Source organism: Girardinichthys multiradiatus, chromosome Y (assembly GCF_021462225.1).
Source record: "Girardinichthys multiradiatus isolate DD_20200921_A chromosome Y, DD_fGirMul_XY1, whole genome shotgun sequence".
NCBI classification, from domain to species: Eukaryota; Metazoa; Chordata; class Actinopteri; order Cyprinodontiformes; family Goodeidae; genus Girardinichthys; species Girardinichthys multiradiatus.
Genome location: NC_061818.1, coordinates 28,566,556 through 28,706,568, shown reverse-complemented (window position 1 = coordinate 28,706,568; position 140,013 = coordinate 28,566,556). Strand labels below are relative to the sequence as shown.

The following is a 140,013-nucleotide window of genomic DNA, read 5'->3' as shown; positions in this document are numbered from 1 at the left end:
TCCACTAAAATTGAATCCATTCATACAAATAAAAAATGCTAAATGTATTATTAATTGCAAGTAGGATCTCAAATACTGTCCAGAGGCTCATACAATCAAGGGCCAACTATGTTAATTGCCATACTGAATGGTACGTCCAATCTGAATATTTTAGCGTGTTTCTTCCATGTTTTTTTAAAGGTATAATTTCAAATCAATTACAGAAAAGTTTTTCCCAATGTTAACATCAGTGAATAAATAATATGCTGCACTTTGACCCCAACTGTATTCTAAATATGATTAAATCTCATCTATATTTTATTCCATCACAAAGCCTATTATATCTAAAAGAAATGAGAATCAGTAACTCAAGAACAGAAAGCACTTACATTTGCTACTTTTATGGTTCTGGGTGTAGTACAAACATGTGGTTCATTGTGTCGTGTTGCCTTATAATTTATGTCATTGTTGCTGCCATTTCCTTCGTTTACGCCACCCTTTTTCTCTCTCTTTCGTCTCTTATTAATGCCGTAGCCTGTCCACTTTATTGCCTAAACCTGATCATTAAACTCAGTTATGCAACATTTTAAAAAAAACACAAACACAAACACAAACCCTTCCCTTTTGCAGTGTCCACCCCGACACTGCAAGGCAACCTGACCCACCATACTGTTTCTAAGCTGCCAGAATAGGATACATTATAAAAAGTCAAAAGCTAGAAAGCAAGATTCACAAATATTTGTTCAATACATCTTCCCCCCCAAAAAATGGTGTTCAGCTGTGAAAGAAGAAATATTTAATAGAATACAGGCTAAATAAATACAAAACTAACTGGTAAAAAGCAGTTGTAAATAAAAGCACAGATTGCTTGGTTGTTACAGTTAATGTGCCACAGTTTGTTTACAGTAGTGCAATTTCAAAGATACAGTAGTAATAAATGGCTACAGTATAATAAAACAAAATCCTTAACAAGCAGTGGTGAACTCGGGTGTCAGCAGGGCGCAGATCTCAGTCGGAAGAGGGCTTGCCTGCACAGGTAAACCTTATTCAGTTATCACAACGTGCTGCAGGTTGACAGTAGATGCAACAGTTTGAATATATTTGTGTGGATAAAGCAGACGATCTTGCTGAAGGCAAAGTATCTGTGATAAAACATCATATGTGGCACAGAGGAATTCAGTAAAAAAAAACAAAAAACATTTAAACACCCTGTTTGGCCTTTCTTACCAGACGTGAGACCTGAGCTTGAACCGAATGAAACCAGCAGCTCTCTTTATTCAATTCCTTACAGAGAGATGAGCTGATAAATGTGAAAACTTGAGGACGAAGGAATGTCAGTTATTTGGTCTGCTTGCAAAAAAAAACAAAGCGCACAGTGAGGTGACTTGTTTTTTTGTTTAAAACTTTGGTGACTACTACCAGAGCTGGTTTATAATGAGCTCTAACAAATAATAATAATTAAAAAAGCCTGACACTACGCTGCAACCTCTTCAAAGTTAACCCGATAAACCTTAAACAATTCAGAAACACAATGCTAGGTTGCTTAAGTTTGGTAAAACCACTACAGCCAGATCTGCTCGGACAGATTACTTCAGACAGCTTTTTTTAAACCCTGGCCTCTTAAAGAGCCTCACAACAAATGACAATGTTTACCAATTAGATAACCTTCAAATATAACCAGCTGAGATTTTTTTCTACACTGGTGTGAGACTTGGGGGGTTGATGGGGGCTGGTTTAGCCAAGAAAAGGGGTGACATCTGTCAGTGTGTGTGTGGTAGCAGTAGTGGTGTTATACTGGGAGAGGGAAACATAACTGGGAGGCCAGGCATATGGATGAGGATTTCATAACAAGCAAGACGAGGAATGATGGTGTGTGAGCGTGTGTGTGTGAGAGGGTGACAGTTGGTGCACAATGCATTGAGGGGAGAAGGAGAAGAAACAGATGGAAAGGGATGGTGCTACTTTCTACAGCTTTATGTTGCTATCCAGTTTTCTGCATCTCAACAGCCGATTCAGCAGAAACTCAAACCTGCTGTAGGAGTTCCTGCAAGACAGACAATGAAGACGAGACTGCCAATGGAATCAGGTAAAAAGGTAATTTCAGTAAGACTGTGTAAATTTTCTTTATATATTACATCCAATGAGCCTGACTCAATTGTGCTTGAATGTTTTTTTTTTGTTTTTTTTTTTAAATGAGTGCACCACACCTTTACAAGGAGCTGTAAATTATTTGCATGTTTAGTCATTAGCATGTGTGCAAGGTTTTACAATAACTGGAAAATTATTTAGATCCCTTAAATGATTTTACATTTTGTCATTTTACAACCACCAATTTCAATACCATGTATCGCAATTTTTTGTGATAGACCAACACAAGAGTGCATATTTGGGAAGTGGAAAGAAAGGATACGTGTTGTCTATGAAAACTAAGGGCTGTGCATTAGTATTTATTCCTCTTCAATACCTGGTAAAACCATCTATATGCAATTACAGCTGCAAAAGACTTGCAGCTGTAATTGCATATTGGGATTTCTGTGTACATGTCTCTAAAGACATTTTTTGCCAATTCATCTTTGCCAAATGGTTTAATGAAGAGTGTTTGTGACCAGGGAATGTCAATTCCCAATTAGACTTCCAATTTCCAATCTGGATTTAACTAGGCCAGCCTAACTAATGCATTGATTTAAACCATTAAACTGTAACTCTGGCTACACGTTTTGAATAGTTAGAATGGTTTCCCTGCTGCAAAATTACCTCTAGCCCAGTCTTACATCTTTTGCAGCCTCTAACTGGTTTTAAACGGTCCTGCGTTTAAAACTATCCATCTTTTCATCAACTGTGACCAGCTGCCCTGTCCCTGCTTAAGAAAGGTTGTTGACTATTTTTCATTTATTTTATATCTGGAAGTCCCATGAGCAGAGGTTGCCCTAGACTTTTTTGTTGTCCGTCATTTTGACTGACAGGGCAATAAAAATCAGGACAATATCTATATTTACCTGCTACTTTATTTTTTTTTAAGTGCTAATAATTAAACAATCAATAACATTTATTTTCATTAGTTTTAATTAATATTCAGTCCAAACAAGCTGAACAGAGAATCCACATCAACCAAATCAATATATTTAACTTTTTCTCCGCAGTGACAAAAATCACTGACTGTGGTCCCAGTGCCTACATATAAACAATGAAATTAATTGATTGCACTTAAAATATGAACAGATCACCAGCTGTGACTTGAGTGCACAGTCTCACAACTTTCTCCTGGTCCGCATGGATCTTAACTGCACAGCCGTTTGTGCGTAAATCAAATGTCTTGAATTGGATTGCTGCAGAGGATGTATGTCATGAGGTTTGCACTTTTGCCTCGGACAGACAACTTAACGTGGATGTTGTTCTGGAGGCGGAATCTGCGCTAATTAATATGCTAACTCGCCACCAAGTGGTCGGGGGTGTGAATAGCAATCTGTCAAATTGACTGATGGCCTTCAGATTAATGTTCTCTAACAAACCTCTGAGGCCTTCAAAGAACAGCTTGATTTATACTGACTAGTAATCACACACAGAGGTAGATTTCAATCACAAATTAGGTGACCGTTGAAGCTTTCGCTGGATTTTATTTAAAAGCATCAGAGTAAAGGGGTCTGAATACAAGACTACGTCCCACTTTTCAGATTTAAAACCAAAATTTAAAACACGTTTTCCTTCCACTTCACAACATTCATTGCTTTGTTTTTGTCTACCACATAAAATCCCAACAGAACACAACTTGTGGTTGACATGGTTGAAAGTTCAGGCGGCATGAACACTTTTGCAAGTCACTGTTATTGTGATGAAATTGGGTTTTATGTTGCTCCATTGTTACAGCTGAAGAAACAGCATGAGCTCATTCTGTGAGCTCCCCACATCTGTTAAATGTCTCAAATTACTGTTGTGTCTGCAAAGCCTGAACTGGCAGGGGTCTGTAAAGCTGGGGTATCTTGCGGGTGATGAGAGGACCCAGAGCTTCTTTTAGTTTGTTGTAGTTCCTCTCCAGCTCTCGGTGGTACTCTCTCTGGTCTGGTCCAATTAGGGCCTTATTCTTCCTCAGGGCGTCCTCACACCTGCATCACAAATAGCAGAGGAGACGCAGACAGTCAGAATTTATTTTTCCTGGTTACACAGCGGTCTGAGCCTGAGGTGTGGAGTGTGTCGTCACCTCTTGGTGAAGTCTTTAAAGCAAAGCCGCAGTTTGTTGTGATGGCGAAACAGCTTTGGGTCCTCTGGAATGTCGGAGAGAAAGACCTGTGCCACCTCAAGGGGACCCTGTGAGGGGGGAGAAACTGTTACATATTGGCTGAGGAATGTCTAAAGACTGAACCAGACTTGGAGCTGGATTTAAAGGAGCTTAATACTTCAGAGGGAGGTTGGCTTTTTGACATTTTAAACATAATGTGGTTTTAAATCTTTTTTTAAAGCAGGCACCTGGTTGACAGTGGTTCCCACACAGCCCTGTAGCACCATTTGAAGCATCTTAGAGTCTGCAGGGTCTTGATTTGTGGCAAAGCCGAGCTCCTGCGTCTTCTTCTGCATGTCTTCAATTGCCACCTCCATGGGAACAAGGATAATCTGGAGAAGCAAAGAACAAAAAAACAATATAGAAACAACCACTGCATTACCTGACATCTGATACCTTCGCCTGCAGGCAGCTACCTCCTCCTTGTGGATGACGTTGACCCGTGTCTTTATGTAAGGGAAGGCGTGAGACGTTGTCAGGATGGTTTTGCGTTTGTACTGCTCATGCAGGTCGCCGTGTGCCCGGCCATCCAGAGTGAAGGGAGTACAGAACATGAAAGTGCGAAGGTTGTAGTTCTTGTCAAAATAGGTGATCCTTTCTTTTAGCTCGTATGTGTCAAAGTAAGGCTCAGCATAGGTGATCTGAAGGTAGGCCTGCCGAAGCAAAACTCAGAACCAGTTAAATGTTTTCTAAAACACCTACTTTTTTATATAATTCACAAGCACACATATTAGGTTACTTTGTTGGGATCCAGTTTGCTTTTGCCCACTGGATTGGAGTCCTTGATAATTTCAACCCCATCGTCCCCAAACCTTTCTGAGTAGAACTCCTGCACAATGAAGAGTTTCATCTTGAAGCTTCTCATAAATCTCTAGTGACACTTTTATTAGGATTGTGATAAATCAACTTGCCTCGAGCCTATGGGAGATTTCAGCTAATTTGGTGATTGAAGGCTCCTTGTAGACAAACTCCTGCTCATCTAAATCTCCAAATTGACAACCATAGAAACCAACTCGGAAGTAGGTCCCAAACATTCTCTACAGACTGCAGACAGGATGAAGAAAATACAATTCAAGTTATATAGAAGAAGTGAAAAAGCAGAATAAAGAAATTAAACTGAAGGTAGTCTGAGACGGGGCTATAAATCACATAAGAATGCAAACTGAAAGCTGATAAAAGTGGAGTTTATCTAGATTAAATGATGAATGGACATTTGGTCAAACTCACCAGGAACATGCCATCCCAACAGGAGTGCAAAAAAAAAAAAATTTATAAGAAGGAGGAAAAAATTGTGAGTGCAAAAAATAAAATTGCTGCATGTTTATGTTTCAATTACTGTATTTAATCAATGAAATAAATACGTTACCTCCCATCCAGAACTCTGGCAACATTGAATGGTAAAAAAAAGATATAGGATCAAGTGCATTTTTATTATTTGGATGTGAATTTCTGAATCCAACAGTCAACTAACCTGGTTGTAGACTTTGTTGAAGGCCTCCTGCAGCTTCCCATGGACAGACGCCAGCTTTTTGAAGTCTCGGTTGGCTTCATGGATGGGTAACAGAATCTTGTACACCTCGTTTATAGCTTCATACATGGCAGCCTGTGGTTTGAAGAATTGCAACACAACTTCTACGCATACTGCTAAATCAATCATTTCCATTTTAACCACTCTAGTGCTGTAACCTTGTGCTGTCTGACCTCATGCAGTATGTCACCATGGAGTCAGAGAATGTCAGTCGTACCATGTTAAAAGAGGCAGCTGCTTGCTCCAGGAGGCCCACCAGGCCAGACTCGCTGAAATACTTCCCAGCACAAATGCCTTCCTCCTCAGGAGACAGGATGTCATCTGAAACTGCTGACTCCTCTAATACGTTGGATGAAATATTCTGTGGGAAAACATGGAGGAGTCAAATTGGGCATTTCTCCACATACAGTGCCTTGCAAAAGTATTCAAACCCTTTAACTTTTTCAGATTTTGCTATCTCAAAACCACAAACTTTTATGTATTTTGTCAGGATGTTCTGTGATGGATCAACAAAAAAACAATGTATATTTATGAAGGGGAAGAAAAATTCTACGTAGTTTTGAAAAGTTTTATTCAGCCCCCTTTACTCTGGCACCCCTAAATAAAGCCAAATGCAATTAGGTGCCTTCAGAGTTCAACTGCATTTAATTAAATCTCAGTATAAATGCAGCTGCTCTAGAGGAGTACCTGAATTGACATGCTGGGCCAGGAGAGGATTAATTAGAGAAATAGCCAAGAGACTCATGATATCTCTGGAGGAACTGCAGGAGCCCACAGCTCAGGTGGGAAATCTGCTGATAAGACAAATATTAGTCACGCACTACACAAATCTGGACCTTATGGAAGAGTGGAAAAAATAATGCTATCGTTGAAAGAATCCCACAAGAAGTCCTGTTTGCAGTTTGCCACAAGCTATGTGTAGGACACAGAAAACACATTGAAAAAGGTGCTCTGGTTAGATATGACTAAAATAACACTGTACAAAATGCTTCACAAACCACCCCTGCAGAAACGAATGGTGGTAGCAACAATATGCTTCAGGATGCTTTTGTTCAGCAGGAAAAGAGAAGCTTGTCAGAGATGATGGGAAGATGAAAGGAACTAAATACAGGGCAGTCCAAGAAGAAAACTTGTTAGAGGCTGGAAAAGACTCGAGACACCTTCCAGCAGGAGAACAACCCTTAAACATACAGTCAGAGCTAGAATGGAAAAGTTTAGATCGAAGCATATTCATATGTTAGATTGGCCCAATCAAAGTCCAAACCTAAATTAAATTGAGAATCTGATGCAATGCTTGATAATAGATGTTTATAGATACTGTCCAATCAACATGCCAAACATTTGTCTCTAGCAAAGCTGGTAGAGACACAGCTAAAAAGAATTGCAAGAACAATTGTAGAAGAAAGTGGTTATACAAAGCATAGACTTAGGCAACTGTAAAAAATGTTGAAAACCAAAATTCTTTACCTTCCACTTAGTAATTATCCTTGATTTGTGTTGTTCTATCACATTAAATACCAATAAAATACATTGTAGTTTATGGTTTTAATACGACAAATTTCCAGAGATATAAAAACATCCCTCAGGCTCTGCACACTGTAAAGTGCATTACTGATTTAAATCGTGTCCACTTACCTGAAATGTTACGCAACCAATCGGGAGGTAGCGGCAATCCTCCAACATGTTCAGGTACTCTGCCACAAGTGCGGCACTGTGGACGAGGCAGTGGGCCGCCTCGGCGTGGTTTCCTCTTTCAGAGTGTTTTCCTGCCATGTTCTGTAGCCATGTGAGGCGAAGGTCAGGGGAGTTCTGGTAGCCTTTGGCAATCCTGAAACAGAAAATGATGAAGGATTTGTTTTTTCCAACTCCATTTTTATTCATCAACTTTAACTTATTCATGGGGTTCCCAGTACCTGTACATCAGGTCAATGAGCATTTCAGGATCCTGCTGATGCTCTTTCATTTTCACAGTGTCGGTAAGAATCATGTGTAGGTTGAACACCAGATCCTGGACCTGTAGTTTTGAAACCACATCCACCACATTCATCACGCCTTTTCTATTCGAACAGGTTAAGAATACATTTTAAAAAGAGGGTTACGTGTAAACCACCTGCTCTGGGAAAGGTGTTTCACGCAGCTCCAGGTCCTCCTCAGCATATGTCAAGATCGTCTTTAGTGACCGACGAAGATGCTCTTCATTGAAGTTCTGTGATGTTCCCACCAACGAGGACAGAGACATGGTGACCTGCATCTTTACTCGTGCAAAGTTCTGATACAAGACCAGAGAAAAAGAACCATGCTGTGCATTACATCATTATATGCAAAATAAACAACAGAAGTAAGCCATGAAGATGTTTTCAATTTTACTGAGATGTCAGTATGAAAACAATTAATGGATTTTGAGAGGATAACTTAAAACGGTGTTAAACCTACATTTCCAATCTCAAAGTTCTGCCTCATAAGAAGGTAAAGAGAGGCAGAAGCATGGCTTCTGACAGAGCCAATGCTGCTACTGCAGTGACGAAGGAGACGCAAACAAAGGTCTGCGCAAAGCTCTGTGTCCTCTTCAAAGAGCATCTCTGGAAACTGCAGAAAAATACCAATTCAATACAACTTCCTATTCATATTGAGGTCTCAGATGAAGCATTGTAAAATAATCTAATTATGTTAAAATAAAAAAAGAGAAAAAAGGAGCAATGCGTTTCATTCGTGACCATTTAGTTCTAAGAAAAGATTGATCAACCAACAGCAGTTTCCAAACACTGCTCTCACCTTGAACACCAGAGCTCTCTGCGTAGTAAAGCAATGCTGCAGGAAGAGGGCGCTCTTGTTGCCCGCCATGCTGTGAAGAATCACTCTCAGGACTCCACCGAGAACGCTCTCCTTCATTTCAGATGCAACCACAGTCTAAAGGACAGAGGCACGACACACTTTAAAAAAGAAAGCAAAATATGATAAAACATGTAGATTCATTTTTTAAGTATCACCTTTACTATAATTTCCAGTGTGTCCAGTACTATCAAAGACGCCTCAGTAGCCAAGTTTCCATCCACCACAGACTCCTGATCCATCTCAACCTTACTCCTGGAAGAGTTTATTCAACAATCAGCACATAAGAAAGCATCCATATCTATATGAAAACAGAGCAGATGAATCAGTATTGATGTTAGCACTTTAATTGACATACTTCTCAACTCTGTCTGCATTTTGTCTCCAATGAGTAACATTCTTTTTCCACCTGACATTTTCCTGGCTGCCATAAGGACTCCTTTCTGTTAGAGCAAAAGAAAAGAAAAAAATAATAATAAATAATAATTGGTAAGTATGTTACATTTTTACAGCTGCAGACAAATAAACTACTGTATTATGTTCTCATGGTTTGTACCTCTACAGCGGCGGACCATCTCTTGACGGGCTCCTATAGTTCCCAGTATGGCTTCTTCCAGGCGGGCTTTCATGTCCTGAGACTTTTTAAACGTCAAGCTGTTTATTCTTTGTAGAGCTTTCCTTCCCTACACAAATCAGTCAGGAAATTGCATCAGCGCTGGCAAAAAGAAATCTAATTAGAGTTGTTATAAAACTTTAAAAATGGCATTCTTTAACATGCATTTTAATTGGAATAAAAATTCTTGAGATAGATAAACCTGATGGAATAGACTCAGAATCAGTTCACAATGTTTTTGTATAAATAAATGTTATAGTTATGCTAATGCAAACAGTCAGATAAACACCACTGTTAATGGAGTAACATTTACTTCCTGCATCCTGAAGGTGCCCATCTGGTTCCTCTAGGCAGATGTTTACTGCACCCGTCTCTAATACTGTATATCTTTGGCAGGAAATCTTACCATTTGCAATTTTTTTTATATAAAATTGAAGTAATGTGCCAGGATTTTATTCAGTATATACGAAGACAGTCCAATGCATTAACACTCCATGCATTCTCCAAGTGCATTAGCATTTAATTGGGTGTTTGCATCCTTGACAGTGAGAGTCCAGCAAATTGGTGCAGAGCTTAAATATATTAGATTTCCATTTCTGTGTAAATAGTGAAATGCTTCTAAACAACAGTAGCTGGGCATGCCTGATTACTTTACCTTGTATTCAAAACAGGACACAGAGAGATGAAGTAGATCCAGCAAGCGGTTGATTTGCAGGACAGACAAATCAGACACCCAACGCTCCAGGAGAGATGCATCCGCGTTCTTCAGCACCCACAGGAAGCACACCAGCAAAGTCCGGCTGCACTCAGCAGAAAGAGAGTTGGACTGGCGCCCAGCCTGGTAGAGAGCAGAAAAAAAGAGAAACTCAACAGAAAATCTTGGGATCTGCTTCAAAATAGATCAAAACGATATAAACAAAGAGTGAAAGAGCTGCCTCCCACAAAGAGGCTGATCTGTGACCCGCCAGTCTGTAGGGCCCAGGAGAGCATTCTGACCCTTGCCATTATCACCTACCACAGTGGGGAGTGCAAATGGGTTGGCTTTGGCATGCGGTAAAGGGGAGCCAGCGATCGCCATGGCAACAGACTGACTGATAATATTGCCACTGTCTGGGTCAGTATCTTCAAAGTAGGTGGAGGCATGGCGAGCGCGAGCAGGCGAGGAGTCTAGTATAAGAAAAGGACTTTCGGGTACGTTATGTTTCATAAACAAAAGATTGTTTAAACACATTAGGAGCACCAAACATTTCCACTGACCACAGAAATCGTACAGATGATGCAGTGACTCCATGACAATGGGTAGCAGGGGCAGATAGAGCTGAGCAACATGCGCTCTAACCTGGGGGTCCTTGTAACGAGGGTCTGCATCATGGCTGCACAGCAGTGAGTGAACAGCACTGATGGCCTTTTTATGAAGGAAGAAAACCCTGCAGGTGACAAGAGTTCATCAGCCATCTTTGTTTTATTTCTCAAAAAAAGCCTCAAAGTTTCTGTACAAATAAAGATCCCTTGGAAAAGTATTCACCACTTTTTTGACATTTTGCCAGTTTGTCACATTGGAACCACACACTTCAATGTATTTTATTCCTGTTGTATTTGACAGAGGGAGGAAAAGAAAAAGAGTATACCGAGACATGGTGATTAAATTAAACTGACAGGTCAGAGAAGGACAGCATTAATCAGACTAGCCCATGGTAACTCTGGAGGAGCTGCAGAGACCTACAGCTCACTTGGGCCTACATTACTTCAGCAGGGACAGTGAATCCGGTCCGAGTTAATGGGAAGATGGATGGAGCCACAAAAATAGCAATATTGGAAGAAAACTGCTAATTGTTTGAGACAGGGGTAGGGTCCACCTTTTAGCAGAGCAACAATCGTAAACATTCAACTAAAGCTACAATTGTGGTTTAGATCAAAGTATATTTATGTTGTACCATGGTCCAGTCAAAGTCCAACTGGGAATCTGGGACAAGGCTTTAAAATTACAGTTCAAATGTGCTCTCCTTCCAACTTGACGAGGCTAGAGCTATTTGCTAGAACAGAAGAAAAAAAACTTGTCAGATTAGAAAACTAGATTAGCAAGGCTGGTAGCAAATAAGACTTGGAGCTGCAACTGCTGCTAAAGGTGGTTCTAATATAACCAAGTATGATGTTGTAATGTGACAAAGGTGAAAACGTTCATGAGTATGAATACATTTGCAAGGCATTGTACATACAACTATTGAGAACCTACCCTTCACCATTAGGGTCGAGAATGAGAGAGAGTTCAGAGAGCAACAGGCCAGACAGGAAGTGCTGCTGGCGAAAAGGGACCGACAGCTCAAACATGGTGGCCACACCCTGGTCTTGCACCACGTTTGAAAATGCTGAGCTCTATAAAACAAAAGAGAGATTAAAAGAATATAATGATCATACATACAACTGTATAAATAAGCAATTTTTTGTATTCATAAATATTTTTAATGCACAAAATAAATCTAGATTTTTGAGTTTACTCCTGTACCTGTGAAGTGGTGGATGAGGTAGAGGGTGAGGGGGATGCTGGAGGACTCAGAGTTGAGCAGGGCAAGTTGAGGATCACATAATGCTCATGGCTGCACACAATACGCATAAAGTCCATTCTCAGAGCATTCAGAGAGCTGGGATTTTGTGTTGTGTGGAGCTTGTTAGCGATCTGTTAAACACACCAATTTGTTGAATGCAAGAAGTTCAAAAAAAGAGAGCAGAAGTGGGTCGTCTGAAGCTACACGGAAATGATGAGGAGATCAATGGGCACCTGTTTGTAGTAGGAGCGAATGAGGTTGAACACAAAGCCCCGGTCCATCAGAGACAGCAGATCGTTAAGGAAGAAGGCCAGACTGTTATTTAATCTCTCCACAAGCTCCACATCCTGAGAGGAAGGGAAGGATTTTAAAGAAGGAAAAGGTAAGATCAATGACAAGAAAGAGAGTATACAGATGTATATTTAAATTTTTATTTCATCAAAAGGTAAATTTATTTCAGTGATTAAATTCAAAAACTGAAGTCATTATTCAGACTGATTAAAGAAAATTCAAAATTCCCTCACTCTTTGATTGTTACATGAGACCGATAAAAGTTTGGCCTACTGAGTAGCAGTCCAGCCCTTTTTCTCCTTAGTGTTGCCTCTGGTTAAGGATTGACTTAAGACAAAAAAGTGACAGTTGTAGCCCACGTCCTGGATGTCTGTATGGTGGCCTTGCCTTACTGATCTGCCTTACACTCTTTTATGTGCTTTGCTTCACAATCCTCTTAAGCCTTTGTCTTTTTCTACAACATATTTTCCTTCCACTCAACTTTCCATTAATATAATTGAATACAACTCTCTCTGGACACCAGGCTTCTTGAGCAACGACGTTTTGAGGTCTACCCTCTTTGCAGGGTGTGCCTATGACCGTCTTCTGGAAAACTGCCAAGTCAACAGCGTTCCCCATAATGTTGGAGACCATAACAACATTTCCATATGAGCCTGGCCAAGATGCAAGGCAGCCTTTCTTTTGAGAAGAAACTCACACCACCCATATTCTACTGTTTAAACTCAGTGTTACTAAAAGCACCAACAGCAAATCACTGTGTCCCTGTCACACATATGTACCTTGTGGTGTCTGTTGGCAATGTCTGCACTGATGGCACACACAAGTGCTGCGATGTCATCAACAAAGCGGTCTGGGTAGCGCTGACACCTAGTGGTCTCCAGCTTAGAGGTCAGGAATATGTGGTGGGCCATGCTCTTCGTCTGCAGAAGGGTAAGGAAATGAACACTTCATCACCTAATCAAAATGGTTTTTTTTCTTAACTGTGTTTGCTTTACATGTAGAGGATTTATGTGGTAATACAAGATCATTGAAAATTCACAGAAAAATACTGACCATTAACTGGAAGAAGAACCAAGCCTGTTGCAGCGCTGCTTCCCTCACTGTGCTGGTGCTGACCACCCACTGCAACGCCAGCTCCTCGTGAAGTAACTAGGCAGAAGCCAACACAGCGTGTTTCAGCTTACAACAGGGAAACCATTTCAGAGCAAAAACTGAACTTACATAGATAAATTAGATGCTGCTTTTCACTTCTGTATAAGGTATGAATATTCTGTAGATGGCTAAAAGCTACAGAGGTACTTCCGTATATTTGATAAAACTATGCTTTAAAACAACTTTAAAAAGCATAACAAAAACGAAAATAACATTAATATGCATTCTATATAGGTTCAGTCAAAATACTGTTAGCTAACAATAGATTAATATATCATAAACACAAAATATGGGTATGAATTAGGGAAGAAGGTCCCTTTTTTGTTACAGTTTTTTACAGTAGATACCACTTTTGTTTTACCTTCTTTGTAATCGGTCTTGTGGGAACAGTTAACAAGGCCACGCTGTCCAGAAAGGCAGACATGCGATTGCAGCTGTGGTCGCTTGCCTGACATGAGGTGATGGTGAGGTGAGCACAGAGATGAGGACAGTGACGTGAAAATGGGTAAATGAGAATGGGTGGGTGGACAGAGTGCTTTCTAGGAACTCAGATGAGGCTGAAAGGAAATCTAACAAGTTGCAGAAAGAGCCTCTGTAAATTAAGCGCCACACAAACGGCTTGTCAGGCAGCAGGGAGAAAATGTGTTTGAAAAGATCGAGGAAATTTGGTCACTGACAAAAAAGAAAAGGTAGGATGAGGTTTGAAGAGAATGAGTCCATGCAGAGACAAATACAACCTTGGAGAAATGGGATAAGAAAAAAGCCACAGGAGATGATTCAAGGCTGCGAGAGATGAAGGTGAGGATGAGGAGGAGGAAGGAAGGATTTGGCACCTGCTTGAGCTTGCAGCTGGAGTTGAGGTTCCGGCGTAGCACAGATCTGGAGCCCCCAGGGGCATAAGCAGAGTTTACCCAGGAATGGGAGCGGTCAATGCCCTGCCATAAGCACCCGACGAAACACACACACAAACACACACAAAACACGCACACAAACACAGTGTGGCAAGAGGCAAGGACACAGTGAGCAAAGGGAGGCCAATTATCACACAGGAATTTATTTCAGGTTGAAAATCAGGAAAAAACAAAAATTAAGCTTGAAGGGATAAAAGGAAAAAAGATAGTGAGAAGAAAAATCAGGTTGGGAGGGATCACAGAACTACAGGAACAAATAGAATCAAACGACAAGGGCAAGAAACACAATCGTATTAACTAAGCAGTGATTAACTGCTGGAACAGGTTCTCAGTCGACTTGACTTTAATGAAGCTGCTGTGAAGAATCAAGACACTTTAATTAAATCAAAATAACTCAATTATGAAAAAATGGCACAGTGGGTGTAATAAAAACATAAAACTAAAACTATAATACATACTGGAGAAACTTAAACTCACCTTGCTTCCTATGATCCGTTGGACTTCTTCATCAGGGGTAATTGGTGTGCAAGCAAGGTCTGGATTGGAATTGCTAATGCTCTTTGAGCGGGACAGACGCAGGCTGCTTGGGCGGCCCGTTGCCCTGGATAAGGTAGCGTACTGCACAGGCATCTCATAGGAGTGGGCGCCTGTTTTTCAGGTACATAGAAAAAAACATACATATGATTGCTAGAAACAAGTTGTCCATAAACGGGCTGCAGAGTCCTGCATGGTAGCTCACCTGCTGGAAGCATTAGAGGTTCGGCGGTGGGCAGACGGAAGACGTAATGAACGTAAGAGGCCAGCAGGTTGTTGCGGCCGTGCTGGTCTTGATTTCCCTCAAGGTTTTTGTGGATCTGGTTCACCAACAAAGCCATAGCTTCAAAGGCAGCCCGGCCAAGGTTCACTAATGGTCATTTGGAAACAAAGCACAAAATAAACTACTATAAATCACAATCAACCAGTGCACCGAAAAAGTGCTTGAGTCAACCCCCATATTTCTTCATATTTCACTTCAAATAAAAAGGTGCTGTATTTAATGTTGAGCCACTTAACTGAAATATGAATCATAAGTCATAAAATACTCTTAAACTCAATAGATCAACAAATGCTTTGACTGAACATAAAATACAACTTTGCAAATCAAAATAATTAAAATATTTTCATTTTAAACTGGAGATTTAGGTGCTTTGTTTCCCACATTTAATCTAGAAAAAATACCAAAGATAACAAAGTGTGACAGATTTTAAATTCTATTTTTAACATGACAAAGCTGATTTTAAAGAGCTAATAAATGTAATTTAAACCAATACATCAGATGTGACCTTTTACTTACAAGAGCATATTTCTCCAGCTCTCTAAAAAATGTTCTTGCTGGACCTTTTATGTGTAGCTAAAATATCCACTAACATGGCGTTGCGAAATCTCCAAAATATGGGTGTTTTTATGACCCCACACGTTGTTTTGGTCAAAAGACTTTTTGTCTGAATTTTTGTCAATATATAAAAGTCCTTTGTAGGAATGACCCTATATTGATCATTTAGAATTTAGATTTTCAATAACCCTTAATTAACTGATAAGTATTGACTATTGTGCTAAACTCCAAACTGTAAATCGGTTATTTTATTTTATACCCGAATAAATTACATGTTTGAAACTTTGAAAGTGAAAACAGCCCCAGAAATAAGATGGAGTTTTGGCTACAGTGAGGGATTGCAGAAATGTTTGGGTCTTTCTTTAGTATAAACAAGTGTTAAAGAAATTAAATAACACTTTTTTTTCATTGTCTGTCTAATCTGATGTATATCTCGTGTTACCCCGGGCCCAACTCTGATTGGTTGATCAGCCCCATCTAGCGTTTTCCCTCCTGAAAACACACACTGCCAAGACACTGAGTTTGTGTCCAGTAAGAAAGAACCTATGAAACCACAAAAAAGCATTGTGCAACCGGGTCAGAGCCAGGACTGATTACCCTGTCAGATTTGGCTGTGAGAAATGTTTCTGTCTGCATGGTATGCTGCGCTATGTTAGTCTATTTTTGTGTAACATTCCTGCAACATTTTTGGTTTATATATATATATATATATATATGTATGTGTGTGTGTGTGTGTGTGTGTGTGTGTATATTCCTCCTCCACAAGAGACTGATAAACTATTAATGAATCTTAGACTTTATTAGAATTTTGAAAATGCATTCTGTAGTCATAAAACTTACCATTAAGGCATGCAATAGAGTTGTAGAGCAGAATTATCCTTGTTTGTCTTCATTGTTAGTCATTAGATTTGTTTGTTCTTGTGTTTCTCAGTAAATGGATCTTATTTTGATAACATAATTACATTTTTCATTTCATTACTAGCTCCAGTTGATTTTTCTTGTATTTATTAGTTGAAGTGTAATTATCTTTGGTTTTTTTATAGGTTGTAAAACTGATTTGTTTATTAAACTTCCAGCATAGTCTGGTGTTTATTTTTTTTAAACCTGACTTTCAGGCAAATTCATGTTGTTTTTAAGCCTGAGAATTTGTCCCCTCTTTTTCGCTATTTCAGTACACAGCACAATATGCAGTCATGGTGGGTACAGTGACTGGACAGGAAAAAAGGTGAAAAAGCAGTCAATGCCCAAAGAAAAACTTTAAAAATCTTTCAAAAAACCTGAACAACTATTTATTAAGACCAATTTAAAATGGTACCAGGAACAATGGATCTTGGACACCAATACATATGAATAATACACAAGATATTATTAAGTATTTAAAAAGGTATTCTAATTCTCCTGAACTGGAACTAATTAAAAAAGAAGCCACTCACCAATTTGGCCTGCAATGACTGGAGGGTACACAATTAGCTGAATGAGCTTGTTGAGCAGCTGATGCAAAAATCTGACACAGGTATCCAGTTGAGCTCCTCTCAGTGCAGCTATGCTGGCCTTCAGCTCCCCTTCCATGTTTGCTTCAGTGATAATCACATCCTTGAGTCGGAACGGGAAGGAATACTCTTCAAGGACATAGACCAGAGTAAAGAACTTATCCAGGTGTGGGTCCTGAAAATATAACCAGTCAACATACAGATTTATGTTTGTTAGAACAGCCACAGATATCCATGCAACATTTGAGGCAAGACTTTGTCTCTTTTACATCTATGTTAGTATAAAATGACAGTCAGTCCAAAGGAAGGAAGGATGGATGGATGGATGGATGGATAGATGGATGGGTGGGTGGATGAATAGGTTTGGATGGATCATTTTGACTTTATCTAGAAATATAAATATTTTTCCATACTCTATATTCCTTCTCCATACTTATCCAGACCTGGAATATACATATTTAAATCAAATTCCAGACTTTTCCAGACTGTGTTGGAACAAATCACTACTGCAGCCAAATTGCAAATTCCAGTATTTACAGGTACCTGCAGAGTAACATGATCCATCAAATTGTTGTTATGAATCATTGTTTAGACAGTTACTCAAAGCAAAGCAGTTATTTTACTTTCTGTAATTATAAAAACTTAATAACATCGAAGGGTTATCAGTTTGAGGGCACAATGATAAGCATTATCCTCAGGGTAGTGAGCATATTTATGTACCTGAGTGTGAACAGAGGATGTTGCTGTCACCTCGACATTGAACACTCCTTTGTGATTATCCACCCACTTCATGCCTGGAAGCTGGACCTGCCACACAATGACATTCGACTCAATACATTTTCAGTGAGATCACAAAGGAATAGCTGATGGTAGACGAACTGATGTCCCATGTGTAACACTCACGTCAGGAGTCAGCACGGAGTAGCTAGGTGGAGGCTTTTCTACAGACACAGGAAGACTAAAGGAGCCGGTGCGCAGTCGGCCATGTTGCATCAAAGGTATCCACTGGAGGCAGAATGACATGTGATCTCTCCCGAACAGCAAGACTACAGAAAGAGCTGCCAAACAAGTTAACATGTGAAAGTATTAAAACCTGAGCCAAGAGCATACTCACAGTGTAGCCCACAGGGGTCTCCAGAGGAGTGTTTTGCTTGGGTTGACAGCTGATGTGGTAGAAGGTGAACAGAAGATGGTGATTGTCTGTCAAATTAGCAGGTATCTTCATCTTCATCTCCTCATAGAACTCAGGGGACCTTATGAACAAGAGTTCATGTTAAAGAGAGCTGAACAGACTAAGAGAACATCAAAAAGTAAGAGAGAGCCCTACTTGTTATGATAGATGATAGGAGTATATGCCTCCTTCATGAACTCAGCACAGCTTGACTTTCCAAAGATGACCTGGTCAAAAAGGAACACCGTCCATGTGATTTTCAACCATTAACAGGCAGCTCTCTATTGTTGCCGAAAGGTTTATACAAGAAGCAATTTAATCTGCTGCATGCACATCAAAGAATAACTAACAAAACCAATAATAAACTGTATATTGTGTGTTACTCAGCGTTTTTTAACCAAACAAAGACACAAAGAATGCTGCAGATCTCTGTATAGAAATACATTGTCCTTTTGTGGCAATAATAATCTTGTCTTTTAATTTTGATATCCCTGCCTCGAGCTATTCCTTACGGATTAATTTTTGTTGAGGACATTACAGTCATGCCACATGATTGTCTTTGAATGTGACTCACCGGTAAAGCTTGACTGGGGTCTTCTGCTGCCATGAACTGAACTTTCACAGCAATGTTCCTCACTGAGCCCTGACGACTGCTGAAGTTTAGACTTTGTGGGTAAACATACAGCAGGTTCCTGAAAGGTGGCACAAGGTTGGAGAACAGAAACAGAATATAATACAAATAAAAATACATCCATCCATTGATTTTCTACACCCACTTCTACTGTACAGGGTCACAGGTGAGCCGGTGCCTATCTCCAGCAGTCTACGGGCGAGAGGCGGGCTACACCCTGGACAGGCCGCCAGTCCATCGCAGGGCAAAACATGGACACAACCACGCACACACCTATTCACACCTTAGGGCAATTTAGAGAGACCACTTAACCTAACAGTCATGTTTTTGGACTGTGGGCGGAAGCCGGAGTATCCGGAGAGAACCCGCGCATGCACGGGGAGAACATGGCCTGGCCCTGTCTTTCAGTGTTTAACCCTTTCTCTCTCCTAGACATAGCTTCTACGGTGACAAACTCTATGTGCTCTCTTTCAGACTCTAACCTTGAAAACTGGCTCAGAGTTGATCTGTTCTTTCTTTCTAGGTGAATCGACTAAAGGAGCTACTTCCATTAACATTTCACAAAACAACTCCAAACAGTTAAATTACACAGGTATTTTTGAATTAGGTGATTTTTAAATGCATTCGGTTTAGGGGTATCAGATTAAGAGGCATTAAGCATAAAATGCAAGTCAAAGGTTTTCTTTAATTTTTTTAAAATACTACTTTTTCCTTCCACTTTACAGCTGTATGCTCTTTTGTGTTGGTCTATTACATAAAATTCCAATAAAATACATTGAAGGTTGTGGTTTTAATGTTAAAAACATTAAGTATGATTAGTTCTGCAAGGCACGTTGACAATTAAAAAGTTTACAGACTACAAAAAAGCATGATGATCTCAGAGAATGAGTCTCATGTGCGTACGTGAGAGAAGTTTGACCCATCACTGTATCCACTCGTGAATGTCTCCAGCTTCTGTCCAAGTTAAACATCAGAGGTAACTATGGTTCATATTTTGAAACATTTGTTAATAATCTTATTATCAGAAACAGACTATCACAAGACGATTAAAAATTAAAATACCAAATTAGACTGATTCAAATGCTATAAATGTTTCCATTTTTAGCTTCAAGAACATCTCATGCATACATCATATGCATGTTGCAATAGTTTGCAACCAAAAGGACAAAATTAGACTTGCCGTGGTTAAGCTTTAAGAGAAGGTCACCGAGACCAAGGCCATGCACTAAACTCGGGATCGACCCACAAATGAGCTAATGTTTCACCATGGTATTGCGTGTGCACTCCCTATAAAAGCCACAGCAGCAGGCCCTGAAAGTTCATCCTTCTGTAGGTGATGAAATTCTGAGTGACAGTGAGATCCATCTGCACATGTTGTAGCTTTCATCTTTCAATCTACATGTAAATATTTTAGAGAAGTGGATTTAAGCGCTGGAAAAGAAAAACAAAATGTACAAAACACTTATAAAGATGATATGGAGCCTGTGTCTCCTGTGTTTAGCTGGGGGATTCGGAGCAGTCCATGCAGGCCCTATCAGGAATACTGGCAAAATGGAAGACAAGGCTGCGCCTCAGGAGGAAGTCAATGTGCTCATGTTTGGAGTCATACAGTTGAGTGAATCGCTCAACTATGTTTTTGGAACCACTGAGGCAAAGATAGAAAGAATCAGCAAGACTCTGAAGAGTCACGAGGAAACTCTCCAACAGCTGGGCAAGCAGACTGAACAGGTTGCAGAAGTGGAGCAACAGATAAAGGAAGTCGTACATCTGCTACAGGTAGGACTACAGAGAAAAATGTAAACACTGGATTCCATGTGTGAAGCTGAATAGTCTCATGATTATAATACAGATTGTGTAGATATAACATACAGAAGCTGAGAAAGGTTAGGAAAGTAAGGCAGTTAAGACCGTATCAAATTAAAGTTCAACAGACACAGTAAAGCATCTATTTGGTGACTTGTAAGCACACAAACACAACGTACAATGCCTAAATCCTATGTGGCTTTTCATGCTTCCACACCACACTATGGTTCCTCTTTAACAGTAAAAGATAATTTTCTTTTTTACTTAGATAAGGTATTCATGAGTGTCCGAGAGATGTATGTTAGATTCTTGGTAAGGCTGCAAGATGTACAGAAACTGCTGTTGAAAGAGAATAATAATGGTTGATCCTCTTTTGACAGGAACAAATGGCAAAGCAACAAGCTCAGACCCATATCACAAAAGACTGGCTGAGCAGCATAGAGAAGGATGAGGAGGAAATGAAGGCAAAAGTTCAACAGTTGGAGATGTACATCAACAATGCTGCATCGAACAGCCTCAAAGAGCTGCAGGTAAATCTGAAAACTTTTAGCAAGCTAGCCACAACTTATTCACTTCCAAACTGAGCTGGCTAATTTTATTTCTTTACTTTCTTCTCATTTAAACATCCGTGTTGTTTTTATTCCTTTTAGGATAAAGCGGAGGACCACTTTCAACTCTTGAGAGGTTTACAGACCTGGAACTGGGTCCAAAAAAGGAATATTGAGACTCAGGATGAGCAGCTTTCCAAACTACAGAAGATGGTAACTTGCTGGTTCACCACATTTAATGTTTTGAACTTTTTATTTGTATTTGTTACACTTAAAAACCTTTGTTATACTTCTGTCTTTCTTCCAGAGTGAAGCTATGTCATAGTTGATTCAAGATCCACCAGTTCCCTGAATAAGCAAAGTTCTCAACTCCTCATCGTCACTGCACTCCATTAGTTCATATATAATATTCATTTTTAATAGAAATTAAGTTAAATTATACAGGTTTAGTTGTTATTTGTGAATAAATAATACACATCATCATAAAATTCTTCCTTGCTTCCTTTTTTTGTGAATTCTTGTAAACAACCTATATCAGATTAGATAAATGTTTCTTTGCTGAAATCTAAGAAACAGTTAAAATATTAAAAGTCAAAATCTGCAGAGTAAAAAAATAAGTAAATCAATAAAGTAAATCAATAATCACACAAGAATAGAGTGGCTGCATTTGTTTAAGAACAGGTCAAGTCACTGTTTGCATGTGTGCCTTTAATAGTTAAACGCTCACCTGTACGTGGTGTGCGGCGTGTAAACATTACGAGCAGGGAACTCCAGAACCTCTTTGGTTGGCCGAACGTGCAGGTCCGGATACGGTTTCACATGAAGCAGTTCTGGTGACAGGCAATAAAGCGGCGAGTCCGGTGCTGGAGATATGTCAATTTTTAACTGAGCTGAGGGACACGAGAAATAATGGATAAATACACAACAAGACATTTTGTTAAAAAAAAATCCATTATGAATCTTTACATACAAATCAGCACATCAGTGTATATCAGTTACCTGTGACGGGCCTCAGGCGTCGCAGAACAGACAATGGCCGGCGTATATCTGCCAAAAACTTGTAGAGGTCCTCATCACTCAGTCTATCACCCTCCTTGGTATGCACAAAAAGAGAAAAAGAGAACCCATTAAGAGACAAAAAATGATCCAAATATGTTGTGAAATATGAAAATAACAACAAAAAATTATGTTAGGATGCCTCTTTATTTTATGGGAGCTACATGTGTTTATTACAGCCTCAACATGCCATCTACCGGTAAGCCTAATACCAGCACACTGACAGAAGAAGAAACAGGGCGAGCACAACATGCTGATGAATGTCAGCAGTGAGTTGGAAACCGAGGCTTTCAGATAAGACTGGAGGAGATGGAGGAGCTACTTCATTTCACTCCACCAGCAGAATGGTGCTGTCTCTTTAACAGAAAAGGATAGCAAAACAACAGTTTCTTCATCCAGCTTCCCCTCCCTCCCAAGTGGTCCACATGGTTTAAAAATTGTGATATATTTATGTAGGAGTAGTCACAAAGCACATCTTCATTAAGGGCTGCAATTAAATATGTCAAAATGGAGAAATTGTTGCTACAGCTGATTTTCTTTTTTTTAACCTTTTTACAGCAAACAACATTTTTAATAAAATAAAATTCTAAGTAAAATACTTACCCATGAATTATCATAGTTTAAAATACAGCATGCCGAGCAGAACAAACAGAAACTGGTGACCCATCAGAGCAAAAGTCACCATGAATAAAACTAATTTTGATCAATTATTTCATTTAAATCAAAGCATAAAATTAAGTTATGCTTTAAGATTTTTTTCCAGTTATCACACAAAAAACTGAAAGATTTACATTTTGGTTGTTTTATGATTCCATTGTCTTAATGAGCCAAACTAGAGAACAATAACAGAAAGACAAGATTTACATTAATGAGGGTAAAGAACAGATTAGACACTTAGAGAGGTAGATATCTATATGTGAAACTGAGTTATGAGTTGGTTAATTTAAACTTTTTACCAAAATTTTAGAATTTTATTCTCCATGCGTCTGTCAAGTGTCAATGTTTTGTTATTTTTCTGCTGAATTTTGCTGGATTTTTACGTTGAGAATATCAAAAGTGTTTTATGAAAACTTACGGATCCTGACAGCATCTCCGATAAAGCAGACATTTTTAGCTTATCAAAAGGGTCCCTTACAGTAAACTCGACTGAGCATGAACCATTACAAAACTACAGCTTAATCTCAAGTAAGTGAGCCACATGAACAGCGTTCTTACCGAAAACACTAGGGGGACAAGAGCTGGGCCAGAGCACAAATCAGCCGGTTTGGAAAAGTTAATCAGAGTTACTGAAAAACGTTTACAGAAGATAGAAAAACCAAATAAATATTAGCCCCATAATTCCATACCAGGACTTTAAAAAACTGAAGATAGTGTAACCTTCAACTGCATAAAACTGCTATTAAATCTGAAAGAACTAAAAATCTCTTTTTTATTCAGCTTACCTTAGTAGTTGTAGGTCATTAGTGAATTTTCTAAAGCAGAATAGAAACTTTTCTACCTGGATGCTGCTCATAACCCAAATAACTCTTTAAAAAAAAACTAAGAACATTGGTCAAACTAAAAGATATTTGTTTAAACAGCAGATGATGAGCTCTGGGATATTATGTTCGGATCACATATTTCTTAGCAACACAAACGGTTATATTTAACGGGTAATAAAAAATAAATCTAAGGAATATTTATCTATCTTGTAATGTACAATACTATTAAATGTAATGTGGGAACTTTTTAAAAGTATAATTGAGACCAGAATTATTCATGTACGTGGCAGACTCGGGTTTAAGGTAATATTTTAAATTTACCAACATGTTCCTTCTAACTGAAAGAAATATTGATCTTTTTGTCTGACTTTGACAGAGTCCAGACTTGAAACTGATAGTGAATCTGTGGAGCGAGCTAAAGATTAGGGTGATGGCAAGGAGGCCTTCCTAAAAAACTTACAGCTCATCACCCACGATAAATCGTCAAAATAACAGCGGAAATGTGCCAAACAATGGTTTCATCATATGGATTTGATTGCTATAGTTCCAGTAAAAATTTTTCTTGGTTTATGTCAATGGATATAAATAATTTTCAATATGCCCGTGATTTTTTTTCTAAAGCAAAATTGATCCTCCTTTTACACTATTTCACCATAATTTGAGAGATGTATGTCTTATTTCCTATCAGAAACAAATTTCTTGGTTGAGTGAAATTGATTCATCTAAATCTTCCATGGATATGAATAATTTTGGGCTTAAGTGTAAAGCAATTAAAAACTCGACTTGTAAGTTTTTACCAGCCCCAGATAGTACTGCTGCACTGAGTCTGACCTGTTTGAAGAAGTTGGTGACTGTAAGCGTTGCTGGGCGGAAAGTGGCAAAGTTACACATCTCCTCCCCAACACTCATCCTCTCAAACCCCTTCTTCTTTTTCTCATTCCAGGTCCCATGGGTCTTTCGTTCTAGCAGAAGGACAAACCATGTAAATACATGTAGATTCTTCTCTTGTAAAAAGGTAAAAGCTGTGAACAGATAAGAATTAGAGGTCCATGAAAATGGGGACAGTGGGGTAGTACCAGAGTCAGAGTCTGGGTCAGACCGATCAAGACCTCCAACAGAGCTGACAATGTTGAGGAGGTGAATAGCTGTCCAGGCAAAAGGCATGCGGAAACGTCCAAGACGAGAGCACGCCTGCTCTGCCTGGAGACGGAGCTTCTCCAGCTTTTCCTTGTGCTGCGGAGGAACAAGAGAGGTCAAAGTATGCTCAGTGGATGATAAACTGCCAAGACCTTTCAGCAACAGCCAAAAAATTGCAAACTCATGAGGACAGTGGACACTGCAATTCACCCACACAGAATTGAGTAATATTTGTGTCTAAACTTTAAAAAGGTCCAATGTATGACAACTGCAAGCATCGAACATTGCAACAGCAACAAATTTTGGCTCCATTACCTTTGAGGAATCAGACTCTTTCATGACCATGTAGGGTTCACAGCATTCACCAATATCCCCCTGCTGTAGAACTTTTTCAAGCTGAAATGGATTTCATACACATGACAAAAGAAATTTACTTACAGTCTTGTGAAAAATTAGGACACCCCAATAAACATTCTTTTTCATTAGTAAATGTTCACATATCGATGTCTGATCTCGTCTTAAAAACTCTCTGGAAAAAAAAAGTGATTTACTGCAGAAAAACAACTAAAATAACTTTGTTTTGCTAATTAAACAAATGATATCAACAAAAATGGAGAGTCAAATTGAGGAAAAAGTTAACACGCCCTATACTCTAATAGTTATTGTGAATACTTTTGGCTGAATTAACGTTAGTGAGAGGTTTCTTGTTGCCATCTACCAGACTCTGACATCAGTCTGAGGAAATTTTGCCAGTTTTCAGCCAGTCCTTGGTGGATTTACTGGTATGTTGCAGGGTCCATTTAAGGTTCAGCAGGTCTCCCATTATCTTGACAACATTATACTGTTATTATGCTTCGCAACAGCTCCTCTGTTCTTGTGTCTAAATAATTCAAATTTTAGACTCGTCTGTCTAAAGAACATTATTCCAAAACTCCTCGTCTTTATTCTCTCTGGCAAACTTCAATCTGACCTTTATGTTTTTCTTTGAGAGAAGAGGTTTCCTTCACACTGAAATAATTTTAGATCGACAGCAGCTAGAGCTTGCTGTAGGTTATGTGATGACAATTTAGGGTTTCTGGAGACTTCTTTTAACATCTTACAGACAGACCTTGGCATGTTGGCAGTTAATTTGACTATCCTCCAATTGGACTATATTCCAATTCTTTTTGAGACCTCTTTAAATCCTTTGCAAGGCCCATAAACTGCTACAATCTTCTTCTGAATTTCTCAGAAAGCTATTTCAGTCTTACCATGGTCTTCACTCTCACCTCAATGGAGATGAAAACACCAAACTAAACATCTGAGGTGTAAACATCCTAAATAATGCTGAGCAATAAATGTGCACCTGATGTGATGTGCCTTTATGTGATTTTTAGCCATGTTAAGTTGGAACAAATGTGGGTGGTCCTAATTTATTCCTCACCAGAAATTGTGTATTTAAAATAACATTTTACAGAAACACTAAAAATTTCTTTTATTCAGTTTTAATTGTATAGTTATATCACAAAGAAATCTCTCAGTATTGTTAAAATTGACGTTAAATGTCTGTATGTCCAAATTTGTGATAAAAAACACATGCTTTCATAGAATGTTCTAATCTGTGCCATTTTAATTTGATTTAGATTAACTTTCTGTACCTTAATAACCAAGAAGATATCAGGAGAAGGGTAGGTGATGGAGAAAATGGCGGAACGAGCCAGCGTGGATATAACTATGTGAGGCGTATGAGGCTTCAGCAGTAGTTTCATCTGATCCGAGTTAAGGTCAAAGTAAAAATCCTCGGAAATCTGTCGGGGAAAAGATGAGTGGGAAAATGAGAAGGAGGAGGCATGGAAATATAATAATGAAAATGTAAGTCAGAGGAATTTAATTGAATTTTGCCCGAGTGATCTTAACCAAATAAAAAACACTCAGACCTTTTAGACAGAAGGGAAATCCAATTAGTCAAACATGGGCTCAGAATTACCAACTGGCCTTACTTGGTTTTATTGACTGTGGAAACACTGAAAAACACACAAAAATAAACATTTACCTTTTTTTTTTCCTTAACGTCATAAAGCGCAAGTGATCCAAATATTGGCTCGATTTCAATCTCGAATCTGAAAAAAAAAAAAAAAATGTGTGACATACATTGGCTGTTCCAAAAAAATCATCCTGGTTTCAATATGAGTTGGTCAATAATAGAAAGAATGAGGACATAAACTTTAGGTGTTATATTCCTCATGTTTCTCACTTCAGTGACAAACACTTGACCATAATCCTCTGGCCACAGTGTTCTTTGGGCACCTCAGGTAGAGAACATCTCTCCACTGCTTCATCCTGCCACACAGAGGACAAGAACAAAATCCACAGACCAAGATGACATTTACACAGACATCATGGTAATGTCATGGTAGACAAACAGCGATCTGTACGTAGACATAACGAAACACAGATCGAAAGACAGGAACGAAGAAACAAATAACTATAGAGGAAAGAAAAGCAAAAAGTTCACTTTTGAGACTAGATCTGAATTAGGATGATCATGATACGAAAATTTCAGTATTGTGGAATCTTTCGGCATTTCGTTTTTTTATCTTGTCCTACTGCCTCATAGAGAAACGACCTCAGGACAACACTTTTGTGTTTGCCTTGTTAGATAAAGAGGGTCGTATATATTTTTTTCTGGATGTACTCCTCATGTTAGCAGTTTAAAACCTCCAGCAGCAGTTCGTTTTGTGCTAAGGTGAGCAGCTACAGGGAGGGGAGGGGCTGAGTGTCTGATATTACAGCAATGCCGCCAGACAAAGTCCGACAGTTTAGGCAAATGTGAATGAGTCAGTCTATATCAATTTTGACGCCAATGAGAATCTTGGAATAATTCTTTTTTTTTTAATCGATTATATTAAAATATTGTTTGTTTGACGTTATAGAGATTCACATAGTGATCAAAAAAATCAGTGACCTGTTATTTTCAATAATAGCCACAAGTGTTTAATAGGGTTTAGGTCAGGTGAGGTAGGGGGGCATGTCATTAACCTTTCATTTTCAAGACATTTATTTGAGTTCAACATATCCCAAAGGGCTAAAATCTTGTGCTTACCTGATAAAGTGTTTAATAAAACTATCATTTTCTAGGATACATTATCTGTACGTGATTTAGGTTTTGATTTAAACTTGATTTAAAGCTACTTTCACACAAACCTCATCAGGGGGAGGGTACAAGCCAAGCAGGTCACTGTGGCGCCCCTGTGAGCGTGCCTCAGTGTTTTTATGGTCCATGTCCTCTGCAGCTGTTCGTTCCAGCACGGATGGGAGCAGCGCATCCGGGGAGGAGTTCTTCAGGTCAAAGATGCTGGAGGCCCAGCTGCCTCGGGGTGTCTCGTCGAGGCTAACCGACCTCCGTTTTGAGTCATCCTGACGAACACAGAGGAAGCAGCGCTGAGATGAGTTGTCCTTTCCTCCCAAGAACATATGTGCAATAATGGTAACGATACCCTTAAAATGTTACCCAAATTTCTGGAATCTTAAGAAGCATGAGTATTTGATAAGGGAACAGATAGAGCCACTTATCCATTATGGATGCTGAGTTGTAAACAGCTTACATTGCCCTTAGCCATTTATTATGGCAGACCATCATGTTTATCTCTTCATCAGTGGATGAAATGATGGAAACTTAGGAGGAGGCACGGCTTCCATTTAAAACTTCCACTCCTAGCAACACTTAGCGTTGTTTATGATCCCAAATTGACTGAAATGGCTTCTGAGTGTTTAAAAGAGCAAATGCGTTGAACATCACTATCAGCTACCTGGTCGTCCTGGCGATCAGGCGCAGCAGACTCGTCCAGCTCAAAGGTCTGTTTGACCAGCCCTCGCTGCCTCTCTCTCTGTCTCTCAGAGTTGTGAGGGGTGTAGGTGGTGCTGTAGTGTTGAAATCTGGATGAGAAAAAAAACAAACAGAAAAAAGGTTGAAACTGTAATAACACAACCGTGATGGCAGTAGATGAAACGGGCTCCGTTAGCAACACAGCAGCCACTTACTTTCTATGAATGACAAGCCAGTCATCTGTGTAGACTGCCAGGGCATCTCTCACTCTGGGATCTAATGAGCTACATAGAAAAACACTTGAATAATTAACCGATGCACGCTTTTATTATTTATGTTCACATAGTGTCAAAGAGAAAGGCTTTGTTCTTCTCTCTAGAAATCTCTATCTTCCATTACAGAGAATCCAATGCTTCTTGAGCAGTAATGTATAGATAATGAGACGATTTATACATAAGATAATGAGCTGTGCAGCAGCCTTCTGACTTACTCCTCCTCTTCCTCAGGAAGAGGCGGCTCCAGTGTAGTGCACTCTTTGTCCAGCTGGAGGAGCTCCAGGTCATCCTGGGGAAACTCCATCAGCTGTCTGAGGGGGCCGGCCTCAACCCCAGGAGCGTGACTGCTCACATATTCCTCAAAGTCCACAGGTTCAACCACCTCCGTCAGGGGCAACTGTCAGAGAACATCAGGCTGTTATTTACCCATCACTAAGACCTGGCCATCAGGACAATTATATTTTATCAGCTGAATCAAAAAGACAAACTGAATATTAAAGACTTCTGGCCGGCAAAAATGTTCTAATAAAGGTTTAGAACATTTCTGACTAAACTCGCAGTGTCAAAAAGTTTAATAAGGTAATATTAAAATGTACAGAAATTAGTAATACACTGATATTGTTCACCTGTTAAATGTAAAAAAGCATATGTAACAACATTCGTATACATTTTCATAGCCATCGCGACCAATCCTAATTGATTACATGAACTATAGTCCCGTAATCTTTAGGAATCTATCCGTTTTAATTTTTTTAACTTTTCAGCAAATGTAACAGGGATATTTCTTGATGCTGCTGTGTTTGCAAGGAGAAGCCCTTTCCTGCAGTCTGCAGGGGTTGTGTGTGCATGTGAGCAGGGCGCACATCAGCAGGGATCGGCTCCAGTCATTGGTCGGCTTTGCTCAAGCTGTAGTTTTCAAAACAAATAAGGTGCTGTGAAAAAAAGTATTTTCTTGCTACAGATTTCTTCTTTTTCCACTTGTTTCAGCTCACCAAATACATTTTAAAATTAAACAAAGATAATTAGAGTAAATACAATATGCATTCTTTAAATTATGATTTTATTTATTTGGGGAAAGAAACTTAACGAACATGGCTATATGTGAAAACAATAATTGCAACCTAAACTAAATAACTGGCTGTACCACCCTAGGCAGCAGTAACTGCTTTTACGCCTTTGCAATAACTGGGAAGGAGTCACAGTGGAGGAATTATACACACTGACCTTAATAAGGTTTAAGATTATTTAGTCTACTTTATGCTTCATACAAAAATAAAACAAGTAAAGCTTTTCTTCGCATATTTTATTACGCACCCACACAAATCTAAAGAAGCATCCTTCACATTATGAGGATAATTTCCAAAGCAAATTTTCCACAAACCCAATCTTTATTTTATCTAAATGTAAAATGTAATCTCAAACATTAGATGAATCTCCTTGTAAGTCCTGTAAATTTCCTTTTTGAAGATGTCAGCCTGTAAATGTTGAGTACAGGGTGACTTACAGGGTGATGAGCTCCTCCTCGTTTCTTGGACAGCTGAGGTGAGCCATAGTCTCTGGTCACTTGTTTTCTGACCTCTGCTGCAATGGTCCTGAAATGCAAAAGTTTTTTTTAGAAAACAATATGACATCTGGAGACAAAATGGGGCATTAGGAAGGTATACAGAGGTTTTAAAAAAATATTTTAAAACCACAAAAGTTTCTGCCAAACAATCCCTACAGTTTACAGTCCTTTTAACGAAATGCCAGACAAAAGTGCTTGATGAAGCATAGACACAGCACTCTTCACTCCCTCCTCTATTGCTGCACACTGCTGGCCAGCTGGCTGAGAGTTGGCTACGACACTTTCTCTTCGCTCACAAGACAAGCTATTTGGAAACACAGAAAAAAGGAGTACCACTGCCACCAATCCCTCTTCTTAAGGTGAGCTATGAGCAGCTTGTCTGTTAAAAACAACTCAAGATGACAGTCTGACAAATTAACCAGCTAATATCAGATGGTTATACTGCCAGCGTACAGAGCAGAACAGCAAAAATGCAGACTATTCTCCACAATATAATGCATCTTTGGTCTATATTTTTGCTTCAGGGAATGTATCAAAGTCAAAATATCTGTTGCATTCATTTATTATGCTACTGATGCCTACTAATGCCCGTGCCTGGTCTGGAAGCAAAACAATTTAGCTTTTACGAGTACAAACGTGCATAAAATAAATGTTTACATTTGTGCATATGTTTTTGTCCTGAATTACAATGTCAACATATGCATGCTTGAAACATTTCTTAAAAAGAAGGAAATTTACCATCACTCTGCTCCTGTATAGTTAAGCTTAAAGGTTCCTGAGACATCCTCTAAGAATGAAGTCATTTTTCAATGAAGGGCAGCAGCTGTTGCACATAGGGACTCAAACCTCACAGACCCGCACTGAGTGGGATCTTAGGAGCGAGTACTGGGCCAGATGTCAATTTCTGGCTGTTCAGAACTGACAGCAAATGGCCAACTTAAAGAGAAAGCAGGAGAACGCCCCGTACCCTCAGGGATAACGAACAGCTGCTCCTTTAGATGTGAAAACTGTCCGTTTCTCTCATATAAAAAGTTGCAAGAGCCCCCTTTAACACAAGGATCTCTGCTTTCACTAATGAAACAAAGCTATTTTTTATTTATTTAGGTGTAAGACTTCTCATCTTCTACTTTATGCATGCAGATCAGTGTCATTCTGCACAAATCTATTTAAAACAGGAAAAAGGAGAGCTAAGGGCTGCAAAGGCAACAGCCAGAACGGGCTTTCCCACCCTTTCCTGCATCCGGGACAAAACAATGGTCTTGGACCTACTACAGGAGACAGAATCTGAACAATGCATTTATAAACTTTTACAATATGCGTTGTACCACACAACCGTCTGGTGCAGCCTTGACCAATGTTAAAGGAGCTACTTTGAACTTATTGCACCAATTAATAAGGATCTATCTTCTTGTTTGTTTTATGGCATATTGGGTGGAGAAAATATTGGATTTTGCAAAACCAGTGTGTTTTTTATGTACAAAGGCAATGTAAATACATGTAAATGCAGGCCAAATAATGACAAGTGCATGTCAGATAGCCTAATATGAGTCACGCGTGTGCAGTTTTCTCCCTGGAATCTGATCAACAGTTCACTGTAACGAGAAATACTAGATTTGCACTTAACACAGCACTTTGCTCTTTATTAAAACATTATGATACTCCCAAATGACACACAGCAACAGCAGAGGAGCTCTTTCAGCACAACAGCCCTAGTCTCACCAAAGTGGCTCTTGACAATGCTGCTACAGTGCTACGATAATGCCTGTCAAACAGGTTATTAAACCCAGTAAAGTATTTGGAAGCGCCACCTTGCTTTACTGAACTGTTGTTTTATTAAATTAGAAAACTTACGCGTTTAAACTAAACTCATATTACGTGGTACCTTGCGAATACTAGCATAGCTGCTATGTGTGCACTCGGTCCAGCGGGTCACCATTCACTGTAGCTGTTAAACAATAACTTCTGTTTTGAGTCTCACCGGTTGATTTTATGAGCAAACGCCCTCCTTTCGCACGCTGACGATGTCATTTCTTGCCCCCCATGTAACAAAAGTCTTCAAAAGTCAAAGTGAAGGCGTTCTCCTCCCGTCGCGGCTCGGGTTACTCCTGTCCTGTATTGGGATGCAGACCTCTTCCTTCTCCACGCCAGGACCAGACAAGGAACCCTCCTTGTTCCTCCTAGTGGCCGGGAGCCGGATCTGCCGTCTGCGCCAAGCTAACGAACGACTACATCCGGTGAACTTTCAAAATAAAACGCTATTCTTGTTTTGGAACGACAACACTTTGAATAAACATATTTGAAACTAAACTACAATAATCTTTATATATAAACTAGAACACATCAATAAACACTATCTTAAAAAACATTTTTACTGTAGAAATGTTATGGCCTATATAATCCGCCAGCTCACGCCCTTTTGCCATTGCTGTGAACAAGTACATTACTTGAAAGTTTAGTGGAAGGAAAAAGTTTGGTAGAAAATGCTGCACAATCGGCAAGAATGAGTGCTTGGGAATGCGTTGGTAGTTTTGTGACGCAAAGCCTATTCAAAGGTCTGCAGGAAATGTGAAAATGTACAAGGGGGAGTCGGGTTTAGCCTAAAACGGCTCAGTTATGGTTGAGGTGCAAACACACCCTTCATTTCTGCTACCTGTATGACCTCTTCTCTTTTCCAATGGTTATAATCAGTCTGACAGAGAGAGGTATCCCAATCCTTGTGGTTTTTAGTATAACAATGACCATCAGTGGGACCCTTTGTGGGGTTCATTGAGACAACATTGTTGTAAATAAGTGCCGTTTAACTAAATAATCTGAACTGAAACTATCTGTGTAGTTATGCTGCTATAGGCTTAGGCTGCAGGAAAACATAATGACCACTTTCACCCTCTTCGCTACATTCTCACACTACTCTCCAATTTTGCATTATTTGCTGTTATTTCAGCTTTTAACTTTGTTCTCTCTTTTCTCTTCCTAGAAGCTACACCTGGCCTGACTCTGTGTCTACCTGTGACACCTTTCTGGAGAGGGGAATCGTCCGAGCTTCTGCTGGCAACAACTTAATGCTCACCCTCTACCGATGATCCACATAGCCCTGTCTTTTAGTGTTTAACCCTTTCTCTCTCCTGGACATGGTGATTGACTGAGCTTTTACTGTAACTAATTATATGTGCTCTCTTTCAGACTCTAACATTGAAAACTGGCTCAGAGTTTATCTGTTCTTTCTTTCTAGGTGAAACGACTAAAGGAGCTGCATCCATTAACATTTACTTTTCCTTCCTATAGAAAGTACTCCTGGATCAGTGCTTCTTTGTTCTCTTTGTGTCTCTGCTCTGTTCTCTCAAACCCCCAGTCGGTCGTGGCAGATGGCCGCTCACACTGAGCCTGGTTCTGCTGGAGGTTTCTTCCTGTTAAAAGGGAGTTTTTCCTCTCCACTGTCGCTACATGCATGCTCAGTATGAGGGATTGCTGCAAAGTCAACGCCAGTGACTGTCCACTGTCTACACATGCTCATCCGGGAGGAGTGAATGCTGCAAGTCACTGACTGGATGCAATCTGCTGGGTTTCCTTAGATAGAAAAACTTTTTATCCAATTTGAATAAATAACTGAATCTGACTGTACTGTTCAATTGTTAGGATTAATTGGAATGTATGTACCTGACTGTTGTGAAGTGCCTTGAGACGACATGTGTTGTGAATTGGCGCTATATAAATAAAACTGAATTGAATTGAATTGAATTACAAGGAAGCTGTAAATCTGGATATTTGGAAAAAATCCTCCTTCCAGATGAAAGTAATTTTTGTTTTTCTTTTGGAAATCAAGGTGCCAGGAGGACAGTTGATAGGTTCAAAATTCAAGGTGCTTGAGGTCCAATGTAAAGTTTCCACAGTCAGTGATGATTAATGGAGCCATGCCATTCGCCGCTCCACCTTATTTTATCAAGTCGATCGGGGAATTTTCAGAGCTCCTTGTGCTTTCCTCTGCTGGCAAGCTTTTCCAGCTAACATGCCCACCCTGCCAAAAATGTCAATGCCCAATTTAATGAAAGCACCGCTATTGTAAAAATGCATAGATGTAACAGTTTTAAGTAAACTGGGGGGATCTGGGTGGCATATTGTTGGGTGATCTGGTTAAATAATGTTTAGTTGTTTTCCTCGAAGATCAATGTAATAGTATGGTTATCTTACAGGAGACTGTCTATTTAAGTGTAGATGTTGTAGATTGTATAACAATGCATTAACAGTTTAGGTACATCTGCGGATAGTGTAGACCGAAAAATTGTGACAAATTATAGGTAGAAATATGTATAATGTGAAAAGGATTTAGATATTCTATACTGAAATACAGAGGTTGGACAATGAAACTGAAACACTTGTCATTTTAGTGTGGGAGGTTTCATGGCTAAATTGGACCAGCCTGGTAGCCAGTCTTCATTGATTGCACATTGCACCAGTAAGAGCAGAGTGTGAACGTTCAATTAGCAGGGTAAGAGCACAGTTTTGCTCAAAATATTGAAATGCACACAACATTATGGGTGAAATACCAGAGTTCAAAAGAGGACAAATTGTTGGTGCACGTCTTGCTGGAGCATCTGTGACCAAGACAGCAAGTCTTTGTGATGTATCAAGAGCCACGGTATCCAGGGTAATGTCAGCATACCACCAAGACGGACGAATTGACGTTGTATTGGCCGCAAAAGGAGGCCCTACACCATACTAATAAATTATTGTGATCTAAAAACAGGTGTTTCAGTTTTATTGTCCAACCCCTGTATTTAATGTATTCTAATGTATCCTGCAGTCAAATGGGAGTAGGAGTCGATAAACGTAGGCTTCTTCCTGTTCCATTTCAAACTGAAAGCAGTTTTATTTTATGTTTGATTATTATTCATATTTTTATATTTATTACATTCTGATTACATTTGTTGTACATGTGCAAAAAAAAGATTTTATTAATTAATTCTTAATAACCATGGTATCACTGTGCTCGACTAGCCAGGCAAATCGCTTAAATCTGCCATAGATTCCCTGTAGAGAATATATGGCATATTGTCAAGAAGATTAAAGGCAACAAGCCCAACAATGCAGGATTGGTATTAAAGCTTCCTTAACATCGCAGGAGTGCCACAGGCTGATTGCCTCCATGCCTCGCCGCACTGATGCAGTAATTCAGGCAAAAGGAGACCCGGCTAAGTAGTGCATAGACTGTACGGTGCCGACGTCTCGGCAGACCGAAATTTTTTGTATTAAAAATGCTTTATTTCTAACTGGTTTTATGTAACTTTTTATTTTTCAGAGAAAACGAATGATGCGTCTGGACTACTCTTTGTATACTGAGTCTGTGTAAAACAAGAGTTTTATTTTATTTTTTGAGTTGCGCATGTAGATTCTAAGCAAATTTGCAAGGTTCTTTTTTTTTTATTTCTTGTCGTCGTGATCCTATTTTCTTATCCGCACATCCGGTTGCTCTGCTCTTTTTTCGTAAACTTAATCACCAGTTAGCTGCTGTACTGTATTTATCCCACCGCCCCAAATCTCACTCGACCGGTTTGTGTGACATGATAATGGCGCATACGCCCCGCAGGTTTAGGTTTTATTGGTTTCAGTTCTGTTTAAAATAAAGGAAGCGAACCAGGTACTTTCCAGACCAATGGCTCTCATAGGAGACCTGACTTTGACACTTTCACTTACTGTTTGACCAAATGAGAAGCGGTATCCGGTGTTTTTGGAGTTACTGTAACTGAACAAGGACTCGTCTGATTTGATCATGCAAAAACTCCCATAAAATGTTCAAAATGTTGTTGTTTCTTCCATAATAAAACAAAGTGTGTCCTTGACCCCACCAGCAGATGGAGCTGTCAAACCATAACAGGAAATGAATGTCTCATCAGTAATAGGTTAAATAATTAGTTAGCAAAATTCTCCATGGGTTACAGAATTCATACCCAAAGAAAAAGAAAAAAAAGACATGACATACACTGTTATTATCTATAGTGACAAGAAATCCTGCAGGGGAGCTCAATAATGCATGAATAATATAAAATGTCTGTAAAGGGATGCAGGAACTATGTCAGACCCTATGCATTTACAACCTTTCTCTCTGTCCTATTTGAGAAAATAAGGAATGACAATGTCAATGTCTCTTCCCTTCAATTAGAGGACTTGTCATTTTATTGTAATGGAAGGTCTCAATCTTCCCTGGCAATTACTCCAACCCCCCATGTGTCCTCTGAGGAATATCATACAGCCGCTCACAGTGCTGTAGCCCAAACCTTCCACCCCCTCGCTCCTAAACCCCACAGTCGTCCTATTCAGCACCCTGGAGAGCTGCTGCAGGTACTCTGCTGTCCTTTGTGACTTGGCTGACAAATGGCTGGAATTGTGTGGAAGAGATGTGAAAAATGATAAGAAGGTATAGATGGGGAGAAAAAATAACCTTGTATGACAGAGGCTTGGCTTTAGCTGAGCAAGGACAGACTTCTCTGAGATATATGTTTATGTGTAGAATAGCACTCAGAGCTGCATCAGGGCTAACAGTCTGCTCGCAGATAGAGCTGATGAAAATAAATGAAGCTCATGTTGTCCATCTCCTCTCTGCACAGGCAGGCTTCCACCACAATACCAAAACTAATCTTTCTTCATCTTCTTCTGACATTCAGCACCGCTATAATTTTCAGCACAATTCTTTATGCCTGATTTATATAATACTGGAATAATTATATTCTTGCACTGGAAATCCGATGTAAAGTGCATGTCAGAAAATTACAGGCTATAGACACATATTACTAAATATTTCCAATGTTTTGATAATATGTTCATTAATAGACATCATAGATATAATTTATTCATTAATAGACATGGTGTGTTTTTGAACAATATTGAAGCATCACTGCCTTATTGGAAGCAAACGCGAGCTCACGTCTGCTTTTGTCTGTGTCCCACCTTCCTTGCTTGCTTTCTTGCCTTTCTGTTCATCGAAGGCTTTCAAATCCTAGATCGGCACTATTGTTTGAGTGCCCAGCCCCCACGGTGGTGAGAGCCCCACCACTTCCACCACCACCATCACCATCACTGCTGCGTTGCAGAAGAACAAAAGAGTGAGAGTCAGACACAACCCACTAGATCTTTTTCACACCAGAGCCCCCACCTTAGTTCCAGATGGGGTTGCATTTTTTTAGGGCTTCTCTCAGCCCCAAGAGTCCTCCAAAATGGAGCCCCCTCCTCCCCCTTGGAGCTGAAATCTCAGCTGCCCGTCATCCACCTGCTTCACCGCCACGCGCCCATGGCCAGGGCACATCCCCTCTCTATTTTGTCCAACCAGGGAGTCCTTTTAAAACCATTGTCCACTTTTTTTATTATTTCCAAGAACTTGGAAAATTTAACCGACAAACGTACAGTTGTATAAAAAGAAATATATATTTTCTTTTTCCAAAAGTATTATTATTAGTATTATTTGTTACTTTCTTTAAATTCAAATGTTTACATACATTTACTTTGTATTAGGTATATTTAACTTTGATGGGACAGATCAAATGTTCTGGTCATCCCTTCACAAGCTTTTTACAATAACTTGCTGGAATTCTGGCCTGAAATGCTGTAACTGTGTCAGGTTTCTAGGCTACCTTGCTCTCAAATGCAAAATGCAAGTTTGCATGGGGTTGCTATCAGGGCTCTGTGATGGCCACTCCAAAACAATACATTTTTTTGTCCTAAGCCACTTTATAATTTAGCAGTATGCTTTTGGCCATTGTACATATGAAAGACCTATTTGTGCCCAAGCTATAACTTTCTTGCAGGAGTCTATGTGAAGTTGCTTCAAAATGTCCACATAATTTTCTTTCTCAATGAAACTATCTAATTTGGGAAGTGTACCAGTCATCTAGCAGTAAAACACCCACACAATATCATGCTGCAAATGTAACCTTGGTCCTTGTGGTCAAACAATTACATTTTAATTTCGATGGACCATGGGAGAAAAGTGAAAGAATTTATCACTGAGTGCTATTGCAAACTTTAAACTAGTCTTTAAAGTTGCTTTCGGAGTAAATTCTTCCTCGCTGAGTGGCATTTGAACCTATGTTGGTATAGGACTTCTTTAACTGTATAATGGGGTTCATATGCATACTTCACACCAAAACATATTCATCTCTTGGACACAAAACCCATCTCCTTCCTTAAGAATATAATGGCTGACCATTCCAATTGTGTTTCTCCTTGAGTATATTATTTGGCATCTTCAGGCATCTGAAAATTATATCCAAACTGAGCCAGACTTGTGGAGATCTACCATTTTCTTTCTGGTACATTGGCTAATTTCTTTAAATCTTTCCATGATGCCACACAATGAGACTGTATGCTGAGGTGTTGTCTTTTAATACATCCACGGGTGTGACTGGATTTAATTCAAATGTTGTAAATCAGAACTATACAAAGCTTCGACTTCATCCTTTGGTTTTTCCAAGCTGTTTAAAGGCACAGTCATTTTAGTGTATGTAAGCTTCTGTATTTAAAGAAGGTTATACAAATTCTCTCTCACACACAAATCTTGCTTTAAGCAAATACAAATAATTTAATCCTAAAAGATCTTAAAGAGGAAAATTATAATTTGATAGGGGAAAAAGAATATTTTACACAATAGTAAATGTCTCGTTTAACTGGAAAAAAAGAAAATCTATTAAAACAATGAATTGCAAACACAAAATAATGTTCACACTAATCTCCATCCCAAATTAGTGTCCTACAACACTGGGAAGGCAGATGCTCATTTTTTTAATTCTCTAAAAGCATCAACATGCAGCATTTTTAGAAGAATATTTGCTTCAACCTCCACCCCGTGTCTTGACCTTTCCCCTCCAGGGACAGGGAGTGTGCCTTAGCAACAGAGCACATCTGCTACAAGACAGCTGTTAAGCTTCCTAATGATGATCCAACAGTCGAGGTTAGAAGGGGAGTTTAAGGTAATCGTTGCTGAATCCCTTCTACTTTCCACAAAATACACAAGAAGACAGCACTTCTTGGTAGCAGCCAAACAGTTTATTTGGGTAATGTAGTTCATTATGCATTCACAAATAAACTACAGTGAATGAGTTGAATAAATGTTGATTAGAATGAACAGCCATAGTTTCTCCTATGTCTCCATTACATGCATGGATGTAAGCTATACTGTCAAACACTTATCAAGATTTATGGTAATGGACCCTTCAGCTCTAGAAAATACATTCCCTGGTACTTGTACATTTCCATGCCTGAATGTGGGCAGACACCGAAGTTTATTTACACTCCTCATACATATAATTGTCATCTTAATTTGGAGTTTTTCATGATGTATTTGAGCCATTCTTTGCTCAAGGTGGATTTAAGACACAATACGACTTAAATGTATTTTTAAAAACAAGAATTTGATGTACAAGTTTGAATTTAATGCAATTTTCATCCACACAATCATAAAATTACACATACAGGTTCAAATATATACATGTACTATCATGGATATCTGGTTAAATGTCTTTAAGCAGCTGCAAATAAACCACATGCTTTTTTGTTGCTTTAAGCAAATGCCTTGCATAATTATAGCATACTATTGAATATTTGACCATTTTAATTAGCAGAAATGTTACAGCTCATTCAAGTTGATTAATCTTCTGGCACTAAACTGGCTTTTAATTATAATTCATAAACTTTCAATAAGACTGAGGTAAGAGCTTTTGGGATGTCTTATTCAAGCCTTGAGAACAGTTTTTGATATGTTTTAGGGCCCATCGTCCTGTTAGAACACCAAAAGAGGTCCTAGTTTCAACCTTTTGACCCAAACTGTCACCCTTAGATGAAAAGAAATTGAATATATTCAATAACAATGAAAAAGCTGGAAATACTGGAACAACAGTGTTACTATCAACAGAGAAGCGAGGTTAACATCAAAATGGGATGAGAAAGAAGTGATGCTCAAAAGTCAACAAGTTTGATTATTGAGCACCTTAAAATTTGCATCTTCCCACAAGGACAAGCCACATACCTTTTATGAAACAATGGCATAGTCAGACAACGCAAAGATTGAGTTACTTGCCCACAGTACCAAGACAAATGTTTGGAGAAGCCAAGGAACAGCTTTCAAAGTTAAAACAAAAATTGGTCCAAACACACATAAAATGTGGTTTTGGAAGAGATGCAGCAGACCGACATCAATTGTCTAGGAATACCCTGACTGCAACCCTATCGAAAATTTAAGGAGTGTGTTTAAATGTCAGATCCATGCCAGGAAACATAAACTTTTAGATGAACTCTACGATTTCTGTGAGGAAGAATGATCCGCTTTTTTTTTTTAACTTGAATTGGTCATTAAAAGAGTATTCTGTATCTTGAGTCGACCCTGGACAACGATTGGTTTAATTGCATCTTTAAAACCCAAGATTAATATGACATTTGTGTCCATAGTGTATGTACACAGTTTACCAGCACTGCATAATTAATTTCTGGATTTTTTACAGTATTTGGACTTTTTAAGATCTACAGGAAACAAGTTAACCTCCTACAACACATTACCTAAAACCCCACACCCCTGTCAAACTGTCATTCTCAGATCCCTAAGGGTTTGAGCACCCAAATCAATTGAAAGAAAGAAAAAAAGAGTGCACCGGGGTCCTCCTGCTACATCTGCCAGGGAGGGGAAGCAGGAGGGGCCTCACTTATGGGCCATACAGGGGGACCATATCTACTCCATCTGTCACAAACCGTTTCATCTCTGATGGAGTGAAATATAGCTTGTAGAAATATATTCTTCCATATCATCTATGTGTATTAGCTTACCAGTGCCCAAGTCTTTACCAATTCCCCGAAGCATACACACAGAAGCTTTTTGTATCACATTACCTTCCTCCCACCAGCCAGCACTCTCCATCCAGCTCACAAATTATGCTTTTAAGCCAAGCAGCATGTTAAAAGAAATTGTTCCACTTTACACAGTGAGGCAGTTAATAAAAATGGAAGAGATGTACAGGCGAGCAACAAACATTTACATGTAAAAAGTACCAAAATGAAAGTACTAAAGAGCAACAGTAATAAATTCTAATGATGCCTGTGGATATAGGGTGGGGTGGGGGTTGCGGGGGGTTCGAGAAAGATGCAATCTGGTAATAATCAAAATGCTGCTGCTCTTTGGAGGAAGGGTGTGGCTGGCTGATTCTTCTTGATTCCTCAGCTGTCGCGGCTTTGTGACGTCTGTGATGCCATTTGCTCGATCAAATTATGCTTTCGGAGAAAGCGCCCACCAAAGACCACATTGCTGCTTAATGAATGCAATAGTAGCTCAGTGATCTGGAAAGCAGTTGGAAAGCACAAAATTGCCAGGCTGTTTACTTTAGGAAATACAAGAAACAAAAAATAAATCTGATCCTTAGGAGCAATAATGCCTTTCTCTCTTAACAGTAGGTAAAGCTGCAATCTCAGTCATTCATATTTAATTCTGCAACAGTTTCCAGGAAGACTAATGTGCTATTGATTTCAGGTCTCCTATTACTGAAGGGAGGGAACGTTGAAAAAACCACGAGGGTCGAAAGCTGGACCACAGGGAGTAAAAGACAGAGAGTGAAAGGGGAGAGGAGGAAGGGGGAGTAAATCAAGGGAGAAAATGGAGGGCAACAGCTACAGCAGTGAGCTTTTCTACAAAACACTTCAATATTCCACACAGAGAGCCTGCATTATCTCTCTAACAATCTGCTTCTCCCTGTCAAATAAATGCATAAACGTCCACATGAAAGAACAAGTAGGAAAATTGAGGCTGAGGCAGAAAATGTGCTCTATCTTATTTACTTTTTATTAAACCGAGGCATTTACCCAGAGACTGGAGCTAAATCCAACAGAACAAGGTTACCTGTGTATTTGATAGCAGATTTAAAAAAAATAAGTTAAAGGAAAAACAAAGAGAATGTCTAGGAGCCTTGTATATTTAAGGCCTCTCCCTTGACACCAACTCAGACAGGACAAGATGAAAAATTAATAAGCATGGCTTCATATTTAAAAGGTTTACAGTAAAGCCTGGTCTTGCTGAAGGAGGTTTGCCCTTTTCAATTAAAATTCAGAACTATATGGACATTTATCCAGACACTAATACCTGTGAAGAAATGGAATCAAATAATGAGACAATAAATTGTTTTTGTATATCCTTGTGTTTAACAATGATTACAAACAAATAAAAACACATAGAGTACATGGAGAATTATCCAGCAGAAAATCATGCAAAAATAAATTTAAAAAAATGACAAGAGCGTCTACTTCAGAGACTTCCTCCCACCAGCCTGTCTACTCTAATAATAGCCCAGAGACAACGAATCCAGACAGACAGAGGGAGAGAAGGAGAGCATTGAGACAGAGGAAAAAGTGCAAGTGAACCCATTAGGAAGACCACCAGTATATTGCCAAATAAAATATAAAACAGTTGAATTAGGTCTGATGCCACTAACAACAAATTTCCCTTGTTTTCTTAAAAAAAAGAGGAAAATTTATTTTTGGAACCTTTCCTGCTTCACTGTTGCTGCCATACAATAAAAACTGAGAGATGCCGGGAGCCAGGCCTGGTCGAGAGAATTAACCAGACCTGAGGCTGAATCATCCTTCCCATCCCCCAGATCCAGTGTCATAGTGTCACTCCCTCGCTCTGCCTGTCTCTCTCCCTCTTCCTTCCTCCCATGTGTGGACAAAGCCTCCACCTTCCCGCAGGGCAATGGCAACAGGCAGTTATTTTGATGTAATAATACTGAGGAACAGAGAAGGAATTCAGATATTTAGAGATTTATCGAGCATTTATTTCTTATTCTTTCAACATATAAAACACGAATTTCACCAACTAGTAACATGACAAAAATAACATTAAAAGACACATTCGCCTTTTGTTTTATTTATTTATGTACATGTACATTTGACATTTTGCATTGTGTTGCAACTACAAAAACCAATGTATTTAATGGCATTTTATGTGACAGACCAACACGAAATAATACATCTTTGCTATGTGAAAGGAAATGGACAAGTAAAAGTCTAAAACGTGTGGCCGGCATTTGTATCTGGGCTCCCAGAGGAAATGCTTTGTAGAACAACTTTTTACTGCAAGTCTTTTGGGGCATGTCTCTCTGAGGGTTTATACATGTAGAGAGCATAAATTCTTGCTTATTCTTTTATGCAGGATGGCTCAAGCTCAGTCAGATTTTGTCATTGTTTTTCTAGCTGCTTTGACCCATATGCAGAAATACACTCAGAAAAACAGGAAAAGTTTTAACAAATGTATTAAAAAATATTTTGTTTGCTGGAGAAACAGGAACTCGCCACTGTACGGAGAAGGGATCAATGGTAAGTGACAGGTAATATTCTGGGTTGTTGATCTTGATAAATTTTTGCTTACAGAGGGAGATTAGGAGGTCCGCCAGGGGTGAGGAGAAGTGAGATGATGGAAAACTCCGGGAGCGTGTCGGGTAACTGAAAGGTCCAGATAATTCTGTTTTACTAGCACTTGAGGTGGAGGTGGCAGCAGGTGGATGATCTTGGAGGTCTGAGGAAACTTGAAACCCGAATGCAGCCAACTGAGAAGATAATCCGTAACGTTCTCTTGTGGAGATAGAGTCTGGATCTTCTGCATACGGACTGGATAAGAAGCTCGGAACTGGGGGTAACCTGGGAAGGAGGACACGAGAAGATAAGTATTCAGAAAAGAGGAGGACTTGTGATGACGGGTTTGATCTGGGAGACGTGGAACGTTGGATGAATGCGGAGATTCGAAGGAAGCTTCAGGCGGACAGCTGAAGGACTGATAACTGCCTCAATCTCATACGGGCCAATGAACCTGGGGGCGAGTTTCTTGGACATTGATTTTAGAGGGATTTCACAGGACGAGAGCCAAAATGTCTGACCAGGCTGGTACTGGGGAGCTGGAACCCTTTTCCTGTCTGCATACCTTTTGTTTTGCTCAGCGGTGCGTTGAAGGGCTTGTGCGGTGGCTGTCCAGATGTGTTTGCATCTACGGAGTACAGAAGTGACTGAGATCTCTTTCTCGTCAGCGGAAAACAATGGTGATTGGTAGCTCAGAGAAGCTTCGAAAGGGGAGAAACTTGTGGTAGCAGAAGTGAGAAAATTATGAGTGTACTTAACCCATGGCAGGAATTGGCTCCAGGCTGAGGGGTTGGTTGATGTTAAACAACGGAGGATGGATTCCAGCTCTTGATTCATCCTCTCTGTTTGACCATTAGACTGAGGGTGATATCCTGAGGTCAGAGATACTTTAGCTCCCAATGCTAAGCAGAATTGTTTCCAAACCTTAGCTGTGAAGTGAGGTCCGCGGTCGGAGAGCATCTCCAGAGGTATACCATGGAGTCTGAAAACATGCTTTACCAGAAGTTGAGCTGTCTGAAGGGCAGAGGGTAGTTCTCTGAGGGGAATGAGATGACAGGTCTTAAGAGAAAGTGTTGATAATAGTGAGTATGGTGGTCATACCCCTTGAAGTGGGAAGTCCAGTGACAAAGTCGAGGGCTATATGTGACCAGGGCCGCTTAGGAACACAAAGGGGTTGCAACAGTCCTGTGGGTGGTTGGTTAGAGGACTTATTTCTAGCACATATAGTACAGGCTTGTACATACTCTTTGACGTCCCTATGAAGGGACAGCCACCAAAAAGCCAGGATGAGCCGAGAACTTGGATGAATGGAACTAGAGGATCAGGCGGGACCAGACAGTTGATGGGACGTAAGTCCGATTTGGGGGGATCTGATTAATTTCTGAGGGCCTGGTATACCAAATTCTCCACATCCTACGTGAGGGCTCCAACAACACAACTTTGTGGTAGGATGGGAGCAGGCTCCTTGTCATAGTCGACCAGGGAGAACTGTCGAGAGAGGGCGTCGGGCTTGATATTCTTGGAACCAGGTCTGTATGAGATCGAGAGGATAAAATGTGAAAAGAAAAGGACCAACGAGACTGGCGAGGGTTAATGCGTTTGGCTGCTTGAAGGTAGGCTAGGTTTTTATGATCTGTCCATACCACAACTGGGTGTTCAGCGACCTCCAGCCAATGACGCCACTCCTCCAGGGCCAGTTTTATTGCCAGGAGTTCTCGGTTTCCCACATAATAATCGCTCTTGGCTGGATTGAACCTGCGGGAGAAAAAGGCACAAGGGTGAAGTTTGTCATCAGAGTCAGAAACTTGGGATAGCACAGCCCCTGCTCCAATATCAGATGCATCAACTTCTAGTGTGAATTGTTTTGATGGGTTTGGATGAATGAGATTGGGGGCTTGAGAGAAGCTGTCCTTGAGCTTATGAAAAGCAGCATCTGCCTGTGGAGTCCACTCAAAAGGGTGTTTTGTGGAAGTCAGAGTGATTAATGGGACTGCAGTTTGACTATAGTTTCTGATGAATCTTCTATAAAAATTGGCAAAGCCCAAAAACCGTAGAAGCTGTGTATGTGAGTCAGGAGTGGGCCATTCAAGTACAGCCTTAATCTTGTCTGGATCTGAACGAACCTGATCACCCTTTAAGATGAATCCGAGGAAGGTAACAGAGGTCTTGTGAAACTCACACTTTTCAGTTTTTACATATAGACGGTTCTCTAGGAGACGTTGAAGGACCAAGCGGACATTTTGTTGATGCTCTCAGAGGTTTCTTGAGTAATTGAGGATGTCATCTAAATATACAAAAACGATCGATGAAGTCCTTCAGGACATCATTCACTAGGGCCTGAAATATTGCCGGGGCGTTACAGAGGCCGAAAGGCATAACCAGATACTCAAAATGTCCTAAAGGGGTCTTAAAAGCTGTTTTCCATTCATCCCGCTGGCGGATTTGGACGAGATGGTAAGCATTACGGAGGTCGAGTTTGGAAAATATGGTAGCATCTTGTACAGGTTCGAATGCAGAAGAGATAAGTGGAAGAGGATATTTGTTCTTGATTGTGATAAGATTCAGTCCCCTGTATTCAATGCATGGACAAAGGGATCCATCTTTTTTCCCCACAAAGAAAAACCCCACCCCTAGTGGAGACGATGAGGGACGAATGATGCCTGCAGCTAGGGACTCAGTGATATATCTTTCGAGGGTCTGTCGTTCAGGGCTTGAGACATTATAGAGTCTACTGGAGGGCAGAGGTGCCCAGAGAGAAGGTCAATGGCGCAGTCGTATGGCCTGTGAGGGGGTAAGGACAGAGCCTTAGTTTTACTGAAGACCTGTTTTGGATCCATGTACTCCTCGGGAACTGAAGTTAAGTCAGGATACACTGCTGTTCCAGGATCAGGTTCTGGTTTTTCGGGTAGAACGGCTGAATATAAACAGGATGAGAGGCAGTTAATGGACCAGGAACTGATTTGACAGTTAGACCAGTTAAGGAGTGGATTGTGCTTCTGGAGCCAGGGAAAACCTAACTAGGGGATTTTGAGAAACAGGAAACACGAAGAAGGATATCAGTTTACGATGATTTCCAGAGATTATTAATTCTAAAGGCTTGGTCTTGTGTGTGATGTGTTGAAGGTTCTCACCGTTAATGGCAGAAACCAGGTGAGGGATAGGAAGGAGTTCTGTGTCGATCTGAGCCTGTTCCACCAAGCGTTGGCTGATTAAGCTTTGCTCACTTCCTGAGTCAATGAGAGCTGATAAATGGAGTGAGTCTTGGGAGAACAAGATGGTAGCTGGTATGGTGAATCTGTTATTGGCAGGGGTGAAATAGTGGTCCGTCAGGCTCCCCTTTAGAACTGGCGGACCCTCTCTTTTGGTCGCACTGGGCATGAGGCGATGAAGTGTCCGTGTGTGCCACAGTATAAACACTGCTTGGATTCCATTCTTCGTTGACGTTCAACTGGGGAGAGCCGAGTCCGAGCAATTTACATGGGTTCTGGAGAAGGTGTAAGCGGTTCAGGGCGAGGTGCTGCAGCTGAGCTCTGAGGTGCCTGTGATCTCACAGCAAACCTTTCAAAACGTGACTTTCTTCTATCTCTCAATCTATTATCAACTCGAGTAGCTAAAGCTATAAATTAATTTAGAGTCTTGGGTTCATCTAGCAAAACTAACTCATCCTTCAAAGATTCGTCAAGGGACTGGAAAAAAGCGGCTTTAAGAGCACAGGTATCCCAACCTGAAGCAGCTGCTAGTGTATGAAACTATAGAAAATTCTTTGATATTTTGTTTGCTGGAGAAACAGGAACTCGCCGCTGTATGGAGAAGGGATCAATGGTAAGTGACAGGTAATATTCTGGGTTGTTGATCTTGATATATTTTTGCTTACAGAGGGAGATTAGGAGATCCGCCAGGGGTGAGGAGAAGTGAGATGATGGAAAACTCCGGGAGCGTGTCGGGTAAGTGAAAGGTCCAGATAATTCTGTTTTACTTGCACTTGAGGTGGACGTGGCAGCAGGTGGATGATCTTGGAGGGGAGCACGGTGGAGGGTGAGAAAGGTTCGTTCACAGGAAGTCTGAGGAGACGAGAAACTCGAATGCAGCCAACTGAGAAAATAATCCGTGAAGTTCTCTTGTGGAGAGCGAGTCCGGATCTTCTGCATACGCAGACTGGATAAGAAGCTCGGAACTGGAGGTAACCTGGGAAGGAGGACACAAGAAGATCAGTATTCAGAAAATAATCACAAGGAGATTTGACTTGGCCAGCTAGAGTTACCACTGCAGGTAAACACTCAGGTGCCGGAGTGTTGGCAACGTTGGGTACTTAAGCTCCTCTCCTAAAGAGGCTGATAGAGAACACCTGTGGACTCATCTCCTACCGTGCGTCTGGTGCCATCTAGAGGTTGGATGGGGTTAGTAGCAGGTAAAACAGGTGAACAGAAAGAAACTCTCAGAACTCCGACAGATTGTTTAGAAAGCAACTGTGAACATCACCTTTGAAGAGCTGCCACAGAATTTTAATTGGATTTAGGTCTGGACTTTGACTTGGCCATTCTAATACATAAATGTCGTTTTGATCATAACCATTCCATTTTAATTCTGACTGGTTTTAGTGTCACTGTTCTGCTGGAAGGTGACCACTCTCCAGGTTTCTTCCAGGATCATCCTGTATTAAGCTCTATCCACCTTCTCGTCAACTCCGGCCAACTTCCCTGGTTTTTCTTAACAAAGGCATTCCCACAGCATGAGGATGCCACAACCATGTTTCACCATACAAGTGTTATGATTTGGGGTTGTTTGGTTTTTGGTTTCGGGTTTTTTCTTATGTTTTTCACAGTTCAAGTTTTGAATCATGTTTCTGTTTATTTTCCTGGTCATGCTTTAGTTTTGTCGTCTTGTTCTTGTTTTGTCAAGTTTGGTTTTTGGATCTGGTTATGCTTTTGCTTCATGTTTTTTCTAGTTTCTGTTAGTTTGTGTTCAAGAGTCTCTGTTTTGCTCCAGCCACGTTTTGTTCTGTTAATTTGGATCACCTGCACCTATTAATCTGTCTTCTTGTTTCACCTGGTCACGCTCCATAAATACACACCTGGTCTGTAAATTATCGCGGAAACATTTTTCATGCTCAAGTCTTGTTTTCAAATCATGCCATGCCTGTCTCGCTTGCCCGTTTGTTGTTTTGTTCCTGCCTCCTGCTGTGAGTGAGTTTTTGTTTTTTGTCATTAAATCCTTTTTCACTTACCATCATGCTGCCTGCTCGTCTGCATTCTGGGGTCCTATATCTCGCAAACCATAACAGACTGTTTCCGCCAACAATGGACCTCGCGGATGAGCACCAGGCTAGTTCCATGGACCTCTTTACGTTCCTGTCTCGGGAGGCGGAGAAGTCGTTGCGCCGGTTCTCTGCTGCTGCAGAGCAGCCCACGCCAAGACTCCAAGGAGCTTATGCTGCTGCAGAGCAGCCCATGCCAGGTCCACAGCCTGACTCCAGGCCAGACACTCCACAGCCTGGGATGACGCCTGACCCTAAGTCAGCCTCAACCCCCTCCACACGGCGCAGAGGACGTCGTAAGAGGGACGCCCCGGCTCAAGTCATCGGGGGCCCCGGCGACGCCTCTGCTCACGCCACTGAGGGTCTCAGCGACACCTCAGCCTCTGCGCACACCACTGAGGGTCCCGCCGACGCCTCAGCTCCTGCGCACGCCACTGAGGGTCCCGCCGACACCTCAGCTCCTGTTCCTAGTCTGCAGGGGTTCAGTGAGGAACTGGTCCTCGTTCTGGCTTCTGAACCCTGCGACGAGGGGTTCGAGGAGGAAACGCCGCTGAACCCTGTTCCTGAGGGGTGTAAGGAACGTTTTGTCCTTGTTCTGGCCTCTGAACCCTGCGACGAGGGGTTCGAGGCGGAAACGCCGCTGAACCCTGTTCCTGAGGGGTGTAAGGAACAGTTTGTCCTCGTTCTGGCCTTTAAACCCAGAGACGAGGGTTCGCCAGGCTCTGCTTCTGCCTCTGAGGGTTTGCCAGGCTCTGCTTCTGCCTCTGAGAGTTTTTGTTTTTTGTCATTAAATCCTTTTTCACTTACCATCACGCTGCCTGCTCGTCTGCATTCTGGGGTCCTATCTCGCAAACCATAACACACAAGTATGTTCAGGGTAATGTGTAGTTTTCGTTCTCCACCACACATATTATTTTGATTAAATTAAACACAGGCAGGCTTTATTTACAAATTAGTGGACTTCTGAAAGCAAATGATTGCACTGGACTTTTTAGGGGTATCTAAGCAAAGTGGGCTGAATGCAAATGCATACCACTCTGTTCAAATGTTTATTTCTGAAAAAAACCCAAAAAAACATGCATTGTTCTCCTGCTACACAAGTATGTACATTTAAGCTTGAAGGACCTGAATATTTGGTATTTTTCATTTTAAAATATTTCACCAAATGCATTCCACAATAGGCCAAAATAAAAGGGTGACTTCTTCAAGAATCCTAATCACCACTACTGGAGGGACCCTTAACTATAAGAAAATAATCAGTAGAATAACAGAAAAAGACTTTTAAGCCAAACTAATGCTTTATCCATGATTCAGTAACATACAATAGATGCTTTAAATGCCCTCTTACCCACATGGAGGATTCAGCTGCCATGCTACAAACAGGGGCTTTAATGAGAGGCCACAATTAAGCCCATTTATTCACATTAAGTGTGAACTGTAAGTGGGACGGCAGTCAGTTGACAGACCCGGTTGCCTTTGTGTAACAAGAGCCGCTTTCATTCAGCCAGCAAAAAGGAAAAAAACACAAGCACCTAATGAGTGAATCTCTCCATCTCCTCTCCGACAGCCATGCATGCTGACAAGAACCACACAGACACACACACACACATGCACATATACACAAGGGCGCATACGTGTGCTCTTCCACACATGGACAACACACTTGTCCTCCCTCACTGGCAAACTGACTCAAGGGCTCCAAGGCTGAGTTGAGTCACTGCTTGTCAGAGAACAGTGGGGGCGGGGTTAAAACAGACTGACAGTGGGGCTCCATCTCTATCCTCTTATTAACACTTAACGAGTGCTTTCCTCATGCAATATTCATCTTCACTAATATCATCCAAGCTCTGAGCCAAGCTTGCTACTTATGTAAGGCAAGTATGTAAAATATCAGACAGAGCCTATGTTCAGAGGCTTGCTGGAAAAGAGCTGCAGGATGGTAAAATAAAGGGATACACACGAAACCTTTGGAGGCAGGGACCTAAAGTTACTTGTTTTCTTGTTCTTTATACACTAATATGGATCAATTAAGATCCATATTAGGATCAATTAAGGGCAAGTGGCCAGTATCAATAATGCAAACAATTTTTCTTTTCCATCATTCTTCAAACATATGGGGATTCCTCAAGGTCATTTAAGGAGAGCAAAGGAGAGTGATCACATCTCCAGCACTTTTTCAGCCATCAATATTTGTAAAATGTACAAAGACAGTTCTGTAGCAAAGAAATCACTTCTCTTACTTCCCCACAAGAATGGAAACTCAAAATGCATACACAAATAAACAAACCTGTAGTAATTTATGCAACTTGCACCCCCAACCCTCGGGTCAAAGCCCTGTGGGGGTCTGCACAAAAAATAGGTCATTTGTCACACATGATGTCCCGGGGCAGGGGATACATTATAGATGAGTCCAAACAGCATGTCTCAGCGAGCACTTACCATACAGTCAGGCTCATGGGAGGAAACAGCAGGGGGTGTGCCGAGAGAACGGGAAAGAGAGAGAGTGGCTGGGAACTCCTCAGTGTATGGGAAACTTTGAGATTAACGTAAATAGGGAGTGGGGGAAAAAAAACACTGCTTTCTGTTAAAAAAAAAGAACCCAGACAAAAACAGATCATTTGGCTCAACTGGATAACAGCTAGAAATATATTACCATTCTCAACCTTTTGCTGAATAGACAGTAATTAATTCAGAGAGTCTAATTTGGTATTCCCATTTCTGCACCTGACCTAGTGGCTAACCATCTGCCTTGTGTAGGAAAGGCCCAGAAATTATCCACTCCTTGTTGTAATAATGTAGTAGTATGGATGCAGTGCTTTGTTTCTGGCCAATACTCAAACCCAATTATTGCATATTTCTGCGTTTTTCTCTTGTACTGCTTTTGTGTAGTTATCAGGTTAGAATGAATACCTCTGAATTGCTTTTATCTGCCTGTTGGGTGGAGATGTTCGCTTTAGTTTCAGAAAAACCCTAATGTAGACTGATAGATAAAGGAAGGAGCTGAGCCAATGCAGAACTGAGTGCAAAATGTGCTGAAGGAGAAAGAAAGAAGAAAGTCCACTGCCTTTTGCTGCACCCATCTGTTCTGAAAGTGCAGGTGGAGTCCTATTCACTGTGCTCTGCATGTGTGAAGAGAGGGGGGCAGGAAGAAAGGAAGGGCAGTGAGAAGGAGGGAGTGAAGAGATGGAAGGGCTGGGGATGGAAGAGGGGAGAGAGGAGAGAGGGGGAGGACTCTTGGTGATCTCTCCTGAAGGGGATAATGGGAGAGGAGCGCATTGCAATGGCTGCCATGTAGTACCCTCCCTGCACAATTAGCCAATCAGCAACGCGCTTTGCGAGCCAGGAGGACGCATAAAAGAAGAACATTGCAGCAGAGGCACAGAAGGAGGCTGCGAGAGGAACGAGGAATTACACACACACATACACAAGCAAAAACAGCAAAACCAAAACACCCTCCCCTGGACACACCCTGCTGAGGATCACTGCTTCTTTTTTTTCTGAACCATCGCCCACGCCAGACGGAGAGAAGCTTTCTCCATCACCATCATTCAGAAGAAAACTCCTATTTCCTCATTTTCATCCTGTAGAGGACACCAACAATTTCGGAGGGCTGAGATCATTTGACGAAGACTGTATTTTTTTCCTTTTTTTCTTTTTTTTCTTTTACTTTTTGCTTCTAATATTACATAAAGGCTATATAATAATTTAAAGGCCCAAGAGCGCAGACTTCCGCTTCAAGACCTGAGAAAAGAAGGACCTAGATTTATTTCATTGTACGTCAAGAATGGTTACTGTACGTATGCCTCTATTTTTCTTATTTTAGAGTGAGTAGTTGCATCATTGGGAGGTTTTGTGTAGTATTTGTTTTGGATGTGCACATGTGATGCAGCCATTGATAGATTAATTCAACACAAATTCTCTCACCACTTGTACCCACATGCCGAAACACAGCGGATCTTTGGGATTATCTTTTTTGTCCAGTATGGCATGCCATATCATTCTGATGAGATTAACGATCGATATGGGTAGTTAGCAGTCTCACGCTGTGTGATGCGCCATACCGGCTGCGCTCCAAGCCTGCAAACAGCCTCAGCGTTGGTGAAAACATTATCCTGCCATTTTAGGTAGCTATGGCTTTTTACTTAGGATTACATTCGCCTTGGTCGCCTAAACGTCACATCTCAATATGCATTATTGAAACGATCAAGATCCAAGCTTTGCATTTGACATCGTGCCGGATAGTAGTGATGGAGAGGAAGAAACGTAATGATGCTCCGGGTTCGGAAGATGTTGGGGCAGCTGTCTTTGCCTGGTGCAGCACAAGGATGCTGGAGACGGGTTTGTGAGACAAAACATGATGCCTCGCAGAGGCTGAGGGCCCATCCAACAAGGCGAGGGGGGGCGTGGAGGGGGGTGGGGGTGGGGGGTAGTCGAGTCCGAGTCACTCTGCGAGAGTAGATGTGTGTGGGGTGGGAAGAGAGATTACGCATCCTCTGGTTCGCTTTGAATCAGACAAAGTCCAAATTCCCCAGACTACTCGTTATGTTACAACCGGGTAAATGGGCTGGAAATATCCGGGGCCGTGACGGCACCACTAAGGCCGCGCTCGGACATCACCATTTTAAAGCGCATTTCTCCAGGAACCACAGCGCTGCACATACAAGATGGCCATGCCAGCGCTGCGCTTGTCTGATGAAAGGAGATGCGCTGATAAATTGGCTTTGCTGTTTGCGCCGACAGGCTGGATTGGGCGTGTCTCTGTTAGACCGGAGCATCAAACGAGGGCCTTGAAGCCTTTAACGACCCATTCTGCTTTGCCTCTAGACATGATCTACGGCTGAACGCACAATGTTTATGTATGCAGAACAGTAAAAATTAAAAACATTTACATAGAATTACAGACATAAATAATAATAAACTGGAAATCTAAACAGAGCACTCACAAATAGGGGGGAGCATTCGTTTTAATCAAAATAATTGAATATAAAAAGCCTAGACAGTTTATCAGATGACTAATTTTAGTGCACAAAATATATTATTCACAATATAAAGGACACACTTGAGACAAAGCTGCTCCCCGGAATATACACATATTTTCTCTTTGTTGAAGCCCATTATTACTTTCAGGCCTTTTTTATAGTGACAGCATCTCCCCTCCACATGGTCCGCAGTCCCCCGTGCCTGTACCGCAGTGCCAAGCAAATAAAAGGGTTGAGTCAGACAACCTTCCCAAAGCACTTACACAATTCAAGGACAAGGACAGGCGAGGCCATCACTGTAGAGCGTTTCTTTGCTCTTATAGGGCAAATACTACTCGCTCCATTCACTGGACCTACATGGAGCAAAACACTGAAGACGGATATTGTATATATATATATATATATATATATATCAGTCGATTTTAAAGGTTAAGGGAGTAATGCAGGGTAAAATTATTAAAATAGGCGATAAATGCAATTATATAAGCAGAGATGTGCTTCTTGTAGGTCAACAGGTATTTAAATGTTAAAATATATACCCTTATTTTTTTTTTTTATTCTATATTCCCTGTAAAAACTTTTACGACGGATAAACAACGTGCATTTTACTACAAAATATTCCATTTTAATTGTTATGTAAATGTTTTGTGAAGAGAGATAATTTTACTGTTACACAATGAAATACAAGCCATTGAAATCTAAAAAAAAAAAAAAAAATTGAGAAAAACTACAAATATCAAATACTGACTTTATAGGCTTTTTCGATTAAGGATATTTTACTCATCTTTGCGTTTTTGACTTGGAGCTGGCAACTGTAACAATCATTGTTCCTGGCGAGTCGTGCAGCCCCTGGCCTCGACACAAAGCGCCACTGTTTACATTAATATTCATAGTCCTGCCATAGCCCTCTGCGAGAGGGAGAAGAGGAGGAACGGGTGGCTCTTTTGTTTGGTCTTTTCAATACGTTTATTCAGCAAATAGGCGCTCCGGTTTATGAATGCCAGCAGAGCTCACCAGTCTTAGATTTAAAGCGGTTAAAGAGTAAAGGCCCAGAAATCAGTCGATTCTTTAAAAGGTTTAAATTGAATTGAAATATTTTCTTGTGCTTCAGGGTTTAGAGAGTTAAAATGAAGAAAAGAATGAATAAAGTCGACGTTTTGTTTTTGGTTGTTTCAAGGCCATCTGTGTCTTCACACAGCCACTCCCTTTTCAGCACGCTGGATAGCGCCCCTCATGCTCCAAGGACTTGTGAGACAGATTTGTGTCCTGCAGTCTTTGACGCTGTCTGCTGTCATCTTATCAAAGCGACCCGTAACACCCAGAAATCTTTGCGATCTTTGAGAAATCTTTTATTTTGTCATCTGACTGTGTGGCGTCTCTGTTCATGGTTGACAAGAGCGGTGACTCTGGTCATCCTGTTGTGTTACATCTGCCACCATGATCCCTTAAACTGCAGAGAGTGTGGCTAATGCCCTTTGTTTGGGATAATCCTGTAATCTGTGTTATTCAGAAGGCTCATTTACATTTTACACTTGCTTTCTGTTTTAGATTGTGTCTTTCACACCTGAAAAATCTCTATAAGAAGTAGAATAGGCCGGAGATTAGGTTATATTTTGATCATAAAAGAAAAGAAAATGGTTGCTCTAAAATATTTCTTAATATCATATCTCATGTGGTGTTCAAAGGGGTTTTGCACTTCAGTCAGTTTTTGTAATTGTTAAGTCTGAAATAGCTCATTCTACAAGAAAATGTACCTCAAATTCCTCAGGAAATAACCACAGAAAGCACAATATCTTATTTAAATTGGTGATGTAAACTGCAACACACAAACTTTGTGAGATTCATGCTATTCCTCTGTAGATTACAGCCTGAAGTGCTCCAATGCATTTGGAGCAGAGATGATTTTAAGGCATCAGAGAACAGAGACCACAAGACAAACATTTACATTAAGTCTTGCAATGCTTCTTTGTTGTGTAATTTAATTGTGCACAGTGTAGGTGGTGCTTTAGGAAAGGGAGGCCGGACCTCTTGTTTGCGTGCAAGTCTGGCTTCATGTGTTTGGTGGTAGAGGCAAAGCTCTTGTTGCGTGCAAGTCTGGGACTGTGTGTGGGCGACGCCAATGCACTCCATTAAATATTAAGGGAGGTCTCACAAACCCCTAAAATAGAAATAAAAACAACAAACAGCGGGGCTCCCAACATGATGATAACAGCTGTGATGTGTTGGAGATTTTAAATCAGGAATTATTAGCTGTGTTTGTCCTCATCAGAGAGAAATAAGAATACAAAGTGAGTGACATGCAGCAAAGAATCTAAGTAAGAAATTGTCAGTGATCTTGTTTTTTTTTTTTTTTCTAGACAAAATCTCAGAATTTATGATTGCACCACGTGCATACTGACCTTTAACAATTTATGCTTTTATATGCCTTCCTATTATACAGGCACAGAGGTACTGCAAACCATGAGAAAGACTTATATAACACCTACATTAAAGCTTATCTGTTAAATGTAGTCATAGGAAGTCATTTCTATGAAATCCCAATTTTTTTGCTGCTTGTGTCTGGCAGGCACTGTGGATATATGAATTATATAACCTCACACTGTTTGCTGGGAATGCTTGCTCTGCCTCTCTGAGGTTTCCAGCTGGAGTGTCAAATTTTACTCCCCCCCCCTTTTTTTTTTGTTTCATATGGGTTTTGTTATTATTTGGACACATTTCTTGCTGCAATCCCATAATGTAATGCACTTCTACTAGAATGAAAACAACAACATGTCTATTTATTTTTTAATTCATCAAAAAATATATAATTGCAGGCCTCATTTTACCTTCCCATCAAAATTGTTATGTGACAGGCTGCGGCCCTTTGCTGCTCAACCTTTGTACATAGAGGTGAATTTCAACTATTTTATTTTTACGCTGTCACAATGCTATACTCACAGTTCTTTGTTTCTACAGACACAGATTATCGGCATGTGGAAGACACATGTCTAACCTGTGTGTCTGATGCTAACAGGCTCAGACAAATAAACAGTTAGGTAAGGAAGTCTGTCAGCCATTAGAAACAAGGTGGTCGTTGAGGGGCAGTAACCGGGGCAACCTGAGTCAAGGTGAGGCTCAAAACAAGACAAATGGATGCAGAGGAGAGGGACAATGAGTTTATTAGAAAAATGTGTTCAAGAAAACATAATCAAACTGACAAAAAAATAAGTCAGGAACTTTGTTAAATTTCAGTAGTTTCTTAATGCCGTACATAGAGTGAAGAAACAGAGACAATACAAGTTAAAACTGATGAAAATCTAGACTGATATATTTAGAGAGTTTACACTTTTAATAAACCCAATAAGGCAATGCTGGATGTTACGTGCCATGAGCTATATTGTACATTGAAATACATTACATTGCATCTACAATATTTGTCCATCAAACTACACTTTCTTAGAATAGTATTAGGGAATATTTTGTAGGACTTATAAATTAACTCCTTTTATTGGTTGGTAGAATATTATGATATGCGCTTCAGCGAGGGTTCATTTACCCCTTTTACCTTGACAGAAACCAATTAATATACTGCAGCAAGTAAACAACTTTTACTTACAAGTGTTACTGTTTATTCAGTTTGCAGAGTTGTAAGCCACAAAGGTACAAAAATGCAAGAATTTGAAAAAACTGTTCGATGATGCCACATGTGTACAAAGCCACAAAACGTTTCCATAATCAATAATAGTTTTAAAATTCAAAAAGAAGCCAACACAAAATTAAGAAAAAACTTCATCAATACATCTTTACTTGCATGTAGACTTAGACCTTTAGAAGTCAGATAACAGAACAAATTGTTACAAATAAGCAGTGAACATAAACAAATACATTTCTGAATTAAATAAATGAAAATAGCTGATAATAGGTTTTAAACTGTAGTAGGTGTTTACTGTATATGCCTAAAATAGTAAATTTTTTAAGTAAAAGGTCTTCATGATTCTGATTCATGATTCTTTAGCTTTTTATTCTTTTTGATAATTTTGTATCTTAATAAAGTACTGTTCAGCTCAACTTTATTAAACTCACAATCAAAACAAACACACACACACACACACACACACACACACACACACACACGCGTTGGTGTTGACTGATATCATACACTCTAAATATTGATTCAGTCGCAATGAGCTTGGTGCCGAGAGGGAAAACTGGAGCAGGAAGTTTGTCTTTGATGCATTTTTCCTGACCTTCTGCATGGCTCTAATTAGGTAACATAGTGTACATCAAAGCAAAACAAAATACTCCACTATACACCAACCCGTGCTTACTTAAAAAATGGGAAACGAAATGCCACAGAGTCCGAAGGCAAAACATTTTCATTCAAATTTATAGTAACAAACCATGATATGTCTTATTTATTGGAGCACTAAATCCATCCAACCGCTCCCTCGGTCTCATGCCAGCCTTGTAGCCACCATTCTGACTATTCATCCCTGTGTAATGATGTAATGGTGTTTGACCCTTGAAGAGAGTAGGGGGATGGGAGGAGTAAGGAAAAGGGACTGTGACATCTGCAGGGGCAGAGGCACAGAGCTGGAGAGCTGGAAAGATGGAGCGGAAGGGGGGATGGAGGATGGGAAATCAGACCTTGTCTACCTCCATTTTAGCAATGCTGATTCTTAACCTGCGCTTCTGATGGTTAGAGAGTGGGCTTCCTCTGTGTGCTCTGCTGTGCACAGCCAGCATGTATTACTGTAAGTTAATTGATTTGAGGCATGTTTAAGGTGTAATTTAGCTAAGTCTCTTTGTGAATAATGATTCTAATTCCACCCTCTCCCTCAGCAGATAATCAGCACCATGGAAACTCAGGTGTCCAATGGTCCAAGCGGAACCAGTCTGCCCAACGGCCCAGTCATTAGCACAAATGGCTCCACAGATGACAGCAAAACCAACTTGATTGTCAACTATCTGCCTCAGAACATGACCCAGGAAGAATTCAAAAGTTTGTTTGGTAGCATTGGAGAGATTGAATCCTGCAAGCTAGTCAGAGACAAGATAACAGGTACAAAATTGGTATATTACACAAAAAAAGTACAGATCAAGCCGACAGGTTTTGAAAAAAACTTAACATCACTATAATCTTTCTTTCTCTGCAGGTCAGAGTTTGGGATATGGTTTTGTAAACTATGTGGATCCAAATGACGCAGACAAGGCTATCAACACACTAAATGGTCTCAAATTGCAAACTAAAACAATCAAGGTGAGCAAAACTCTATTCTTTAAAAGAAAGAATCATTTTAAATTCATTTTGGATTCTTGACAGCATGCCAGACAAAAAGGACGGAAGTGGAGATTTTGTCAAGGGGGTTGGTGAAAGAGGTGGCAATGGATGTCAGAGAGGGAGGAGAGCAAAAACAGGGGGGAGTGAGGAGGCAGAAGGGAGTGGTAGCATGAACAAAGGAAGAATGAGAAAGAGTGAAAGGAGAGGGAGAGAGTGGAGGTCAGAAAGCAAGGGGCGGACAACATGTGGAGGGTTTTTGTGATAGAAATGCAATTAGGCAGCCTGACTGTGGTGCACATGGGTCAGTGCAGGTTAGCCCATCTGCCCTAAATCTAGTCTAATTAGGGGGCTTCTTTGTCCCAAAATCAGATGACAAACAGAGAGGGGGGTCATATTATTAAACTCTAATTTCATTCAATCCCAAACTTGATCAAAGTAGACCAAAGGCTGAGACAAACTGCAGGACCTCCATCAGTGGGAAGCAGGTGATGGTCCGACAAATGTTCTGACTCAAGTGGTTAAACAATGAACTTTGGTTCAAGTCATGGATGAACATACAGAAAACCGACTCTTATTTGTTATAGTTATTGTTACTTTTAAGCATAAAAATCCAAAGTATTACTACACTGACCATAAAGATTTTTTTTTTTTTATGTGAAAACACAATAACTGGTGTCAGTATTCTTATCCTCTCCTCATATTACAGAAATATTCAAAGAGAAGATCGAGGTGTGGGGGAGAGGGGGGGCAGTGATGGAGGAATCGGCAGCAGAATGCCAATGACAGGATTAGAGGCCATATGGGCTTGAGGCACCATCTGTACTGTGGGAGCGACAGGGAGAGGGTTAATTATAGGGCAGTCTCTGCTCCCCAAACAGAGCAGCTCCCCCCGTGACTTGTCCAGAACACCCTAATCACTACACAGCACAACCCTCCTGCTCACACAGTCCCTCTGTGGACACAAAGGATGCTGGTCCTTTGTTCTGATTTATGAAATTAAAGCACCTGTATTCATCTGAAAGATAACATATTGACCAATTAACTAATATCAAATACTTTTAACAGGACTGGCATAACTGCATATTGACTGCAAGCTTTTATAGAAGTTTGTAAATGCATTTAATAAATAGTGCGTTAATAAGTTGTGAGAACTCTTGCTAGCCTTAAGGTGCATCCACATTGTTTGCTCGGTTGGAGCTTTTCGCCTCCCTTGAATAGAAACAAAGAAAAGAGGCAGGACAGAGGGAGAACGGCTCAGCCTATTTCCACCAACACTCACACTGTCCCTCCATCACACACAAACACACCGCTCCCAACAAAGCACTGGAGCACACTATCTGTCATTCAAGTGTTCATATGTTTCCATAAACAGAAAAAAACTACAATAGGTCAATCGATTGCACAATCACTTAGATATAATTTTTTCATATATTAAAAAAAATGGCATTGAAATGAGACCGGGAAGAAAAACCTCGTGGGACACGAACAGATGCATCAAAAATGACGCCGCACTAATTGACTCACTGGAGAATTTGGAAAAATACATTAACTGAAGCTGATATTTTTCATAGCAAAGCAAAGAAGTCCCACATGGTTGTTAAGCAATTACTGGATTCAGTTGGAGTAATAGTTACACGGCTGTTGAATAGTGTGTTTGTGAAGGATTGATTGTATTTGAAAGTCATCTTTTTAAGGCAAATAATGAAACACTTTGTTCTGTAGAGAAGAGCAAGAATCAGTGGGATTCATGCTAACAGTGCTTAACAGGAATATTCATGCGCCTTGAACTTTGTTATATTGTAAACACAAACTTCAATACATTTTTGGGGGATTTCATGGGATTGCCTACACAAAGTTGTGCATATTTATGAAAGCAAAAGGAGAGTTATTCATTTGTTTTCAAAATGTGTATTTGGCGTATGCAACCTCTGTCGAGTTCAAAGGTCACATCATTAGTCTAAAAACTGTTATTCTGTGAAGGCCTCAGTGATTTCCTATAAAATATCAGTGAAGAAACAATAGCATGATTACTATCATGTTAGATATCAGGTTGTGAAGCTTAGATAGGTTAGAAAACAACATCCCAAGTTTTAAACATCTCACAGAGCCCCGTTCAGTCCATCATTTAAAAATGAAACGAGAAAGAAAGCATTAATCAGAAAATTAGTCAAGATGCTCACATCTGGATTAGCTGCAGAGCAATGGTTCATGTGGGGTAATCTGTCAGAAAAAGCATTGGTTGTACACTTCAGAAATCTAGCTTTTCAAGATTTAAGATTGCTGAATTGTTGAAAACAGTCACAAGAAGTCCCCTGCAGTTTTCTACAAATGTATGTAGATGCTCTGCTGGTGGGATGAGACTATAGCCGAACCTTTTGGCCAACATGCAAAATTTTACTAGCAAAGGAAAACTAACACTTTCAAAACCATGAAACATAGTGGTGGCAGCATCATGCTGTGGGGATGCTTTTCTTTGACATGGGAACTGGTCAGAGTTGATTATAGGTTGCAAAACAAATGACAGAGACAGAGGTACACCTACCTACAGGAGCAGCCACAGCAACAATTGACTGGTTTGAATTAAAGCATATCTGTGTTTTAAAAATGGCCCAGTCAAAGTTCAAACCTAAGTTCACTTATTTAATCTATTTGGGACAGATGCCAGTATTCAAATTTTCATTTGTAAAAAATGTTCACTAACATGTATAATTTACCTTCCCCCTCACATTGTTGCACTTCTTTGTGTTGGGCCTGTTGATTTAAATTCCAATAAAATAGGCACTGTGTCTGTGCTTCAAGCTCATCGCACGTCATAGATTATTTAATCTGTTTTAGGTATCATATGCCAGACCAAGCTCAGCATCCATCCGTGATGCCAACCTTTATGTGAGTGGACTCCCCAAAACCATGAGCCAGAAAGATATGGAGCAGCTTTTCTCTCAGTATGGTCGCATCATCACATCCCGCATCCTCGTGGACCAAGTTACAGGTAAAGCCTTATTATATAGCTCCTCACCTCAAGCTAAGCAGACACTGACACCAAGGTAGTCACGCCGATCCACTTTATTTTGTCATCGGAGCAGGCATATCACGTGGGGTGGGCTTCATCCGGTTTGACAAGCGAAATGAAGCAGAAGAGGCCATCAAAGGACTGAATGGGCAGAAGCCTTTGGGTGCCGCTGAGCCAATCACTGTCAAGTTTGCCAACAATCCCAGCCAGAAGACAGGCCAGGCCTTATTGACTCAGCTGTACCAAACTGCTGCCCGCCGCTACACAGGACCCCTGCACCATCAGACTCAGCGTTTCAGGTACTGAACCTTGACCAACCTCACCCTGAACCTTCACCTCACCCCCAAATCAGTCCCTCATTTACCATTCTACTGTTGGTAAAGAGATGTCATTTCAAGAGCAAATGTCTGAGCACAGGAAAGGGGTTTTAATGAGTCAAATTGTAATGTTGAAAGAGATGGAAGATCAGTTTCCTAATTTGTAGACAGTATCTGTACCACACAATGGCTTATAGTTGAAGCTGGATTTTATGTAACAGCAAATGTGATCTTCACTCAAACTATGCAAAAAATAAGACGTGTAAACTGTTTAAAGCAAACAAAATCGTTTTGATAATAAAAGCTATAATTAAGCTTATCCTATAGGTAGCTTTTACTTAATTGGAAACATGGTATTTTTTCCTCCTTTTTCTCCTTCTCCTCCTCACACTTTTTCTCTGACTTTCTTTTAAACTGCAGTGTGATCCCTTCAATTGGAAAGGGGCCAGATCCAAATAGCAGCTCAAACACAATGTAAGAAACTAGATTTTTCCAAGTACAAATAGAATAACGTTAAATGGTTTGCATACTGCTTATAAGTCATATATCTTATAGACCTTGCAAAAATTAAAACTATCAGGTAAGGTTGTATTTATGTGGATGCTGTGCTAAATGACAAAAAGCAAAAACGTATAATTTTTCAAGGAATCTCTCAAAAAAGTATTGTGGGATCTATACTTCCTTTGTCACTAGAAAATGTGCCTATGTTTTTACATTAGAGCTAATAAATGATATTGTAAGTCACAATAAATAATAAATACCTGTAGGACTATATGCATGCCAGAATTGTTTTGCTGGATGATTTGAGACTGCGTTGAAGTGAAGGATGCCCTCTGCAGGCCAGCTGATGAAGACGCTACACATGAACCATAAAAGCCCACCACTCCCATTCCTTGTAGATCTCATAACTAACCTTTGCATCCCCTTCACTCTCCCTCTTGCGTTGCAGACTCGACAATTTACTAAACGCCAGCTACGGAGTCAAGAGGTAAATGCCAAAAGGTGTATTTTCAAAAGCATCCATGCCAAAATAAAACCTTCAAACAAAGTGCCCGGAATACCACATGCTGCTTTAATCTCAAAAAGAAGTTGTAAATGGCCATAATTTCTAATGCCCACAGCTCATTTGTTCATTCTGCCGAATTTAGTACTGTCTGTAGCTTTCTAACAGCAGGGTATTCTGGCATGGCTTTGTTTAACCTTTTCGTTCTTTTGTTTTTTTAATCAATATGAATAATTTCTATACATTTATTTCTGAACTAACATTGTTGGTTTCAGTTGCTTTAATGTCCCCTTTTTTCACCAGCATGGACATACCAGATTCCGTTTGCGTCTCTTCTGTTTGCTCCAGTTTTCCATATGATTTGATTCCAGTTTGTTTTTCATCCCTCTCTAGGTTTCTGTGTTTTGTTCAATGCTGTGATTTCAGTTGAACATCGTGATTCATGTGTTCAATTCTTCCAGAGGCTCTGGTCAGCAGAGAAAAAAAATAAATGCACATTGTGTGGGTGTCTTGTCTCAGGGCACGCAGTGTCGTTATGTATAAAAGCAGGCAGTTTGGAGACACTGTGGTGCCCACACATATTTATCTACTTATTGTACAGCAGAGAGAGGATGGAGATGGGGGTCCTCAGATGCCACAGATACCTAGCCATTAGAAGATAATGTTAAGCACTGAATGCTGTGTGGAACTTCAGAATGACACCCATGGTAGTTCTCCTCCTCTCTTTCCCAGATTCTCACCCATCACCATTGACAGCATGACCAGCCTGGCTGGGGTCAACCTAACCGGTCCCACTGGCGCCGGCTGGTGCATCTTTGTCTACAACCTGTCACCTGAAGCAGACGAGAGCGTCCTGTGGCAGCTCTTCGGACCTTTTGGCGCCGTCACCAATGTGAAAGTCATCCGTGACTTCACCACCAACAAATGCAAGGGCTTCGGTTTTGTCACAATGACCAACTACGACGAGGCCGCAATGGCTATCGCTAGTCTAAACGGCTATCGCCTGGGCGACCGCGTGCTGCAGGTTTCCTTCAAAACCAGCAAGCAGCACAAGGCCTGAAGGAGAGGCCTATAGTGCCAGCTTGTTCGACCTGCAGGGGGACGTACCTGAGCCTCCCTGCGCCATCACTCTACATGGGCCTGGACTGAGTCTCTCTGTCTTTCTCTCTGACATACTCTCACACAAACTCATAAACACAGACATGCAGATGCACACAAACCACACAAAAATACTCAAACATAGAGTAAGAGTTTCAAACAAACACACTAGTGGAGTTCTTTCTTTTCTCTTTACACAACTTGCAAGTCTTTCCCTGTATTTGCCTGGATTGAATTAGAAGGGGTACGTAGCTGGTGTTGTTTTTGAGGGGATGAGGGGGCAAGGGGGAAGAGCTTTCTATTTAGGAGACAGTCTAACGAATGTGACAGAGAATGTGTACTGAGTGCTTTGATTGAATTCAGGCAAATAACTACAACTGACGAACAAAATTATCGAAAAAAATATGTGCAATTTACCCAAACTCTTACCCCACCATCTCTCCCATTATCCTGCTGGAGGGGATGTAGTCACTTTTTTTACACTTGGGCATTTTGAATCGGTGATTTTTTTAGATCAAAGAAAATAAAACTAAAAACAGTGTTCTCTTATATACGTCTATTAAAATATTACTATATATTCAATATTTAAGGTGGTTATAATAGCCGAGTATGTAAGCATTTTCTAGAAACTTTGACTACTGTTTCCTGACCTGCATTAGGTGGTGCCTCGCTTCAAGGCATTTTTCTCTTATATATCAGAGCTTGTCAGCTCAGACCCAACATGATTTAGCTCAATGGTCAATGAGAAGAGCAGTTCAAAGGCCATCACTTCTATCCACACTGTCTCACGAGAATTATCACGATAGAACAGTAACGTATCACAGAGACACAGTTCAGTAATAGAAAGATTTACACATATTTAGTCCTCTGAAGCTGTATTTTTTTTTCTCTTGATCTCATCCTCGTGGTGGATTGAATACATGCAGACTGTGTGTGAACTTAGAGCAGAGCAGCAGCGATCCCATGGTGACGACGTTCATTAATAATTCTCTGCTGGGCAAGAGAGCGATGAGTGTGAGGGGAAAAACAGTTTCATCATCACACAGCTGTGACAAAAAAGAAAAATACTGGTGTTTTTACTCTTTGGCTGACTTGCAAATGGAGTTTTCTTGCATCGAAAGTTTTTTGTTTTTTTTTGGTTTTTTCCGCAATGCTTTTCTACCAGTCGGTAAAGAAAAAATGCAAACGTGTCACTGATGGGCAGGTTAATTTAATTACACCTGCATGTTTTTGCTCTTAGAAGGCATAGTTGGAAGAAAAACATAGACATGCTTGAAGCAGTACAACTTCAGTAATCAGGGCAGGCCTGCAAAGAAGCAAAAACATGAAATTCACCAGTATTATTCCTCAATTTCTTAAAGATAAAGGCTGCTTTTCTGTTGATTAAACTGGATCTATAGTATCCTACATTGAGCAGTTAGACGACTCATAATTGACAAGAGTCGTATCTGAACACATATCCATTAAGCAGAAAGATTACCTTCTTTAGCTTTTTAAACTGAAAAAGTGACATTTTTTCTTTAAAGCCATTCTCTTCTTCTTAAAGCTTCCTGGTAACTTTGAACTCTCAAACATGACGGTACATCAACCTTGAAAAGAGGTGTCATAGTTACACTTTTGATCATAAAAGAGCATTTACCAAGTCTCTTCAGATTTATTTGGTGCAACAACAAAAATAATTGGTGATTAAAATATCCCCAACCCAGGAGCACTGGGATTATTTATGGCACCCTTGATGAAACAATAAGGCCCAACCCATGTAGTCGAAGTGTCTGCTGCAGCCCAGATTTTTGATGTACCATGTGGAGAGTGAGTGTCTTTTAATATCAAGACACAGGCGCACAATGATGCGTTAAATAAGGTCAGCTATATTCAAGTCATTTTTGCTTTTCTAAGTGACGCTGTGTTAGCCAAAGAGGACGGTCTCTTTGAAAAGGATTACATTAGAGATAATCTATTTTTATACATACAAAGGAACAAGACATGTGCTGAATTTTTACAGATTCTTAAGCTTGGAAAAAATTGGGACACCGTGTGGCTTTGCTTCAAACCCTCTGATCTTTGCAGAGCAAGAGGGAAGAAGCCTGCGGTGTATGGGTCGGGATCTGGGGAGGGGGCGAAGGAACTGCATATCTCACACAACTTAACCGTTTGAAAACAATACAAATACAAATCTGACCCAATAGAAGGTACATTCAAACAGCCAGGGTATAACCTGACAGACACATCTGCATTTTCGAGTGTTTGGACGCACTCTTGAAATCGTGTACAATGTTGCTTCAGCAATGGAAGTTCTTTGACCTGAAAATCCCAGACAGAGCTGCAGTAAGATTGGCTCAGTGCCCCGCTCTAAAACTGAAGAAGCTGCTTGCAGATTGATCATAAAAACATTCAAAATGTGCTGATTCACATTGAAAATCCTTACAATGACATAGATTTGATCTTTGCCAAAGAATTGCTTTGCAAGTCAGTACTAAGAATGGTAAATGTACTATAATATCCCCTACATAACTGCTGTAAAAATCTGTTATTTGTTGAGCAAGGACCCTCGACAATTTAAGTTAGAATTGCTTTTGAGTATATATTGTAAGTTACGCATATCGATTTCCATTTCTGGATCAAATAACCACCATACCAAATGATAAAATCCACTACATTTGCACATATATCATGCAGTACAATAAAGGCATGTATAAAAAAAAGGGATGACTCAACTCACCTTGTGACCAAGGCAAAAAAAATGCATCCACATATTTCCCCTGACATTCAAATCACCTGTTTTATCTTAATCTTTTATAACATTGCAAATACTTTTTGCTGACATTTTTTTGATCTGACTCATACTGTTTCTCCCCCGCAAATGGTGATTGCTGTTCTCTACAGCTAATCACAGAAAGGTCTAATCTAGCTCATTTGGTTTCTTGCAAGTGATAGCACATTAACTTTGAGCACGAGGTAAGACTAGGGAAAGACGTTAGAGTAAGAAAACAGACCACATTGAACTGCAGCCAAGATAAAGTCTAAAAATGACCTCCCATACCGGGTCCATATGGAGACCTACACCTGATGTATGAGAGCCGAGGACTATGGCAGGAAACAGTACTAAACTGCTTCAGCAACAACAATAATCCTTTTAAAAAGACAAAAAACTTTCCTATGGAACAGTAAGTGCAATGTGCTTTGTTTTTATATTGACTGAGAACAAATGATATATATTTTTAAAAAAATAAAAAGAAACGTCACACTGAAAAGGTTTGCAGAATTGCAAGAGGAGCGACTGTTCAGGCGAAAGCGATTAAATCGAACAGACTCGTTACCGAATCAAACAAAGAATGAGAGCTCCGATCTTCAAATTGTGCCATGATCACTTCCTCAGTCCCTATTTCGTGCTCTGCCCACACAAGCTCAAACTGCATTTTTGGCTGACTTTAATAGAGCTTTTCTCAATCACTTTGAAAGGAATATTGTCTAACAAAACATCAGTTTTAGCCCACGTCAATTTCAAATATCATTTTCCTGTAATTTCTTGATTTCATTTACATATCAGGACTCACTTGTCAGCTTAGTGTATTTGTGTTGTTGATGTTGCCATAGAGAACACACATGGGTCGAAGATTACATTTTGGTTGCATCGATTGGGTACACTTTGTTATTTTTCTTCCATTTTATTAGTTGCAGTTTTTACAGTGTATGCAGATTTTAGACTTAGTTAGATTTCTTTTGTTTCAATCAAACTGTGTTCAATTGTGTTTGTAAAGTCTGTGGTAGCTTTTGTTGCAACATGAAAATAATTTAAACTGAAAAAATTAAAAATAGCGCCAACAAACTTGTATTATTTGGGCGACTTTAAGCTTGTAGTTTTAACTTATTGTTAACTTAAAAACTATTTATTATGATTATTATTATTATTATTGCCTCGTACAAAGTATGTTTTGTGTATATTTATGGTTTATTTCATTATATTTGCAAGTTTTAAAAGATTTTAAGTTTGCCAAATTGTGGTTACACCATTTTGTTTCTTAATAAGGGGGACAAATAGAAAAACAGCTTTAGAAGTACGATTTGGAAACGTTCTCCATAGTCAAAGAATGCACTGCTATATTTAACTAATTGAAGTGTATAAACATACATGCTGTGTGCTAGATGTTATGCCTTTACTGCCTGTGTTCTGTTTGTCTTGTTAAATGAAAAATGTTTAATTATTTAACCTAATCACAGTCTTGTTTTTTCCAACCACTCTGTGATCCCCTAATTTGAAGGCGCCCCTTTTAGTGAGGCTTCGGCCCACTTCAGGGGGACACATTCGTTTGATTTGCTCAAAAGATGCTTTCCTGTTTTGCTGATGGGCTGAATTTACCAAACTTAATTTGAGACTTCTGAATCTGTCAAATAAATATTTTGGTGAGGCCATATATATCAATTTTAATATCAATTTGTGCAATTCAGACTGTCACAAATTCAGCCAAGAACTCTGGGAAAAATATCACAGAGTTCCAACAAGCTACAGGAAGGTTTTCTTGGGAGTCTCTAGAGTAGCAAAAGGGTGAGTGGTCCTTCTGTTTCTCAGCTGTATTTTGTGTCTATTTATTTAGAAGAGGGGATGCAGTAACTTAGTGATGTTTTTCTTACCTTTTCCTGGAATGGTAGAACAAATCAAAAGGTAAAAACGATCAAATAGTTCTGTTGACAGCAACGTCGGCAGAAAAGAAAACAAAAAAACTACAAAATCTCATACTTCCAAACATGACCAAATGAACAATGTCAAATTTAAGCAAAGATAAAAAATACTCCTTTCAGTTTAGACTAGGATATTTATTACTGGGATTTCAGCTGAAGACGCTTGAAGACTTTTTCATGGAATTGTTTAATTATTTGTACTTTACATGCCAGAAAAAAATAAATGAAAGTTACAAATAAAAGTGGTTCTGAGATTTTATTTGGCTTTCTATTGGTTTTAATCAACTACCAGAACAGAAGTAAGAGTTTCGTTTGATCCGCCTGTATTCAGTTTTGGATCTGTGGTTTTTTTCAGCATCACTCACTGCTGGTTTCTTACCTGAAGGTATTGGGTCAAACTGACTAGTATTTACAACTTTTTTATAATTTTAATCTACTTCAAAAAAACAATTTGAAAAACCCCAGATCATGATGCTGCCACAACTATGTTTCATTACAAATGTTCTTTTGATGACGTTTAGTGTTATTGTGAAGTGTCATTTGTTTGCCTCCTAAAAAGTTTCTTACGGTTTTTGTTCTTACAATTTTTTTTTCTTCAGATAAACACATTTCAATATCAGACAAAGATAACCTGAATAAAGACAGAGTACAGTTTTCTAATCATTTTATTTATAATAGGAAAAAAAACAACCTGGTTCCAAGTGAATAAGCAATTACTTCACATGCAACTGTTTATCCACACTTTTTTGGTCCAGTGTTTTAGGTATACCAATGCCTGATTACTGCCAGACCTGCAGAATCAAAAAATCAATTTAACAGACCATGTCTGACAACATGAAGGCTAATCCATTCTCAAAAAGCAACACATCATGGCTCTATCTAAAGAAACTCAAGACCAAATGACAATCATTGACATCTATCAGACAGGAAAAGGGTTAGAAAGATGATTAATATTTAGATTTTTACTCTGATTTATCAGATTAACAATAACTGATAGAAGGTATGAAACCAAGACTAAATGCTTTAATTAAAAGGTGTAGCAGATATTTTAAGAAATACACACTCCTGCAACCTAGCTTACTGCAGCTGTTAAATATTTTATCCGCTAACAGTTTATCAATTAATTAACTTCAAATAAAGTCATTGAAAAACATGACAGAGGAACTTTACTGGTTGAGTTACAGTAAAAACAGACAGGAATGAGGTATGATTAAAACAACTTTATTTGATAACAGTGGAATGACACTACAGCTGGCTTGAAACACTAGCATCAACACGTCATGTAGGAGTGGAAGATGGATGTGTTGATCACAATAATTTCACTGCCCATTGGAATTTCCTTAACTTTTACACAAAAGTACAGCATGCAGACTGGAAACTAATCATTTTGCTGCAATGACTGTGATCCCTTCAGAGCATTCTGCAAGACAGGACACAAAATCTCTTAGATAAGGCAGATAATCCTTGGATATTTTATTTTCAAGAACAAAGTTTTAATTAATGTGTGAATTAAGCATACCATACGTTTAGGATTACATTTAAAATTTGAAGTGTTAGTCATTTTCAGTTGCAACAATATTGACTCAGTGTACCTTACATGCAACATTGTACTTTGTCAGATCGAAGTACATATACTTCTTTGATATAGATTAATAAAATTAAATATGACTGTTGTGGTTACTTGTGTGATTATATGTAACAATCAATCATGTGTCTACAAACATTGAATATGTAAAATACTAACATCTAATGAGCTTCTAAAGCTCCTCATGGTCAGGATGACCTGAATCGAAGCTTGCAGGCTCCTGGCAAATAGCAGGACTGATGAACTCCATGAGGTATTCACAGCGACTGGGTTCGGAGGTAGATGTCACCACTGTTTCCTTTCCACATGTTAACTTAACCTGAAATAATACAATGAGAATTACTTTTAATTCAGAGTATCATAAACAATGGGAGTGTTAAATGCTGCCTGACTAGCTGAGACTTACAGTGGTGGATCTGTTGGGGCCTTGCCAACACCCTGTTCCATGTTCATACTTCATCACAGAGTAGATGTTATCCTCAGGACCTGCCCATTTACCCCATGTTCTATGTGAAGGAGACAGAACACACAGCATGAAACAAGCCAATAAACTCAACAACAAACAGGCAAACCACAGATTCCCATGCTTACCCTAAACTAGTCTCCGATCCACCGAACTTGGGTTTCTGTGACACTCTGTTAAAGGGACAGAGTCTGTAGACATACCTGTGATAAAAGGATATGTAGTCGTTCAGTGGTGACAACTATTAAATTCGAACAAAACATTTTGAAATAAAACAGGTGCACATACTCGCCAGTGGTCAGCTCATAACACTGGCTGTAGAGGTAGGCAAACTCAGAACTGGGTCCAAAGTCGAAAGAGATTTCTTTCTCAAGGTTCCTGTTAACAAATCCCAGTGAAGCTTTTAGTTCGCAACCCCTACCAAATTGCTGGGGCTCCAAAAACCTCAACTATGGCTGAATGTTGAAAAGCAATTTTGATGACAAAAGCCAACAGCATTAATGGCCAAAAAAAAAAAAAAAAAGCAAAGCCAATTTAAAAGGCTAAAAACATACCTGATCTGATCTTCCACCTCCCGCAGAGCTTTCTCAGCCTCATTAAACTCATCCCTGGCTTTCTGAGCACCTGAGTATCAGAAGTTAAAACACACGATTACATTTCAGGGTTCCGTTAAAGTTTACAAAGACCTTTTAAAGACCTTTATAGTTAACATTTTTGACTCTGTAGGACTTGATTTGCTTGCTGAGAAAATAATTCAGCTATTCTATTCAGATGTTAAGGACCCTGATGCATGTAGAAGTTACCAGACACCAGCCCTCCAGGAGTGGAGTTTGAGATTCACGTTTTAAGGACTTGCAAGACTATGAGACACCCTTCTACTTCGGAAGGTTCTTAGCTCAACAAATCACTGGTCATTGCATGACTGTTAAGGTTAAGACGGGGTTGCAAACACACACCATCAATGAGAGCCTGTGTTTCTTGGTCATAGGGTGGCATAGGGCCCTCTTCATCATCATCCTTAGTCTTTTCATCAGTCCTCATCGCTGCAGGGGCCTGAAACAAAGCCAAAATCAATTAAAGTCACTCATTACCCAAACCTGAGAGTCAGCCAATTTCATTATACAGACAAAATGTCTTACCTTATAGTCTTCCTCATCCATTTCATCATCTTCCTCCTCATCTTCATCATCTTCTTCCTCTGGGATGTCCTCATCAGGGTAGTTTTCAGAGTCATTGTTGGAAACCGTATCTGGAGTTTCCTCTTGTGGACTTTCTCCTGGTGGTGGGACGTCTGCATTGGGCTGATTCTAATGCACAAATGTAGCTGTAGCAGCATCAAGAATTTACAAACATCTATCAATAAGCATAATTTATAAGATTCTTACTTCAGACACATATTTCTCCTTAATATTATTCCAGACAGTCTCAAATGCTACAGTGTCCACTTTGTCCACTCCACCCAACAGCCCCTGAAAAAATATATATTTTAACAAGTTCAGATCTTTAAATAAGCTGGAGCTCTTGCAATACTTGAATTTTAAAAGTATGGTTTAACAATGTTATAAAAGAAACAGAGTTATACCTGAGCTTCAGATTCTGTGAATGAACCATCAGAATCTGGATCAAGCTCAGAATGAGATTGAAGTTCAGCCACTGAGACACTAAAAACACACAAAAACATGTTTATTCAAAGAAAATAAACTAAATCCTGAAAGCCCTAGAGGTGTTATGTTTCATCATTTAATTACAACCTGGATAGCACAGGGATGTAAAATAAAGAATTAAATAACTTAAATCAACACTAAATGCGTAAATATAGTTTGGGTACTTTTCAGAATCAGATGTAGTTGTACTTTCAAGACCTAAATGGAAATCAAGACCTAATGGAAATCCGTCACTCAGTCGAGACTCACTGAAATTTCACATTTCCATTCCTTACGGTTACTGATCAATTTGCAACAAAAGCAGTACTCACAAGCCATCTGCATCATCATCCAGTTCCAGAAACACCGCTGCCATTCTGGCCTTGTCATTTTCCATACGAATGACAGCTTTTTGATCTGAAATAAAAATGGACACATTTTTATTTGTCTTATCTGTGATTCTGTTTGCCGCAATCTAGATGCTGTCAAGTAGAATAGATTGAACATAAACCGAAAACCAGGTGTTATACGCTTTACAGGCAGTAGATGGTGTTTCATTTAATTTACCTTCCCAAGCCTTCAGATGGCGCTCTTTAGCTTCTTTCTCTGGTTGCTCTGCAGTCTCCTTAACTGTTCTCAGAGCCTCCACCTTCGCTTCCAGATCTTTCTTACTGTCCTGGACATCTCCAAGTTTAGCCTGTTGAACCAAAATGAAGCGACCAGTTCAGTCTAAATGCGACCTAAATAATACCAGAAAACAACATAAAAAATGCACCCGATATAAAAGCGGCTCAATTTTACTGTACTGTAGAACATATGCATGTCACCTAAAATAAAAAAATTATAATTTTTTGAGACATCTCACAATTAATTGGGTTCAAGAGCATTTTTCAGATCCAAATTTTATATTTTTCATACTTAAGTGGAGTTCTTAATTAGTCTTTGACCAATTGTAATAATGTAAAAAAAAAGTTCAGCATGATATGGGTACCACTGATCCTTCTGTCTAGGTAAGGATTTAACAGCAAAGCCTGCAAAAATCAAGACTTTAAGAATACATAGATGAATAGGAAAATAGGAAATTCCCACACTAACTGCATATTAACCCTGCACTCTACTGGTTGCAAATATTATGTAAAAACATCCTTAAACGTATATAATAAAAATATACGTTTCAGAGCTTGAAATCTTAAATTCTGCACACACTAAAGTCAGAGCTTGCTGATTTCTCCAAACCTTCTTGTCCTCTAGACCATGTTTGGCCTCCTGGATAAGTTGTTTTTTAAGCATAAAGCCCTCATTTGCAATTTCTGCTATCTTCTGCAGTTCTTCTTTCTCTTTGCGACCCAGTTCCCTGAAAAACACACAGGTAATGTAAAATATATCAGCACAAACAGACAGTTTTTAATTCTGTGCAACATCTAACCATAAGAAATACGCACCTGCAGGTGTTTTGACAGTCAGCGCCGCTGTTGTACTCATCTGTAGTGTCGCAGCAATCTAAAGGCAATTTGTATGAGTTAAAAAGGTACTAAACACTCTTTAAAAGTCGTTGTTGAAACTGGCTAAAATTCCTACCACATATTCCGTCATTGACGCGGGAGGAAGGAATGAAAGCTGGTCGGAAACCTGCATTGGTGCAGTGAAAGTTGCCATTGGGGCAAGCAGCAGTACCTAGCAGGGGAAAAATGTGTTTCAGAAACATTTCATCTTAAAATCGCAACTGGATAAATCTCCAGGATGAATGATTTACACACCTGGCTCATCAGAACCGTCCGGACAGTCACAGTAGTCGTCATTTACTCTGTCAAAGGGAATAGTGCGGGATCCATCCAGGCATGTAAAAGGTTTGTCCTCTTCATAAAACTGACGCTCTGTTCATGGAAGTAACAGCAAAGTGGTTAGCTCTACGACTAAAACGCCTCCCAAAATAAAAATGGCCTGTCTAAATTATTATTTAAGTCGTTACAAATCAGATTATGAATGCTCACTGGACAAAGGGACACCGCGGGGGCGTTGGACCTCCACGGTCATGGCTCCGCCAAACAGAAGAAGCAGCACGAAGTGACTGAACTTTACCATGGTCCGCAATGTGTATCAATGACAGGACAGGACCTATATAAACACACACAACAATAAACACTACAAAATTAACTTTTGAGGAGGGAAACCCTGTTTAAAGCAGAAGCCAGAGGTTAGCTACTAGCTTGACAAAACAAGCTAAATAGCAAACTGTACTAACGGCTGAGCTAAAAAGTGAACGAAACATTGCAAATTCAAAATAAAATCTGCACGAATATCACTGCAAAAACGTAAATACCTCAAGTTTGACAGGTGAACAAAGTTTATAATACAAAGCAGAAAATGTATTTGTTTTATCGGAGCCGATGGCTAACCCTTATACGGTAGCATTACCTACTTCCGTATGAAGGTACCCACCCTTCTTCTTCCCCTTCTGTCGTTTTATAATCTGATTGGACAAGAAATCCTCTTCTGATTCGGTAAAGAGAAGGAAATCCATGACACGTTTCAGGACATTTCATTGTAGAGAAAATTCTAAAATCTGTCGACTAACATAAACATAAGGTTAAGGTTTTTCGATTATTTAATCATTCTTACGGAGTAAATCACCCATGTCTTAGATTTGCATTTTATAATTTGCCGATTTTATACGTCCTGCGTCTTTATCATTGGACTAGACATCAGTGTTTGTTGTGATTGGAGGAGGGCTGAAGAAACGTCACAATGGCCTCAAAGAGAAGATGTGCAGCCATCTCATGCCAGCTCAGCTTTACTATGTTTATCTGCACATATACATAAAAATGTTAAAGTTAAGAAGTAAAAAAATCTCAGTTTTAAACGTACACTTTATTAAACTATTAAATATCCTTCCTAAATTTCTCACAGTGTTAAGCCATTGTACTCCTTCTGCAAATAGAGGTACATTAAATTATGAAGAGAAGCTTATGAGCTGCAACCTACAACGTGATGCATATACACTTGCTGTCCTGCAGTATGTTTATAAACTTTTAAACTAACATTAACTTCATTGGAAATATTTCTAATCAGCCATATTTGTGGGAAAAATGTAGTGGACTTAAATTATTGAAGCCAGCTGATAGTTAGTGCACAGTAACATCAGTCTCCACCATCTATACCATCTCAATTAAAACTGTTAAACCATAGGAACAGTATAATGTAGAATTAAAGCAGTTTTAAAACTAACCTTCTAACACCTTGGTTCTTCTTGATACCAGTAATGGACCCATGCTTAACTAAAGTATACATGAACAAATTAAGTGACATTAAATTGCCTGTACAAAGGAGAATGAGAGTATTGCATTTGTTTCAATATAAAAATCTCGCTTTATTTGTATTTTAACACAGTTTACAGTACCGAACAGTGAAATAAAAGAAAAATATACTGATATACCATTGTACTATATTATATATATAGATGTTGCTTATTAAATGCATTTATTCACAAAAATGACACCTCAGCTCTGTCAGGAGGAAAAAACCTTCATAAAAATAATATAATAAAAAATAACTTGGACACATTTTACACATTACAACAAGTTAATTTACAAATATTACAATCATTTCATGTTTTTTATCCCCCTTTCAATGAGCTTTCATACTAATGACAAACACGGGAATTAAAGCTCAGAGGATTTCTCTCAAAGGGAGTCAGTCTGCGATAACATTACTTGACAGCAACACCAATGGGAACCAGATAAATAGGCCACCATGGGATGGACATTTAGGCTATCAGGCTAGATAGTGCGTAAAGTTACTAAGAAACAAAGGGGGTGTTAGTGCTGGGAATGACCAAGTCAAATAAGGACACATATTGTGACTTACAGTAAAAACACAATAATAATAATAATCTCATATAATCTTTCAGGGGGATGTCTGATTTATTTTACAGTGCCTCTAAAAAGTTGATAATCACAACTGCTGGATGATGTGGGTTTGGGATTTTTGCTCAGATGAATACAGAGACTGCACACTACCTGAAGTACACTGTCTTACCTTGAAACCTGATGAAATAAAGTGCTGGTACAAATTTATTTGATTTTAACAATAAATGTGCACAATTAAAAGTTATGACAGAATGTTACCTACATGTGAGGAAATATAGTATTTGAGAATGACAAGGTGGCTTGCAGTGTCTCAGTGGTTGTCAACCATTATAATTCGGATAAAATTTTATTTTACAGTACATTATTACATTATATACAAGAGTGATAATGATTATAGCTATATATCATCAGCACGTGATTCTTCTTCCAGAACATCCACCCTTATGATATAAAAATAAACTGTACACAAGCTGTTAAAAGAAAACACTATCCCATGTTTTCTTTTCATCGTTTAAAAACAATGGCAGCAATTAATTAATTGAATAATTTCATTAATAAGAAACAATTGCTACAGTATCGTGTTTGTATGGCAATTAAATATTACTGTTTTTATAGCTTATGACAGAACGAGAAGCCACAAAAATGAAGGAATATGTTTAAAGTAAAAGGCCAGTGCATATGGGATATATATTTTTTGATATTTAAGTAACTGTGATAATAATCCTGAATTCCCATTTTCACTACATGGAAAAGCCTGCATGGTGGCCTCACAGCTGAACCAAACACGCAGGCTTCTGTTGCACCAAAATATGGCGACTTCAGATGAGCTCAGTTACTGACCTGCAGAAACTCGCCCTTACCTTTAACTTTGTTAATTTTCATTTTACCCTGTGATGAAACAAACACGCTAATGACCTGGCACATTTAGGCTGTGCTGATCAGATCCTGATCGCTGTACAATGAGATGTGGCGATGCCGATGAGCGGACAACAACATGTGCCACTACATCTTTTAACATCCTGTTGTGTTGTACTGTTAACTGGCTCACTCATAATCACATCTCAAATGTCTTCAGAAAGCTATTGGATGCAATCTTGATATTTTCTTTAAAGCAGCACATTCTTATAGTTGATCCAAGCACAGCCAGGACAAAAATAACTGGCAACAGTGTTTCCCACTTCCTCTTCAAATGGAAAATACATTATATCACACCAACACAGAAATAAGTATACAGATGTGATATAAATATACTAAGATATCTATATAATATCTTCTTTTAAATCTACATACTTATAGGTATGTATCCTGCATCTAACATTAAGGCAAAAAACCATCAAACATAGAAAGGGTGATTAGGGACTAGCAGACCTTTTCTCTGACATTCTACCTCCCTGATTTCCTTCAATTCAACTCACCCGTGAAGCTTGTCCTCCTTAACTTTGGTGAGAATCGCTATGTATGAGAAGACAAAAATACAAAAAGAGTGCATGGATGTGAGACAGCAAATTAATTATTGTTCTGCTGATGAATTCTCTCTCCCTTTCTAACATATTCAGCAACCTTTTAAATATAAAATAGGCAAAAATGTATATGCTTCAAAGCATCACATGGCTTATTCTCTGAAAGTTTAGAAAATAACAATAATAATAAAAATAATCTAATAGGAAATAAATATATAACCTGGAAAGAGACCAGTGGTGGTAGTGGTGGTGTTAGTGATTGCTCTGCATCTATAGTTCTGAGTTGTCATATTACCAGAAGAGCAACAAAAGGAAGACTTACATCTGAAAACATATCACCACAGAAACTTGCGCGTGAGTTACACCATGAACAGTAAAGAAAGATCTTCAACAAGAGACAATCACAAATTATACCAAAAATCAGACTCTCCTGTTCCACAATGCATTGCTTCACCACAGCCTCGGTCAGGAAGCTGATGTTTCACAAAGGCACAGAGCCATCTTGCACCAGTAGTACTCTCCTTGTAAAGGGAAAAAGGATAGGGGACCGCTCTGGGCCCCTTCAACGCAGCATCTTCCTTTTCTTCGCTTCTACGTCACGCTCTTCTCTTTCTCCAACTCTGCAGATTTATTTTTTAAATCTTTATTTCCGACAGAAATGGAAAAAATTCACCGAAGCTTCTCTGAGCAGAGCAGTTTCTATTAAGATTCTAACAGACATGAAATACTAACACTGACTGAACACTGCTTAATACACCAATAAGGAATGGCTTTTTCCAAAGAGATTCATCACTGATCAATGTCCTTTGTGTAAATGCAGAAAGACAAACATATAGTCACGTGTGTGTATGTGTGTGTCTGTGCAAATCTGTGTGCATTTCTGAAAACCAATAGGGGTACATATGAAATGCAATTAGACTGCATGATTTGCTGCATGCATGTTTGCACATTGCATTGCTGTACTCTACATGACTTGCTCTTGAATATGTTTTTTGTGGATATCTTGGGTGTAATTTCACGTGTGTTTATTTATGTGCATTCCAGTCATCAGAGTGCTACACTGCCTTCCATTGCCCATCAATAATGGCCTTCTGAATTCCCATTAGTCTTAAGTTTCTAGTGAAATTAGTCCTAGAACGTATCACTCCAAATCTACAGTTGCTGTGTAATTAGCTTCTATTTGAGCGATTTTGAATGTATTCCCTTTTTGAAAAATATATTTAAAGGTCTGTATTGTCATTGCAGTCATATTTGTTCTTTGTTTGACCATTTAAAGAATCAACAACATAATGTGTGCAAGTTAGGAGGGAGATACAGGAGCAGACCTCATGTATCATCAGCTTGAGAAGAAAAATCTTCCTCTTCTTCTACAGGACTTGTGTCATAAAGTCTTTCCTTTTCTGGCTCCTCGCCTATACAAAATTTCACCTCTTCCTCTCCTTCCTCTTCCTCCATTGCCACCTCATCCTCTTCCTCTATTATGTCCTCATTCTTCTCCTCTGACATTAGATCTTCCTTGTCCTCATTTTCGTCGTCCTTGTCCATGTCACTGCAGTCTTCGGCCACGTGGTTTGGTGTGGTGTTGTTGCCCTCATGTCCTGGCTTGTTCTGGGAGTTCTCTTCCAGGGTGAGTGCAAACTGAAACTTATCAATGCATTTGTTTAGCTCCTTGTCCTGGCCCACAGGAGGTGGCGATGGGCTTTGTGGGATAGTGCTCTGGTACCAGTCCCTGTTGTCCTCTAGAGTGTCCAGGATCTCCTGGGCATCAGGATGCACAAGGTCTCCCCATGTCTCCCATAGTGGATGAACAATGTAGTCAATGAAGCCCACCTACATCCAGGAGTAAAAAAACAATATAAGACTATCTCAACTCAAGGAATGGCAACCTTACTTCCTGCAAATAGGCATTAAAAATGTAGGTGGGCAACTGCTGTGATGAGAGCTAAAAGATCAGCCTCTGCTCTGTGGTTATCATTCCACCTGCAGGATTAACAGCAATCCAGCTGTTTGCCATTCATTCATGTGTTTGTGCTCCACTGCTAATAATTTACCTGACTTTTTTCCACAGATGCGGTGTGTTTATCGCACATGGGACTGATCTCCATGCCCCGCTCCCTCTCCTTGTCTCCCTGTCTGAAGAACTCCTCCATGATTCTCTCCGTCCATTGCCGATATACACACAGAGGCTTTGTAGGATTGCTCAGGTCTGCACAGTGCACCATGTTCCTCAGCACCTGTGTAAACGTAAAACAACACCCATTATTATACAGTTTGTTCACCCTTGCAAAATTTTTATGTTTTTGCTTTTAATCATAAGAGAATAAAAGCTACAACAGCATGCTGTAATTGGGGAAAGCATAATTGATTCAAAAACAAAGATTATGGATTGGTCCAGTCAAAGTATTTAACAGTAAATCCAGTTGCCATTGCCCTTCATGTTCATAAACCCTCCAATGTGGGTTAATTAAAATAAACTTTGTGAAGTGGGCCAAAATACCTACACAGCGATGCAACAGTGTCGTTGCCAGTTATTGCAAACACTTGATTGCAGTTACTATCACAAAGGTGGGCAGTAGTTACATTTACACATATGACTGGGTTTGTTTGAGTAGCTTATTTCCCTTAATAAATCAACTCATCATTTTAAAATTGTATTTTGTGTTTAATCTGGTCACAGCAAGCGATTTATGTACAGTTAATATTATCGTATATAATCATCTGAAAAATTGCATTTTAAATTGCAAAATGTTGACGCTTTATGATGATCTCTTTTAAGGTCTCTTCTTTATTTCTCTGCAACATCTCAATCTTGTAATAAAGTTCCTACACCTCCTTTTTCTGGTTTTACAGTGTAACATGGATACATGCTTGGACAATTCTTTATTCTTGTTCTAATAATGGAAATCTCAGAAAGTTAATTAAAGTACAAGACTGTTCTACTTTTATATGTTGCATTGAAACAAGTCAAAGGATTTCACTCAAAGGTTAATGGGATCAACATATTTCTTAGCTGAAAAGACAATTTTTCCACCATTTATGTTGCAGCTGTAATCGCAGATTTTTACTGACAATTTTAAAACACGTCTGGTTATAAAAGTAGAGTGTATTATCTTTAAATTCCTGAGTAATTCATCATGTTTATTTCTATGTAGGAAACTCTGAAGTTAAGAACATAAACTAAATGGCCACTGTTGAAAACTTAAAAAACTACCTGTATTCTGTCGGTGTAGTGGTCGAGCATTAGAACTCCAGAACTTGTCACTTTCTTGGTTTCCACCATGGTCTTGAGGTCTGCCAGCAAACTCATGTGTTTGGACATGTCTGTAGCCAAAACCTGGTGACAAAGGGCATTTTAATATAAGGGAAATTCTAGAAATCTATAGATTTTTTAAAGAATGTTACAAGTGAGAAAAGTTTTCTTTGTGATATTTTATTAGCTACGCACCATATCAATCACAAGTTTCCTCAGGCTCTGTCTCTGCCTTTTGGTAAGGTTTTGGAAGATGTCACAATTCTCCTCATGGAGCAGCTTAAAGCCCACAGCCAGGTGGTGGTTCTCCAAAACAGACTCATCATTATACATCAGGGCCAGTTCTGAGTCTGGAGAGGGAAATAAATATAGTAAATGCAACATCTCACCAGTATGACTGCAACACTGAAGGACAGCACTGTTTCCAGTTGGCCTAAATACAGCTATTTACTATAGAATCCTTGGGATGAAGATATTATTATTTATAAAAAGGCTTTGGATAAACGAAATAACAACAACGCCTCATTAAGTGTAGAGTTTTGGTTGTTTTTGAATTGATTGTTCATGGTTTAATAGTAATCATGATACCATCTGTAAAATCAATTATGTAAGGCAAATGTTCATAATTTTTCTTATGCTTTTTTTACATAATTGATGGAAATTTGTGCATTTCTCTTTATTACTCTCATTCTAACTCACTTGTGTTTATGAGGAATTGGTTGGACACTCCTGGATGGTCTACATCATGAATGGCAGCAGCGAATAAAGTTGCCAATATTTCTAGGTCTGTAAATACAGCCTGTCGGGGAGAAATAAAAGAGGAACAACAATCGTTTTAGGCAAGCACTTTGCTCTGTTTTCAATATTTGTCATGTTCTTTTGTTAGGGATTATGTTCCAATTGAGATTTTTACATCTAGAGCTGGCGTGGATAGCAGTACATGGGTGGACTGAGTGACATCAGCAGCGTGAAGGCTGTTGTGGTAGGCGACATTGGCATGATAATGGTCCTCCAGGGTCATCACATATGTGACAAAAGTATCGACAGGGATCCGAAAGGTCTTCAGTAGATCTCTTTCCTGCAGCAGGGAGAGACAATAGGGATAATATTTACATTATATAATCCACGCTTATTGTAAATTTTGAAAAATTCCAAAATGTAAAAATGTCTTAATTCAAACAAGACAAAATTAGAACCACCTGACAAAAAGTTAGCAAACCATTGGCTCAAGGAATTCATATCTTCTGATTTTTAACACATTTGTTATATTACAACCACAAGTTTAACTCTATTTTTTTTGGTGTTTGTTTAATAAACTAACATCAATTAGTGTGTAACTGATAAGAAATATTCTATTCTATTCTTTGTTGGTCAATCACATTACATTAACGTTTGTGGTTTTAGGATGAAATGTGTAAATGCTCAAGGGGCATGAATACTTGCAAGGTAGTATAAGTTTTTAAATCAGCATAAAAACAACTGTTTTTCATATAAAAATGAATTTATTTATGTTGCCTAAAGTTACTAGTTGTTTTTACTCCCAAATCTAATCCAGCAGCAAATGTAAGCAAAATTAAAGTTGAATTCAGCATAAGAAAGAACAAAAGTCTGGTTTTCATTAAAGATTAGCCCTTACTTTGTAGTTGTTGCATGCTCATGCAAATGTCCCAGAACACTCCTTTAATTTTGTTGACTAATTTATTGTTTAGGTTTGTGTGAAGGTTTTTTTCTCACCTGGAAGATGGCAAACATGATGCAGCTTAGGGGTCGATTATTGGAGAACTCTGCCACATGAAAGATATTAAGGCCCCACTTGTTCAAGTCGTCCAGTTCCTGAAGGTACAGACAACAGACAGCTTTAGCAATCAATTCCACACAATCATGTGGGCATCAGTTATTTAGTTTACACCCCCAGATTATAACCAATCCTATGTGCAGCTGTGTGTTGCTTTTTCTTCCCAAATGCAATAAATTAAAATATCACTTTAAAAGACACTTGATAGATAACAAAATACAATATGTTTAATCTGTGAAATCAAACTAAACACTGTCAGATAGCATGGTAGTTAGATAAATGTGTTTAGAAATGTGTTTGCTTAGAAAGTGGTTCCTGCTTTTTTGCGTGATCTCTTGTGCTGCTTCTCAGTTTGTTCACCCTGGCTAAAGCTTCCTCATGCTCTGTCTTCACGCCAAACCGAGGCAAAGTGGGGTTGGAAAGGCTGGAACTGTGCGTGAGCTTCTTCACACCACTGATGTGACACATGGGCTTCTCTCTCTCCCTCAGAGTTGGAGATGGGATTTCCACTTCGTTTTGCTTATCTGAAAAATATCACAAGACAAGGTTCAGCCTGATGACCTCAACTTTAACGAGTTTAATAACAAAGGGATGGCATGTTTGTTGTACCTAGAAAGGTAGTGGAGATGTATTCTGACACTTGGTTCCCTGAGCGACTCATCTCTGACAAATGGGACAGCTCCCTGTTCAACATCCTCTTGAACTGAGGGGAGAACAAACAGAAGTGAGTGAGTTTGTAGATTTAGTGCAACATGAAATTCTGGTGATGAAGATTGGTGCACGTTTTAACACTTTGTTTTAGATTGCATCTGCAGTGAAACATGCCCAAAAAAGGCTTCAATACAAGTTAAATTATCCAACTGATGTATTATAGGGTGAGAAAATCTATTACGAATCATCCGTCCTCCTTTCTCTCACTTGAGAACAAGCTGTTTAACACACCGACTTGAGTGATGTATCGCAGCTATGTGCCATTTTTATACATATTGTTCTTTGTACATCTGCAGTGTTAGACACTGTCTGTAGGTCCCAGACACAAAAGTGAATACATACAGAGAATCAAACACTCTTCCTCAATGTTCTTCTTGATTTTACGTAATGGTTTATTTCTGTAGACAATTACTACACCCAGCTCTAGGTTTAATGGCTCCAGATTAAACGAGTCAAGAGAGGGCACTGTGTGATTTGGACAGATCTCTCAGTCTGCTTCCTACTGACTGATCTTTCATACAAAATGATCTCCATGGCAACCGGAGCAGTTGCCTTAGCAACTGCTTCCTCACAGTCAGTCCTTCAGCTTGATGTGAGAACGGTGGCTGTTCGGGTGACAATCTGAGGGAGTCAGCAGGTGTCTCTGACCTTTACCAAGGTCAACATTCTCTCGTCTTCCTTTCTTTTTGTCCAGATCTCTCTGTTGTCCATTTGCACTCCTTCCTCCCTTCTGAGAAAACTAAAGCTCTGTTCCTGCTCTCCAACCTCCAAAGCCTTTCTCTGTTCTAGGATCTGCCTTGCCTTGGTTGCATTTTGCACACATGACTCATGTTTCAGTGGCATTCCCTTTTTCCTTCGCACTTCCTTCCTTTTTCCTTGTATGTTCTATATAACCTGCAACTCCTCATAAGCAAATAGGTTACAGCAAACCCTGCTAGCAGTAAAGCAAAATCAATCCTCAGTTGCCTGGAAAGTTGTTGCTCAGTGGCACAATTAGGCAACAGGCTCAGCCCAAGTCACCCCACCCACCAACCACCCTCTTAGTCTCCCGTTCTTTCCTTCCCTAATGCTGTAATGCTGAGTCATAACTGCCAGCCGACACTTCTACAGTGCAAGTCCAAGCACCAGGACAAAAAACAATTCATTTGACACTCACTAATGAGATAAATATGCAAAACATTTACAGATATGACTGTGGGCACCTGCATATGTGAAGGGTATACCCTCTCTAACAGTCACAACAGGTTCAGAATGTGGTTCTGTTAAACATAATTCAGATAAAACACAAAGTAGCAAAAGGAAATACTTTTACTTATTCACTAACACAGAAAAAACCAAACAGAATGAATGAGCAGCACTATGACAGGATACTACACCAGCTCTAAATACAACATAATCAAAGTTAAAGATTTTTTTTACATTTTTATGCAAAAGTCTTGAGGCAAGAATGGTGACCATTACTGACAAAATGCTCCTTTCTATAGAGTATGTATGGACACCAACTTCACAACACCAGGAGGGAATGACATGGATGCAGGAGACAGGTGTGGAGGTTACAAATTGCAGACATTGGATAAAGCTGAAACAAAGATATATCATAAAGTTCATGCTCAATTTAAAAATGTTTATTACTTTCCTTAGTGGACAGAGCTGTAAACCAGGTATAAAGGTGCAAAGGCCAAGGAGGATAATGTTTTTACATCTGCTGTGCAGAAACAGCAGATAGGATATCTCTCTGAAGAGAGATATCCTATCCTCTCATCCTCAGTAGATTCACGTATGTAATTTGTACAGGAACATAATTACAAGTGTATATGTTGATGTTTCTTACAAAATCACTCGCAGGCCTTCAAATGTTCTACAAATAAATATAAGTTTTGTTGTACTTTCTTGCTACATAGAACTGCAAATTCCACTGATGAATCAAGCAAACATGCTAAAATAGAGTTTGTTAAATGCATAACAGTAGAGAAAAAAGTGCCCACAGCATCCACACTGCAGTTTCCAGACTTTGTTTACACTCTGGCTGTTTTAGCCTTTCCCTACCTGGTCCCACCAACCAATGAGCCAGGGCCTTGAGCAGGTCTCGCAGAACAGGTCCACTAGGGGGGTCCTGCGTTCGGCCGCTGTCCCACCTTCCTCCCTCACACCTCCATCAGCTGCATCAAGGTCCAGCTCTGCCCCTGGCCTCCCCTGCAGAGGACTGTAGCTGGAGGAACGGGGCAGCCTGTAGCCCCCTGGCACAGGCGAGGGGCACTGAGATGACACTGGGTCGATGGCCTCTACCACACCCATGTTGAGGGAACCTGGGGGTTTGGGCCTATGGCACAGGTATGAGGTGCGATAGTGAAGTGGGCCAGGGGCATGACAGGTGCCCCAGTGGCATGAGGGCATTGTCAGTGTTGGTGGGGAGAGGCCACAGCCAGTCAAACCGGGACACTCCAGAGCGGCGTCTGCCCCAAAATGGGGAAGGGAGGAAGGGGTGGAGGGTAGGGGCAGCCTGTGCAGATTTTCCTTCTCTACATCCAGTACTCCAATGCAGGGCACCCAGTCCTGAGTCAGGCTCCAGCTTCAGTGTGCTCCGGAGATGAGGGTCCCCCTGTTGGGCAGACCAGGACACCCCCCTGGATCTGGCTGCTGTGAAGACTACATCTTATCCCATTTCCTGAGCTGGCTGACCCAAATCTATAGTCACCACAGGATGAAAGGTGGATGAGGGCTGACTGAGTAAGGATGGAGTGAAAGATAGGGAAATGCAAGACCGTCTGAAGGACACAGAGATGAGTTAATTGAGAAGATGTGTTTATTCGGGAGAGACGTAAACAAAGGTAATACTGCAAGAGCTGATTCTCTTGACAAACAGTAACAAAAAGACTTAGATGGCAGAGATGAGAAAAATAGAGAGAAGGATGTTTGTAATGTCAAATAATGGAGGGGAAGGGAACAGGGATGACAGCAGGAGCATTGGGAAAGGAGTTGGGTGCAATGAGGGGGATGCAGATAAAAACTAGAGAAAAACAAGAACACAGGGAATGAGATAGGGACAGACTGAAAGAATCTGAGAGGAACGCAAGCAGGCAGGCCTCCAAGCAGACGATCCGCGGAAGAATCACACCAATTCTGTGGTCTGGGAAAAACAGTCTCCTTTTCCTTGTGTCGCCTGCCCCTCCCCAATGGTACAGATCCAAAGGCCCAGACCAGTCCTGCCGGTGCAACAGCCCGTCTGAGTCGCCTCTCCAAATCTCAAAAGCACACTGCCTGTGCACAGGCAATCAGCTCGCCTCCCGATGGCAACGCAACCCAGTCCTCTGCTCCAAGTCAGTCCTTGCCTCAACTGGCCCAGAATTCCAGAGGTCTAATCCTGCTGCTTTAGGTTGCCGATCGTCTTACAGTGCTCTGCCTCTTTCGCCATTACCCTGGATGCTGTAGACAGCCCTTGCAAGCTAATCAGGCAGTGGCTGCAGGCGCGTGCATGTGTGTATTTGTGTGTCTGCAGCTGCCTCCCTTCAGAGGCTGAGTGCGCATGTGCATGTATGTCTGTCAAATATGTGTGTGAACAACAGTGTGAGTAAGAGTGAGAGACAGAGAGGCAATAGTCATGTGTGCACCTCCATGTTGGCATAGCATTGAGGATTTGTGTTGCTCGTTTCTGCTGAAGCACTGCATCAAATCCACAGAAATTGTGTCCCTGGAGGCTTTCCACATTGTACATGCACAGGCAAATCACCAATCTGAACTTTTCTTCCTTCAGTTCTTTCAGTACAAGCTGGATATATGATAATAAATTAAACATTTAATTTATTAATACTGACACTGACGAGGACAGTTTCTGGGATAAAACAAGGTCCCTGCCACTGTCTCTTTAAGACAGAGCACTGTTAAAGGAGCATTGTCTATCTTTCATTGGTTCTTGTCTAAACCACATGTCTTGTGGTCCGAGTGACAAGCCAATGACTAAAAGGAAAGGGCAGACCATGCTGCAGTTAGATAGCAACCAAGGTTACAGCAGACATCAGCATCAGGACCACTCTCCCCCCTCCCTGTCATGTCCTCCCACCCACAGACCATCCCATCCTCTCCCTCTCTCATTCCCTTTCTGTCCCTGTGCACCTGGAAATACAACTATATGCATCCTTAAGAAGCCTCTCTACAGTCTCACATTCATGTGAGTGTACAAATTGCAACCATCTGATATCTAGGGTAACACATTTGCACTTCTTGCTTCTATGCAACAACTCTTTAACATCCCCAACCATAAATTACATTATAGTCCATATATACTATTTGTTGACAAATCATGGCCGGACTGAAAATAAATTAGGGAAAAGTGTTGTTTTTTGTTTTTTTTTTGTTGTATTGCTCTTAGGACAATAAGCAGGCTTGTAGGATTTCTAAGCAGTTTAATGAATTATTTGTCAAGGTTTTATGTGACAGGTATTAGGGAATTCAGTCAGTGTATATGTTATTATCAGTGGCGTTTCCCAGGGGGAACTCCTTCTTATAATCAAAAATGCTGGAAGTCATCTGAGATTTTGGTTTATAATAAAATCTTGAGCAGTTCCACACAAATCACATAACCTAGTCCTCATATACTCAGCGATAAACAGAAAGGACCCAATCAACACAGGGCTGCACCATCTCCCATTGACTGCACATTCATAAAAGCAATAGAAAAGTTGTTTAAGGTGGATTTGAGAGATACGTTTTTTACCTAGTGATTCGGCGCCCCTCTTTCTAATTGTTCCCTGGGCAACTGCCAATTTGGACAATGTAAAAAGAACATCGGTGTTTATTATATCATACTAAGCCATTGCCGGTTAGCATGTTTGTGTGTCAATAGCTGCCCACCTTGTTGGAAGCCATCTCACTGACTGAGCGGTGGGTCTGAATGGTCTCCAGCTGGTCCAGACACCAGTCCAACTCCTCCAGAGTCTCCCGAGCCATTTGCTGGTAAGTCTCCTCTGAGAGACAAATCCACACATATTCTTAGAAATAATTTAAACCAACATAAGGTGAAGAACTGATGCAAAACTGATGGTTTCAAATAATTTCTTTAGTTTAATGCTTAGAGTCTTTTAAAGTTTAGGAGCTGAAGTGTAGGGCCTCTGATGTTGTGTTACTTTGAAAATGTGTTTCAAAGAAATCCATACTTATCTTCTACTGTTTGTAGTAAAACATGTTTAAATAAAACCATATATTTCTAAACACCAGAAAACCACAGCAAACTTTAGTTCAGATATATTTCAACTTATTAACTTAATATATTACTCCTGTGAATTTTACTCCAGTGAGTCTCACCCAGCTTTTCCTTATAAACAGTTTAATCAGTTGTTTATGCTTGTAATCTAATTTTTTTCATTGATACAAAGAGGCCATTCTCTGTGTTAAATTGTGAGTTTAAAAACAAACGTCTGCATCACTGAATTGTGACTAAATGTATCAGTTGTCACACCTATAGTTCAGGGGATTACACACACTCTTCACTGGCATACATGTCAAATATATACCAGGTTCCCATTGATTTATTTGTTCTTTTCCCTGATACAAGAATAACACAACAAGCAAGTTCAATGTAAAAACAAGAATTAGGTGCATGAGCTTATACTTATTTTTCTCTAATCCACACAGGCTCAAAAATATATAGAATCAGATTTATCTATGCATATATTAATATACACACATATATAAAAGATACATTTGCTTGTTTCACATGCATACATGAAATCACCGAAATCTTTCTGCAGGCAATGCTTAACAACTCCTGAATGTCTTCTAATTAGACAACACCGTGGCCTAACATCTGGTCATGATGGAGTTTAGCTGATAGTTTCTCTTCTCTGTCATCAGTTGTTTGTTAGTTTTAACAACTTTGAGAGCAAAAAACTGTGTCAAGATCTAAGAAGCAGAACTGTGGATTTACACAAGATGAAAATGTCTTCTGGAGCCATTTCTAAACAATTTCAGATTCTAAAATCATCCGATCAAGTAATTGCACATAAGTACACAGAAGGAAATTGGCTCAGTCTTATCAAACACCACTGGTGGAACACCATTGTCACTGTTTCCGAGCCAAATGCCTTTTGGAGAAATGAGGCACTAGAGGAAAGAGATCAAATGTAGGTATTTGACTACAATGACAAGAAGCATACGTGAAAAAAACTGTTAAGCATGGCTGAAATAGCATTCTGCTATGGGCTTGTTTCAGTGCCAGCTTTATTGATACATTGGATAAGCTGGATGGAAAAATGTAACTTTCAGCTCAAAACAAGACAATACCAAATGCACCAAAATGTATTCCAAAAAATTGACGGTTTTATAATAAATAAAGCAGGCTAAATGAAGCCTCTGGAATGGTCTTTCCAAAGCACTAACCCCAACCCTAAATAAAATTTGTGGGTTATACTTAAAAGTCAGGTATGTGCCAGTAAACATCAAATCCAAAGTGAGTTATCTGAAACATGGACACCATTAGATGTTCCAACATGGAAAAGGTCCCAAACAAACATCAGAACTGGCTTTGAAATAAACATTAATAAGAAGATTCTGAACCCTGTTGAAAGTGTATAGACTAAATGTCAGGTCTGTACCAGCCAAACAATTTTAACAAACTACCAATTCCGCCAAAGCAGGTGTTCAGATATCCAGCCACAATTGTGCCAGAAGCATGTTGATGTCATTGAGGTGAAATTGGCTATTACACTGCTAAAAAAATAAAGAAAGACCTTTTAAGCAAAGTATAATATCAAGTCAGTTAAACTTCTGGAATATCGATCTGGTCAGTTAAGTAGTGGAAACGGTTCATAATCAGTGCTAGCTGTTTTGGTGTTAATGAAATTAACAACAGGTGCACTTAAGGGGAAACATTGAGACAACCCATAAAACTGGAATGGTTTGGCAGGTGGAGGCCACTGACATTCTTCCCTCCAAATTGTTTTGACTGCTTTTCAGTAGCTTTGCATTTGACCAGGGTCAGTGTCACTACTGGTAGCATGAGGCGATACCTGGACCCTAGAGAAGAGCACAGATAGTCCAACTCCACCAGGATGGCACATCACTGCGTATCATTACACCGAAGGTTTGCACTGTCACAGTCTCAAGAACATGGAAAAGATCTCAGGAGATAGGCAGTTTTCCCAGGAGAGCTGGTCAGGGCTGTAAGAGGTCCTCAACCCATCAGCATTACCGGTGTCTGCTCCTCTGTACAAGGAGGAACTCAACGACTACTCCCAGATCCCTACAAAGTGACCTCCAGCAGGCCACTGGTGTGACTGTCTCTGACCAAACCATGAGAACAGACTTCATGGCCCAACGTCCTCTAGTAAGCCTTGTGAACGCTGCCTGGCACTCTGGAGCTCGACTGACTTCTGCCAGCGAACACTGGAATTGGTTCAGCACTGGCACCCTGTTCTTTGCATAGATGAGAGCAGGTTCACTCTGAGCTCATGTGATAGACATGAAAGGGTCTGGAGAAGCTGCAGTGAAAGTTATGCTGCCTGCAACATTGTTCAGCATGATCGATTTGGTGGTGGATCAGTGTCTGGGGAGTCATCTCCATGAAGGGATGCACAGACCTGTGCAAGATACATGATGGCGCCCTGACTGCCATTAGGTATCTGGATGAAATCCATAGACCCATTGTTAGACCCGCTGCTGGTGCAGTGGGTCCTGGGTTCCTCCTGGTGCATGATAATGCCCGGCCTCATATAACAAGAGAATGCAGGCAGTTCCTGGAGGATGAAGGAATTGATACCATTGACTGGTCACCACGCTCCATTATCTCAAAAGGAGCATGCCTCAGCGTTGCCAGGCATGCACACAAGCATGTAAGGGCCAAACAAACTACTGAGTACCGTTTTGAGTTGCTGCAATGACATTTCAGCAAATTGGACTAGCCTGCAGCCTCAGTTTTTCAGTTTCAATTTCTTGGTGACTTCGGATTAAGCCCTCTGTAAGTTGATCTTTTTCATTAAATGACGTGGCATAATTGTTTTATTACCACATTACCTATTCCACATCCGTTTTGATATCCAGCATGATTTTATTTTACCAATTTGATATCTGATGTGTTCTCAAAGTGTTCCTTTTATGTGTTTGAGCAGTGTATAAAATGATGATTTAAGTTGTGCACTGTATACTCCTTTTACTGTGGGAAATGAACAGCTTTAATAAATCAATAAAAGCTCACAATGAAAACAAAAAATTGTGCAAATGATGAGTATATTTAGGGTAACACTTAAAGGTAAGGCGAGGGTAGCCATTTGCATGGTTTCATAACACACAACAACACTTCTAAGACTTAAAGATACTTATTATCTTTCTGAAAATAGTCTTTATATGTCGGCTGTCAGGCCTTTAAATCAGCTTTAAATCAGCATAAACAATTATTTACAATGTGCAGCATAAATGCTTTCTAATTCTGACATTGGCAAAATTGGAATGTTAAAATGGAGGGTCACTTGAGATGTTTTTAACCCTGCAAGAATGGTATTGTAGCATAGATTTTAAATTCACATATCTTTGAATTTCTTAACAATTTCATGTCGGATAACTCATAAAAAATTTGATCTGAACAATCTGATGGCTGGTGACATTTCTCATTACCACCTGCTCGAGTTTACAAGATTTTCCCAAAATAGAAATAATTGAATAAAGAAATAAATATTGATCTGTTTATCACATTTACTGCTCAAGTATTAAAAGTTAAATCTTTAATGTCTTGCGAAATGTAAGTATTAGATCACAAAATTCTGTTTTACTCAGAAACAAAAAAAATCATAAATAAAAAACTGACAGAAAGGGTGTTGTAATTTTTAATAAAACATTTAGAAAACATTCAGATGTATTTTATAATCTAACATAGTATTATTCTTATTATTCTTCTTCTTATTGTTGTTGTTATTGTTCTAAAATGTGTTTTCAGTGATGCAGACAGTGTTGTATGACGGATCCAACATTATGTTTTTTTTGGAGTGTGGAGCCTTAGTGTGTTGTTAAAAGAAAACCCCTTGGACTATACGTCTTAATTAGCTGACAGCATACCAGAGAGTGTAGCTTGGGGAACAGTGGGTTGGCTTGTCACTGGTGACCTCCTGTGAACGAACACATGGTAATATAAGAGAATGAATAAAACATTGCTGCCCCCTTGTGGCGTAAAAATACATTACTATCAACATTATAGTATCAGGCAACAAAGGGCTTTTTTGAGACAAATGATGGAAATATTTGTTTTGATATCCCTAATGTTCAAAGATTTATGACAAAAAGATAGCTTATTGTCTATATCTAAATCATCCAAAGCAGTACTAATCCTGAACATCACAGCTTTTATGCATATTTTTAAATTGCAATTAAACTATTCAATGACAAACCCCGACTCTTGCCTTCATTCTTTTATAAATGTGTTCTTTGAGAGGCTTTTCAATGTGCAGCACAGTGTAATTAAAGATGCTGATGATTCTGTGCTACATTGCTCTATATATCATATTGACGTGGTGCTAAAAGCCTGCCAGATCGAGCTCCCTCTGTCTACTGCTTTAGAAGAGAGAATAATTTTAGTTTCCATCGTCTGGGCAAAGAGTTACGGACATACATCTGAGGCACACAGCTCTGTGCACTCAGCCCTCAGTCAGTTAACTGGAAAAATGCCAAATGATGCAGATACAATTTTGCCTGAGCATTGTCTGAGACTCATAAACCAGTTAATCATGATGGGTAAAGTGTTTCCAAACGGAAGCGAGGGAATTAAGTAATTTGCATATGCACAACAACTACAAACTAAGCAGGCAGTCGTGACGAGCACAAGTGTGGGGAAGGGGTGTTCGACAGCATGATACTGACTTGTTAGTGGGTGTTGTGACATTGGCGAGGATGGTGAAGTTGTTTCTTACAGTTCGTAGGCTGGCCAACACCTGGGGGATGGATGGACAGCGTAGGAGGGAAAGAAGGAAGAAGAGGAGGGGAGAGAAGGAGCAGAATTGACAGGGGGGATAAGTTCACAGTTCTATTTTTCCACCGTTTTTAGCAACACTGTAGAAAATAAGCATATAAATACAAGTGAACATACCTGAGCAAAGGGGGTAACAATCATGTCTTCGGTGTGTCTGGCGGACAAAAAGGAGAGTAGAGAATGAGATAAATGTGAGTGTTCAGGGCCGCTGTGGTGCTCACTCATATTAGTGTTTATACACAGGTGTAGCTGAATAAATTAGAGTTCAATTAGTGAAACGCGTTTACAGAATCATTCTGCACAAAATAAGTTTTAATACAGAAATGTGGGGCAGCTAAGACGTATGTCCATGTACTAGGAAGTATATATTATAAATGTTTAGTCAGGGCTACTTGAATGGGTGAATCATTGCTTCTTGGCATGGAAGCGAGCGACCTAGTTAACGGAGACCAGGTTGTTTGACTGCGGCCTTTGGGTCTTCTGCAATTTTTGGGTCTGGTGTTTCTCATCTTCTTGATAATACTTCATAGATTCTCTGTGGGGTTCAGGTCAGGCCAAATTGCTGGTCAATCAAGCAGAGTGATACCATGGTCATCACAGAAGGTGTCGGCACTTTTGGTTGAGTGGGCAAATTCCATGTTATCTCCACTATCTCTATAAAGCTTGTCAGCAGACAAAACACAGGGAGCTCTAAAACTTCTTGGTAGACAGCTGTGCTAATTTTGAACTTGACAAAACATAGATGACAAGGCACCCTATTCCATCAGACCTCACACAACTTGGATTCTGTGCCTCTCCACTTTCTCCAGACTCTGGGACTTTGATTTCCAAATGAAAATAAAATTTACTTTAGTCTGACAAGAGGAATTTGAACCACTGAATAACAGTCTGGGTATTTTTCTTCTTAGCTTAGCTCAGATGGATCTTATAGTTTCTTTGGTTCGGGAGTAGCTCAACACAGGATAAGTGACAGCTCTAGCCCATGTCCAGAAAACGTGTGTGGTGGCTCTTGAAGCTCTGACTAGCCACAGTCTACCTTGTGAATTTCCCCCCAAACTCTTGAATAAACTTTGTTTCAAAATCTTGGATGTTGTGTTTCTTTTACTACTGCACTTTTTCCTTTCGCTCAATTTTCCATTACAGCAATCTGTGAAGAGCCAACCTTTTTAGCAATGAATAATGAATTCAGAATGAATAGATGTTAGGTTACATTTTTGAACTGTATGTGTGTGTGTGTGTGTGTGTGTGTGTGTGTGTGTGTGTGTGTGTTTATACACTGAGGAATGATTTTACTCTTACCCCTCACTGTTGATGGAGGAGTTGCGGGACATGGTTTTGGGAGATGTGTCGTAGTCTGAGTCCGAGCGGTACAGGAAGGATTCCCTACGTTGGCTCTGGGGAAAAGAAGGGTGGAGCACCAACCCAGGATTCGCCTGCGAATCCATGGGACTGCGGCCTGGTGAGGGGCCATTTTCTGAATCGAAACTGAGGGATTAGAGAAGACAGGAAGGAAACTTGGTTTTACATGTGATACACATAAAAAGTTTAGGTTTTGCTACTTCTTATCACGTAGTGACAGTAAATAGTATTTAGGGAACCCTGAATGCCCACACATCAGCTATGCAGCCTGCTGTGCTTGTCATTTTCTTAAAGATAAAATTGCAGACAGGAGTTGAAACCATGAATATCATTGCTAGTCTGTGCTAACGTGGTACTGGCAGATTGCCATGGGACTGCTCTGACAATTACACTTTACTGACAAGTCATTTTTCAGGAGGAATCACTTTAGTCAGCAAACTGAGCAATAATAACTGCCATTTCTCTGTAGCTAAACCTGCTTCTTGGAGGATGTGAATGATTGGGAGTTTGATGAGGGTTGAGATCTCTTTCAGAGCCCAAAGGTCTGAAATAAACTACTGACTGATTGAGAATACTTGCACATACAAGGTTGCCTGTAGACTTTTAATCTCAAGTAAGGCTAAGAATATATGTTCCTCTGATTGGAATCCCAGTTTTTTATCCTTTGTATGCAGGAGTGAATCCAAATGCATGCATTGTAGATGATGCAAGTTAACATCCTACCAATAGGATCATGCTATTCCACAGATAAAGAGCTCTGCATTGAATTGCTTCATTTGAACATGGCATGTACTTCATATTTTAAAGCTCCCTTTTAGAGACATTTTCATCAGCATTAGAAACAGGACAAACATCAGTTTCAGGGAATAAAACTTTTAAAGCCAGTTCTTTCTTCATTTTTAAGTTTGGGAGACAAAACTTAAGGCAATCTAACGGTCTCCATTCACACTAAAGCTCAAATATATAAACAAGGAATGCCACGCATTTTAAATTACACATCTCTTTTACCCTGAAACCAGGCCTCAAAAAAATCCTTCAGACCACTTTTCTTTTCAGAAATCTAAATAGAGATGGGATCTTGCAGCTCAGAAATAAACCTTGTGTTCATTGAGCAGCACAGTGCAGACAGAAATCAGGTTATCTGACCAAATGTTTAAAATATCATTTTTTCTTCATCTGAAATTCAATTTAAATTAAAACAAATTCCTTATATTTGATTTTTTTGTTTTTGTTTGTTTGTCTCAATGTTATAATGACATGGATGAATGAGTAAGGGTGTTGCTGGGCTGTTACAAGATTTACTCATCTCCTCACTTCACCTAAACTTGAGAAGCTATTAAAGCAAATAAGGCTTTGAGCGCCTTTCAGTTTGATTTCTAAAACCCAGACTGATATTTTTAGAATTCATACTTGTAAATTGGCCAATTAGGAGCCACTCCTTCATCCCACAGGGCTCCATAAACATGGTAACAGATCAAGTTATCATTAAACAAGTTTTCCCCTGTAATGAAAAACACATCAAAAGTGTCTGCCGGGGGGACCTTCTGTAAGATACAAGTGCTAATCCTCCCTTTTATTTTTTTCTGTCTGAAGGCATTCTGAATTTTAAAAATCCAGTCTAAAATGTTCACATTTCACTAATGTTTGCATCACTTCAAGCCAAACTAAAGCAGAAGATCACAAAGATCAGGGCAATCACTTTCATGTAAAAACTGGGACACATTAAAAATAAGTGCCTTGGTGCACAACTGTACCTGCATATACGATGAGACGAGCATCTGTGCTCCTGAATGCTGCGGTTCAGTTTCAAGCGGCGAAACATAGCACACCGCCCGTGTCCACGTGATTGATCATCTGGTGACACCGGTGAGGTGAGAACTGAGGGGGCATGAGGTGGACTCTCAGACCTCTCCCACAACCGCAGCTGTCGCGCCAGTTTCCTCTGAGTCATTTCTGCCAGCTCTGGCCCTGCTGGGGCTGACCATCTAAAGAAAACTCCCCCAACCCTCCACTTACAAAGGGCTGTCTCACTCCCTGTATGGCTGCCTCTCTCCAACGCATCCACTTCTTTATTGCGCACAGGCGTATCAGGCAGGAATGACTGCAGCACTAGTTGTACGTGCTGCAAACTGTCCTCGTTCCACAGCAAGATTCAACAACAAAGCCCAGTCCTCCCTTCAGTCCTGCTATCCCGCGCGTGTGATACCAGAGGAGGCAAAGTTCATCAACATACATATCCCTTCTCTGTGATCCTCAGGCCCATTAAACTTACTCAAACTTTGATTACTTCAAACTCAGACAGACTCCGAGTGCTCCCGCTGCAGCTGGAACTGATAGCTATCCCATGACTTATCCAGTCCTATGTAGTTTTCAACCTCAAAACTCCCAAGACGCCTGTGTTCCGAACACAACTTGTGATAATCTGTTAATTTTCTGAACAAGACAGCCTTTTGCCCTCTGATGTGTTTTAGCTTTTCTCCTCCCCCAAACTCCCTTCTGCAAAGCATGTGCTCTCACTATGCTTATCTCACAACTGACAGGTCCCAACAGGAAGGCTGATCAGTAATAGAAACAGACCACAGGCGCTAGAACTGAGAAGCATGCAAAGCCTGTGTAACGACGATTTGAAGTGAATATACAAACAACCAAAGAGGAAGAGAAAAAATTCTGGGGGAAAATGAGTTGACTCATACCCCTGTGTAAATGTTTACATGCTCGACTAAAAAGCGTGCAAGATTTGTCCCCAAAACATTTCTGTATTTTGACATCAACAGCCTTGTTCACCTACAGCATTTATTTGGCCTTTAGATGAGAACAGACACGCTGCCTCCTAAATGTTCTCTGTTTGTGGCGTTTAGACCTTGAAACAGCACTCATAAATGGTGCATTAGAACAATCACAAGTAATGCACTGATGACACCGTGGGGATAAATGGTTAAAAGTCTCTAGCTGGATTTTTTTTTTTATTCATACAGTTCTGTGAAAGAGTGTTCACTTCCTCTAAGAGTTCTTCTGCTTTGTTTTTACTGTTGCACTTAGAATGTTCCAGATCATTAGACAAATTTTAATATCAGACAAAGATGACCTGAATAAATGCAAAATACAGTTTTCAAATGACTTCATTTATTAAGGGGATAAAGGTATCCAAACCAATCTGCCCCTATGTAAAGAAATAATGAATCTAAGAGCTGATTGGGCCAATTACAACTGCTATCAAGTTTTTGCATTAACAGGCAATACGTCTGAAATTTTGGCCCACTCTTCTTGTAGAAGTGTTTTAATTCAGCCACACGCTTAGGGTCGTCAAGCATGAACAACCTGTTTAAGGTAATTACAAACCCTTTATTTGGGATTTTCGTACCTTTTCAAAGGTTCACAAGCTGATTTGCTTTGGATCAGAGCCTTGTTCTACAACATTTGAGGTCACAAACTGGCCAGACATTGTCTTACAGGATTTTCTGCTAGAGAACACAATTAATGCTTCTACCAATTATGACAAGCTGATCAGTTCTTGAAGAAACAAAGCAGGCCCAGACCATTACACCACCACCACGTTTGACTGTAAGCATGATGATTTTTTCTTCCTGAAATAACGAGTTAGTTTTACACCAAATGTAACAGGATGCAAACCTTCTGAAAAGTTCCATGTTTGTTTCTCTAGAATATTTTCCATGAAATCCTTTAGTGCAGGGTGCAGTGGTTTTCACTTTGGACCTCTCACGTGGCTGCCATTTTTGCCCAGTACCTATCCTGTTGCTGGATCAGTTTTTTTTATTAAACAAAATCATGATTTGAAAATTCCTCATTTGTTTCACTTGAATTGATCTATGTCTAATATACACATTTGTGAACAAAAAAGCAAATACTTTCATGGCACTGTCTTGCCAAATAAAAAATATGTATGTATATAAAAAAAAATCCAAAAAACATTTAGCTGCAGCAGTACTAAGAAAAAAAAAGCCTTACAGCTACTTGACCACTGTATGTGCAAAGTTTACTGGCTGCTCACTTTCTTGAGATGTAATTTATTGCTTTTATAAAAGCTGGGATTGATTAATACATCTGCAGTAACCTGATTAACCTGATAAGCTACTAGAATGACATTTTGAAACAGCATGTTGGTGAGTGAGGCAATTTCCTTTAAGAAGAGAACAAAAAAGTGGTAGGTTGTGTAAGAATGTCTCAGAAATAATAGATAGGGTTACTGTAGAAATGATTCAAACTCCAGAGAAATATTTTCAACTCAGCACATTGTAATTACTTTGTGGAAATGAAACAGCCTTATTTGAATTTGCAAATTAATTATTATAAATGTGAAAAATTCTCATGCAGCATTAGATGTTAGGGATATTCCTAAAAGGCTTCAGATGAGTTCAAGATAAAAGTCGATTAAAATCCTTGCTGATTCATTTGTACATCTAATTGTGAATACCTGTCCATCAGGGTGGAAAACTCTATACAAATATCAATTTTTTGTCAGTTGCAGGCCTAAACATTTGCTTTGTGTTTGGAATACAGATTAGACATTTTAAACTGTGCCTGAGTTTGTTTGTTATTTTTGTTAGTGTCCCTTGACTGTGCACATCTTCATACACTCTGCACAAACCAGATGAGAGCACAAATGAAATGTCTTGGGAGAAGTGTCTGTTTTTTTCTTTTCCTACAGTTTTTCCAGCAGAACAAAAACCTGCTGCAGGAATTCTACCTCTCAGCAAGCAGCATAAAGCATGAGCACAGTAATAAACCCAGCGAAGATAAGATGCGTTGTCAAGCTGTTCCTCCTTTCCTCCTGCCTTGCATATTCAGGAGTTCACCTTTGCTTTTGAGTCTTTTTCTCTTGGTGGGGGTAACCAGTGTTTGCTTACAGGTCCTTCCCAAAATATTAGCATATTGTGATAAAGTTCATTATTTTCCATAATGTCATGATGAAAATTTAACATTTATATATTTTAGATTCATTGCACACTAACTGAAATATTTCAGGTCTTTTATTGTCTTAATACGGATGATTTTGGCATACAGCTCATGAAAACCCAAAATTCCTATCTCACAAAATTAGCATATTATTAAAAGGGTCTCTAAACAATCTATGAACCTAATCATCTGAATCAACGAGTTAACTCTAAACACCTGCAAAGGATTCCTGAGGCCTTTAAAACTCCCAGCCTGGTTCATCACTCAAAACCCCAATCATGGGTAAGACTGCCGACCTGACTGCTGTCCAGAAGGCCACTATTGACACCCTCAAGCAAGAGGGTAAGACACAGAAAGAAATTTCTGAATGAATAGGCTGTTCCCAGAGTGCTGTATCAAGGCACCTCAGTGGGAAGTCTGTGGGAAGGAAAAAGTGTTGCAGAAAACGCTGCACAACGAGAAGAGGTGACCGGACCCTGAGGAAGATTGTGGAGAAGGGCTGATTCCAGACCTCGGGGGACCTGCGGAAGCAGTGGACTGAGTCTGGAGTAGAAACATCCAGAGCCACCGTGCACAGGCGTGTGCAGGAAATGGGCTACAGGTGCCGCATTCCCCAGGTCAAGCCACTTTTGAACCAGAAACAGCAGCAGAAGCGCCTGACCTGGGCTACAGAGAAGCAGCACTGGACTGTTGCTCAGTGGTCCAAAGTACTTTTTTCGGATGAAAGCAAATTCTGCATGTCATTCGGAAATCAAGGTGCCAGAGTCTGGAGGAAGACTGGGGAGAAGGAAATGCCAAAATGCCAGAAGTCCAGTGTCAAGTACCCACAGTCAGTGATGGTCTGGGGTGCCGTGTCAGCTGCTGGTGTTGGTCCACTGTGTTTTATCAAGGGCAGGGTCAATGCAGCTAGCTATCAGGAGATTTTGGAGCACTTCATGCTTCCATCTGCTGAAAAGATTTATGGAGATGAAGATTTCATTTTTCAGCACGACCTGGCACCTGCTCACAGTGCCAAAACCACTGGTAAATGGTTTACTGACCATGGTATCACTGTGCTCAATTGGCCTGCCAACTCTCCTGACCTGAACCCCATAGAGAATCTGTGGGATATTGTGAAGAGAACGTTGAGAGACTCAAGACCCAACACTCTGGATGAGCTAAAGGCCGCTATCGAAGCATCCTGGGCCTCCATAAGACCTCAGCAGTGCCACAGGCTGATTGCCTCCATGCCACGCCGCATTGAAGCAGTCATTTCTGCAAAAGGATTCCCGACCAAGTATTGAGTGCATAACTGTACATGATTATTTGAAGGTTGACGTTTTTTGTATTAAAAACACTTTTCTTTTATTGGTCGGATGAAATATGCTAATTTTGTGAGATAGGAATTTTGGGTTTTCATGAGCTGTATGCCAAAATCATCCGTATTAAGACAATAAAAGACCTGAAATATTTCAGTTAGTGTGCAATGAATCTAAAATATATGAATGTTAAATTTTCATCATGACATTATGGAAAATAATGAACTTTATCACAATATGCTAATATTTTGAGAAGGACCAGTATATGACACACTGAGGATGGACGATGGAGCTCATCTTGGAAAGTCAAAGATAAAATGGGCCTTACACAAAGTCTGATTGAACAATGTCTTTCAATAACAGACTTAAAAAATGTCAAGAATTCTGATTCAGTCGACAGTTACTATTGTAATCCCTGGAGAGTTAATAAAGAGACAATTATTCTATCTGCTGCTAAATACAGAGTCCCCGTTCAATGTTAACTCATGAAACCTCTGAAAATGACTCATGCACACCCCTGTATGCGCACACACAGAAATACTGTGGCAAAAACATTCCTCAGTGTTTCTCAGAGGTGCGCCCACAACTCTACAGTGTTAATGCATGAACTCACACATATAATGCCTTGCAAAAGCACTGTTTCGCATTTTGTCATGGTAAAACCACAAACCTCAAACTATTGTATTAGGGTTTTATGGAATACACCAACACAAACTAGCACATAAATGTAAGAAAAGGAAGGAAAATTATGAAAAACCCTTCTCTGCAGCGATTATAGCTTTAAGTCAGGATGGCAGTAGAGATACATGAGCACCAGATAATAAAATATTGCTTGTCTGTCAGGTTTTCTATAACTTTTATGCATGTGCCATCAGTGGGGAGTTGGCGTTGTGCTGAGTAGGCATCCCCTGCTTGCTGCATGCTTTTTGCAGGACTGCATTGCATTGTGTCCTTTCCCAAAATCTCAGATCATTTCTTGCTTTTCAGTTGGCTAGCGATTTGCAGAAGGAGAGGATCACCCAGGGCACAATTTGTGTGAGAACCACCAGTGCAATAAAAAAAGTACAAAGAGTTTCTGTGAATAGCATTCTTCAAGGCTTGCACTTGAATATGGTTTGATCTAAACCATTCACCTGTCGCTTTGGCTGTAAGTTTATGGTAGCTGTCCTGTAGGGAAGGTGAACCCCTACCCCAGTTTCAAGTCTTTTGCATTGTTTTTTATCACAGCAACCTTACAGATCCTTTATTCATTAACATTTGCCACAACATTTAGACTGTCAAACCAACTTTTTTTTTACACATTCCTAGTTCCAAGCTAAATCCCAAACAGGACAGATACTTTTTGGTTGCAGCTCTAAAGGTCTGGAACAGCCTTCCAGTTCAAGTTAAATCTGCCTAGGACTATGCCTGTCATATTGTGCTGCATTGTTTCTAATTTGCTTGTAGAACTATCAGTTTAAATAGATTTTGCTTTAAAATGTGCTCTATAAATGATTAACGGATTGCATGATTAAACAGCTTCTTGAACCAGAGCTCTGGATCTCTGCAGCTTCTCCAGAGTTACCATGGGTATCTTGGTTGCTTCTTTGAATAATGCTCTTCTTGTCAAACCTGTCAGATTTACCGTTGTGCCATACTCTTTAATTTTTTTAGATTAGGAGTTGAAGGGTGCTTTTTGTGATGTTAAAATCTTGGGACACTGTTTTGCACCCTAATCCTGCTTTTAACTTTTCCACAACTTTACCCATGCCCTATCTGATGTGCTTCTTTGTCTTCAAGATGCTGTTTGTTCACCAATGTTCTCTAACAAACTTCTGAGGCCTTCACAAATTAGCTGTGTTAAATTACAGGTGGACTGGATTTTATTCACGGGTTTGACAGTAAAGGTAGCTGAACACAAATGCATGCCTCCCTTTTCAAACAAATGTTGAAAAACATGTATATTTTTACTTCTACCACACAACTACTTGTTTGTGTGTGTTGATCACATATAATACCAGTAAAATACATTATGACAGGTTTAAATGTGAAATGGTTCAAGCGCTGTGAATATTTTTGCGAGGCAGATCCACTCTCCATAGGTTGATTTCAATATATAAATTTCCCTGGAGTGTATTGCCATGGACAATGACAAGATATTTACAAGTTTCACAGGGATGTGAAATTTTATGCCAATAGACAGACTTCTTGTGAAAGATAACAAACTGTCTCTTTCTGGTTGAAGAAAAACACTTTCAAAGCTGCCGTCTCCCATGTTGCCATGCTACCTGAAATGCATCTCTGACGCACACTAGAGACAGCTTTGTGATAATGGATAATATGGCTTCTTTTGCATGACTGAGAGATGCAGCCACTGACTCGGAAAATGTAAAGTTCATTTACTGCATGTGCGCTAACACTGTTACATCACGGTGTATTATGTCTTGGCTGAGGGTGCCTTCTATGGAGGTAGAATTTAGTTTGATTATTAAATTACCCCTGTGTATTTTCTCACACAGAGTTCTTATATGCAGAATAAGCCAGGGAAAATTGGACTGTGCAGCAGCAGCGACAACAGCAGCGGCTGCTCATTTAGTCCCCTCTCAGCACACATTTCTGTAACAAAAGCGAGAGCCTGATTCCATGTCATTAATACAGCAGGCTTCAAAGGGCTTTGGAGCCCTGAGTCAATACAGCGATTAGTTAAATTAAACCATTAAGTCTATATGAGAGTGTAGAGGAGATTTACATACATCCCCTCCACTGACCCTTTCTTGCCATTGATTATTCATTAACTACCAGCAATGAGAAGCCCCTGGCAAGGGCAGGGCCACCAGATCAGCTAATTCCCAACCGTCTGGCTGGTGTCAGCTCTCCTGTCTCTGCCTCTCCCTGTTCGCTGCCGCTAATCAGGTCCCTTTAAAGGAATGAGCCAGCCCTCTTTCACTTAACTATATATAAAAATGGACACCAAGTCCCAACCTGCTGTTTTCTTTTCTGTCAATCCTCTCAGTTCACTAAGTTAATGATTAACCTGCCTGAGCCCATCCTGTGGTTTTTCCCACAGAACAAACACACACAGAATCCATAGTGTAAGTCTCAGTGCAGAATGACAGTTATTTCCTTCCCCCGCTTCCTACACTGCCAAGCAAGCACAGATGCTTATTTCCACGTGCAATTTCAGCCCCCACCCTCCCATGAGCTATGCCTCACCCTGGCATTTAGCACCTGGCTGATTGCTACCACTGTGGGGGAGGCACTGAGGGCAGGGGAAGCGAAGAGGAGAGAGGACTTGCAAATTGGGAAAGTACGCTCCTTTTATAAGTTGACCATATAATCACAGCTGTACTCTGTTGCCATGTTCCAGTCATCTGCACGACTTTAGAGTACATTAGTACATTTTTATTATGCGTTGCTGTAAGCTAGGGGACGCTTTCAGGGCAGCACACCAATAACTGACACATCTCAAATGACACGTCTAAATCGGGCTTGCCGTGTCCACTTGCCTCAGCTTCCCCTTTGTGCTTCTTGGGCACACACAGGAGACAGAGCCACGCTCGCGCCTGCTTACATTTTAATGCCAACATTTACAGTAGGATGCACACAGAGTAGAAGCTCTAAGGGGAATGCTGGCGCCTCTCCACATGGGTAAAGAGAAGGCATCTGGCCACCATGGCCTCACAGAGCGTGGATGAAATAATGCTTTGACATGCATGGGGAGAAGGAAAAACATGGCACAAAAAGAACGGAAGTAAACAGTTGGACAGAGCCGTGGGAAGACTGCTAATAAGTTGGTCAGCAGCTGCTCTAAAATCCCAGAATTTATTGGAATCTATTAATCTTTTATCACCACTTATGCTGCGAGAACAATTGTCTTGTTATCAAAATTCAAAACATCTCATAATAACCATGAATTTGACTCTTGTGACTTATTTTGCCCGGGCTGCTGAACGCTCATTAAGCGCATCAAATTATGTGTTACACAGCCATCCTTTTAGCAATACTTCCCAGCACACATTGCATGAACAACCTAAAATGGACAAAAAAATTCCACTTTTGTCTCATCAGTCCACAGAAAATTTTTCCCCAAAGTCTTCATTAAGATATTTTTTGTCAAATTTGAGAAGAGCTTCTGTGGTGGTTTTTCCTCAGCAATGATTTTCCCCTTGCCGCTGTCCCATGGATGTCATTTTGTCGAAATTCTTTCTTATTGTTGAATCATGTACACTGACCTTATCTGAGGAGGGTGAAGTAGGCAGTGCTTTCATTTTTGTGACCTCCTGGAGGAGTTGTTGATGTGCTCTTGAAGTAATTTTGATAGGCTAGCTTCTCCTGGGAAGATTTATCACTGATGTCTCTCACTGTGATTCACTGAAGTCCCAAACTGCTTTATAACCCTTTCCAGATTAATAGATATTAATAATATTCTTTCTTATCTGTTGTTAAATTTAATTTAGATTGTGGCAAGATGAGATGCATTTTGAGATCTTTAAGCCTACCTCATGTTGTCAGACAGGTTCTATATAGTTAATTTCTTAATTCTAAGGGTCTGGCAGTTGTCAATCCCAAGTTTGGTTAGTGAAACTGAATTTCCTTTCCAAAAAATAGGGCTTGTTATTGAAATCAAAAATATCTCATAGCCAACATGAAATTAAGTCCTGTGACTTGACCCAGCTGCCTAATGTTCATTAAACTTATGAGGGTTAAAAAACACTCCCCTCCTTTTTCAAAAACTCCTCTGCAAGCATTGTTTGGAAGATATAAAGCCTCTTCCTTCACCCAGTTTGATTAAAACCTCAGACGAGTCACTCAAATTTTCTCAGCTAATAGAAGAAAACAATGCTAACTCTGATGAAAAATTAGATCCACTTCAGCCCCTTCCCCCACGCTCTCACTGTAAGTCACCAGTGTCGCAAAGAGATCCTCTTGTTACTGTAAAACTGGACTGTACGTGAAAAAATGTAAATCTCACGATGAATTAACTCTTTCGCACATATTTATTCTGCACATATCTGGTAATGTGGTTAGTGTAAACTAGTGTTTTCCCAGCGTCACGGCCATGACCTCATTCCACCCTCCCTTGTGAGGCTCCCAGCTGTCCCACCCATGGCCTCTACCACTCGTCCAGCCCCTCGTTGTGCTGCGGCCAGATCACAGAGCGATAGATTACAGCAGATTATCCTGCCCACAGGATAACCAACCTTGCTTTGGTCTGCCAAACAGAGCTGGGCATAGGCTGTGAAAATGCAAAACACATGCCTTTCAGGAAGAACCCAGAGGGATTGGCTGCTATCATACACCAGACAAATGCCACAGGAAAGGGATTTAGTTCATGGGATACACTGGGCAAGGTAATGAGCTTTGACTTCTACACGCTGAAAGCACAGCCACAGCCATGCCTTTTTAAAGATCACTGTAATAAATAAATTCCATCAGGATTCCTGGTGGCTCACTCACGTTGCTCTTAGCACAATGTTTTCACTCATTCAAGGAATCTGGGCTTTGCTGTTTTTGTCTTCTACTCTGTCTTCCTCAAAACCCACCAGAGGCATCCGTCACTTCACATCAGCAGATCTCTGAACTCCTGGAAGCTTTCAGGAGTCTCTCTCAGGTGCAGACCAAATTGTTCTGTTACCTCAACTTTCAACTCTGTTGAGTTGTACCTTTTTGAAATGACCTACTATGCAACCCGTAGCTGATGAGTGTTAACACGTAAATGAAAATGAGTGAAATCCCCAAAAATTATTTTTCCAAGTTGAAGGACTAGGGGAATTTGCTTTGTAGCACTTGAAAAAGGGAAACTTTTCAGAAACGCACTTGAAAACAGGGGGGGGGGGGGGGGAGCTGTGTTGCAAAGGTTGCTTTCACAACAAGCAATATTTTGTACCAAGGAGGTATAGAGTGATTTATTGTTTAATGTTGTATTACTCTAGTGAAACATTGTTTTACTAAGTATAAAATGTTTTGACGTGTTAGTACATTAGCAAGACAATATTGAAAGCTGACATAAATAACAATAGATTTTGCCGGTAGGGCCACATTTGAGATTAAATTTTGGTTCTTATATAACAAACAAAAAGAATGTGAGCTGCAGGATTAATAACTGCTTACACAACACGGACGAGCGTATTAAGTCACATATGTTTACATAACGGCTGCACGGTGGCACAGTTGGTAGCACTGTTGCCTTGCAGCAAGAAGGTCCTGGGTTCGATTCTGACCGGGGGTCTTTCTGCATGGAGTTTGCATGTTCTCCTCGTGCATGCATGGGTTCTCACTGGGTACTCTGGCTTCCTCCCACAGTCCAAAGACATGCCTGTTAGGTTAATTGGTCACTCTAAATTGCCCTTAGGTGTGTGAATGAGTGTGTGCGTGGTTGTTTGTGTGTTGCCCTGCGATGGACTGGCGACTTGTCCAGGGTGTACCCTGCCTCTCGCCAATAGATTGATGGAAATAGGCACCAGCTCCCCCGTGACCCACTATGGAATAAGCGGTAGAAAATGACTGACTGACTGTTTACATAACAGGAAGTGAAAACTGATTGGGCCTCTTGAAACAGTGTCACATTTCTCAGTGGAATATTTTAACCACCTTTTAAGATTAGTTCCAGCATCTTCTAGTTTATAATAGGCTTGAGCTATTATCTGAGGTTGCCAGTTTGGGTCAGATGGTTGAAACTTGGACCCAATTAGGTATTCTAACAAGACAATGATTCCTAACACATTTCTGGAATGGATAAAGCAGGCTAACGTTAAGCTTGTGGAATGGCCATGCCAAAGTCCTAATGCTGACCACATTGAAAATTTGTGGATTAATCTTAAGAATCAAATCTGTGCAGAAAAATTTAAATAAACTGCCAAAAATAGTTGTCAAATATCCAGCTAAAGATTGCTGATCAGCACAAAAATACTGTTGAGGTGCAACTAACTGAGGGATAAGTAACCTCATGCGATGTATGAATATTTGTAAGCCTGTATGTAAAGTTAGAATCCATAATAAATGTAAGCCTAAACCCAAACTAATATGTCATTCATGCCCATAATGAGCGTATGCAAACTCAGAGTAACTGTGGGAAGTGTTGAGACATCAGAGCAATCATTGTATTCAATATTTGGCCATATATCCTAGTTTTTATGGAGCTCAAAGCGCAGCCATCCTCGCTCATTGTGTGGTCTGTCGGCCTGCAGTCTGTCATCATGAAATAAAACACATTTTCGATTAGACTTAGGTCAGAGGAATCGCTTGAAGCGTCGACATAACTTAAGAGTTTAGAAATCAAACAATTTCCTGCTCCATCTGAACGTCAAAGATTATTTTCATGTAACCCCTTATTGGGGGCATGTCTTTTTTTCTTTTCAAGGAAGAATGAGCCTTCTAAAGTCTCAAATATCCTCAAAGCTGGAATTTACCTCTTTAAAAATTCACTGCCTGCACTCCCTGCCAGCTATTTTGCTGTTGTCTGCTGCATATATTATACGGCAGGGGGCAACAGGGTCAGCCTAGATTGACAGAATGGTTATTTCCTTTCTCTCTCTCTCTTTATTTATCAGTTTCTCCTCAATATGTGTTTTTCTCCTTTTCCCTCTTTTCTCACTGGTTTCTCTTAAAATGATTCATTACAGCTCTGTTATGGACAACCAGCAGCAACAGAAACACTTTTTTTATTCCCATTCCCCCTCTCCACTCTTCAATTTTTTTATTACTCCACGGAGATCTGTACTCTTCTATATGTAAATGTCCCTCTAGCCTGCCATCCCAGCGATTGCTGAGTGTGAAGTGTTAGTATTTTAGTCGTGCCTCCCAAACGTCCGTGTTTTTTACTTAACCAGTGTTCCAGTTTCAAAATAGCAGGGTAGGGAACCAGTAGAACAAGTCTTATAATGGGCCTTGTTCCACCTTGCTGGTTGGTTTTTGTTACAGGCGCCGCATTTTTTTTCTCCTTTACTTGAGAAGGAAGCTGAGCTAAACAGATGGATCAACCGAGCCATCCGGAGAAATGACAAATGTAATCAATAGGTGCTCTGTTTAGTTTCCTGCTACTCACTCCTGGATTCATTTTCGAGCTAAGAGACAAAAACTCTTCAAGGGGAGAGTAACCGTTCTATAACAGCCAGAGCAATCTTATCATATTGATTTACTTTTGATGTTCAATGGACTTTCTCGGGGAGGAAGTGCAAGCGGCAGGAGGTTCGATGGATGGAGGCAACATGGGTCAGAAAGATTAAAGGTGTCATGAACTAAATTTTAATTGAAATGTCTAGATTTCTAAAAAAGTCAAGGGGTGTGGAGAGCAGTGATAGCACGGACATCTCTGCAATGCAGCCAAAATCTATAAAACTGGCTCCCCATGCAGTTACCCCACCAACCCGTCCCCCCAACAAGCCCACACAAGGGGTTGTAGTTTTAGCACATCCCCCGTAACTGGCTCTCTGCTAGTTGTGGCTGTTGGGCCTCTTTTATTTTATTCCAGATGGGAGAGAAAGAAGAAGGGAAAAGAAAGAGAAAAATTAGTCATCGGGAGCTACCTGAATGTCCCTGTGGCACGGTTCCCCCCACCATCAGACTACCTTGTTCTTCATAATTTCTTCATGTTTTCCCTTGGTCTGCCATCTGTCTGGTCTGGTCTGGTCTGGTCTGGTCTGGTCTGTCTGTCTGTCTGTCTGTCTGTCTGTCTGTCTGTCTGTCTGTCTGTCTATCCATCTATCCATCTATCTATCTACAGGACTTCTGGATTTCTTCTTTCTTTTTTGTCACACTTTACTGTTTGAGATCATTACAAAAAAAATGAAAACATAAAGCAGTTTTCAAATCAAATAAATCAAATTATATTTATTTAGAGAAAAAAAAGGCATTTCAAACAAATCTGCATCTGTGTGAAAAAGTAATCACCCCTTTACACCTAACAACTAGTTATGGCAGCCTTGGTGGCAACATGTGCCCCACTCTTCTTTGTAGAATGTCTTTAATTTAGGAAAATTGGAGGACTTTATAAGGTCATTCCACAGTATCGCAGTCAGATTGAAGTCCAGACTTTGACTAGACCACTCCAAATAGCTCTCGATCACTCTCCTGCTGCATAACACAGGTGCATTTGTGTTTGAGGCAACTTTTTAGATTTTCCAGAAGAGTGCAGAATTGATGTTTTCATCAGTTTGGTATGTATCCAGATTCTAAATAACCACAACATCGCACTACCAAGAGCATGTTTGACTGCATTTTTGACAGTACGGTGTTCTTTCTCTGAAAAACACCAGATGTAACAGGGATACATTCCAAAACATTCCTCTTTTGTCTCGTCAGTCCACAAAATATTTCCCTAAAAGTCTGGAGGATCATCAAGATATTTTTGGCAAATGTGGGAAGTGCTTTCATGTTCTTTTTGGTCATAAATTGTTATGGACATGGAATTCTCCAATGGATGCAGTTTTTACCCAGTCTCTTATTGTTGAATCATGAACACTGACCTTCACTGAGCAGTAAGTAACACCTGCAGAGCTTTAGATATTGTTGTGGGTTTTGGTAGGATGGCATCTCTGGAGAAGGTTCTCCAATGTTCTATGATTTCTTAATTTGTAGATGATGGCTTATACAATGGTTTGCTAGAGGCCCAAAGCCTTAGAAATTGTTTTCAGGACTGATAGATGTCAACACCTTCTTGTCTAATCTGATTGTCACCTGATTTCTTTAGATCAGGGTATGATGTGTTGCTTTTTAAATATATTTTAGCCTACTTCATGTTGTCAGACAGGTTTTTCACTCAATAAATAAAAACAGCTTTTTTGCATGAACCTTCATCTCAGATTAGAATATGTTCGATGACCTGAAAATTTTAAGAGTTAAGAAAAGCTAAAACAGAATATTTTTGGACAAATCTATTTTGAATTTCATGAGATAAAAAGTTCCATAGCATTTCTGTAATTTCACATTCTGTCATATTGAATCCAATCTACACGTGAACTGCCCCCTAATAAGCAGCCTTGGCATCCCATTCGGCATAGACATTTCTCCAGAACAAAGGCGGTTGGCTGCATATTACCACAGAATGACAGATAATTACAAATTTAATGTGATGCTAAAACAAATGCAGACCAAGTGTAAAAGCGTTCAAGGTCGATTTGGAGACATGTGAAACGGTCCATTTAGCTTCACGCTCTGAATCGTACCTCAGAGCGTTTATGTTGTGGCTGAACACAAGACTGAGCAGTTGATTCCTGTTTATTTGTTTGGCATAATGTTCCTTATTTTATGTATTCACCACCATGCTGTAAGCTTCTTCTTTTTTCTGAGACAGTAGAAAGAAGACACACCTCCCTCTTTTTTGTGCATAGCTCCGACAGAGATGAGCTGAGAGGACAAGGCTGACAGATTTACACTTTTAAAGTTGACATGCCAGCATGTTAGCTGCTTGCTTATCCAATATTTGCTCTTTTTTTAGGCCTGTGATGTTCTCAACTAACCCCTCAAGGAATTTTATGGCTCTTCAGAGGAATTATGTGGCTCCACGGTGTCCACCAGCAAGCCATCTCTGTTGGTAGTAAAACGATGTAACGGTCGCTTAAAAAACTATGAGCTTTAGGATCAAACCATGGCAAAAAAGGTTTTGGGACTAAACTCCAACATGCACCCTTTAGGCCTAATGGAATTCGCATATTTGGATGATAATTTCCTTGTCATGTGACAGCTGTCAGAGTCATTATATCCATTTTTAAATATAACAGCATTAAGAATCTACAGGCATGCTAGCAACAGTGCTTTGAATTAACCATGAATGTCACAGTGCATCATGTTTTTTATGTTAACCACATTACTTGAGACCAAGCTTGCAAACATTTATTGCTAATAAACTTCAGACTGGATTAAAGTGTTATTACCACTGTGGAGAAGGGTACGATAACAAACTGAAAGGCTGACCTCACCACTACTGGACACCTGAAAAATATAGCTGTCCTTTACAAACAGCAACCTGACGCTTGTCCAATTTCTTGCAAAATCTGAACTTTTTTTACATTCTAGCTTCAGCAAAATTCCCAAGCTGTAACTGCTATTTATATTGATGATATCAGAATGATGTTTGGAATTCCACTGAGGAAAAGTTAGACTGCATTGGGTTTGTTTTCTTCTGCCCATTGGGCCAAATCCTTAAATGATGCATAAATCATAAATCCTGCACACAATGAAAGAAAGAAAACTGGCATCTGTTGGATCTATCTAAGTATCTTTAACTACTTTAACAGTATTGTCTCCTGTGCTAAAACTGAGTGCATAGAAATGAGCAGACCTTACAAAGACCAGAGATTTATTTTTATAATATGCTTTTTTAACTGATCTTATGTAATATTCTAATTTTCCGAGACACTGAATTTTGCTTTTTTATCATCTGTGAGCCATAATCATCAGATTAAGGCTTTAAATATGTCACTACAAGATGTCTAAGTAATCTATATAATATATCAGTTTCAAATTCTTAAATGAGTGACAAAAAATATAGAACCTTTTCTCGAGAATAAACTTTTTTTTAGGTGTACTTGTGTACTACACAATCAATCCAACCTGATTTTGAGGAAAAAAGAGCAACACAAGTTATTCGTAGAATATTTCACCAGAATGGCATGATGAGTATCTTCTTCTTGGATTCTGGTTATTATAAGCTTCATAATTTCCACATTTTATTAGTGTTTGCTTTTAATCATCTGCAGTTGTCTAAAATAGATGTGTCTATGAATGACTGATCAAGTGCAGGAGAACTGCATTTGATCAGTTCAGCTTTACAAAGTGAACAAGTATTTATAGATCATTCTGATTCTCTGGCAGAAAGTGAGTGCAATTTTAGGCTTTCCAAGTCTGCTGAAGGAAACAGCCATCTGTACATCTGTGTTTATATCCTAATCATCTCAGCAGAAAGCTGTACGATTCTTTACAGACTTCACACATCAGACACAGCAGAGGACAATCTTTGTCTTCCTATTCAAGATGAGTTACCTTTTGTCCTCTCAGTTATAATTTTGGATTTTTTCTGTTTTGACTCTACAGGCTATGTTGTTTTGGACTTACAAAGTTGATTTACTCTATTGCATGGTACTATCATTGAGCGTGTTTGTTCCTCTGGTTATAATTTCAGAAATGAGAAAAGCAAATGAAACAGATTTTATCTTCATAACTTTACAGATGAGTTGCTTGATTTATGAGGGAGCAGGCGCATGCAAATTTCTGCTGTAGTGCACAATTTAATTTATGAAACTGCAGAACGATCTAACTTGTTTACATCTGTAAATGTATTGAATAACATGTTGTTATATCTAAACTCAGTGTTTGAAGCAAGTGTTTTACTTAATGTAAAGTACTATGCATAAACGGTATTCTGTTGTTTTTTTTAAACTGAGGATCATGTCACCGATGGTGGTAAAGCATTAAAATAGAAGTTGCAACAGTCTTAAACTTTAAGAATCCTTAGCCTACTCCTGTGTAGATCCTGGTAAAGAGATACATTTTACACAAAGAAGACTTCAGTTTTAACCTGGAAAAAAAGTGTTGAAAAGATCAACTCTAAAGGTAATTATTTAACCTGGATATTGAGGTGTGTTTAAATGTCAAACCCTTAGAGATGAGTTCTAACAGAGATGTGCTGAAGGCAAAAATTAGCAAAAGGTTCAAAGGTTTGATCGTTATCTTGTTGAAAGATACAATGATGACCAATGGCTATCAGCTGTTTGAAATGTCTTGGAATATCAAAGGGTTCATGAGCCCCATATACTCTAAGATGTTTGCAGGGTCCACAGGGAAGAGAAACAGGCCCAAAGTGAGTGTAAGGCGGTATTCCCCATATTCATGGATTGTTACAGAACAACCTGGAGAGCTGTCTTAAGTCTCATCAGACCAAAGCACAGTCCCAGTTAAAGCACCTTTCCTATCATCAGTCCCAAATAAATGTTCATCATGTTGTCTAATTGTTGTTATGGAGATGTGGTGGCCTCAAGTTGCTACTCTTTGTTGCAGTTTTATAACAGTGAGCTTTGGAGGTGTGTTTTTTTTACCATCCTTAACATGTTCCTCATTGTAGTGGCTAGAGGTGTGACGGTGCTGCTGCAATAAGAGTAGATTTTCAAAGCTTGTTGCATGTCTTTTACAGGGGTGTCAACAATTGTGTATGCATCTTTATTATCAACATATGAAAGTACCAAACCTGTATTTTTCATTTATTCTGAATTACTGTCTTGTCACTTTGTTTTACATTCATTTATTTACAAAATATACCTTGAAAAACAATTAAACCATCAAGACAAAATTAGCTGCATTTTACTGCTGTTATAATGGTAATAAAAATAATAGGCATTACTTGGGACAGTCATATTAGTTAGAGAACAATAAGGAAATGAACATGATTATCCTAGATAGCAGTGAGATTGCATTAGTGGAAAGAAAGCAAGCTTGTCAGTAGAGATTCATTTATGGTGAAACTGCCTTGGGGCCACTGCCTTACAGCGGGGCTTGTCTGATGAGTCAATCTGTCTGTCATTTTAATGCTATGCTGCTCGCTGGCCTCTTGTGCCTCGTTTGGGTTCGTTCTCTTTTTTAAAGCTCGAGCACTTTGATTGTCTTCATTTTGCTACTTGTTCTTTTCTTCACATGATGCGACTGCAGCAGAACTTTTAACCTTCTGAACAGCAGACAGGTCCCATATTCACTCTTTTAGTGAGAGGTTGCTGAATTTAAACTGAATAATATCAGAAAGTCAACAAAGTTGCAAGTGATGAACGCTTCCCAGTCATCTGCATGGTTGTTTTAAACCCATTGATGGATCGTTGCACTATCTTTCTCCATCCCCTACTTTATTTGTCCATGCAATGTACTGTTATATTGCAAGAAAGTGCCGTGTTTGCTTCTAATGGGAACAGAAGTGGGAGATTAGTGACTTGTACTATATTTATCCTCAGAGAATTGACTGAACCTGGGGAACTATGTTCTTCATAACTGATAATGGAGAAAGATGCTGCTATCGGGTAATGAGGCCTGAGCATTGTGATAGAAATAGCAGTCGGAGTCTAGCAGACTGTCTCAAAATGTCAGACTTTGGGAATATGGGCTGTGAGAGTCGGCAGTATGTCTAAACAGAATGCATGTCTCCCACTTTGCTTGTCCCCAGACATTTTTTGTTTCACAAAAGTAAGCATTCACCCAAACACATGCTCACACACAGGCAGCCACAATTAATTGTGACTCGCCGTCTGTCTTTATACGAAAGCAGTATGTGAGCCTTTCGTACTGCGGTTGGCTTTTGTTTTTACACTGGCTGAGAGTGAGAAAGAGAGGAAAACTGCCTCCAAAAGTCAAGACGCAAAGAAGGGTTTTAATTTCAGGTCAGAAGTTGAAGGTTTATGACGCTCCTGCATGGTGACGAACACTTTACCATGATGATGAGCTCGTTTTTATGTGCAATGCCTTGCAGGGTGCAAAACGAGTACACTACACACATACTCACACAAGTCTTCCACATTATCACTCATCTCTCAGTTGTGCTTTATCTGCCTTCCCATATGCATATCTTCCCAAACACACACAACAAACTGATGTTTGTGCAACAAATGCTCTTCCATGGACTCAGTTTAGCATGCAGAGGCAGCAGTCATAATCAATATCTTCAGTATACATACTGCAATATAGAATAGAAACTGAAATAAAGCTCAATAAAACAGCACAAGTTGAGGCTGGTTTGGTTTAATCTTATTACACTGAGAGCCTCAGGCTTCTCTTCTCCTATTTATAGCACCCTAAGAGAGAGGAAGGCTGGCGTTTATGTACACAGCATCACTGGTTTGTGCAGTGGCATTGAGCATGACCAATCACAGACAGATATTGCATGAAATTTTATCCGACAAAAAACACAATGATGGCCATCTGTAAAGAGAGCCTTCGTAATTTTCTCTCCTAGAGAGAGCCTCCCTCATCCCACCTGTTTGATGATGTCTGCCAGTTAAAGCTGACAATAATGACATTATGTGAGCAGGGGTACCTTCTTCCTCCAAGATATAACTAGTTTGGATTTATCTGATTTAAGCTACGGTAAATACCTGTCCTGAGTTTGGACTTTGTGGCTGAAGCTCAGTTTAGGGATATCGCAAATTTGGCTAGGCACTACCTCTGCAGTGAATTGCATCAGAAAGCTTTCAGGATCTTTTTGAGAAAACAAGCCAAAAACAAAAATAAGAAGCCCTGAGAAGGACAAATGCACAGAGTCAATTCTGATCTCCATTAAGGAGTCCTCATGCAACAAAACCCCCAATCCACACAAGTAATCATACAATAAGCACTTGAATCACAAATAAACACACAAATAAAGAAACCTACGGCCTCAATTGTCCTAATTACTCTGCCTTTGTTGGAGGGAAAATGCATCTCCCATTCGAGAGAAGCATATTTTAGAAATCCCATCCAGGCATGGTAAACTGTATAATGATTAAACTTATTAAAGGATAGTTTTTTTAACCAAAAATGTCAGACTGAAAAGAAGCATGACATCGAAATACCTCCTTGAACCTTTGAGGCATGTTTTTCTCCTCTTTCTGCCCTCTAACAGTTTGCACAATTCCCCTTAATGTGTGAACATGAACATGACCTACAAGAAATGTTTTGGCAGGTTGTATAGCTCACACTTGGCTTAGCAGAGGTCAGGATATGGAACAGTGGCTCTTTTAAAAGCACAGGAAACTTAGGTATGCATGAAACTACTCCTACTCCTGCCAGACACAAACACAGCTCCCACAAACCTTAACTATGTGTGTTGCTTGTACTTTCTGCAGAGCATGCAAAACACATTCATACCCTTTCAAATTTTGTCACATTTGTCACAGATCTGAATGTATTTGTTCAAGATTTTATGTGATCAACATTAGTAAACAAACATCATGAAGAGCAAGGAACACACAAGAAGGGCCAGGGATAATGTTGTGGGGAGGTTTGAAGCAGGCTTATATTATAAAACACAATCTCAAGCTTTGAACATCTGGAAAAACACTGTTCAATCCATCCAGCACAACTACAAATCTACCAAAACCCGTCTGAAGCAACCAAGACGCCAATGGTAACTCTGGAGGAGCTACAGAGTTACCCATGGCTGTTTGGTACAGCTCAAGTAGGAAAATCTATTCACAGGGCTACTATTGGTCATGCAATCTTCATATCTGGCATTTAGAAATAAGTGACAAGAAGGAATCCATAAGAAGTCAAGTTAAATCAAAATTTGTCAAATTAGACCAAAATTTAACTTTTTGACCAAAATGCAAAACCCTGTCTGTCTCTGAAAATTAACACTGCACTTCAGCGTCATGCTCTGGGGATAGTTTTCCTCAGCAGAGACAGGGAAGCTGTTCAGAGTTGATCAGAGGATGGTTGGAGCAACATTCCTGTCAATACTGAAATAGATTCTGTCAGAGGCCGGCAAAAAAACTGGGACAAAGACAGGGGCGGAGGTTCACCTCCAGCTGGACAACATCTCTTCAAATACAGCTAACGCTAAGAGGAATGGTCATATCAAAGCATATTTATGTGTTACAATGGCCCAGTCAAAGTTTAGACCTCAATCTCATTTGTCTGTGGCAAAGGTTGAAATTTGATATTCACAGACACTCCCCACTCAATCTGACTCAGCTTCAACTATTTTGCGAAGAATTGGCAGATATTTTAGTGTAAACTAGTGTTCAGAACCAACTGGAGCTTAACCCACCCAAGACTGTGAATGTGATGCTGCAAATCCAGAGAACACCAATCCTCAACAACACCGTCTCTACTGTGGATCACTTCCGGTTCCTAGGAACCACCCTTTCTCAGGACCCGAGACTGTCCTCATACATAGACACTGTTCGCAAGAAGGCCTAGAAGAGATTCTATGTCCTCAACTCAAGAAGTACAACCTTCATCCTCTACACTGCCATTATTCAGTCTGTTTTGTGCACATCCATTTCTGTGTGTTTTGGTCTGTCCACAAAACAGGACAGGACCAAACTATGATAAGCAATTAGGTCTGAAGACAGTTTTTCCCCAGACTGTCTCTCTAATGAACACTTAACAGTTAGAGTGCCTCGATCGAAACCATGTTTATTTGCACAATTTAACCATGTCTTTCTTTTTGCAAAAACACTGTATATTTATTGCAAAAATATTTTTGTTTCCCTTTTATATTACTGAAAACAAAGAATGCCCTAATTGAGAGCAATATGGAACCAAAGCCAAATTATTTGTTTGTGTGCATAAATTTGGCGAATAAAGCTGATCTAGATTTGGAAAAATTGTGAAAAAGTTCAAGGAAAACAAATACTCTTCCAGGCCACCGTAATGTAGATTCAAATGGGTTGTTTAGCTGGATATTACATTTTAACTTTGCCCTTTTTTTTTTTATTGTTTTTACATTTGAAAATTTTGATCATTTAAAACTGAGAAGCACGTTTGAGAAGTTATGTTTATTTACATGTCTGGAAACTTCTTTAAAGACTCCCTGCTTCGGACTAAGACTAGAACACAAGTACATTTCTTATAAAGGAAAAGAGTTTAAATAGTTGTAATGTTACATTTGAAACTGCTTTTAAATGTTTCTGTGACTAGTTTTTGAGGACAATATCTTTAAATATCAGGTCATAGGTACTTAGGAAGACAAATGATTGGACATATTTTTCAAATTTAAGAAGAAATATTGCTTACATCACATAAGTGGCAAAAAATATCAAAATAAAAGCATTTATACTAACCTGAGCCCATATCTGCTCTACACGACACAGTGTTTAGCTTCTTTTTCTTAATGAGAACGTGAAAATATTTTTCTTTCCTACAAGAGATTCAGACAGCAATCAGCCTTCACTGCCTGATTTGTTTAGTCTATTTTCTAAATTAGCACACAATGAAATATTCATTGGCACATTTAGGGAGCTCTCATGCTGAAACAGTTTGTATTATCAGCATGGAAACTCAAATAAAAGCACTTTCAGCACATTGTATAACACCAGCAGTGGGTAAAACAAAACTTTTTTGCCCTATAACCCTGCCTGAGTCACACTCTCAATCTGTCAGCAGTAATAATGATGCACCAAGAAAAATCTTGTGCCTGAACAATATAAAAAGGACAATGTGATCAATCCTTTTTTTGTCAGAAATGTTGGAGAAGGCCACAATGAGCACACGAAAGCCATCTGTCTGGTTACTCCAAACAGAAATACTTCCTTTTATAGCTGTCCAAAGAAGCTGACTCTCTGCCAGGAATTTTGGGCAAGAAAACTGTCCACAGACAGGAGATCTGCCTGAGACCTCAGATGAGAAGCGAGTCTCTCGGCACGTCTCCAGGTGCAAGCCTTCATCCTTCCCGGCCCTGATTTGTTGTGAGTTCTTCTCTGAACTACTCTGCAACTCCACTTACCAGCCCCACAACAGTCATACACAACGCTCGGCCACACAGCCTTGTACCATTTGTTGTTTCTGCTCCGCCGTGTGCACGCTTCAGTGACACACAGCTGACGGAGGGATTGTCAGTTTCAGTCATTTAGACAAATCTTCACTAAGACAGCAGCCTAAAGTGCAGATCAGAGGGGGTTGGCCTCTCTTCGTAGCATGCAGCATCGGAAAAAAATATTTTTCGCTACCACTAAAACAAAACGCTTCTGTTTCTGACAGATCTCATGAAATGGAAGCACAGCAGTGTTCTAATGTACATTTTTCAAACATTTTGTAGTTTTGTTAATCCAGATGAGGTATTTACTCAGAGGAAAAAATAAAACACACAACACCCTCATTTTGAAATTGCACATTTGATATTTAAACCCTTTTAGCATTGAGGACTTTTATCTTGGTTTAAAGAGGGCATTTTGATTTCACTCAAAAAAAAAAATTATTTTTAGTTCTTTTTCAACAGTAGGGTGGAAGAACAAATAATTTTTTTCCTGCAGCTAAGGTTTATTTTCTGTCATAAGAAGAAGAAATCCAAGAAGAAAGTGATTCAAAATTGGGTTTAAAGGATTTAAAGGATTCGATTTTACACTTCAGAACAAATGAAAAAAATTTATCATGTTTTTCTATTAAACCGATTTCTCTTTGATGTCTAGGTATGTTTGAACTCCCTTTTTAATGCCAGCTGATTTCCAGCCACATAAAGAAAGTGTGTGTGGGGGGGGTCGTTGTTGCAGAAGACAATAGAGAGAATGTGGGAGGAACTGACAGCTTCATGATATGCTTAATGCCGCTGTAAGCAATAAGAGGGTTGTCAGAAACTATCCCAGAGCCCATGGGAGCCAATGAGAAGATGGTCGAGGGGAGCAAATGGTGAAGAGACAAAACAAGGAACAAAAAACAGATGGAATCAGTATTTCCCATTTAGAGTGGGGTGAGGATCAAAGGATGTCATCTAAATGGACAAAAGCCTGATTCAAACCATTTTACAAGATAAGAGACAAAATGGCTTCAGGCTTATCAAAATCACAAAGCTATCTTGAATAAAATGGGGGAAGGTAGTGCATAACAAAGGCAGAAAGTTCAATAAAGGGGAATTAATGGACATGAACACAATATGAGAAAATGAAAGCAGACAAGCTCCATCGAACAGAGGAGATAATAGCAGGGTACAGGTTGACTGGTTGTGCATCCTGCTGCAGCTCTCTTTTGTTTGCTCCCGCTGAGATTGCTGCCCAGTAACACTTGTGAAAAGCAGAAATGACCAATCGCTACTTTAATAAGATTCAGAGTGAAGGTAATTAAAATGCATGGATGCCAATGTTTCCGCCGGGTTCGCACAACAAGCTGAAAATGCAAAACCAGCGACCCGTGTGTCTACCAGAGGCTACACACAAGATGGTTTTCACACTCAGAAAGATCTCTGGTAAAGGCTACACGCTCTGCCCTCGAGCACACACCTGTTTGGTGTCATCCCTGTGTTAACTTGGAGGAATTTCACTGGAGGATTTCCGGGATCTGTCTAAGCCGGCCAGTAGCGAGCAGCGTTCCAGCACACGCACAGCCTCCGGATACTAATTAGCTCCCATAGTAGAAAGAAAGCATGATGTATTCACAGAGGAGCACAATCTGTAGCTTAAACAGATGGTTTTAGCACACAAATGAGATAAGAGGTCCATTACTTAGTGCTATTAAAACACATTTACTGGGAAGAACACCCTCAGTGTCAGAACTTCTTATTATTTCTAGGAATGTAAACGTGTGAATAAGTTCAAGATACAGCTGTTTGGTAATTAGTTGGAGCTGTACCTCATTATGATCTAAATTATTGTGGCGGCTGGCCAGTCAGGCAATAAACAGAAAGAAGCAAAAAACAGCTCTAGGTTATAAATCTGAGTTGCATTTGTAGCTTATTGGAAACAAATCTTGATAGCCTGAGGTGGTTGGTGAGGAAAGGCAGGAAAGGCTTTGGTTTGAAGTTTTTACAGATAACTAAACAGAAACCCAGCTCTGTGCTGTGATTCAACTTTGTGAAGACTTCCCTTCTTTTTGGCTTTAAAGCCAATGCAAATCCAGTGGTTTCTGTCCTATATTGACACCCTTTAAAGTGTGTATGTTTTACCCTTTTTTGGGGTGTAGATTAAATCTATAAAACCACAACACAAATAACCATGGCAACACATTGTATGCTGAGCTGGTACTCTGTCTTTGTCAGTTAGTAATTTTGGTTTTAAAACTTCCCAGAGTGTATAGAGGGCATGGGACCTGATAACTGATACACTCGTATTAGCATCCCCTTATGAAAGAGTTGATGAGACGGTTGAACAAAAGGCATCAGGGATGCAAGGAGGAGGCAAATTGACACTCTTGGGAGGAAGTTGATTGCCACTAAGTGCCATTTTGTTGGCTATAAGACAGGCACAAAAATAGACAACCAAAAACAGCTGCAGACAGTGATTCTTCAAAGAGTTATGCAGAAAAGCACCCAGATTCTCTCATCCCTAGACTGATAAGTGTTAGGAACAGTTTGTTTTCTTGCGGTTTCTGTCACATTTACACATCTCAATCTGTTTTCTCCCAGAACCTTGTGTGAGTCTACCCCTCCAGCATCTCAAGATCATTGATCTTTGGAGCTCCAAGATGAGGTTTTGACCAACCCTCCTTTGATTGAACAGCCTGCTTCTCTAAGACACTGAGGTCACCCACTGGGTCAGCCAGTTCTCGACAAAACTAAGGCCCAATTATTTCCTCTTCTCTCTGCTACATAAAGACACTCAGTGTTCCCCAGCTTAATAGATTTCATATTAAAAATGAAACCATGTTTGGAGCCAGACATTTACATATGCTCATCATCAGCACGAAAATTATACTAATTTTAAGCCACTGATCATGCATTTTAGCCGTTCTTTTCTAGGGTGGGATGATCATACAGCATAACCTTTAATCATTGTATAAAACAAGAAATGTGGGAACAAAACTGAAGTTTTTGTGCAATTTCCAAAAAATTATAGATACGGAGTTGAACATATACGTATACCTCCAATAATGGTTGTCCAAATGTCCGTTAGCACCCATTTTTGTTGTAGTTCATTGGTTTCCTTCAACAGACCTGGTATTCAGCATGGTCCATAAATTCCCAGTGGGTTTTAGGTCAGAGCCAATTCAAGTGCTTAAATGTTAGCCTGCGTTACCTATTCAAAACCAGTTTTGATGTGTGTTTGGTATCATTGCTGGAATGCGCAATCATGCCCAGGTTTCAACCAGCTAGATGTTAATTTGAGGTTAAGTTAAATCGCTTTATCGCGTACAATTTGCCAGTACGGTAGGCAGTGAAACAGACCCTCAGCATGGTATCAGTACCACCATGCTTGACAGCTAGTGCATTGTTTTTAGGTTTAAAAGCTTAGTCTTGACTCATTTAAGCATTCTTCTTATCTTAGTTGCCAAGCAAACACTATTCCCTCTGACCATAAAAAAATTGCTACAAATTTCAGAAGAGCTTGAAGATTAGAGCAGACGCTTCTTTCTTGGCCGCCATCCTCTAAGTCCAGTTTGATTATAAAGCTGCTTCACTGTGCAGAGTTACACTGGTGTTCCAGCAGGTTCCACTTTACAATAGGCATCAGCCATGGTGGTTCCTGTGTTGTTCTTGAACATACTGACCGACCTTTGATCTTAGCGTCATAGTATGAGTCACACCTCCACACTGGTTTTGATAAAACAGGCTAACATTAAAGTTTCAACCTCAACCCTGTCAAAAATGCTTAGACTATGCTTCAAAGCCCTGTTTAGTCCATGAAACTCAAATTCAATTAAACTTATTATTTCTACCTAAAATAGTGGTTAAAACCACTGTCAGTAATATACCAGAAGGTTACTGATGGCTAAAAAACATCTGACTGAGTTGCAACAGCTATGAATCAGAAAAAGGCGGACACAAGATAACACTCTTCACAGCTTCCAGGAATCACTGCTTTTGTCTTGAGTGGAACTTGAAACCCAGAGGGGAAACCTCAGTGGGCGGCAGGCGGTGATCTCCACAGCACAGGTAAGAAGTGACTCCAGGCTGAATAATCCAAGGGCTAGACTGGCTCAATAATCCAAGGACAGAAACAGGGTCAACGATAGGAACAAGAGGCGTCAGGCAATGGGCAGGCAGAGGCATAAACCAGATGCAGGAAACAAGGTCGACAACCAGAATCCAAATAGTCCGACAGGGAGCAGGCAGAGGCATAAATCCAAAAAGCAAGGTAAGGTCAAGAACAATGATCAGACAGGAAGGAACGCTGGATATCTACTCACACGAATGGCTTTCAAATATCTGGCACCGTCTGCTTGTCAGAGTCAGTATATATCAGGGAAGACACAGGTGTTTGGCATTCCACAGATTGCAATGCAGCAGCCACCAGGTGCATCTAATCTGCTGATTGCAGCCAGGGAGACAGGGTAGAGCAGACGTGCCAGAATCATAACAGCAACTTGATAAGATTTCACAAAATAGTAGGACAATATATATTTATCTGAGCCTTTATGATAAATTGAGATGTGGGAATTAATGTCAGTGTGAATTCTATTTATATAGCACTTTACAACATACAAGTTGCACCAAAATCGTGCACAGCAGGAACAAAATAACTGACACGAGTAGTTAAACACACAGAAGACATGAACAAAATAATTCATAGGGGATAGCGGTGGGTGTTTAAAAGCACCTTAAAAGTCTCGAGATTATCCACAGCTCTTATGAGGATGAGATAAGATTATTCCACAGTTTTGGGGTTCTGCAACATAGATGGCAAAACCACCTCAACTTTTCTAACTAGACCTCTGAACATTTAAGAGTTGTTTGACCTTGTCGTTATATTGGATGTGTTGCGTTTTATAAGATTCTTTAAATATGACCCTTAAAAACCAGTAGCGACATTTTAAAGTCAGTCCTGTGACAAACAGGAAGCCATTGGAGTGAAGACAGAACTGGAGTTATATGTTTTCATTTTCTGGTTCCTGTTAACAGACAATTTGGAAGTTTGAGTACATCCAGGCACCTAATTGCTATTTTTTGTACAGAAAAAAGAAAACAAAACAGAAATAGTAAGTTGTCTCATCATCTTAACCTGAAAAAACGTTAGGAATAATTTTAATGGAGACCATAACATAGTAATTCTTATTGATTGGTATTTTGTAAAGTTCCTGTTATGATTCTGGCACGTCTGCTCTACCCTGTCTCCCTGGCAGCAATCAGCAGATTAGATGCACCTGGTGGCTGCTGCAGTGTAGTGCAATCTGTGGAATGCCAAGCACCTGTGTCTTCCCTGATATATACTGACTCTGACAAGCAGACGGTGCCAGATTTTTGAAAGCCATTGCGTGAGTAGATATCCAGCGTTCCTTCCTGTCTGATCATTGTTCTTGACCTTGCCTTGCTTTTTGGATTTATGCCTCTGCCTGCTCCCTGTCGGACTATTTGGATTCTGGTTGTCGACCTTGTTTCCTGCATCTGGTTTATGCCTCTGCCTGCCCATTGCCTGACGCCTCTTGTTCCTATCGTTGACCCTGTTTCTGTCCTTGGATTATTGAGCCAGCCTAGCCCTCGGATTATTCAGCCTGGAGTCACTTCTTACCTGTGCTGTGGAGATCACCGCCTGCCGCCCACTGAGGTTTCCCCTCTGGGTTTCAAGTTCCACTCAACACAAAAGCAGTGATTCCTGGAAGCTGTGAGGAGTGTTACCTGTGTGACATTTTCCTGTGGCTGAATAAACCTTTTAAACTTTCAGTATTGTGTCTGGCTGAATCTTGGGTCTGCCTTTTTCTGATTCATAGCAGTTCCAACCTCAGAAGCTGAATTGGAGATTTCCTGCCTGGTCCTTCTCTGTCTCCTGCCTAGCTAAGCCCACATTTCAGTACAGTCTGCTCATGTAAATAAGTGTGTTCAGAGGTTTTTCTATAGATGCAGGCTGAGCTGTATTCCACAGACCAGATTTAACCTAACAAAGCCATCGGCTAAAAATACAGAGCTGCTGGATCGACATGGATTTTCATGAAGGCTAATGAAAACAAAGCCAGGATGGGGCATCTCCTTAAAGCATTCCTCATCCAGAAGTAATTGTAGAGGAAGAATTCATTATCCCTGTAATATTACAGGAGAAGTGCGGTAAAAACACAACAGAAATCCCTCTGATCTCCCATTGATATGAGAAGAAATAAATTCAGGTTTAATGGCAACCATATGGAGTACAGGTCAAGCACCAAACCTGTGCACATCCCACACATACATGCCTCCATACACATATGCACACGCCCAGCAGGCTGCATTTCACCACCACTATGGACACGCAGTATTTATCTGGCAACCGTGGCCACTCAGTGTTTTCCTGACCAGTGTGCATCACAAAAACACACCATGAAATGCACACTACACATCATGCACTACGATCCACCGACATGAACATGCACAGTTGGAGCCAGCTTGGTGTGCACAAAGAACTGTGCTGGTTGGAATCAAATTATTTCCATCTCTTTCTTTCTCTCTCACTGTCCACATAGGGAGAAGGGCAGGCCGAGTAAGTCCCAATGCACTAAAGACTGGACTGCCTTAGCGCGTGTCCTGGGGTCTGAAATACATATCCGGCTTTCCTCTAGTCAGCTGGACTCCTTCCCAGGGCCTGCTGGGATGGCCGTCTGTGTCATTAAATAAATGACAGGGGTAAAAGAAAAGAAAAAAACGTATAACTGCCTTCTCTCCATCATTCATGTAAACCTCTAGTGATAAATGCAACATCTGAAGACTGACTTGAAACTGAAACATGAGCACAGGCCTTGGCCATCCTCAGTTAATCCATCACAAAAAATGAGTCACTTAACCTCATATTGAACAGACTGTGCATTCTACTCCACTGAAAAGAAGCAGATAAGAATGTATTCGCCTTTAAAGGTGAATAGACCAAATTGTTGAGTAAGGACTGGGTGGTTGTATCAAATTCGAATTACTTCATGATTCACTTAATGGAAAGACGTAAATCTAATTTTCTTGGTTAACATGCTTCATATAACTTGATTAAAAAAAAAAAAAAGCTTGGCAGGGCTGTTCGCTGCTGTTAGGTGTAGTACAATTCATCTTTTTTTTTCTGTCCGCAGTGTCAGTCAGAGTCCTCTGGCAATGAATGTCTCACTGTCTTATCTGATCAGAGAGCAGCCATGTGGGCCAGATTAGGTGTTGTCTGAAACCATCTGTGTTGACAGTGTGGTGACACATGTTCAGGTAGCACTGCATAATTTCTTCTCATCTTATTACAAGTACTGTCCTCCTTATTTATTTATTTGTTTGTTCATTTACTTATTTCAACCTCCTCAGAGGGTCAGAGGTCACAGCAATCTCATATTCAGGTATACTGTCATGCGCGACTGTGCTTTTGCTCCACCGCCCACTATTAAAGGCCTGGAGTGCGCGCAGTGGCACTACCGCTAAAATAAGTGCACATCGTGTTACTCATCTGTGGTTACATGTAACATGTGGACGCCCTGTCAGACTGTTACTGGTATTTACAGACGCTGATTCTGTGTAACGAGTGGCAGCCTGTTTTTTTTTCTTCTTCTTCTTCTTTTTTTGCGTTTTATACACACATCTAACAGTCTGCCTAAGGACCCACAGCGCACCGAAATCCCACGCCTTCAGGTTGAAAGCCCAGCATATAGGTTAACCCTTCAGAAACACTGCGTTATAACGCACTCATTACAATGCCCCTCTCCCCACCCCACCAACACCCCTTCATCCCCCGTTTACGCATATGCCTTGTGGACTCTCATGGGCTATTATTGGTATGGTTGGGATGCGCAATGCTTTCCCCCACTCCTGCCCCTCCGCCTACCGTTTATTCCCGACACAGTTTCCGATGGATGTGGTTGTGGTCCCGTGGAAGGAGGATGGCCAGGACATCCGAGACTTCTTCAGTCCCGGTCGGTCACTCGTATCCACGGCGTCTGAGCGCTCCATGTGCCGGTGGTGGTGCCGGTCGGTGTCGGAATATCCCCGGTGTTTGATTTTAATCGGGGTCCGGGGTTGTCTCCAAAGATGCTGTGGAGGTTTCAGAGTCGCCTGTCCCTCCCGCGGAACCGGGAGCGACAGGGAAAGGCTCTTTTTCGTACATGGTGGTGGTTCCATCATTGTGCAAAAAATAAAATATAATACAATGAATATCCCTTTTTTACCTATTAATTAAATGATATGGCTGTAATCGCGTGTTCCAGGCAAAAAGCGAATCGTTTCATGTCCCTCGCTGCCACTTCATCTCTGAGCGAACAAATCAAAGTGACCAAGTGTAGCACAGCCCAGATCTGAACCTTGTTTTCTGAATAACATCAAAAACTGTCACAGTGATAACCTGTCAAGCCATCGAGAAAGCCATTAATCTCATTGTTTTCGGCGGTGGTCAGTTTCAGTTTATCCCAGAATCTCCTTTCGGCCGTGATCCTCACTTGTCTGGGGTTCTGGTGATGAGACACCGGTCCTGCTGCGTCTCCTGAAGTTTGACGCCTCATCGCCCATGGCGCGCACAGCCGGATGACAGTGTTTATTTGAGAGAATTTATTGCTTTTTGTCACCCTCTTGTTGCAAAGACACAAAGAACGCTGGCGCTGGCTTCCCTCCCCGCGTTGCGCTATTATTGCTGTGCGTGTCTTTCCGCCGAGCTAAAATCTCCAAGCCAATTTCAAAAAGTACTTAATCGATCACGATTCATGTTGAGCTACGGCATCTTTGTGCGCAAACTCAGCGCAAAGGTCTCCAGTATTCCCTCCACAGAGATGACAAATCCTAGAATTTACGTTGGATTTAAAACTGGACTCTGTTACCCACTCTTCAAAAAATAAATCAGGATGGTGCGAAGAATTGTCCAAAACCCAGATGCGATCCTTTGTTCTTTGCGGTCTAGTTTCTTCCAGATTCAGATGTTTAGTCCAATTGTGTCATTAAAAGATACAAACTGATAGTTGCGGAGGTTCAGTCATCCTGCTCGGTGTGGGCCATTATCTCTCCATCCTCATATTTGCTGGAGTTCGACGACAAACATTGGCATCACAGCGCGCCCTTCCTCTCCCTCTCTCTGTGGTGGATGGGTGGTTGTTCCTCTTTGCGTGCATCCGTTATGTTATGCCCCATGCCCGTTCACTGCGCATTTTCCCAGAAAACAAACTAATTGGCCAAACGGTCTGGCTTGCAGCATCGTGCGTGAATTCAAAGCATGTACCCATTTGCATGATATTATCAGTGCCTTAAAGCATTCACACAGCATTCCGTATTTTGTCAAATTACAACCATAAAGGTCAATGTATTTTTGGTTGGATTTTATGTGATGGGCCAACACAAAGCAGTGCATAATTGTGTTGGAGGTTTAACTCGTGTGGTCTTACGGTTTTACAGTTAAAACTCTCACATATGTGCAGTGCATTTGTATTCATCTCAGTTATAGACTGAGACTGGACATGAACATGATAAACCGTTCATTTTGGCTCTCTCTATGTTTAGGGTCGTTTTCCTGCTAACAGTTGAACCTCCATCCCAATCTCAAATATTTTGCAGCCTCTGACAGGTTTTCTGCATCCATACAGCATGATGCTGCTATCACCATGTTTAACAGTAGGAATGTGGTGTTCGGCGTGATGCAAAATATTTCTTGTCTGCCAGATACATGAAGGTCAAGGAACTTCATTTTGACATCATCTGACCTTCCTCCACATGTTCGCTGTGTATCCTATGGCTTGTGGCAAACTGCAAACAGGACTTCAAATGGTCTTTTTTTTTTTAGCAATGTCTTTCTTCTTTCCACTTTCATAGGATAATGTTTATGCAGTGCACAACCAACAATTGTCAGCAGATGTTCCCCACTGACCTGTGGATGTCTGTAGTTCCTCCAGATATACCATGGGTCTTGTGGCTTCTTCTCTGAAATAGGTTCTCCATTCCCGACCTGTCAATTTAGGAGGACAACCATGTCTTGGTAGGTTTGCAGTTGTGCCAGGCTTAGGACAATGACATAAGCATGCTTTAAACCTGCCTGGAACTTTATCTACTGACAACTGAACACTTTTTTACAAATTAGAAAACTAAGGCAATTGGTTACACCACGTTTTATTTAGGAGTATCATAGTAAAAGGTGCTGAACACAAATGCATGTTCATGGTGAAAGATTTTAAAACACATGTATCGTTTACATTTTACTTCTAAAATACGTCAAAATTTGTTGGTATAGCGTGACAAAATTTGGAAAAGTTTAAGCTATATGAAAATTTTTGCAATGTACTGTATGCCAGTTCTGCCAACCCTGGTCTTATTCACCTCCTTGGATTGATAATAAGGATCTGACCCTAGTGCTAGTAAAAGTACCCGGTTTGTTGGGTATATTCTCTTCTTGGATAAAAAAGGGATATTTCAATTTAGGCCAAATTGACTCTAAAACACTTATTAGTCACGCAGTATAATGTCTTATTATTGTGCTCAAGCCATGCATTTTAAATGACAGAAATTCAAAACTCGCTTCCAACAAGTGGCTGTTTCTGTGCCACTCTTGCGATTAAGGCTATTATTTGCAAAAGCTGGATTACACGGTTTATCCTTTTCCTGCTTCAGCACATTTACTGCAATGAAATAACTGAAATTACTGAGCTATCTTGTCACTTTTAGGTAAGCTGTAGTTTGGAAGTTATGCAAAACAGCATAAAAATAAATTTTACTGACAAAGAAATAATGCCAGCTTGACTGAAATGTCAAAATTTAAAACTTCCTTCAAACATGGGAGTGTTTCATAAAAACTGAAATATGTGGCGAGATACTTATGATAGCAAGTGAGTTAGAAGTCTAATCTTTTAGGTTACTATAAAAAAGCAAAAGATTAATTCAAAACTGGACATTAAAGTAAAGACACATCTCTGCCAACTCAAATATTTCCTGTTGGACTCATTCCACAGCTTTGAACTTGGCCTAAAAGAAACTTCAGATTCAAATGGAAGGCTTTGACAAGGCTGCAGGGAAACAGGCCATCTGAAATGTTCTACTTATTGCCACTTCTGACCCTGAAACAGATAAGATATAGATAGATGTCATGCACTGAAACCAACAGAAACCCCTGGATGTTTCTGTTTCTTCTAAGAGGCCAATACTGGCGATTGACAGCTCAAAGGGTGGATTTGGTGGCTAAATAAGCTCTAATGCTTAAAAACAATATCTCCACTTATTCATTAAAGGAAGTTGCTTTCCAATAAGGAGGATGCATCTGACAGTACAGCTAATAGGATACCAAATAGAGAGTAGTGTTCTGCTCACAGCCTTGGCGCTGTGTGCACCAATCTGTACTGTAACTAGAAAAAATGCTGCTCTTGGGAGGCGGCATCAGTGAGAATTACCTGCAAGCCCACCTTCTCCTCACTGAAAGCATTTCCTCATTTCTACCAAAAGGTGCTGTCTCAAGCAGAAGATCTCTATTAAACATAAATGTTTAAAGAGCACATTTTCTTGCCTTGTCCCAGAAAAGTCAGAATTTTGCTTGTATACTAACAAAACAATTACAGGTCCTTCTCAAAATATTAGCATATTGTGATAAAGTTCATTATTTTCCATAATGTCATGATGAAAATTTAACATTCATATATTTTAGATTCATTGCACACTAACTGAAATATTTCAGGTCTTTTATTGTCTTAATACGGATGATTTTGGCATACAGCTCATGAAAACCCAAAATTCCTATCTCACAAAATTAGCATATCATTAAAAGGGTCTCTAAACGAGCTATGAACCTAATCATCTGAATCAACGAGTTAACTCTAAACACCTGCAAAAGATTCCTGAGGCCTTTAAAACTCCCATCCAGGGTTCATCACTCAAAACCCCAATCATGGGTAAGACTGCCGACCTGACTGCTGTCCAGAAGGCCACTATTGACACGCTCAAGCAAGAGGGTAAGACACAGAAATAAATTTCTGAACGAATAGGCTGTTCCCAGAGTGCTGTATCAAGGCACCTCAGTGGGAAGTCTGTGGGAAGGAAAAAGTGTAGCAGAAAACGCTGCACAATGAGAAGAGGTGACCGGACCCTGAGGAAGATTTTGGAGAAGGGCCGATTCCAGACCTTGGGGGACCTGCGGAAGCAGCGGACTGAGTCTGGAGTAGAAACATCCAGAGCCACCGTGCACAGGTGTGTGCAGGAAATGGGCTACAGGTGCCGCATTCACCAGACCTGGGCTACAGAGAAGCAGCACTGGACTGTTGCTCAGTGGTCCAAAGTACTTTTTTCGGATGAAAGCAAATTCTGCATGTCATTCGGAAATCAAGGTGCCAGAGTCTGGAGAAAGACTGGGGAGAAGGAAATGCCAAAATGCCAGAAGTCCAGTGTCAAGTACCCACAGTCAGTGATGGTCTGGGGTGCCGTGTCAGCTGCTGGTGTTGGTCCACTGTGTTTTATCAAGGGCAGGGTCAATGCAGCTAGCTATCAGGAGATTTTGGAGCACTTCATGCTTCCATCTGCTGAAAAGCTTTATGGAGATGAAGATTTCATTTTTCAGCACGACCTGGCACCTGCTCACAGTGCCAAAAACACTGGTAAATGGTTTACTGACCATGGTATTACTGTGCTCAATTGGCCTGCCAACTCTCCTGACCTGAACCCCATAGAGAATCTGTGGGATATTGTGAAGAGAACGTTGAGAGACTCAAGACCCAACACTCTGGATGAGCTAAAGGCCGCTATCGAAGCATCCTGGGCCTCCATAAGACCTCAGCAGTGCCACAGGCTGATTGCCTCCATGCCACGCCGCATTGAAGCAGTCATTTACGCAAAAGGATTCCCGACCGAGTATTGAGTGCATAACTGTACATGATTATTTGAAGGTTGACGTTTTTTGTATTAAAAACACTTTTCTTTTATTGGTCGGATGAAATATGCTAATTTTGTGAGATAGGAATTTTGGGTTTTCATGAGCTGTATGCCAAAATCATCCGTATTAAGACAATAAAAGACCTAAAATATTTCAGTTAGTGTGCAATGAATCTAAAATATATGAATGTTAAATTTTCATCATGACATTATGGAAAATAATGAACTTTATCACAATATGCTAATATTTTGAGAAGGACCTGTAGAGGCTGCTGACCTCAACTGGGGACATTATCGGGCAGAAGGAGTACTTTGAAGATCTCCTCAATCTTGCCATCACGCGTTCCCTGGTAGAAACAGAAGCTGGGGACTCAGGGTTGGACTCTTTCATCACCCAGGCTGAAGTCACCGAGGTGGTTAAAAAGCTCCGTGGTGGCAGGGCTTCGGGGATGGATGAGATCCGCCCTGAGTGCCTCAAATCTCTGGATGTTGTGGGGCTGTCATGGTTGACACGCCTCTTCAGCATTGCATTGACAGGGCCTCTTGATTGGCAGACTGGGGTGGTGGTCCCCCTTCATAAGAAGGGTGACCGGAGGTTGTGTTCCAACTACAGGGGGATCACACTCCTCAGCCTCCCTGGTAAGGCCTACGCCAGGGTATTGGAGAGGAGAGTCCGGCCGATAGTCGAACCTTGGCTTCAGGAGGAGCAGTGTGGTTTTCGTCACGGCCGTGGAACACTGGACCAGCTCTATACCCTCTAGAGGGTACTTGAGGGTTCGTGGGAGTTTGCCCAAGTGGTCCACATGTGTTTTGTGGACCTGGAGAAGGCATTCGACTGAGTCCCTCGTGATGCCCTGTGGGGGGTGCTCCAAGAGTATGGAATTGGGGGCCCTTTATTAGGGGCCATCCGGTCCCTGTAGAAGTGGAGCAGGAGTTTGGTCCGCATTGCCGGCAATAAGTCGGACCTGTTCCCAGTGCATGTTGGACTCTGGCAGGGCTGCCCTTTGTCACCGGTCCTGTTCATAACTTTTATGGACAGGATTTCTAGGCACAGCCAAGGGCCGGAGGGGGTCTGGTTTGGGGACCAGAGGATTTTGTCTCTTCTTTTCGCAGATGACGTGCTCCTGCTGGCCCCCTCTAGCCAAGACCTACAGCACGCACTGGGGCGGTTCGCAGCCGAGTGTGAAGCGGCAGGGATGAAAATCAGCTCCTCCGAGTCAGAGGCCGTGGTACTCGACCGGAAAAGGGTGGAGTTCCTGCTTCAAGTGGAGGAGTTCAAGTATCTCAGGGTCTTGTTCACAAGTGAGGGAATAATGGAGCGAGAGATCGACAGACGGATCGGTGCAGCTGCCGCAGTGATGGGGGCACTGTGCCGGTCCGTTGTGGTGAAGAGAGAGCTGAGCCAAAAAGCAAAGCTCTCGATTTACCGGTCGGTCTACGTTCCTACCCTCACCTATGGCCATGAACTTTGGGTCATGACCGAAAGAACGAGATCCCAGATACAAGCGGCTGAAATGAGCTTCCTCCATAGGGTGGCCGGGCACTCCCTTAGAGATAGGGTGAGTAGCTCGGCCATCCGGGAGGGCCTCGGAGTAGATCCGCTGCTCCTCCACATCGAGAGGAGCCAGTTGAGGTGGCTTGGGCATCTATACCGGATGCCTCCTGGACACCTTCCTCGGGAGGTGTTCCAGGCACGTTCCACCGGCAGGAGGCCCAGGGGACGGCCCAGGACACGCTGGAGGGACTATGTCTCTCGGCTGGCCTGGGAACACCTTGGGCTGGAGGAAATGTCTTGGGAGAGGGGCGTCTAGGTGTCTCTGCTGAGTCTGCTGTCCCCACGACTCGGTCCTGGATAAGGGGAGACGATGAGTACGACGAGTACGAGTAACAAAAATTCTAGGTTCACCCAAAAAAAGTAACTGAAGAGCATGACACTGCAACCAACATATTGTTCGTTCGTTCGTTCGTTCGTCGTCTTCCGCTTATCCAGGACCGGGTCGCGGGGGCAGCAGACTCAGCAGAGACGCCCAGACGTCCCTCTCTCCAGACACCTCCTCCAGCTCCTCCAGGGGGAGCCCAAGGCGTTCCCAGGCCAGCCGAGAGACATAGTCCCTCCAGCGTGTCCTGGGCCGTCCCCTGGGCCTCCTCCCGGTGGGACGTGCCTGGAACACCTCCCGAGGAAGGCGTCCAGGAGGCATCCGGTATAGATGCCCGAGCCACCTCAACTGGCTCCTCTCAATGTGGAGGAGCAGCGGCTCTACTCCGAGCTCCTCCCGGATGGCCGAGCTCCTCACCCTATCTCTAAGGGAGTGCCCGGCCACCCTACGGAGGAAGCTCATTTCAGCCGCTTGTATCCGTGATCTCGTTCTTTCGGTCATGACCCAAAGTTCATGGCCATAGGTGAGGGTAGGAACGTAGACCGACCAGTAAATTGAGAGCTTTGCTTTTCGGCTCAGCTCTCTCTTCACCACAATGGACCGGCACAGCGCTCCCATTACTGTGGCAGCTGCACCGATCTGTCTAACGATCTCCCGCTCCATTCTTCCCTCACTCGTGAACAAGATCCCGAGATACTTAAACTCCTCCACTTGAGGCAGGAACTCCCCTCCAACCTGAAGAGGACAAGCCACCCTTTTCCGGTCGAGTACCATGGCCTCGGACTTGGAGGAGCTGATCCTCATCCCAACATATTGTACCATGGGTAATGTGTTCTTATGGTTGTTGTGCTGTGTTGTTTTTATTACCTTTATGGCCCAAATTCCAGTTTGGTTTTATCAGACCATACCACTTTCTTCCACAAGGTTTTGGATACTTTAGTCAGGCCTGGATGTTTTTTTTTTTTTTTTTTGTAAGATAATAATTTAGTTGTGCAATCCTTCTTTTAAGTCCATTCAAATAGAGATTACAGCAGATGGTTGTCACAGGTAGAACACAACCAGTACTTACCAAACATTCCTCCAGCTCCTTCAGTGTTGCCAACCTTCCTGACCACTTTCTGTCTTGTGTTTTTATCGGTCATGAAGAAATTTCCAATTTTAGAAATGGCACTCTTGCTCCTGTTGTGGAAAAAAATAATATTATGCAAGCAGTGTTATGGTGAGAATCATTTTGTGAGGTTTATTAAAGTAATCTTAATCAAGATAAGAGCACAGATTCCACCAGAGTGTAAGAGTGTTCATCTGGTTCATAAAGTGTTTGTTTGCACAGTTCTTTTATTCGAAAGGACAGATGGGTGTGAAAATATTTAAAGGCAAACTGTGGGAAACTACCTTCTCAGGAAGTTACTGTGAGAACTGATTTGTTGTTTGTCTATTTTGTTACAGCTGCAGAGCCAGCCCCAGTAGGTGACCTTCACAGTAGCAGAACCAAAGTCTCACCAAGAGTCTCACAAGCATAAGACAATAAAGATATAACCTAACCATGAGTTCCCAGTCATAAGATTATGGAAAGCAAAGTTTAACCAATGACACTGAAAGAGATTTAAGCAAGAAACATTTTGTTTCCCCTGCGATGGACTGGCGACTTGTCCAGGTTGTACCCCGCCTCCCGCCCATAGACTGCTGGAGATAGGCACCAGCTCCCCGCAACCCACTATGGAAGAAGCGGTATAGAAAATGACTGACTGACTGACATTTTGTTTCCATAACATTCAATATTTCTTCAAATTTGTTTATGAATGTCTTAACTGTGCCATAGCAAACATATAATGTTTATAATTATTTTTGTATGCTGCTCCTGATTGATACAGTTATACAATCATTTGTAATCTCTCTGCTCACTACTTCTTTAGCTAAAAAAAATGCAAATAAGCAAATGTCCTCCTATAGGACCTTGTTCCCAGTTAATTTATCTATAACTGATGGTAGGTGTGTACCCAGGAAGACTGACTACTGGAAATGATTCAAATGTTCAAACACAAATTAACTTAAGTATGCGCACGCTTACGCAACAAGGCTATTTCAGCATTTTTCATTTTTTCCGCTTTTTGCTATAAAAGAGTTGCATTGTTTCCAATTCAATTCAATTCAGTTTATTTATATAGCGCCAATTCACAACACATGTTGTCTCAAGCACTTCACAACAGTCAGGTACATACATTCCAATTAATCCTAACAATTGAACAGTGCAGTCGGAGTAAGCTTTTTATTCAAATTGGATAAAAAGTTTTTCTATCTAAGGAAACCCAGCAGATTGCATCCAGTCAGTGACTTGCAGCCTTCCCTCCTCCCGGATGAGCATGTAGAGACAGTGGACAGTCACTGGTGTTGACTTTGCAGCAATCCCTCATACTGAGCATGCATGTAGCGACAGTGGAGAGGAAAACTCCTTTTTAACAGAAAGAAACCTCCAGCAGAATCAGGCTCAGTGTGAGCGGCCATCTGCCACAACCGACTGGGGGTTTGAGAGAACAGAGCAGAGACACAAAGAGAACAAAGAAGCACTGATCCAGGAGTACTTTCTATGGGAAGGAAAAGTAAATGTTAATGGATGTAGCTCCTTTAGTCGTTTCACCTAGAAAGAAAGAACAGATAAACTCTGAGCCAGTTTTCAAGGTTAGAGTCTGAAAGAGAGCACATAGAGTTAGTCACAGTAAAAGCTCAGTCAGTAGCTATGTCTAAGAGAAAGAAAGGGTTAAATACTGAAAAACAGGGGCAGGCCATGTGGATCATCGGTAGAAGGTGAGCATTAAGTTGTTGCCAGCAGAAGCTTGGACGATGCCCCCCTTCAGAAAGGTGTCACAGGTAGACACAGAGTCAGGCCAGGTGTAGCTTAAAGGAAGAGAAAAGAGAGAGAACATAAAGTTAAAATTTGAAATAACAGCAAATAATTCAAAATTGGAGAGTAGTGTGAGAATGTAGCGAAGAGAGTGAAAGTGGTCATTATGTCCTCCAGCAGCCTAAGCCTATAGCAGCATAACTACAGAGATAGCTCAGGATAAACTAAGCCACTCCAACTATAAGCTTTATCAAAAAGGACAGTTTTAAGCCTAGCCTTAAAAGTAGACAGGGTGTCTGTCTCACGAACTAAAACTGGGAGCTGGTTCCACAGGAGAGAAGCCTGATAACTAAAGGATCTGCCTCCTATTCTACTTCTAGAGACTCTAGGAACCACCAGTAAACCTGCAGTCTGAGAACGAAGTGCTCTGTTAGGAACATATGGAACAATCAGATCTCTGATGTATGATGGAGCTAGATCATTAAGGGCTTTATATGTGAAGAGGAGAATTTTAAATTCTATTCTGGATTTAACAGGGAGCCAATGAAGGGAAGCTAAAATAGGAGAAATATGATTTCTCTTTTTAATTTTCATCAGAACTCTTGCTGCAGCATTTTGAATCAGCTGAAGGCTTTTAACTGCATTTTGTGGACATCCTGATAGTAAAGAATTACAATAGTCCAGCCTTGAAGTAACAAATTCATGGACTAGTTTCTCAGTGTCACTCCTCGATAGACTATTTCTAATTTTGGCAATGTTCTGGAGGTGAAAGAAGGAAATCCTGGAAACCTGTTTAATATGGGATTTAAATGACATGTCCTGGTCAAAAATAACACCAATGTTTTTTACTTTATTACCGGAGGTCAATTTAATGCCATCCAGGTTAAGTGATTAACTAAGCAGTTTCTTTTTTAAAGACTCCGGTCCAAAGACGGCAACTTCTGTCTTGTGTGAATTTAGAAGCAGAAAATGTAAACTCATCCAAGTTTTCATGTCTTCAATACATGCTTGTAGTCCATCTAACTGGTCAGGCTCATCAGGATTCATGGATAAGTAAAGCTGAGTATCATCAGCGTAACAGTGAAAATTTATCCTATGCTGCCTGATAATTTGACCTATTGGAAGCATATATATAGTAAAGAGAATTGGCCCAAGTACTGAACCATGTGGTACTCCACAATTAACCCTGGAGTTTAAAGATGATTTATCATTTACATGAACAAACTGGAATCTGTCAGACAGATACGATTTAAACCAGCCTAGCGCTGTTCCCCTGATCCCTACAGCATATTCCAGCCTTTTTAAGAGAATATTATGGTTGACTGTATCAAATGCAGCACTGAGATCTAACAGAACCAGAACAGACACAAGTCCATTATCTGAGGCCATAAGAATATCATTAGTGACTTTCAGCTAAACTTTTTTGATTGTCACAAATCAGATCACTAACTAGCAAAGTCTTTGAAGAGAGAGATCTTATGTTCAGTAAGTCACAATTAATTGTTTTATTTTTCTTTTCAGTCTAAGTTGTGTTTATTTTTAGGAGATTTTCATGATTTCCTCTTTTAACATTATTTTTTAATCTATTCAGTTTTGGCCATGGGTGAGACACTGTCTTAATAGGGTAATGGCTGGGTAGCAGTACACAAGCTGTAGAGAGGAGTGTTAAACTACGACCCTGCTTCCTGGTCTGAACCCTGGGTTGTCAGAGTTTTGGAGAACTAATAAATTCAGCCAGTTGAATAATATGGAATGTGCCTATATGTCAGAATAAAAAGTATAAAATGTTCTGAAACTATCTACCTGGGTCTCAGTTATTTACTTTACAGAAACTTGACATTTTAACAGTGGCGTGTAAATTTATTTCCACCATATTAATAGAAAATCTGTTGTGTCATCACTTCTTTGTAATTGCTTTTCCGTCCAAACATACAGCTGTTTTTGGTACTGATGACTAAATAGTTGGAGATTTAGGGTCCTTATTGGTTTACAAGTCACATTTAATCAGACGTTATTAGTTAGGATAGCATCTGGGGTTACCCAGGGTTCAGTCTTAGGTCCACGTCGAAGGCTGCTGACAGTTGAATTGGGGATGACAAATCTTGTTTGTTTCCTCTTTTACTGTGTACTAATTAATTTGTCCTAACAAAACAGCCTTTGATTATCTTCCAAGAGTACCGAATGTTGCAGAAAGACCAAGATAGAACAAAAAATGAAGAACTCAAATTTATTTGTTACAGATAAGCTTAAGAATGTATTTATTTAATTTTTTTACTTTTAGGGTTTTGGATAGTCAGGCCCCTTGGTTATATTACTGATCCG

At 40.3% G+C, this 140,013-nt stretch overlaps 4 protein-coding genes across 28 annotated transcripts; 1 reads left to right on the top strand and 3 right to left on the bottom strand.

The window, feature by feature from the left end:
- Window positions 1-760: 760 nt before the first annotated feature.
- On the bottom strand, window positions 761-32,492 carry LOC124864477 (dedicator of cytokinesis protein 7-like). 7 transcript variants are annotated; one of them, XM_047359268.1, is made up of 50 exons: window positions 32,431-32,492; window positions 30,393-30,480; window positions 29,104-29,285; window positions 28,829-28,897; window positions 28,597-28,723; window positions 27,992-28,204; window positions 27,042-27,127; window positions 26,841-26,907; window positions 26,446-26,595; window positions 25,124-25,204; window positions 24,748-24,904; window positions 24,503-24,633; window positions 22,134-22,227; window positions 21,862-22,024; window positions 18,727-18,844; window positions 18,309-18,379; window positions 18,096-18,234; window positions 17,885-17,986; window positions 17,702-17,788; window positions 16,925-17,156; window positions 14,859-15,023; window positions 14,597-14,766; window positions 14,042-14,143; window positions 13,570-13,656; window positions 13,110-13,205; window positions 12,836-12,976; window positions 11,999-12,112; window positions 11,726-11,896; window positions 11,456-11,595; window positions 10,480-10,649; window positions 10,238-10,389; window positions 9,878-10,060; window positions 9,166-9,292; window positions 8,968-9,052; window positions 8,768-8,864; window positions 8,553-8,687; window positions 8,214-8,366; window positions 7,891-8,049; window positions 7,694-7,794; window positions 7,416-7,608; window positions 5,998-6,141; window positions 5,724-5,855; window positions 5,619-5,633; window positions 5,164-5,289; window positions 4,992-5,081; window positions 4,669-4,905; window positions 4,441-4,584; window positions 4,175-4,281; window positions 3,906-4,079; window positions 761-2,023 (listed from the first exon to the last, which is right to left on the bottom strand). In XM_047359268.1, exons 1-50 carry the CDS (start codon window positions 32,478-32,480, stop codon window positions 1,945-1,947), a joined length of 6,396 nt encoding a protein of 2,131 aa, XP_047215224.1. In that variant the 5' UTR covers window positions 32,481-32,492; the 3' UTR covers window positions 761-1,944. The 7 variants fall into 7 exon arrangements, 5 of the variants coding, with proteins under 5 accessions (XP_047215224.1, XP_047215225.1, XP_047215228.1 ...); XM_047359269.1 differs by having other exon boundaries at window positions 32,335-32,455; XM_047359272.1 differs by lacking the exon at window positions 10,238-10,389 and having other exon boundaries at window positions 10,562-10,649.
- Window positions 32,493-52,449: 19,957 nt separating this feature from the next.
- Window positions 52,450-69,663, top strand: LOC124864862 (ELAV-like protein 3). 14 transcript variants are annotated; one of them, XM_047359812.1, is made up of 8 exons: window positions 52,450-52,870; window positions 58,881-59,097; window positions 59,192-59,295; window positions 62,152-62,305; window positions 62,397-62,625; window positions 63,064-63,117; window positions 63,593-63,631; window positions 64,358-69,663. In XM_047359812.1, exons 1-8 carry the CDS (start codon window positions 52,862-52,864, stop codon window positions 64,704-64,706), a joined length of 1,155 nt encoding a protein of 384 aa, XP_047215768.1. In that variant the 5' UTR covers window positions 52,450-52,861; the 3' UTR covers window positions 64,707-69,663. The 14 variants fall into 14 exon arrangements, with proteins under 14 accessions (XP_047215768.1, XP_047215767.1, XP_047215769.1 ...); XM_047359811.1 differs by having other exon boundaries at window positions 58,878-59,097; window positions 62,400-62,625; XM_047359813.1 differs by having other exon boundaries at window positions 58,878-59,097; window positions 64,379-69,663.
- Window positions 69,664-70,626: 963 nt separating this feature from the next.
- Window positions 70,627-75,556, bottom strand: LOC124864861 (glucosidase 2 subunit beta-like). 4 transcript variants are annotated; one of them, XM_047359806.1, is made up of 18 exons: window positions 75,433-75,556; window positions 75,104-75,227; window positions 74,870-74,986; window positions 74,691-74,786; window positions 74,555-74,612; window positions 74,349-74,466; window positions 73,680-73,809; window positions 73,445-73,529; window positions 73,052-73,130; window positions 72,855-72,938; window positions 72,609-72,776; window positions 72,426-72,522; window positions 72,024-72,093; window positions 71,758-71,847; window positions 71,598-71,672; window positions 71,413-71,512; window positions 71,166-71,325; window positions 70,627-70,841 (listed from the first exon to the last, which is right to left on the bottom strand). In XM_047359806.1, exons 2-17 carry the CDS (start codon window positions 75,192-75,194, stop codon window positions 71,179-71,181), a joined length of 1,605 nt encoding a protein of 534 aa, XP_047215762.1. In that variant the 5' UTR covers window positions 75,195-75,227; window positions 75,433-75,556; the 3' UTR covers window positions 70,627-70,841; window positions 71,166-71,178. The 4 variants fall into 4 exon arrangements, with proteins under 4 accessions (XP_047215762.1, XP_047215761.1, XP_047215765.1 ...); XM_047359805.1 differs by having other exon boundaries at window positions 70,627-71,325; XM_047359809.1 differs by having other exon boundaries at window positions 70,627-71,325; window positions 75,532-75,555.
- A 3,897-nt stretch (window positions 75,557-79,453) lies between these two features.
- On the bottom strand, window positions 79,454-129,095 carry LOC124864860 (cAMP-specific 3',5'-cyclic phosphodiesterase 4A-like). Of its 3 annotated transcripts, none has more exons than XM_047359802.1 (15): window positions 127,979-129,095; window positions 95,440-95,625; window positions 94,258-94,294; window positions 94,032-94,102; window positions 93,234-93,283; window positions 89,043-89,155; window positions 84,093-84,186; window positions 83,844-84,007; window positions 83,423-83,521; window positions 82,602-82,766; window positions 82,388-82,487; window positions 81,884-82,038; window positions 81,650-81,772; window positions 80,490-80,672; window positions 79,454-80,268 (listed from the first exon to the last, which is right to left on the bottom strand). In XM_047359802.1, exons 1-15 carry the CDS (start codon window positions 128,272-128,274, stop codon window positions 79,765-79,767), a joined length of 2,340 nt encoding a protein of 779 aa, XP_047215758.1. In that variant the 5' UTR covers window positions 128,275-129,095; the 3' UTR covers window positions 79,454-79,764. The 3 variants fall into 3 exon arrangements, with proteins under 3 accessions (XP_047215758.1, XP_047215759.1, XP_047215760.1); XM_047359803.1 differs by lacking the exon at window positions 127,979-129,095 and adding an exon at window positions 97,254-97,786; XM_047359804.1 differs by lacking the exons at window positions 89,043-89,155; window positions 93,234-93,283; window positions 94,032-94,102; ... (1 more) ...; window positions 95,440-95,625; window positions 127,979-129,095 and adding an exon at window positions 86,241-87,800.
- Between the last annotated feature and the right edge of the window lie 10,918 nt (window positions 129,096-140,013).

Bases quoted from the DNA above. Each gene is read 5' to 3' on its own strand.
- LOC124864860 (XM_047359802.1), bottom strand. From the start codon at position 128,274: ATGATGGAACCACCACCATGTACGAAAAAGAGCCTTTCCCTGTCGCTC. The intron at 95,626-127,978 runs GTAGGCGGAGGG...CTAATCCCTCAG, and splicing joins AACTGTGTCGGGAATAAACG to TTTCGATTCAGAAAATGGCC. The intron at 94,295-95,439 runs GTAAGAGTAAAA...TTTGTCCGCCAG, and splicing joins TCCTCCATCAACAGTGAGGG to ACACACCGAAGACATGATTG.
- LOC124864862 (XM_047359810.1), top strand. The intron at 59,296-62,151 runs GTGAGCAAAACT...AATCTGTTTTAG, and splicing joins TGCAAACTAAAACAATCAAG to GTATCATATGCCAGACCAAG. The intron at 62,306-62,396 runs GTAAAGCCTTAT...TTGTCATCGGAG, and splicing joins CCTCGTGGACCAAGTTACAG to CAGGCATATCACGTGGGGTG.
- LOC124864861 (XM_047359805.1), bottom strand. From the start codon at position 75,194: ATGGTAAAGTTCAGTCACTTCGTGCTGCTTCTTCTGTTTGGCGGAGCC. The intron at 73,530-73,679 runs GTAAATTAAATG...TTTTTATTTCAG, and splicing joins CCATCTGAAGGCTTGGGAAG to ATCAAAAAGCTGTCATTCGT. The intron at 72,523-72,608 runs GTAAGACATTTT...GCTTTGTTTCAG, and splicing joins TGGATGAGGAAGACTATAAG to GCCCCTGCAGCGATGAGGAC.
- LOC124864477 (XM_047359268.1), bottom strand. From the start codon at position 32,480: ATGACATCGTCAGCGTGCGAAAGGAGGGCGTTTGCTCATAAAATCAAC. The intron at 11,596-11,725 runs GTACAGGAGTAA...TTTGTTTTATAG, and splicing joins CCTCATCCACCACTTCACAG to AGCTCAGCATTTTCAAACGT. The intron at 9,053-9,165 runs GTACAAACCATG...TTGCTCTAACAG, and splicing joins GATGGTCCGCCGCTGTAGAG to AAAGGAGTCCTTATGGCAGC.